General features: G+C 39.6%; 5 protein-coding genes across 5 annotated transcripts in view; 3 read left to right on the forward strand and 2 right to left on the reverse strand.

Annotated features, from left to right (window-relative positions):
* Window positions 1–14949: 14949 nt before the first annotated feature.
* On the reverse strand, window positions 14950–29841 carry LOC109424662 (zinc metalloproteinase nas-14). Its single transcript, XM_062859642.1, has 4 exons — window positions 29734–29841; window positions 29456–29657; window positions 15177–15607; window positions 14950–15108 (listed from the first exon to the last, which is right to left on the reverse strand). The coding sequence occupies exons 1-4, from the start codon at window positions 29737–29739 to the stop codon at window positions 15013–15015; spliced, it is 735 nt and encodes a 244-aa protein (XP_062715626.1). The 5' UTR covers window positions 29740–29841; the 3' UTR covers window positions 14950–15012.
* Window positions 29842–51107: 21266 nt separating this feature from the next.
* Window positions 51108–53882, forward strand: LOC134290870 (uncharacterized). The gene is made up of 3 exons (XM_062858084.1): window positions 51108–52093; window positions 53183–53623; window positions 53750–53882. The coding sequence occupies exons 1-3, from the start codon at window positions 51108–51110 to the stop codon at window positions 53880–53882; spliced, it is 1560 nt and encodes a 519-aa protein (XP_062714068.1).
* Window positions 53883–55096: 1214 nt separating this feature from the next.
* Window positions 55097–74823, forward strand: LOC109424634 (zinc metalloproteinase nas-13). Its single transcript, XM_019699798.3, has 4 exons — window positions 55097–55227; window positions 56140–56233; window positions 56299–56457; window positions 74202–74823. Exons 1-4 carry the CDS (start codon window positions 55225–55227, stop codon window positions 74723–74725), a joined length of 780 nt encoding a protein of 259 aa, XP_019555343.2. The 5' UTR covers window positions 55097–55224; the 3' UTR covers window positions 74726–74823.
* A 12478-nt stretch (window positions 74824–87301) lies between these two features.
* On the reverse strand, window positions 87302–119827 carry LOC109412053 (uncharacterized). Its single transcript, XM_019685698.3, has 7 exons — window positions 119567–119827; window positions 103854–104286; window positions 92736–93795; window positions 88742–88877; window positions 88533–88675; window positions 87876–88458; window positions 87302–87809 (listed from the first exon to the last, which is right to left on the reverse strand). The coding sequence occupies exons 2-7, from the start codon at window positions 104268–104270 to the stop codon at window positions 87494–87496; spliced, it is 2655 nt and encodes an 884-aa protein (XP_019541243.3). The 5' UTR covers window positions 104271–104286; window positions 119567–119827; the 3' UTR covers window positions 87302–87493.
* Window positions 119828–138309: 18482 nt separating this feature from the next.
* Window positions 138310–144179, forward strand: part of LOC109424624 (protein charlatan) — a 181552-nt gene continuing 175682 nt past the window's right edge. Inside the window, exon 1 of the mRNA XM_062843142.1 lies at window positions 138310–138642. The gene's annotated coding sequence lies outside the window, so the exon portion shown is untranslated. The remainder of the gene's footprint in view (window positions 138643–144179) is intronic.

The following is a 144179-nucleotide window of genomic DNA, read 5'->3' on the forward strand; positions in this document are numbered from 1 at the left end:
TGTAGATGTAATGTTTTAATTAACACCTTTATGGTTCCGCGTTTTGCGTTTGACCCGATGTTTGCTACTTCCAGTAAAATTGAATTGACAATCTTGCGTGTCATTCCTCGAGCCCCAAAATGTTGATAAAACTGCTTGTTTGCAGCCTTGCTATTCCCAAATCTTGGTGGGATTATACTTACAAGTTTATTCCGTAAGTGGATAATGTCTTCGTATGAAGATCAAACCTATCAATTTGACCTCTTCTTATGAAATGATTAGAACGCTTTGTCGAGCATCACACCCGTGATGTTTATCTAGCAAATATGCTTCTCCATGGGAACCAACATGCTTACCAAAATGGAAAGTCCACTGTGATTTATTTACACAATGTTGTTTACGATATCGGAAAAGCATTTATTCAAAAACAATTTTGCTTGGGTGTTTTCTCGGATTTCCAGGATACTCTTGAACACGTACCTTTCGATTCCATATTGGAAGCCGCATGGATTGTCCTATTTATCTTTCAATGATTTCCAATTGGATTTACCAAATGCTCAAAAACCAACATCTCTTCTCGGCATTACGTCAAGCAGTGATTAGGGAATTGAGTGTTTGTGGATGCCTCCATGCGGGAGTCTTGCCATGCCTTTTGAGGAATCTCGTAGCAGAAACGCAATTGCGATAACTCAATGTGGTTTTCCTACTTATGATTTTGTCCATCACAAGCCTCAACAGGCTGCTTCATTTGTGTATCTTAACTAAGAATCCGACTGTGGAACTTTGAATCATTTGATATGTAACTACCCAGTTTTTACTCAACTGCGTTTCCGAGTACTCGATAAACACTTGATTAAGTGAAACTAACCTAAGAAGCCTGAATCTTTAGGATGTTCTGTTGTTCTGAATCCGTTGTGGCAAGTAGCTATAGGCTTACTTTACGCTTTATGCGTTTTTTTTACAGTGCCCTTTGATGAATAGGCTCGTATTTGGCGATGGCACAAATTTCCCAAATGGAGGAGAACGTGCCTCTTGAGCCGACCTACTGATACCTGATACCAAGCTTCCCATGTTGGCTCCCTGTGCAATTTCTATTGTTCAGTCATCTGTGCTCATGCTCAATGCTCGTGCTCAATACCTATAGGAGTTCCTCGAGAATTTCTCCAGCAGTTCCTCAGAAATTCCCCCAGGAGTTCCTTGGGGATTCCTCTAGAAAACCCTCGGGAATTCCTATAGATTTCCTTCTGAAGATTCTTGGGAATTCCTCAGGAGTTATTTAGGAATTCCTCCAGGAATTCTTCGAAAATTCCTACAGGAGTTTCTCAGGAATTCCTATAGGACATTATCGGGAAGACCCCCAGGAGTTCCTAGGGAACGCTTTTAGGAGATACTGTCTACTCTCGTTGTTTTGGCCGCATCTAATATGAATACTTTTTAATTTGGCCCCCGTTAAACTGCACATCGTTTAAACTAAAAATGGTTCAAACGTCATTCTGCTCATGGAACGGTGTGAAACGGAACACAGAATCAAAACAAACCAGTCAAAAGGGTTATCAGGCGTCGGTGGTGCAGTGGTAAGCGTGGTTGCCTGTCATCCCAGTCGGTCGGGGTTCAATTCCCGTCGACGCCGATGGGATTTTCTGAGACATAAAATCCGCGATCACGCCTTCCCTCGGATAGGAAGTAAAGCCGTAGGTCCCGGCCCATGTGTTGATGGGTTCGATATGTAGGGGCCTCAGGTGTGGTGGCTGTCTCCCTGGGGCGTCGGAATTAAAGACTTAGCTCCTAGACCCAGCCGACGTAAAACACAACTGGCGCCCTACGGTGCTAGTTGGCCAGAAAAATAGAAGAAGATGATTTTTGGTCAGTGATGTTTTTTAAGAACTCCTTCAGGAGATCCTCGGCAATTCTCCAGGAGTTGCACGCGATTCCTCCAGGAGTTCCTCAGCAGCAATTCCTCAAAGAGTTTCTCAAGAATACCTCCAGGAGTTTCACGGGAGTTCCTTCAGGAGTTCTTCAGGAATTCCTCAAGGAGCTCCTCGGTAACTCCTCCTGAAGATCCTCATTAAATCCTCCAGGAGTTTTTCGGGAATTACCCCAGGAGATCCTTGGTGATCTTCCAGCATATATTCGGAAAATCCTCCAGGAGTTCACTGGGAATTCCTTCAGGAGATCATTGGAAAGTCTTCCAAGAGGTCTTCAGAAATTCCTTCAGACTTTTCTCTTTAAGTTTCCCAAAAATTCCCTCAGGATGTTTCTCGGAAATTCTTCCAGCAGTTCCTTTGAAATTCCTACAAGCTTTTTCAGAAATTCCTCTGAAGCTTCATTGCAAATTTCTCCAGGAGAATACCAGGAATTCGTTCAGGAGTTCCTTGGAAATTCTTGCAGGAGTTTCACAGAAATTCCTCCACGATATTCAAGGTAATTCCTCTAGGAGTTGCTCGGTGATTGCTCCAGGAGTTCCTCTGGAATTGTTCCTAGAGTTCATCGGGAATTCCTCAAGGAGTTGCTCGATGTTTTTTTTTAAATTTTCGGCAGTTCCTCGGGAATTCCTCTTGATTCTCTGGAAACCTATAACAAGAGTTTCTCGGGAAATCTCAACGATTTCCTGAAGGTATTCATAGCAATATCCAGATGAACTTTAAATTACTCCTAAAGGATTTCTGGAGAATCTCTTCTGGAAGGAGTACTCAAGGAACCCCTTTTAGATTTATCGAGAAACTCCTGGAAGTCTATCCCAGAATTATCGGGAGAGATTTTCGAGGTAATCGCGGAGAAATTCCCGAGCAACTTCTGGAAGAATTCCAGAGGAACTCTTAGATAATTTCCCGGGAAACTCCTGCAGGCGGAGTTTCTGAGGGACTTCTAGAGGAATTTCCGACGAACTGTTGGAGGATTTACCGAGACGCTCCTGGAAGAATTCCCTGGTAACTGCTGGAGGAATTCCCGAGGAGCTTTTGAAGAAATTCCCGAGGAACTCCTGAATCCGGATCCGGTCAGGCTAAGGCCGGGGTGGCCTCTGCTGTACATAGTAGCCGCCTCCATTCCACTCGATCCATGGCTGTTAGTCTCCAGTTCCGCACTCTGCGTAGGGTCCGCAGATCGTCCTCCACTTGGTCGACCCACCTAGCTCGCTGCGCTCCACGTCTTCTTGTACCGGTCGGATGACTCTCGAGAACCATTTTAGTCGGGTTGCTATCCGACATCCTGATGACGTGACCCGCCCACCGTAGCCTCCCAATTTTCGCGGTATGGACGATGGTTGGTTCTCCCAGCAGCTGATGCAGCTCGTGATTCATTCGCCTTCTCCAGGTCCCGTCTTCCATCTGCACTCCGCCGTAGATGGTACGCAACACCTTCCGTTCGAAAACCTTAAGGGCGCGTTGGTCCTCTGCACGTAGGGTCTATGTTTCGTGCCCATAGAGGACGACCGGTCTAATCAACGTTTTGTAGATGGTTAACTTCGTGTTACGGCGAGCTTTATTCGATCGTAGAGTTCTGCGGAGTCCAAAGTAGGCACGATTTCCTGCCACAATGCGCCTCTGAATTTCTCTGCTTGTGTCGTTGTCATCGGTCACCAGTGAGCCCAAGTACACGAATTCTTCAACCGCCTCGATTTCATCACCGTCGATATGAATTCGGGGTGGCGGGCGAGGTGATTCCTCCCTGGAGCCCTTTGCCATCATGTACTTTGTCTTCGACACATTAATGACTAATCCGATTCGCCTGGCTTCACTCTTTAGTCGGATGTACGTTTCCGCCATCGTCTTAAATTTACGAGCAATAATATCAATATCATCGGCGAAACCAAGCAGCTGAACGGACTTCGTGAAAATCGTCCCACTCGTGTTTATCCCCGCTCTTCTTATTACACCCTCCAAAGCAATCCCAAGTAACAATCAGCATGCCTTGAAGGTTTATTCATGTTTTATCCTGGTTTTATATGAGCATGTCAAAAAGCTAGTTGTTCTAAATTAGTTTTATGTGGTAATTTTTTACTTTGAACCATTTGCGTTCCATAAAACTATCATATAACTTATGCTATAAACATTTTCAGTTAAAGACTTGCGAATAGACATGATCTGGTTTTATCACTTATTATATACCGTTTCAATAAAACTTGCATTTGCGGTTGTTGTCGGAGAGATTTTTTTTCTAAACAAATACACAAAACTGTGAGGCAATGCATAAAACCAACAAAAGATTTCGTGGCCATAACATGAACCAAAAAAATGCTGTGATAAAACCGCTAGTTCTATCATGAGCTCAGTTATGACTACCTCAAGAGGGTTAGCCCTATTGGAGGAATCATCAGGAACACAGAGTTTTATCAGAAAAATATGTCGCCTAGCCGGGATAATTTATGTAAATACAGAAAAATTATTACTCAATTTTATGATTTCACGTACAGCTTAAGATCAAATTAAACCATACAACACGTTTCCATCATTTTATTTTGTCGAAAAATTACATAATATCTTTTAAACTCCGCTGTGTTGAAAAAACCTTTTTTGCACCCAATTCCACCGAGTAAATTAAATGCATTTAACTTCCAAATTATGCATAGTTTGTGTGGCGCACTTAGTTTTTGTCATTATCACAGTCACATTCACCACAAATTTTCCGTGGCATGTCTCCTGACCCGTATTAAACAGGAAAACAAATCTGAATTCCATATCTGCATCTTTCCAATTGATGGCTGGATAAACAACCAAGCATAATTTATTCTACGATCGAACATTGAGGGTGAAAAATAATCAAAACAATTATTTGACAAGTCAGAAGATGGTTTTATTTAGAAGATTGATAAAACTATGATACAACCCGAAATCCTAAGCCGGTTTGCATACGAAGTCCTGTAGACCCTAATAAGACTGGGCCAACTAGCCAGAACGTGGGCTTATTGAAGCATACAAGAACTCGAGAGCATTTTCAAGTCGGCATCAATGGTTTTATGTTTAGGATTTTTGAATCGCTAAAGAACTTTGATAAAATTAAAATTGTTACTTGGGATGTTGAATAGCAAGCACGAAAGACCATCACCTTGCCGTAACTCTCTGCGAGATTCGAAGGGACTCGAGAGTGTCCCTGATACTCGAACTACGCACATCACTCGATCCATCGTCGCCTTGATCAATCGTATCAGTTTATCCGGGAATCCGTATTCGTGTATAATCTGCCATAGCTGTTCTCGATCGATTGTATCATACGCCGATTTGAAATCGATGAACAAGTGATGTGTGGGCACGTTGTATTCGCGGCATTTCTGCAACACCTGGCGGATGGCGAACATCTGGTCCGTTGTAGCGCGTTCACCCATAAATCCAGCCTGATATTGCCCCACGAGCTCTCTTGCAATCGGTGATAGACGGCGGCATAAAATTTAAGAGAGTATCTTGTAGGCAGCGCTCAGTAGTGTGATCGCGCGGTAGTTCCCGCAATCCAACTTGTCGCCCTTTTTGTAGATGGGACACACGATACCTTCCATCCATTCCTCCGGTAATACTTCCTCCACTCCTGAAGCAATTCTTGAAAAACTCCCGGAGAAATTCCCGAGGAACTTCAGGATGAACTCCCATGGAACTTCTGTCGGAACTCCCGAAGAACTCATGGAGGAATTCCGAGGAACTCCAGAAGGAATTCCCGAGGAACTCCCAGAGGAATTCCCAAAGAACTTCTGGAATAAAATCCCAAGAAACTCCTCGAAGAATTCCAAGGAGCACACGAAAGATTTTTCTAGGAACTCCTGGAGAAATTTTAGAGGTTCTCATGAAGGAATTCCTGAGGTTATTCTTGAGGAACTCCTGAAGAATTCTTTGGCAAACTCCTGGAGGAATTTCCGAGGAACTCATAGAGGATTTCCCGAAGCGCTTCCGGAAGATTTCTCGAGGGAATCCTGGAGGAATTCCTAAGGAACACCTGAAGGAATTCCAGAGAAGCTCCTAATGGAATTCTCGAGGAACACCTAAAGGAATTTTCGAGGAACTTTTGGAGGAATTCCCGAAGAACTTCCGTAGAAACTGCCTTGCAACTCCTGGAAGAATTCACTAGGAAATCCCGGAGGAGTTATCGAGGAACTCCTAAAGGAATTCTCGAGCAACACCTAAAGGAATTCTCAAGGAACTTCCCAAGGAACTTCTGAAGGAATTCCTGAGGATCTCCCAAAGATATTTTCGGCAAACTCCTGGAAGAGGTCCTGAAGGATTCCTAAAAAATCCTGTAGGAATTTACGTGGAAAACCTGGAAGAGTTCCAGAGAAAATCTTTAGGAATTTCTGAAGGAATCTCGATAAAATCCTGAAGGAATTCCTGTGGAGCTCAGGATCCTGAAATATAAAAGTCATAAAATTTTCCTTCTCGCTAGCGTCTGGTAGCAAAACATCTTTTACGGAACGATCCATAAACTGTGTACCCTTGCCTTTCAAAAAAAAAAAAAACTTTGCCGAAACCATCTTTGTAAGTGCTTCCATATTCCTGAAGGAATCTCCTCGAGATTCCAAAGGGAATCTTCACGAGATTTCAAGAGGAGTCTCCACGAGATTCCACAACAAATCTCCGCGAGATTGCAGTGGGGAAGCTCCAAAAGATTCAGAGATAAATCTCCACGAGATTCCGAAGGGCATCTCCACCAGTTTCCAGGAATAATCTCCAAGAGGTTGCCAAAGAAATCCCTACGAAATTTCAGGAGGAATCTCCAAGGGATTTCCAGGGGAACCTCTACAAGATACCTAGAGGAATGTCGATGATGTTTCAGGAGAATAAATCTCCACAATCTTGACCAGAGATGGCGTGCTCATGTACGAACTGTGACAAGCAAAACCTTGAACAACACCATATACTCTACACACGACTTTCAACGAGTGGGTTGCATACAAAAGAACGGGTTGAAAATTTGCAAAAGCAAGCGAAGAAACCAACTTCCAAGTAATCAGGATTCTGAGATATACAAGTAATAAAATTTGAGTACACAATCAAAACCGTGAAAGGAACGGCCCATCAACTGTAAACCCTTGGCTTTTGAAATACTTCACCAAAGAAACCATATTTCCAAATACTTTCATATTCCTGGTACACTACGAGCACAAGAGAGTCATATTGAAAGATAAAACTGATGTAGATCTAGTTGTTCTATACTAACAACGAAGACGTAAAAATGTAGTAACAAACAATACAAAACACTATTCTAAAGTCTGCAACCCTCCATGGTGCAGGTATATTGAAAGAAAACACTGCTTAAGCATTGGCGTAGGCAGAGGGGGGGGGGCAGAAATTTTTCATGACTTTATATATGAAAATAAGAAAAAAAAATCTGAAAACCACTGTCGTGGTAACGAACATAGATCTATAATAGACATTAATTTGGCATAATATGTGCTTAAATTGACAGTTATTGGAGACGATTCTCAACTTGTCACTCTTTACAAGATCATTGTTCAAAATGGTCTATGTAATTAGTTAGTTTTGTTTGGAAATATTCTAATTTTATAAATTGCAATACTTTGTACATTTTCTTTTTAAAACGCTGAGAAATTTAATCTAAATGATAATTTCCAGGAATTCCTTTGATGGGTATCTTTAAGAATTTTGAATTTTCTAGCAGCATTACTGTAAAATATGGTTAAGTGCTTCTTTGTGGAATTCAACTATCATGTGGGAAAAAAAATCTGGTTGAATTTGCAATGGAATTCCAGCAAAAGTTTTTGAATTCCTAGTGAGAATAGATGTACGTAGCTGAAGCGTAAACGCAAGTGTATTCATTAAAACCATGCTGGAGGTGATTACTAGTCGGTCACTATTAATTTCTTTTATTTCGTGGGCCAGGGGTATTTTTGCGTCTATCAAAAAACGCACAAATTCAAATGGTCATTGAGGAAGTTTTAATATATTTAAAAGCTGGTGCTGCAAGATGTAATCGTAAGTTTGAAGGTATTCATGATTGGACTTGTAAAAGACTTGGTATTCATGAGATAATTGTGAAAGAATTCCTGGATGACTTCTTGGAGAATTTCTTGGCTTCTATGTCCCTCTAAAATTATCTAAAAGAATTTCAATACAAATCGCTGGAGGAATTCCTCTAGAAATCCTTCAAATAATTCAAAAAATCTACAAGTAATCCTAAAAAAACCCTGGGGTTAATCCCTGAAAAACATTATGAACGGAATACTGTAATTTTTTAACTAACCGCTGAAGAAATTTTTAAAAAAATCCCGAGAGAAATTCCGGAAGAAATCATTACAAGAATTCTCGGAGCAATACCTGCAGGAATCCCTGGAGTAATTTGTGAAAGTATACCTGGAGGAATCCGAAAAGCAATTATGCTAGGAATTTCAGGAAAAAATTTTTGAAGAATCCGCATCAGAAATCCCTTGGAGGAATTTCTGGATGCATTCCTGGAGGAATCCTTAGAGGAATTCTTCAAGAAGTCACAGGAGGAGTTCCTAGATGTATTTCTGGAGGATATCCGGGAGAACCTTCTGCAAAAATTCCATGCGGAATCTCTGGAAAAGTTCCTGGACTAATGCTTGGAGCATTAGGGAATTTTTATTATCGTACAAATTGGTATGAAGTTTCTGAAGGTTAATGAAATTAGGTAGGGATCATATATATTTGAAAAACTAAATTGAAAAAAAATCAGGGTCGCCTAATTTTCCGGAAAACTCCAGTGAAAATCAAACATTTTCCACAGCCACCACCTACTTTGAAAAATCATAGAACGAAGCATCATAGGCACATTTTTTTGTGAAATCATAAGCAAATTTTCTCAACAATTCCAAGATGGATTTCTGGAGGAAATCCTAGAAATTTTTTTGGACAAATTCCTGGCGAATTCCCTGGAAAAGTTAATGGATTGATTGATTGATTTGTCTTTTTTAAAGAGACTTTCAGCCCTTGGCTCCAAAGTTAATGGATAAATTTCTGAAGGAGGCATCCCTGGAGAAGTTCCTGGAGTAATGCCTGGAGCATTAGAGAAAATTCTGATGAAATTCCAAGATAAATTTCTAGAAGAATTCCCAGAGGAATTTCTGGAGGAATTCCAGGAGGAATTCTTGCAGGAATTCCAGGAGGAATTCTTGGAGGAATCTCACGGAAGAATCCTTAGAGAAATCCCTGCAGGAATTTCTGGTATATTCTTGGAGGAATTCCTGGTGGAATTTCTAGAAGAACCCGTGAAATAACTCCTTTCTAGAGGAATCCGTGGAGTTGAAATTCATGGATTTATTCCTAGAGGAAACCTGAAAGAATTTCCGGAGGAATCCCTTGGAAAAATTCCTATAGAATTTCCTGAAGAATCTCCTGAAAGAATATCGGAAGCAATCTCTAAAGGATTTCCTGCAAAAATTCCTGGAGGAATGCTGCAGGAATTTCCGAAGAAATTCCTGGAGGGATTCCTGGATCAATTTCTGAAGAAAGTACCTACGGTAAATCTTGGTGGAATTTCTTGAGGAGCCCCTGGAGACACTGCGGTAGTAATTTCTAAGGAATTCCCAGAGGAATTCCTATATGAATTCCTGAAGGACTTTCTGAAGGAATTCCTGGAGTATTTCTGAAGAAACCTCATAAAGAATTCCCGCAAAATTGCTTAGAGAAAATTCTACAAAAATTCTTGAAGGAATCCCTGGAGATATTCTTTGAAAGAACCCTGGAGAAATCCCTGAAACAAATTTCTGGAGGAACCTTAGGAGGGATTCCTGGAGGAACTTCCGGACAAGTTCCAGGTGGAATTTCAGGAGGAATTGCTGGACAAATCTTTATAGGAAATTTTGGGAAAATTCTATGGAACTATTCATGGATGAATTCCAAGAGGAATCCCTTAATCAATTCTTTGAGGTATCCTTCAATGAATTCCTGGAAGAATCCATGGAGGAAGAATTTCTGGAGGAATCCATGAAATAATTCCTGGAGGAATGTGTAGAGGAAACCTCGGAGAAGAAATTCCTGGATTAATTCTTGGGGGAAACACTGGAAGGATTTCTAGAGGAATTCCTGGAACAATTCCTGAAGGAATTGCTGTACAAATTTCCGAAGAAATTCCTGGAGGAATTCCTGGATCCATTCCTGAATAAATTACCGAAAGTATTCCTGAAGAAATACCTGGGGTAATTTTTGGTGAAATTCGTGGTAGAACTCCTGGAGGAGTCCCTGGAGAAATGCCTGGATGAAATCCTGGAAGAATGCCAGGAGGAATACCTGGAATAATTGTTGAATAAATTCCAGAAAGAATATGTGGGGAAATTTTTAAAGGAATCCCTATAGGATTTCCTGGAGGATTCCTGAAAAAATATTTGAAGGAATTCCTAGAGATATCTCAGGAGGAAATCATTCAGGAATCCCAGGAAGAATTATTGGAATTTTTCTTGGATAAACTCCGGGAGGAATTCTTGGGGTAATTTCTAAATGAATCCCTGGAGGACTTTCTAGATAAATTCTTGGAGAAATTGCGGTAGTAATTTCTGAAGGAATCCTGGATTAATGCCTGGAGGAATCCCTATAGAAATCTCTGGAAGAACTTCTGGAGTAATGCCTGGAGTAACCCCTGGATAAATTCCTGGAGACATGCCTGTATCAATTCCTGGAGGAATCTCTCGAGAAATTCCTTAAGAAATCCCTGGAGGATACCCTGGGGAATTTCCTTTAAAAATCCCTGGAGAAATTCCTGGACTAATGCCTGGAGTAATCTCTGGATACATTTCTAGATGAGTACCTGGTGGAGTTTTCAGAAGAATTCTGGGAGCAATCTAGTGGAGTTTGGAGTTTTTAGAAGAACTTCCGAAGCAATCTCTAGATGAATTGCTGGAGAAATCCCGGGATGAGTCCATGGAGAAACTCCCAGGAGACATTTCTAAAGAAACCTCTTGAAAAATTCCTAGAGGAATCCTTAGAGAAATTCTTGGAAGAATCCCTGGGAAAATTCTTTGAAAAATCCCTGGAGGAATCCCTGAAGCAATTTCTAGAGAAACCTCAGGAGGAATGCCTGGAAAGTTCTGGATAAATTCCTTGCGGAATCCCAGGAAGAATTCTTAGATTAATCTGTAAAGGAATTTTTGTGGAAATTCCTTGGAACTATCCCTTGAATGAATTCCTGGAGGAATCTCGAGAGAAATTCTGGAAGCAGTTAATGGAGGAATTTCTGAAGAAATTCCGAAAGAAATTTCTGAAGAAATTCCAAGAGAAACTTCTGAAGAAACTCCAAGAGAAAGTTCTGGAGGAATTCCCAGAGGAATTTTTGGAGGAATTCCAGGAGGAATTCCTGAAGGAATTGCGGTAGTAATTTCCGAAGGAATTCCTATAGGAGTTCCTGGATCAATTCTTGGAGGACTTTCTGAAGGGATTCTTGGGGTAATACTTAAGTAACCTCTTGAGGAATTCTTGGAGGCATCATTAGAGGAATTTCTAGAGAATTACTTGGAAGAATCCCTGGGGGAATTCTTGCAAAAAAAACCTGGAGGAATCCCTGAAACAATTTCTGGGAGAACCTCAAGAGCAATTCCTGGACAAATCTCTATAGGAAATCTTGGTGAAAATCCGTGGAACTATTCATGGAAGAACTGCAGGAGGAATCCCTAAATGAATATCTTGAGAATCCCTGAATGAATTCCTGGAAGAATCTCTAGAGGAATTCTGGAAGGAATCCATGGAGAAATTTCTGAAGGAATTCCTGGAAAAATTTTTAGAGGAATTCAGAAAGGAATTTCTGGTGGAGTTCCAGGAGGATTTTCTGGAGGAATTACTGCAGGAATCATCAATGGAATTCCTGGAGGGATCCATGAAATAAATCCTGGAGGAATGTGCAGAGAAAACCCTAGAGAAGAAATTCCTGGAAGAATTTTCGGAGAAATTCATGGAAGAATTCCTGGATCCAAACTTGAATAAATTCCTGGAGTAATTCCTGAGGAAATACCTGGGGTAATACCTGGAGAAATTCTTGGTAGAACTCTTGCAGAAGTCTCTGGAGAAATGCCTGAATGAAATCCTAGAGGCATGCCAGCAAGAATACCTGGAATAATTCTTGAAAAAAATCCGGGAGGAATTTCCGAAGGAGTTCCTGGAGGAATCTCAAGATTCATTCCTGATGAAATACAAAGGTCGATTTCTGAGGGAATTACAAGAGGATTTTCTGAAGAATTCTCAGGGGAAATATTGAAGAAACCGCTGAAATTCTTGAGGAAATCCTGAAATCCTGGATTAATTCCTGCGGGAGTTTCTGAAGGAATCCCAATAAGAGTTCTCCTAGAAATGTTTAAAATAATCTCGGAATTCGTTTTTGTAAGAATAACAGAAGAAATGTTTTGAGGTTATGGCTTTCAGTCTTGGAAGAAAAACTCAAAAACGGATTGTTAAGTCTTCATCCGACGTTTCGGTCACTATATTGTGCCTTTCTAAAGGATTTAACTATGCTCCGTTCTCTCGTAACATAGGCCCACAGCATAGGCCAAATTTTGTCCCAGACGAAACGTATCGTCTGTCGCCTGTGGCCTATGCTGTGGGCCTATGTTACGAGAGAACGGAGCATAGTTAAATCCTTGAGAAATGCACAATATAGTGACCGAAACGTCGGATGAAGACTTAACAATCCGTTTTTGAGTTTTTCTTCCAAGACTGAAAGCCATAACCTCAAAACATAAGATCAACAGTCGATTCCTTAAGAAAGTTTAACAGAAGAAATTTCCGGTGAATCCCTGGAGGAACTCTTGAAGTAATTTCTGAAGAAACCCGATGAGGAATCCCGGAAACAAGCCCCATTAGGAACTCTTTATGGAATCTCAGAAGAGCTTTCTTAGCGAATACCTGGAAGAATTTTTTTTAGGAATATTCCCGGATAAAAAAATGAAGAAATCAATGTCTGCAGTAATTGTTGAAGGAATACTAGGATCCCTAGAGGAGCAGACCTGGTGGGATGGTTAGAACACTTGACTATCACGCCGAGGACCTGGGATCGAATCACACTCCCGACAAACTCGCAAAATGTGAGTTCTTCCTTCGGAAGGGAAGTAAAGCGTGGGTCCCGAGATGAACTAGCCTAGGGCTAAAAATCTCGTTAATACACATAAAAAAACTAGGATCCCTAAAGGTTTTTTGTACAAAATTTTCAAGCAATTCTTGGAGTGTTTTTTAAGAATCTCTAAGAAAAATTTTCTAAAAGAATTTCTGGAATACATTCCTGCAGAAATACTTCGAATCATTCCGGATGTAATTATTGGAGCAATCTCTAGTGGAATTTTGGAAGGCATAGGGTATCGGGATGCTTCGTTGGCATAGTCCCCTCATTCGGCCTATCTTAACGTTAACCAAAAACTCAAACAAACACGCATAACTGGAGATCGGAAAAGCTATGCGCCACACAACTGTAACATTTCGTTTCAATTTTAGCATTTTGGAGCATTAAAATTGAATGAAAATGTCACTTTGTTTAGCTTTTGTAGACGCCATGATTCTTCGGCTTAGTGGGTAGTCTATATACATGATCATAAATGGCCTGATTCTGGAACATTTCGAATTGACTTTTCGATAACTGAACATTTTATGCGACGGTCAAAGACGCTATCATGATCTTGTATATTTGTTTTCAAAGAAAAATAACTATTTTACAAATTAAATGTGGGCCGAATATTGAGGACATTTTTTTCACTATGTACCCAAATCTTGGCCCATCAGTAAAGTGACGTCAATAACACCGAAAAAGTGACGTCAACCACATTGCTTGCGATTGAACCAGAAAGAACGAACGGGAAGAAAGATTTTGTGTGCGGTGACTGTTAAAATATAACACAAAAATGGAGTTGCATTGTTTTCGTTACTAAATTAAGAAAAAACTTTAGTTTGAGTTATTTCTTTATAGTAATGTGAAAATTTGGCTCCGAAAATGTAATTTGAAAGCAAGATTGGTGAACAAACAGTGATAATACTTCAGCAGAAATATTAAAAAATATAGAATAAGTGGTTCTAGCGTTTGGAAAGCAATAGGCCAACGTTGTATCCACTAATAGGCCAATTTTTGTACCGTAGACCAACGTTGCATAACATCGCATCGAATCTTTTCAACGTAGTTAAGTAAGTTCTTGAATATTTATGCTAGTTTACTTCCAATTGCAGAAACATGCACTGCCTAGAGTGCGTGATAGAGTGAAGACATCATTTATACTGCTATTAATTCACGAGTTATGGTCAAAATTGTCAAGGCAGCTGGCATATTAGGCCAAGGAACGGTACACATACCCTATATGGAGATATCCCTGTAGAAATCTCTGAATACCTGCAAAAATACCTTAAAGGATCTCTGGAGAAATTCCTGAAGGAAACTTCGAAAACAGCACTGGAACAATTACTGGAGGAACCTCTAAAGATATCCCAGGACAAATCCCCGAAAAAATGTCTAGTGGAATCCCTGGATGAATTCTTGATTGAATTTCTGGAAGAAGCCATGATGGAATCATTGAATTAAGCTATGGAAAAAATTCTTGGAGGAATTGTTCGTACTCATATAGTTTACAAAACTATGAACAAATCTGAAACAGTCATTTTGATTGCTCAAAACTACAATACTGATTTGCATATTTACTTATCGGGCGCCCATCCCGCTTAAAATTCATCTCAAGTTAGGCCCCCCCCCCCCCCTGGGCCCCCTCCAGGAAAAAATCCTAGTAACGCCAATGCTTGTCATCATTAGTGGATCCGGAATGTGGGCTGTGTACGTCTTGGAAAATCCTGAATAGAATCTCTTGAGGAATGTTGGATAGAGTTACTGGAGGAATCTCCAAAAGAACTCCTAGATGACTCATAAGTAAACCGCTCAAAGAATCTTATATAGAAGGTAGAAAGTATTCCTAGAACAATCGTAGAACTGTATGAGCCATGCTAGAAGTAGTAATGCTAAACTCATAGAGAATTACTATGTGGATTCTACAGCAAAAAAGAATATTTTTCTTGATTACCCTGTTCTAAACAAAAAAAAAACTGTATAAAAAAGCATTAGTGTAATGCACATATATTTATTTATACTATCAATAAGTTCTGGCAAAAAAAATCAATGATAACTTTATGCAAGTGGAACTTCGATACAATACATTTTGTTAATCTTGCGAATGTCTTTGATGCTTAAAGTTTCTCGCTGTCCAAGCTCAATGTCCTCATGCTAAAATGAAACAAAAAAAAATGTTTTGTAAGTACCCAAAAGAACCTAGTTGAACCGCCCATACTAACCAGAGGAACAATCGTATGCCCTCCCGTAGCGGTGAATGCCAACCCACTGCGGTGCAGAATGCTTTCGTAGTCGTAGGTCATTCCGAAGTCATTGAAGCCGTCAACTTTGTCGAAGTTCGGTATCTCGTTGCTGACCACATTGTTTAGCTGAATTTTCACATACAGATCGCGATCCGGACGGCTATCCGGATGGATGAACCCGAGCAGGTGCATCAACTGGTGCAGTACGGCTCCCTTCTGGATGCAACCTCGGGGATCCAGGTTCATCTGTTGCTGGCCACCCTGCATTCCCAGCGAGGACCAACATCCCGAAGCTTCCCTAGTGATGAGGACGAAGTTATGGTGGTGGTCCTGTTTCGGGGTGAACCTAACGCAGCTGGCATCCTGAATGACTTGCATGGCATCCGTTACGATGGCCTGTTGATTCACAACTGTAGAGAAGATGTAAACCATTAGAATCACGTAAGGTGCACTGGGGTAAGTAGAAACGGGTGTAGTAAGATGAAATAGCAGGATAACGTGATGTTGTCTAGTCATTATAATCAATTTGAATGTCATAACACACAGTTTCTGAATCAATCAATCTTTCGGTTGAAAAAAAAAATACAAATTGTATTGAAATCCCTTCAAAATTTGCCCCGGTTTACCTTATCGATGTAAATCAAAGCTCACTTATTTGAAAACTTCTTCGAACATTGAAACATACAAAAAAGCATTAAGTGCCCCACCCAATGCATACGTTTACTTGTACGTGACAGTAGTTTCACAGATTTCCCATGGGAAATTGTAAAAAAAAATGCAAACCTCGACGGAAGGGACGTTATATGTTTCGGCTTTATGGTGGGGGATAAAAACTTACGATTTTAATAAGGCATTTTAACAATCGATAGCAGATTAATGAGGCGCCCGATTTGAATGTGGTCTTCGGCAAAGTTGTAGCTGATAAAGTAGCCTAGTAGTACCAAGGGTCAACTAACACTCTAGGGTACTTGGGGAAATGCTACGGTCAATTGAATGAAAAACGTCCTTGCCCCATAGTAATTCCCACACAAACTTTGAAGAGCACTTTAAATTTTCAACCAAATCAGCTCATTTTTTGGGAGAAGGCTTAGAATCTGGTTACGAATCGAATAAGCGGTGTGGAGCAAAAACGATTTTTTGAACCACGCTAGTATCTATCGATCGGGCTTCATGAGAAAAAGGGTAGAGGGTCATGGTAGGTAGTAGGGTAGCGGGTAGGGTAAACGATGGAGCAGACGGTCGGGAAGAGGGTTTGGGTGAAGGATAGAGAAGAGGGAGTGGAGTAGAAGGTTAGGGGAGAATAGGGTAGACGGTAGGGAAGAGGGTAGAATAACGAGTAGGGTTGAGGGTAGGATAAATGTTAGGGTAGACAGTAGGGTAGACGGTACGATTAAGCACAATATAGACTAGAGGGTACGGTAAAGGATAGGGCAGTGGTTATGGTAGAGGGTAGGGCCGATGTTAGAGTTGAAGGTTATGATAGAACGTGGGACAGAGGGTTGGAATCAGTGTTGTTAGCGATCACAGTCTTTGACACCTTTTTGTCGATATTCGGCTGCCTTTGTCTCCAACATTCGCAACACAAGCGATCACACTACTGTCCGGAACAAAAATGTCGAAAGAATGCGCTTGACCACGATTGCGTCTTCGGTATATGGATCGGTTTTTGTTATTCCTGTCCAGGGTCGTGCAATTTCGAAAGGAAAACATGACGTACGACGACTGTAGCAAATCGTTTCCCATGCGAACGGACTGCTGTGATGCTTCATCTCTCACCCAGCAACACACTCGTTCGTTGCTGCTACAGAAACAAATGTGTATGAAACATGGGATGATACACTTGGATTTTCGTTTCATTTATGAGTCATTGAAATACTTCAACATGCTAAAAACACTATTTAAACCACATTTTTAAATAGTGGTGCACGCCAATAGAATGATAATTATGTTTTATGAAAGAGGATAACAAATTCGACCACTTAAATCCAATTAACCGGCGCCCGTAACCATTGAGAGATTAGCGCGCACCAGTGAGACACTAATGCTCTGACGGGTGAAGCACAAGCAATGCGACCGGGTGGGAGACTACCGAGTGCCACGATGAGTGGAATAGTATGTTTTAACGACCGAGTCATTAGAAAAATGTATGAAACACTTGAAGTGACTCATTCAAATGTTGCATGAAAGTGTATCATTGAAACGAAATTGTACGCCCCTGTTCCTGTCTTTCCCATAAAGAGAGCTGTTTTGTATAAATGTATGTGTCGTAATCGATTTATCACACACGAATAAACTAATATTATATCGATCTTAATCAAAATTGGCTGAAATCTTGCATAAAGCTTGAATTGGACAAATGTCACCGTGTCAGACGACGATGATTTGATCCACTTTTTGTTTATTGATCTTCGTTCTGCCGCTCGTGTTGTGTGTAAGAGGTAGCGGTCGCGCTCGAATGAAACAAAGCAAGCTGACACCCGACCGCGGCAACGAAACGAAGGTAGTGAAAAGTGTCGAATGTTTACAAGCCTGGTTGGAATAGAGGGCAAAGAAGACAGTAAGGTAGAGGCTGGAGAGTAGGGTGAGTGATGAATTGAGATTAGATTAGATGAGCTGAGGTTGATTTTCGAGATACCTTCAGGAATTCTTTCCTGAATTTCTTCAGACATTCCTTTCGAGAATCTTTCCAGGTTTATTCCCGGGATTCTTTAAGATATTGCTTCCAAGATACGGATTGCTCCGGAGTTCTCTTCAAGGACTTTTACAGGGGTTGAAAAATCATGAAAGGATTCTTTTAGATATTCTTTTCTGCATTCCTTCAGGGATTTGTGATAGAATTCCGTCAAAGATTTCTTCCAGGATTTTTGCTGTGATTCCTTAAGGGATTCCTCCCGCAAAAATATATGAAAAAATATAGATTCCTTCCTAGATTTTTTTCTGGCAATACTATGATCTATGATACATCTTCTATGGATCTTGCAGGAATACCTGCTTAGTTTCTGGTCGGCATTCCTGTCATGATCTCTCTAAGGATTCCATCAGGTATTGTTTGCGGGACTCCTTCAGGAATAACTTCAGGGATTTTTGCTTTACAAAATCCTGAAAGGACTCTTTCAGAAATTTAAACCATCATTCTTCCACGGATTTCTGCTGGAATTACTTCACAGATTCATTTTAGTATACATCCAAAGTGTTTTGTCGAAACATATTCAGAGAATCCTAATGGAATTCTTTCTCGGGATTAATACAGCAATTCCTCCCGGGATTTCTTCTGTGATTATTTCAGGGATTCCTACCAAGCTTTCAGCTGAGATTCCCTCAGAATTCTACTGGATATGCCTTTCAGAATTCCTTCAGTATATCCTCCCGGGAGTCCTTCAGGAATTTCTATCGGGAATGTTCTTCCGTTAGCGTTATGTTTTCAGACTTTTGTACGTATTTCTAAATTGCAACTGGTAGATCGAACAAATCGAATTTAACGAAGTTGCTTCGATTTTAACGTCTCAAAAAGTTTTTTTAGTAATAGAATAAGATTTATAAGTTAGGCAACAGTCTGTACAACCTAGTGTTGAAGATGATGGTAAATAAATAAATAAGTTAGTGGAATACCTGTAAGTACGAGACACTGAAGTACACCATATAAGTTGAGGTCGAAATACGTATCTGTCAAAAGATACAAATTAAAAGGAACAGTACTTAACACGATTTTCCTTTTAAAACATACAAAATTTCTGAAAAGTTTTCGTATGGTGAGTACGTAAAGAGAGTTTGTGGGGTACTGAATGAAAAACTCAATCATTTTATTATAAATCATCATCTGTGTAAAATCTAACGTTTCCAGTATTTTTGGTTATACTAAACATAGTGAGCACGCTTTATTTCATTTGTTAAAAAAAATGAGAAATGTTGAACACTGCAGTTGAAACCAGTGAATCAAAATTCAACCATCGCGCAACAATAAAGACAATGTCGCAACCTGAATTTGTTGCGACATTCTACCCAATGCGACATAGGTTTGTCCCAACTTGAACAGAATAGGACAAAAATCGTGCACCACGGGTTTACAGATTTTTAAGCCTTGCATTCGAGCGGTAACTTTGAGTCGGTAAACACTGCAATGCTGCTGAAGATGTATCATCAAAAAGTTTCGATTTTGGGTTAGTAATAATTGATTAATCACGAGTTGAAAAGTACGCAACAAATTCAGCTTCCGTTTTGTCTGCAACAAAAAAAATCGAGATCATGGCATTATCTGTTAACAGTTGGGATACAGAGTAATCGCCGCGTCTTTTTTGTCTCTTGTTTCATGCCTCTTTTGTCCGACAATGGATCACTAAAATAACTAACACGGCCGCTATGAAATGAACCGATAGCGCCACCGTAGCCTTGTGTGTTTGACATAACTCGACTGCTGTCACAATTAGAGGGTCTTGCCCGGGATTTCCCGGGATCTGAAAAATCCCGAATCCCGGGATATTTTTCAGAATTCCCGGGATTTCCCGAATATCAAAAAATGGCAATACTAAAACAAATCTTTTCACTTTGAAATCTTCTCTTTATCAATGTTTCCTTTTTTCCATCCAATTCTACGCTATCTGTCAGGTATAGTTTATTTCTATAGTATAGTTAAATCAAGTTTAGATGAAAATCCAACTTATTAAACCAAGGATAATTCGGCTGAATTTATGTCATTCATTTTTCCTTTTTTTTTTTTACTTATTCGTTTATTTGGAAGGCTCGGGCGCCACATGGGCATAACTGAGCCGAAATCTTTTGTTTCTACATTGATTTTACATTTTACAATTTATTACTGCCTTACCATTTTTCATATATGTGGCGTTACATTACAATTATAATCAAACTGAATCAACAGACAGAATATCGGAATGTGAAATAAAATGATTTATTTTAAGCTAGTTTGTTCTGGCAGTATTCTTGGAATTTATGGCAATGTTCAACATTTTTACAATATGTGAAATATGTAAACTGTTTCAAATATTTTTAGATGTTTCTGGAGTTATCCCTTAAGAATACTGTGTTGTTATATAATATTCAACAGCCCTGATCAATTGCTTGCACATTTACGTTTAAATTATGAGGAAAATTCGCAGAATTTTCAAAAAAAAAAATAATAAAATCAACAAGAGAACTAACTAAGAGAAATCAGGAATTTATTTACCAGAAGGAACAGCACACCGTTTTTAGATCTTCTGCATAATTGCAAAAAAAAAAAATAAGGCGAATCGTACAATAAAATCGAAGAATATAATTTAATACCATATAATAGGAATAATAGAAATATAAAAGTTGTAGTTAAAACCACAAAAAACATCTGAATAAATTGTTAAAGTTGTCATCCTGCCAAATAAATCGAAAAAAAAAAGATCAATGGACTTCCGGGATAGAAATGTTGAAATGGAAATCATAAATAAATTTTCGAAAGAATTTTTTATAAGGATTTTTTGGAAGATATTCATATCAGTTTAACAGTATCTTCAATGTATTTCACCAAAAAATATCCACATATAATTGAAATAATCACACATTTTCTTAAAGAAAAAAAAAAACAAAATGCGGACAAATAATATCTTAAGAAATTACCGTTTGAAATTTTCAAATCACAATTCTAACACTGCCATTTTAACTCCGTCATAAAATTTTCACACAGAATTCATTCACGTCTCAGGGTAAATTATAAGGGATTACTCTAGAAATACCATCAGGTTCTGTCAAAAAATTCCTTCGGTGGCACCTTTGTTTACATGCGGTAAACGAAAGAAAAGTTGGCTTCATTGATCCATTCTCTTCACTGGGAAACTACATAATATTACAGGGACCATGCATTGCATAGTTTTAGGCGTTTATCGGGTTAGATTTCTGCCCCAATTTATATGTATTTATATTTTTCTATTCTTTTTGAGTGGTTATCATCTCTCTCACTTGTTTAGAGCTGTATTGTATCTTTACGGATCAGAATATAAAGGTAGCGAAGAAGTTGTGTTGAAATAGAAATCGAGAAAATTATCAGATATCTTCACCAATGAAGATTTTTTTTGGAACTACACCATAAACTTCCATTTTTTTCGTCATGCTTATTTTATTGGAACTTGACCTTTGATAACAAATTTATTTAAAGATTTAAATTGTGAGACACCTTGAGCGTTAACGGGTTAACCAACATCGTTTTTTAATACGGCGCGTTTTGGAATCCATTTTCTGGTCGGTTTACCCTAACTTGTTCCTGATTTTCAGGTGTGTGGCTCGTGTGTTGCTAGTGCTTATTTCGAAAATTACACATTTCAAACAAAATTCTTGTTTTTGAAGATTGTATCACTTGCTTTATCACTTTGCACGATATTATATGTAGCAGCGCAGCAGTGTCGATGTTTCAAGCACATTTTTTCCATGAACTAAGCAATCAAAACAAAAACATAGGGCACCATGTTGAATCGAATGCTGGGTTGGTGATTCTGGCCCTTCGTCATCCCCTTCTTCGAACACCAATCCAGAGACGGCCGTTTCAATCTTAAAATTGTCTCGACTCTAGTGATGATTGCCACGCAATATTTATGCATACGTAATGTTAAGAATCACGGAAACATGGTGACAGCTAATGCACTATACTGACACATGCAATTTCTCGGTATTCCATGCACAACCATGATGTTCACAGAATCATCTACGCCTTCATGCTGATCTCACACACCATTTTATAACTAATTGGTGATGTCAGCACCACATTTGAATAGCATGCACCATTTTGCCATTTCGCATTCCAAAACTGTATCCCATGTACGTAAACTATGATGACTTGCGCACCACATTAAATTCCAATGTGGAATCATGCACCATCGTTAAATTCTATGCACTACCAAAGCTGTTTACTCGCAATTGTGGAGTTCCCTATATAATCTATGAATCTATTGCACCATTATTATAGTTTGAAATTTCGTACATCATAATAACATCCTATGTGCCATGACCCATGTCGACTCTGATGCATCATACTGACATCATGCACCATCTTTGAATGCCATGCTCCATATCAGTATTCCATGCACCATCCACCGTGTTATCTAGTTATCCTATACACCACGTTGACATCTTGCACCTTTATGACCGCACGCAATTTGAATTTCATGCACCAACTAACTTGAGCACCATCTTCAAATTGTCAGCACCATCTCAGCAATCTATACATTAAATTGCAATTACTTGCCACGCATGCACTATCTGGACGTTCCGTTGATCATGCCAGAATTGAATTTTATGCACCATTTTTGTAATTCGTGCATCAAAATAGTATTCCGTGGATCATTTTGAGAATCACTTAACCACCTAGGGAAATCCGTGGAGGCATTCCAGAAGAAATCCCTGGAGTATTTTCAGGAGGAATTCCTGAAGGACCTTCTGGAGGAATCCATTACTAAAGAAATGCTTGAAAGAATTGTTGAAGGAGTTTTCAGAGAAATTCCTGCAGAATTTCCTGGAGGAACTACTGAAGGAATTGCTGGCGAAATTGTTGAAGGAATTTCGCCTGGAATCCGTGGAAAAATTTCTGGAAAAATCTTTGGTGGCATTCCTAAAGGAATTCATGGAGGAATTTTTGGAGGAATTTCACGAGGAATTCCCAGAGGAGTTTTTGGAGGAATTCCAGAAGAAATTTTTGGAGGAGGAGTTTTTTGAGAAATTTTCTAGGCTTCCTGGTGGAATGTTGTTACGTTTGTAAATTGTTGTGAACATTTTGTCAGTTTATTTTGTATGTTATACTAAGGTTTGTACATCTGTCCCTGAATCTTAATGTGCATTTGTAGTGCTCCAAACATTTTAGGAGTGATCCAGTACAAAACACGCAAGCCGTCCCCTAACATGGACATCAAATTGTAGACGGTCTTGTGTTGTTGCTCGAATCGAAAGGCCCCTTAGGATTAGAAATTCCTAGACAAAAACAAGCTATGAATGCAGCAACAGATGCTGCGAACTAAAAGGCGAACTGCCAAACAAAATACATTTTTAGGATGACTGATGGACCAAGAACAATAATGAAACCTCGTCATCCTGAGATTGGACTTCGTTATCCATATGGATGACTGGGCATAAATTAATGTTATGTGTTGCATGTTTGTGTTTTGTGCATTTGTAATGTTCCATTTTGTTTTCGTATCAAGTTCCCAGACGTGGGGCCCGATACGGAAAATAAAATGCACATTTATAAGGTTCCAATGTTTTCGTTACGTTGGAGCCCCACGTTGGGCGCCAATGTAACAAAACATTGGAACCTTATAAATGCGCAAGGCCTCACGAACATTGGAACCTTATAAATGTGCATTTTATTTTCCGTATCGGGCCCCACGTCTGGGAACTTGGATACGAAAACAAAATAGAACATTACAAATGCACAAAACACAAACATGCAACACATAACATTAATTTATGCCCAGTCATCCATATGGATAACGAAGTCCAATCTCTGGATGACGAGGTTTCATTATTGTTCTTGGTCCATCAGTCATCCTAAAAATGTATTTTGTTTGGCAGTTCGCCTTTTAGTTCGCAGCATCTGTTGCTGCATTCATAGCTTGTTTTTGTCTAGGAATTTCTAATCCTAAGGGGGCATCTCGATTCGAGCAACAACACAAGACCGTCTACAATTTGATGTCCGTGTTAGGGGACGGCTTGCGTGTTTAGTACTGGATCACTCCTAAAATGTTTGGAGCACTACAAATGCACATTAAGATTCAGGGACAGATGTACAAACCTTAGTATAACATACAAAATAAACTGACAAAATGTTCACAACAATTTACAAACGTAACACACTTCATGCAACAATCGAAGAATTTTCCATGAATTGGAGAATGCAATTCATGGAAAATTCTTAAATCTACTTTACAACGTATCAACTATATTACAAACGTAACAATATCTCTAGGAACTCCTCGAGGAATTTCTGAAGAAATTCATGGATGAATCCCTTTTGAAATTCCGGGAGGAATTTCTGGAGGATTTTTTAAAGTAGTATTTAGGAATTTCTGGAGGAATCCCTGGAGGAATTTATGAAAAAAAATCCTTTAGGAATTTATGGAGGTTTGGTTGAGGAATTCTTGGAGAAATTACTGGAGGAATCATTTGAAAAATTTCTTGAGAAATATTCGAGACTTCCTAGATGAATTTCTGGAGGATTTTTTGACGAATTTCTGAACAAACCCATGGATGAATCCCTGGAGGAAGTTTTGAAGAAATGCCTGGAAGAATCTTGGAGGAATTCCTGGAAGAGTTTTGGAAGAAATTCCTTTAGAGTTATCTGGAGGAATTCCTGGAGCAATCCCTGAAAGAATTCCTGGTGGTATTTCTGGAGGAATTTATGGAGGAATTTTTTGAGAAATTTGAGGATAAGTTCCTTGAGGAATTTCTGGAGGAACTTTTGGAGGAATTTCTTGAGAAATGTTCTAGGCTTCCTGGAGAAATGTCTCTAGGAACTCCTAGAGAAATTTCTGAAAAAAAAAAAATTAAGAATGAATCCCTGAAGAAATTCCTGAAGGTGTTTCTGGAGGAATTCCTTAAGGCATTTTTGAAGGTATTTCAGGAGAAACTCCTGGAGAAATTCTTTGAGAAATTGCTGAAGAATTATTCTAGGCTTCCTGGAGAAATATCTGGAGAAACTCCTCGAGGAACTTCTAAGCGTATTTTGTTAAGTAACTTCTAGAGGATTTTTTAAGGAATTTATGCAGAAATTCATGGATGTATCCCTGGAGGAATTCCTGAAGAAAATCCCGGAGAAGCTTCTGGGGGAATCCATGGAGGAATCTATGTAGGAACCCGTGTAGGAATATATACTGTGCTGTAAGTGGAAGTTGGAAGGGAGGGAAACGACTTTTTCAATTCGTTTCTGGTTCTAGCGATGGCTATGAACATATGAATATACATGAGTTGTATATGTAGAGAAGAGAGAGTGAGAGAAAGTGGATAGAAAGATACAAAGTAGGATGAAAAGGACGGGCCAGGGATTGAACCCATGACCTTCTGCATACGAATCAGAAGCGGTAGCCACTAGACCACCAAGCCACGTCTCAGGAACCCGTGTAGGAATTCCTCGAGGAATTACTGGAGTAGTCCTGGAAGAGTTCCGGGAGAAATTCTCCAAGTAACGATGGTAGCTGATTAGTGAGAATCATAGCTGAGCAATGGTTGGTTAATTGTGTCAATATCTGAATAAGCTGGAAGCTGAATATCAAGTTGAATAGTAGCTTGTTGAGTGTATAACGTATCTCTTCTACAGCCTATCATCGTATGCGGAATATGATCACTTAAAAAAAAAATACAAGATGAAAAGTGAAAAAGTGTTATTTTCGAAAAACATAGAAAAATTATTTTGTGCTCTGCCGCTCCGATCATCGAACGCTGGATTTCATAACTGCAGCAGAAGCCACCATATCGAAAAGCAACCTGCACGGAATATGCAGATGATACAGTATCGCTTGATTGAATATTTCTATTTGAATAATTGTAAAGCATCAATGATATCCCAGTGTTAAAAAATTACCAGGGGAAAGAGAATCGGCAAGTTCCAGTTCCGTAGGCAGTGAAAGTGGTGATTCGTTATGCGCAACTTGATGAGCTGGCGGAGTTTGCCAGAAGTACTCGGGCCTTAATCAAACTTCTATAATGAACAACAAACGAAGCATAGAAAATGTCAATAATATTAGGCATCAAGCATTAAAAGATCTCTTTCGGGTTATAGAACACCAATAACGAGATGACGATAGAGATGTGTGTTTTTCACGCCAAAACTGCCAGCGTTCCCTAAAAATAGATAAAAGAACATATATCTATCCACGCCTTAGTAGTATTACATGGATATTTACCTGTACTTTTTATTCATTTTGCGTGACTTCACAACGATTATCAAAATCGAGAAGCACTGAACTGCCAAATAAAACAATGATGTTTTGACAGCTAATGTATGCACCTCGCTTATTCAACCTTAGCACAGCCTTTGTTGAAAGCCGTTCAACCTTTAATCAGACATGGCAGTATATAACCTGTTCTCCCACGAATCACTAAGCCCGTACCATTCCAGGTGGAGCAGATGCTAAGGTAAGTGACTATGAATCAATGTACCCAAGTTCGATTCTCTATTATACTAATTATTTGTATATTTCTCTTTCAGCCACTATGAACTGTATCCTACATCTACGCCTACAAGAGCCTAATGGTAATTCTGGCTAGAACTCTGTGGGACAAGTTTCAGTTTTTTTTGTTAGTGCTGCATAAGTGATGATTAATTGCTGAATTAAAGATGTTTAAGCGACTCCAATACTTCATCTGATTCTTATCTGTTCTATGCATAGAATAATAAATTATTCCCATTCTGGATATAAGCGCTTCTACAACCTTAATTCAGCCCCCCGGAGAGCATAAATCAACTTATGGCTGAATGAAATCACCAAAATTGGATGTTTAAGAGCTGAACAAACGATTACAATTCTTTTGCACAGCTTTTGTTCAAATGAAGGCTGATTTGCACAAGCTACAGAAGTGCTTAATCAACATCAAATTGTTACCTGGGTCCTTTAGGACTTTTTAGATGTATCCGTAGAGGAATTCCTGGAGCAAATGTTGGTGGAATTCTTGCAGAAATTCCTTGAGGATTTTCTGGAGGAGCTCCTGGAGGTTTTTCTGGAGGAAATTTTTAGTAGAATGTATGGAGGAGTTCCCGGAAGAGTTTCTTAACCAGGGAGCGGTCGCGTCGTGTACTGAGTAGACGCACCATGAAAAATGCGCAATTGTGATACACAGCGTGAGCGTGGTGCCGTTGAAGATGGTCGAAGACGCGACTGTTCGAGGGTTAAGGAACTCCAGGAAGATTTTTGAGGAATTTCTGAAGAAGTTCATGGATGAATCCCTGGAGGATAATATAATTATGTCATGCTAATCGTCGTTATAGATTCATGTTAAATCAGAATATCATCATCCCCATGATATTAGTGGATGAACTAGTATATGCTCCGTGAACATTTGGTACAATTGATACAAAAGTTTATCAAGTTTTTGAAGGAAATTTTGTTACCGAAAGGAAATTATGATTTAATCGTATTTTCTTAAGAGTGCTGCCCTACTTCAAAGCGCCATTATTATATGAAATGATCACAATCATCTAAGTCACCTAAACGTGGACAAACGTATACCATTACTCTTCGATTTTTTTAAGATGGCAGATAGCACATAATGACAATTGAATTTCTTTTACAAGCGTTACTTACATTATCAGTGTCATTTGTTTTATTGTGCGAAAAACTCATTGAAAACGATGAAAGTAGTGGGTGAGCTTCGTCGAATTTTAACCACTGCGTTTGTGTAATTTGAGTCATCAGAAAATACGAATAGATCACTATAGCTTCGCAGAAAAAAGTTCGTTTGGATATCTCATTTTGCACGAATATCACTTCACTTCGGTAGCTCTGGATTCACGGAACTCCACCGGTTGACTTAACCTTTGTGATAATTTTGTTGATCTTGATCTTGACTGTCACCGCATGTGTGGAACGAATTTCTTATCTTTGTGACAATGAGACAGTGATAAATATGCACAAATTCAACAAAATAAGTGGATTTGGTTAATTTTGAGAGCCTGCGTTTTAAAAGCTTCGAACATTCTTCAGATCATCGTTGCACAATCAAAGATCGTCATACTGTTTCGCAATTGCAAGTGCGTTTATCGACGATAGTGGTTAAATCCTCTTGCGGTAAATGCAAAGCTATTTAAGCAGGACCATACTGGGTTCGAAATCCTATAAGCTTATGATTCAAAATTGAATAGAAATGTTCTCAAATAATTAGGGCAAGAGTATCTTTGAGTTTGTGAAACCAGTTAGGAATGTAAAAATTGTGCATTGAGATAGAAATCTCTTAGTTAATGAACAACCTTAAGAACATTTTTTTACATTCAATAAATCATTGCAAAAAGGTTTTGTATGTTTTTGAATTCCAACGAAATTATGACAAACTTTTTAGAAATATCTGAGATAGTTAATCGGTAAACGAATATCTGCTGAAACTCTTTGGGCAACGTTTGACGGGAACTCACGATGAAATCCCCCGATGGAACTGCTTCAGAAATATCGGATATATTTTTTTTGTTTTCTCTAGAAGTATTTAAAAATGATTTTCCAGAATTTTTGCCTAAGATTTCCAGGTATGTTTAGGAACATCATTCATCAGAATATTAGACTTTAGTTTCTTTCTAAATCCATTGTACATTAAATTGTCGTAATAAGCTACTTCAAAAATGTCCCAAGAACTGCAAAAGAATTGTATTTTTTTTTAAAAACCTCCAAATATTATCACTAGGATATCGCGCCACTTGGGCGGTGGCATCTATATTCGTCTGTTTTCCACTATAACTCAGTCAATTTTGAACCAATTTTGACTTGAAATGTTGTACACGGGTAGATACTATACCTATCTCACCGCATTCCAAAAATTGTGTCAATCGGTTTAAATTTGACCGAGTTATAGTGGAAAATAGACGAATATTGAAGCCACCGCCCAAGTGGCGCGATTCCCTACACAATTTTCATAGAATATACCACAACTTTTGGGAACTAGCTATTTACGAAATACCTCGAAATTGGATGTATTAATTTTTACCAAGTAATTCTTCCGAGCATATTTTTTTCAAAAAAATCTTTATGTATTGCTGTAAGCTAGATTAGACCATGGGCTTAGCCAGATCCAGAATTGTAGAAATTACACTTTAAGAAATTTTGTTTTTTTTTTTTTTAATTTCTTTCAACCCTCCTAGGGTGTTAAACTAGGCGCACCACGATGGCGTAGTGCACGTTCAGCGAATCCGTCTGGGTCATATTGACCTCAAAATCCTACTAGGGCACAGAGAACAGACGTCCAAGTCCAATCCTGAAACTGTGTAAGGAATTTAAGGGCCATTTGAAATCGGCAACACAAGTGGCAATAGCGTGGCGCTGCAATCGGTTAATTTCCCATACTAATTTAAGTCACCACTTGAAATGTTTCAATTCACCACTGACTGTGGCAATATGGTGTTTGGTGGTTGTCATTGTGTATTGGTTTGCAACCTTACTCAAGTAAAGATTCAAATCCTTAAACAACTTTCCGAATGAAATTTGTTCTAGCCTGGATGTCTGTTCTCTGTGCTAGAGTTAAGTGTTGCTGTATAGCGCTACGTTTTGAGTATTGTATGTATGTGTTGTCATGTTTTTTTTTTCAGAGTTACCTACCAAAACTGCCATCGAACAGATACGGAACGGTACTATCTGGCCATCTGCTAGGATTTTCCCGATGGTCCGCAAGTCCTGTTGGGTCTGATTTAACCAGCAAATCGCCATCCCGTAGCCCGCTAATCTCCTCGTACGGATGATAGTGCAGCCCATTGACTACGGCTGCACAAACGACCAATAGCAGTGCCCCAACCGTTAGGTTCTAAGAATAGAAAGAAAGAAGGAAAATACACATTTAATTATTTGACTAACCAAATACCACTATTTTCAAAAATTACCTTCATTTTTTTCTATACCGGTTTGCTCTGTTTTGCGACGGTGCTTACCTCCCCTCGGAAAGGCGCAATCCGAACTGATGGCAGTGATTCGCGGAATGGGATCATTTTGCTTCAATAAAATGCTTCTTTTTAGGCTATTTGCATTTTGATAAACCGCCAAATAATCAGCAATAATTTGTGTCGAAGTTTTACAAGCGCACGCGTACCTACCGTAGCATTTGGTTTCATTCCTAGTTCGGGAGTATACTACCAAAGGCGGGAAATTTGCGCAGTTGGAATTTATGGTACGACATGTTGTGAATAAAGCTACTACACAAGTATTAAATATAACGAACCAAAGTTCTAGTAGGGTAAATCATAGTCAGAGCAGTATAGAGTAGGTCAGACTGGCGCAGAACAGGATTACGCAGTGCATAGTTAAATGATGCAGAGCAATCAGGCTGATCAGCATTGTCCTATGATTTCTTCAGTGCAGGTTCTGATTCGCTTCCCTTTTAAGGTTGAAGGATTCGTCATTGACATAATCGTCATCATTGAAAATTCGAAAGCAGTTTTCTCGTTCAAGGATGAAATTTCCGCAATGAAAATGTGTTCACTGTATTACGGACGCCGACAGTGAAGACATTTTCAGTACAAACATTCAAGTTTTGAGCGAGAAAACTGCTTTAGAATTTTCGATGATGACGATTATGTCAATGATGAATTCTTCAACCTTAACAGAGCATTGGCTTCGGGGACTTACTTTCCTATGCTCGATGGTGGAAATGCTGTTTCCGCCATCGAGATCCAATTTTGATTCGGAGATGTTATGATTTCGTCAATCATTTCTGTTTGAGACAGCTAAACCTCCATTCTTAAGATACAAGCACAGAACTTTGTGTCTACACTTGAAATAGTAGCCATTCTAGCTATAGAAAGCAACCTAATATAATAAACAATCACCTTTGAACCTCCTTGTCCTTAACTATTGCGGTGCGTTGCGTTGCGTGGCAACGGAATAATTCGTAGATTACCCACTAAAAGTTGTAATGCTAAAACTTTAATAGTTATTTATGTAACGAGTTGCAAAAAGTTGATTTTTTCAGCACGAGTCGTACATTTATCTAACGAGGCCTGCCGAGTTGGATAAATACAAAGAGTGCTGAAAAAATCGAATTTGCAACGAGTTCCATACAAAATTTTATGCAATGATTTTTTCATAATGCAACCCATTTGAGTTGCATTATGTTCATAATGCAACTCAAATGAGTTGCATTATGAACATTATACAACTATTTTTCATTATGCAACTCATTTCAGTTGCATAATGAACCAGTTCGGAAAAGTTGGCCATTATGATACCAAAATTAGTTATATAAAATATAAATTATGATACTAAATTGCATAAAACTCTTATTCTAATTGCTTATGGAATGCTATTTGGGAAGGAACAGCTCTCCAACCAGAGGTTGAAGTAAAAAAGACATGAGAACTTCCATTGCCGGCCACGCCCATCTTCTCCGTTACGAGGATAGGAAAGGATGTGGTGATATCAAGAGGTCAGCGACTCACCGACACTCCCATAGGTGTCAAGGAGTTGGATATTTGGAATGGGATGATTTGGGAATCACTATAAGCGAGTGATGCGACAAGATTTAGATTGTGTAAGTGTATTTGAGTAAATCATGTAGATAAGTTGGAGTGAGTGAAAGTGTTTTAGTATTTTTAAACACCTACGTTGGGAGTGACATAGCTAAGAAATTTTGTAACTCCATGGGCCTTTTTGATTCTGGGATGGGGCACAAGCATTTACTCTGCGTCCTGGCTAACAAGCCTAGGCTAAAGCGCCATTGCTCACCTTTGAACCTCCCTAATTATCAACATTTACTTATACGCTATCTTCTTTCGGGATATGCTTGCCCATCAAATCCTTGATTATAATAGTAGTTGTTGTCGGGGTCACACGTTCGCTTCACAAACGAATGGTCATGGGTATGATTCCCAGCTGAGAAGCAGGCTGTGTTCCAGAGGAGACATTACGCCAAGAAGAAGAATAAGATAAAGGTGTCTCAGGGGCGTTTCAGGGACTCTCAGTAGCGTTTAGAGCATTTTAGGAACATTCTGGGATGTTTCAGGGACTTTTGAGGGTGTTTCAAGAGGTCTCAGAAAAATTCAGGTGGCCCCTTGGGCGCTTCTGGGGATTTCAGGGGGTTCTTTGAGGGGATCTCAGACGTTTCAGGGGCGTTTCAGAGAATCTTAGGACTATGTAGGTTTTCAAGGGATTCCATGGTGTTTCATGGTATCTCTATGACCTTCAAGGCGATTTCAGGAACGTTTCAGGGTACCCCGGGAGTGTCATAGTGATTGTGGTGACGAGTGTCTTACTCATTCACCTTCATATAGGCCATTCGCGCGCATACGCGCACCTGCGTGAAGTCACTGTAGCCTTCCCACTCTGCGCAGTCAGAACAATCAGTCTTATATACACACTCGCATTTGCAAGACGCGGTTACCACAGTTATTACAGAGGATTTCAAGAAGTCTGAAGGTCTTTTCAGGGTGTCTTAGGAAGATTCGGAAGGAGTTCAGACTGTTTAGGAGGGTGTCAGCGTTCTTTCAGGGAATCGGAATCTCAGGAAGATTCAGGAAGTTTTCAAGGACTTTTAATGGTGTTGCAATAGGTCTCAGGAAGATTCGTATAGTCTCATGGACGCTTCAGAAGATCACAGGGACTTCTATGAGATCTCAGGGTGTTTCAGGGGGTCTCATTTAGTTTCAATGAGGTTTCAAGAGGATCTCAGGTGCGTTTCAGGAGATCTTGGGAGTGATTCAGGGAGGTTCAGGAGATCTCAGGGAGATGCAATGGCGGTTTCAGAGGTTTCAAGAGGTTTCAGGGTTCTCAGTATGATACGTATAGGGTACTGAGTATTTCAGGGGCCGCAGGGATGTTTTCGGAACTTTTGAGGGTGTTAAAATCCCAAAACGGCCACCACAATGGCCGGCTTTTGTACCTACTCACGATTTTTACTCCCCTTCTTGTACATAAGGGTAATTTTTGATCCAAACCGTGCAAAAGAGCAGCCAGCTGTTGCCAACGTGATGCATTAGGAAGATTAAGTGCACAAATCTCGTGAGTAACTAAATCGTGCACTAGATCTTCTCATTTTAAGCAAGTGAGAAAGAACAAAACAAAAATTACACTCTCATTAACTCTTCAGATTTGCGCATTTGAAATTCTAATGCAATGTTTGTTTTATTTATTTATTTAAAATAATAAAAACATTACAGTTCACGCTTCAATTACAATTTTTACATTTAGTATTCTAACAAATGTTCAAATATTTTCCAAAATGTTCATTGAAAGCTCTACGATTGCACAGTGGCCCAAGAACCAGATTTATGAGGAAAGATGCATTCAGCGCCTTCAAATGATGTTTTAGACAAATATGGTCTTCTACAAAGTTGACCCTCATAATAAGGCCCTCTTTCCAATGTGCATGAAATTTAGGGTGGTCCATATTTTCAAAGAAATTGGAAACCAAACTTTTTTATTTGCAAGAATAACTAACTATATACATTCTTCGGGAAAGTTGTAGATCTTTCAATTTTGAGCAAGTTTGCTGAAAACAGTTTTCATGTAGCTTTAAAATTGATCGATTTAGAGATATTTTTCTAAATCAGCTTAGGGTGGTTCAAGAAAAACGGTTTTCTGGCATTAAGTTTTTCAGTTTCGAATTTAAATCGAAGTCGCCCAAGAAACACTTCTTGAATACTTGAAAAATCGATTTAATAACGATCTTCTCAGCGCACGAAACGACGCGTATTCAAATGCTCTACATGATGCCTGATTTTTTTTTAATTCGAGCCGTCTCAAAGATTATCAATAATTCAAGGATTCCAGAAAAAAATATTTAAAAAAACTATTCCCTAGACTATTCTAATAATTGAGATTTTTATCCATAATTATCAAACCTTTTTTTCTTGAGAATCACAGGAAATTTCGCCAAGTATTTCTCCAAGAGATCTACTTCAATCTTATCATACAATTTAACCAAGCTTGGTTGAATGGTTAAATTTTGTGATGTTTATTCATGGAATACAAAAACAGCATGCCAAGTTTCCGGTAGGGAAAAAGAAGGACTTTATAGAATTATATGCTACTATAGAGTGTAGTTATATGCTACTGCTACACAAATTTTCACTTGTATTCAATTTAAAAAAAACGTCATGCTAAGAGAATAATACCTGGGATTTCTTTACAAATTCTTTCAAGGACATCTCCAGAAATTCCTTTAGGCATTTATTCAGGAACTTTTCCAAGGATTCTTTCAGAAATTCCTCAAGGGACATGTCCAGGAGTATCTCTTTCGTGAATTCTTCCATGGACATCTTGCAGGGTTCAGCTAGTTTTTTTTTCAAGGGTTTGTTCCAAGAAATGCTTCAAGAATTCATCCCACGATTTCTTCAGTTTTTTTACAGATACTTCTGCAACGATACATCGATGAATTCCATCAGGAATTTTCCATAGCTTCCTTCGGTGATTCTAGCATGGATTGCTCCAGAGAGTTTTTCAAGAATTCCTCTCTGGGTTTCACCAGACATTCTTCCGGGAATTTCTACTGGGATATCTTTAGAAGTTCCTCCAGTGATTGTTCCAGTGGTTTTTTCGATGATTCCTCCAGGGGTTTCCAGGAGTTCCTTAAATCATTGTACAAAACATTCTTTAGGGAGTTCATCCAAAGATTCCTACAATGATTCGTCCAAAAATTTTTGCAGACATGGATGCCTTCATTTTTTTCCTACATAAATTCTTCCAGGAATTTGTTAAGAAAGGTTTCTTGAGATTTCCTAAGGAATTCATCATGGGATTGCTTCCGGGATTCCTCCAGGTTTTCCTTCTAGCATTCCTCAAAGGATTCACCCGGGAATATCTTCTGTGTTTCTTTCAGAAACAACTCGAGGAATTATTTTAAAAAATCCTCCAGGGGTTCCCCCAGGAACACTTTTTAGAATTCCTGCAGGAGTACTCCTTGGAATTCTTTCAAGAACTCCTCCAAAAAATAATCCAATACTTCATCCAGGAACTGTTCAGGAATTCCCTTAGGAATGCTTCTTAGAATTGCTTCCATAATTTCTCCTGGGGTTTCTTCAGGAACAGCTACAGGGATTCCTCAACGAGTTCTTCCACAAACTCTTCTTAGAATTCCTTCAGGATTTCTCCAAGGATTCCATCTGCAATTTCTTCAGAAATTTTCACTGGGATTTCTTCATGAATTTCTCACAAGGGAAGGTTACGATGGTGTCCCCCGGGGATTTCAACCGGACTATTTTTGTTGCATTCTACATGTGGAAATATAAATACATCCAAAGCCTTTCGGGTGATTAGCCAGTGGTGCAGTCAGGAGGGGCCATCAAAGGGACAAATTAAGCAAAATATAACATGATTGAAAATGTTCAAACGTCATCAAAATGCAAATTTCAAAATGTATTGCAGTAGAAATTGGCTGAATATGCATGAATACATGATTTCGTATCAAATTTAATTTACCATAGGCGTTGCCAGAGTAAGAGCCAGTTGAAGTTTTTTTTAATAAAAATGTATCACCTAGTTTCACGCATCTCCCCCTGGGAACGCCTATGATAAATTAAATTTATTACGAAATCATGTATTCATGCATATTCTGCATGTTACTACTTCAATACATTTTGAAATTTGCATTTTGACGACGTTTGAGCATTTTCAATCATGTTATATTTTGCCTAATTTGCTCCTTTGAGGGCCCCTTCTGGCTACACCACAGGCCCATCACCCGAAAGGCTTTGGATTAATTTATATTTCCACATGTAGCATGCAACAAAAATAGTCTGGTTGAAATCCCCGGGGGACACCATCGTAACCCATAAGGGCCCATATAGCCGAGGCGGTAAACGCACGGGTATTCAGCATGACCATGCTGAGGATGACGGGTTCGATTCCCGGTCGGTCCAGGATCTTTTCGTAAAGGAAATTTCCTTGACTTCCTTGGGCATAGAGTATCTTCGTGCCTGCCACACGATATACGCATGCAGAATGGTCATTGGCAGAGGAAGCTCTCAGTTAATAACTGTGGAAATGCTCATAGAACACTAAGCTGAGAAGCAGGCTTTGTCCAAATGAGGACGTTACGCCAAGAAGAGAGAGAGACCATCGTAACCCTCCCTTGTCAGAGATTCCACTAAGAATTATTCCAGGGATCCTCTGGGAATTTTTGCAGTGATTTCCCTAAAAATTCATCCAAGGATTAATTCAGGAATGCGTATAGAGATTTCTCCAGAAATTCCTTCAGGAATTCTTCTAGAGATTCCTCCAGGAGAATTTCTAGAGATTCCTCCGTTAATCTCTACGGGTATTCTTCTAGGATATCCTCCAGGGATTCCTTCAAGAATTTATACAGGGTTTAACTCGGGACTTCCGTCTGTGATTCTCTCTGGAACAACTTATTTTAAAACATCCTCCAAAGATTCTCCCACGAACTCTTTTTAGGGTTCCTCCAGCAATTCCTCCTTGAATTTTTAAGGAACTTTTCTAGGAATTGATTCAGTACTTCCTCCAGTAACTGCTTAGGGAATGAAATTTGTTTGGAGCGTATCCTTTTCCAGATCCCCCACCCCTCCCCTTAAAAAGTCTACGTGGTTTATGACAGCTTCTTAGTAATTCCTCTTGAAATGTCTAAGGATTCCTCCCGAATTTTGGATATTCCTATATGAATTCCCTAAAAGATTCATCCACGAATTTCTTCAGGAATTCCTTTAGGAATTACTCCGGGAAATCCTTCAGGAATTCCTTCAAAAATTCTTCCAGGATTTTTTTCTAGGAATACCTTCTGGAATTTTACCAGAAATTCCGCCAAGAAATCTTCCAGTATTCTCTCCAAGAATTGCTACAGGCATTCTTCCAGGAATTGCACTAAAAACTCCTCCAGGAACTGTTTTAGTGATTTTTCCAGGGATTTCTCCAGAAATTCGTTCGAGGATTTCTCCAGGAATTCCTCCAGAGATTTCTCTAGAAATCCCTCCGGGAATTTCTCAGGCTATTTTTTTAGAAATTTCTCCCAGAGCCTCTCCATAGATTCCCCCAGAAATTCAACCAGAAATTGTTGAAGAAATTCCTACAGAGATTCCTCCTAGAATTCATTCAAGGATTCTGCCAGCAATTCCCAAAGGAGAACCTCCAGCAATTCCTTCAGGCATTCCTCCAGGATTTTATTTAGGAATTTCTCCAAGAACTATTCCTGGAAATTCAATTTATCTTGGAATTGATCGAGGAATTGCTCCTGGATATCCTTCAGAAATTATGTCAACAATTTCTCCAGGAATTTTTTCAGAAAATCTTCTGCGGATTTTTTTTTAGAAATTCTTCCAGGAAAATCTCAAGGAATAACCTCAGGAATTATTCAGTGATTTCTACAAGAAATCCTCCGAAGATTCCTCCAGGAAATCCCCCAGAAGTTCCTCTAAAGATTCCTCCTGGAAATCCTCTAGGGAAATCTTCAGAGATTCTTCCAAGAAATTCCTGGAGGAATAACATCACTAATTTTTCAGGGATTTTCCCAGGGACTTCTTCACAAATTTCTTCTAGGATTCCCTCAAGGATTGCTTCAAGAATTCCTTCGAGGATTTATAAAGAATTCCTCCAGAAATTCCGCTAGGTATTCCTCCAGGATTTTCTCAAGGGATTTTTTCAGAAATAGAAAAATAATAGAATAGAAATAGAAATTTCCCAGAATTCCTCTAGAAATTCATCCAGTTATTCTTTCCAAGAATTCTTTCCTCCAGAAATTCCCAAAGGAATTCCTCTAAGAATTTTTCCAGGCATTCCTCCAGGAATTTCTCGAGGAATTGCTCCTGGACATCTTGCAGAAATTATGTCAGCAATTCCTCTAGGTATTTCTGCAGGAATTTCTCCCGAGATTCCATCAGGAATTGCTTAAGGGATTCCTCCAGAGATTTCTACATGAAAAATCTCTTCAGGAAATTCTTTGAAGATTCCTTCAGGAAATCTTCCGGAAGTTTCTCCAAAGATTCTTCCAGGAAATCCTCTAGGGATTTCTTCAGAAATTCTTCAAGAATATTCTCGAGGAATTCTTTCAGGAGTTTTTCAGGAATTACTACAGGTATTCCACCAGGGTTTCCTTCAGAGATTCCTCCAGGGATTTATTCACAAATTTCTTCAAGTATACCCCCAGGGATTCCTTCAGGAATTCCTTCGAGAATTTCTCCAGAAGCTCCACCAGCAATTCTGCTAGAAATTCCTCCAGGAATCTCTCAAGGGATTCTTTCAGAAATAGAAAATAACAGAAATCTCTCAGAACTCTTCTGGAGGCTCCTCTAAATATTCATCCAGTAATTCTTTCAAGAATTCCTCTAGAGATTCCTCTAGAAATTTCCACAGGAATACCACTAGGAACTCCTCCATTTATTCCTCCGGGATGTTATCTAGGAATTTCCCCAGGAAATTCTCCAGGAATACCTCCAGGAAATACCCTACGAGTTTCTTCCGGAATTCCTTCCGGAATTCCTTCCGGAATACTTCCTGGCATCCTTCAGGAATTATGCCTGCAATTCGTCCAGGAATTTCTCCTGGAAATCCTCTAGGGATTTATTCAGAGATTCTTCCAGGAAATTCTCCAGGAATACTTTGAGGAAATTTTCAGGGATTCCTTCAAACATTCCTCCAGGAATTACTTCAGGGATTTCTCCACGAATTTTTCGAGAGATTTTCCCAAAGATTCCACCAGGGAATCCTCCAGAAATTCCTCCAAGGGTTCTTTCAGGAAATCCGCCTCTAATTTCTCGAGGTATTTTTTTATCAGAAATTTCTCCAACGATTCCTCCCAGAATTCCTCTGGAGATTTTTTCAGGAATTTCTCCCGGAATTCTCCCAGGGATTGCTCCAAGAATTCACCCAAAAAAATGCTCAAGGAAATTCTCCAGGAATTCCTGCTGGGTCTAATCCAAAAGTTCCTCCAGGAATTACGCCAGGAATTTGCTCAGAAGTTTCTACAGGCATTCCTCCAAGGATTCCTTCACAAATTTTTCTAAGACTTCCTCTAGGAATTTTTAAAAAGATTTTTTATTAAATTTTACTATCAGGTATCAGGTATCAGAAGGCCGGCTCCAGAGGCACGTTATCATCCATTTGGGACATTTGTGCCATCGCCATACATATGAGCCTATTTCATCATTTACCTGAGGGAGAATGGGACAAGGGATGGGAATTGGGAAAGGGAAAGGTGATGAAATAGGAAGGGGTGCCCTAGAAGAGGGAATGAACGCATAAGCGCAACGAGAGCTCATAGCTCATACCACAACGGGGTTAATCAGTGCCCTGAAAAGGACACTGTAAAACGCATAAGCGTAAAAAGAGCCTATAGCTCATTGGAGGTAGCTTGCGACGTCATGCGACTTTCAATATGACATAGGCACGTCATCAAAAGCATCGGCAGCCTATTTAATGCATCCATAGATAAACGAAAGTGCACCATAGAAAAACAAAAATGCACCATAAATAATTAAGTAATGTACCGATGAAATGCACAGCATTCTCCATAAATAAATATAAATGTTCCATAATAAATTAAAAATGTAGCGGTAAACCAAAAAAAAATTCTATTTAAAAATGAAACATTGTATCAATAAAAAATTAAATAAAACACCATAAACAAATAAGTTTGCTCCATAAAAAATAATAAAAATATCCATAAATAATGAACATTTGCTCCATAATTATACCATATTTGCTCCATAAAAAATTGAAATTGCACCATAAATATCATCAAATTGCACCATAAACAAATTGTAAATTTTACCACAAAGAATGTAAAAGCTACATAAATTTAATCTTTTTGTACCATTGCTGCAGTGTCCAACGACATATAGTTTTAGGATGTGGATGGGATAATGTTAATATGAAAAGTAAGAAGAAAATAAACAGAAACCATGTACCGAAACACGCATCTATGAAAGAACGACTTAAAAGATGGAAACACTATGAATGCAATTTACCGGATAATCGCTTGCTGTTCGAACTCGCTAACGCTCACGGGATAACATCTCTGTTTACATTATACCGGGAAAATTCTTGGATTTGTGGATTACCTAGAACCAAATCGACACAGTTACAACGCATCCACAGGCTACGCCGCATGTATTAGAAGAATCCGCATTTTGAAAGAAGGGTTAACCATATTCTTGGAGTTTACATAATATGTAATATATTATATTTATTAATGATTTCAATTTGATCGGTAAAATTATCAAAAAATTAATCCATGTTTTATATAATTATAAAATAAACTAAGTATCCTGATAACAACTGACGTTCTTTTTATTAGATTCTTTTTAGATTATCAGGAGGAGCAGAAAACGGGCTTGGTGGTCTAGTGGCTACCGCTTCTGATTCGTATGCAGAAGGTCATGGGTTCAATCCCTGGCCCGTTCCTTTCATCCTACTTTATATCTTTCTATCCACTTTCTCTCGCTCTCTCTTCTCTACATATACAACAAATGTATATTCATATGTTCATAGTCTTCACTAGAACCAGAAACGAATTGGAAAAAAGTCGTTTCCCTCCCTTCCAACTTCTTCTCACAGCACAGTATATATAACGCCTACAATTTATGCAACCAAAGCGTGCTGTGCCGCTTGACCTTATTCACCTTATTCACCACACAATCTATCACGAACACTATACAAATAACCCCTATCCATGGATCGCATCCGTGCTGGTTGTGGGGATGCAGAGGTGATCTCGGTCTTTAGTAGCAACAACCAGCACACTAGAATGTTAGATCATTCCTTTCCCTTCCTAACTGACTATAAGGACGTGGCCGGCGCCGTTATTGATCAAGAATGTATGAGCTGCTTAAATTGCACTTTTAGAATAAGTGGAGTGTCCCAGCCCTTATTCATTTGGATCCCAGTGCAATTGGTACCAGCTCAGATCAATCACGGAGGAGCAACCATTGACATGTATAGTCAGATTTGATTTTTTTAAATTAAGGCAGAAGGAGCAGAATATAGCCTTTTAAATTCACATATTACTATATATTTACATATTTGCAGTGCTACTAGCCATTGAAATACTGCTAATGATGCAGAATTTGATTAATTTTTGTAGATTTTGCATTCTTTGAGGTAAAATTTATAGTTTGTTAATGGTGCATTTTGATGATATTTATGGTGCAATTTTAATTTTTTATGGAGCAAATATGGTATAGTTATGGAGCAAATGTTCAATATTTATGGATATTTTTATTATTTTTTATGGAGCAAACTTATTTGTTTATGGTGTTTTATTTATTTTTTTAATGATACAATGTTTCATTTTTAACTAGAAAATTTTTTGGTTTACCGCTACATTTTTAATTTATTATGGAACATTTCTATTTATTTATGGAGAAAGCTGTGCATTTTGTCGGTACATTGCTTAGTTATTTATGGTGCATTTTGATTTTCCTATGGTGCATTTTGTAATTATTATGGCCGAAATAACCTTTTACCAAAAGCATCCTCAATATTCAAAAAATCACCCAAGCAAAAACTACGTTTGAGCGAGTGCTTTCTTGAAAACGTATACAACTTTGTGTAAAAGAGTCACTGTGGACATCCCAAATTGGGAGACATGTGAGTTCACATGAACAGACATGTTAGCCAGACGAACATCACATATGTGATAATCGACAATGCGTTTCGAGCATTTCAGAAAGAACGAGGTAACCAGATAAATCTGGAACTTATTCCTTCTTTTTACAACGTACACATCCTTTCGGGATAAAACTACAGAGTAATTTCACGCCATGAAAATACCCAATAGAAAACTACAAGAGTTCAAAATATGTTTGAAAAACTCAAATCCCTTTGGAGAAAAATAGGACAAAGCCCCATTTGCTCCAGGAGATTTGAAGTAAGCAGAGCTTTTTAGTGCCCACTAAATCGATTCTATAGCTACAATCCTCGGGGTAGAAGCTAAAGATTCGTAGCTATACAAAAGACTGGTTTATCCGAAGATATTTAGAACTTGAACAGGTCCGAGTTCCATTCAGGAATACCTCTTTCGGTCCGCACAGACCGCAGAGGACAAGCTTCTTTCAAAGCAGTAGTTATGGTATACCACAATGAAGGGCGTTGCAATAACAAAACCATAATGAAACTCTCTTGGAGTAGCAATGGAAGCGAGTTATCCATAAAATGTGATCGCAACCAATTATTACAGGTTCCCTAGCTTGTTCAGCAGGGACGCCTGAACACGGAAATTTGCGAAGGAACACTCCAAAGTGCAAAAAGGTCAAATGGAGAGTCCTCATCTGACACATGCCAATCAGTCAACTCATGACAAATTCTGCTCATGCAGGGTTGGGTTAGGTGCAATTCTATGTTAAGTTAACCATGAACTGTACTACCTAAGTATTCCATCAAAGTGAAGCATCTCAAACCAATGTTTGAGCTACTTCAGATGCCAAATATCAGCGAAAAGATGCTGAAAACAAGAGCTTGCTTGAAGGCATCCATAATGAAAGGTTGAAACATACTGTTAACGTTATTCTAAAATATAACATGCTCGAGGCACGACAGTTCATCTATAATGAAAAAAACAAAGCTGGGTTCACAAGGTAACCTATACAGAAGTTACCCTACGAAATTTAACTTTTTGAAGTAGATCCACTTGGGCTACATACGCTTTTTACGCTGAAAATTGATCCGAGGTTTCCTTGTCGTAGCCACTACCCAAACTAGACAGGATTACACTCTTCACAATCACAGCACAAAAAGGAAACATCAACAACGAACCAAATCGGTGTCAATTGAAATACGCCAATGGCGAAAACGCATTAAGCGAACCCATAGAGGCAGTAATGTAAGCTAATTAACAACATTTGAATAACCCCGCCCTTATTTAGCCTCAAATTTGAGACTTAAGAAGGGCAACTGATTATCTCGGAGAAACGCAAGGTCCGCTGCACTATTGCTCCGGTTAGCGCAGTAAGGGCGTAATACTGTGGAGGACGCCCTAATTCTCCACAGGCTCCGTTTGTGGTTAGGTTTTTATTTGACCCCCCTAACCATTCATTCTTTGGCACGGTAAGCATAAAGCCGCATAACACCATGAATTAGGGGTCACCTGTTTAGTGGACTCTTACCACTGGATCAGGCGGTCCGTAGTGTTATTCTTAGCCAATTGAGACAACCGCTACCGACACTACACAGCTATCTAGGCTGATCGGGAAAAGAAGTCAACATTGATGATCAACTTCCAAACGAACCCGAACAGCCGGCAGGGGTTTGGAAGCCTCGTTGGATAAATGTACGACTCGTGCTGAAAAAATCTACTTTTTCATCGTGTTGCGTTTATTTATAAAAGCTAGTAGGTACATATTTACTAAGATTGAGGAAGGTTTCAGGGACTTTTGAGTGTGTTTCTCAGGAAGATTCAGATAGTCTCATGGATGCTCAAGGGAGGAGGTTCTATGATTTCTCACGGTGTTTCAGAGGATCTCAGAGGTTTCATGTAGTCTTATGAGCATTTTGGGGGGAGGGGGTGGTCTTAGGAAGTTCAGGGAAGTTTCAAAGATGTCTCAGCAGGAGTGTTTCTATAGAAATGAAAAGCTATTTTGAGGGTGTTTCGAGAGTCTCTTGTGTGTTCTAGGGGATCTCAGCAAGATTTGGGGAGGTTTCCGAGGATCTCAAGGTCATTTCATGCTATCCGGAGGGAGGTATGATGGCTATTTCAGGAGATTCAAGGGGCTTCCGGACCGTTTTATGGGTCTCAGGGGTGTGTTAGGGAATCTCAGGAAGATTCACCTAAGCAACATTGTTTAGCCAAATACAACCATCATGAAGCTAAAAAAAATGCATATGGTTTAATGACGGTTCTCAAATCCTCTACAAGATGCTACTTCAGGGATGTTTCAGGGACTTTTGAAGGTTTCTCAAAAAGTCTCAGGAAGATTCAGATGATCTCATGGACGCTCAAGGACAAGCTCGTTAGAATCCCAAGATAGTCACCAAAATTATCGGTTTTTGCACCTACTCACGATTTTAGTGTTCGGCAATGGACACAAGAATTTTAGGGGTAGCATTGGCCGCCTGGACATCCATACATTTGGCACGGCAGATACTGAACTGGGATTTCGGATAGGTAGGGAATCACATTTATTCACTGCTTTATTTTAACTTTTCACCGTAAATGAGCAATAGCAAAATAAAAATTACACTCTTATTAGGGGTTCCGTTCTTGAGATTTGTGCATTTGTAATTTTGATACAATGTGAACTGGGATTCTAAATTGTTTGTCCTTAAGGAGATCTCAGTGGGTATCAGTGTTTTCTCATGGGGTATCAGGAGGATGTAGTGGCAGACATTTCAGGCATTTTCAAGGATTTCTAGGGACTTCAGGAGCGTTTCAATGTATTTCCGTTGGTTTCTAGGGTCTTTCGTCATGCTTCAAGAGCGTTTCGGGGGATTTTACGTTTGGAGGTTTCAGGGGATCTCAGAGAGTTCAAGGGTTCTCAGGAAGATTCAGCAAGCTTAAGACCGTTTCAGGGTTTCTGAAACCCAGGCAAAATTTTAACTCAGACAAAAAGTTCTAAAATTAAAAAAATAACAATTCTTATAGGAATTCTTTATGGATTTCTCAGAAAATTCCTCAGTGGATTCTCCCAGATTTCCTCTTGGAATTCCTTCAAGAATACCTTGGGGATTCCTCCAAGAATCCTTTAAGAATTTATTGGGAAAAGATTCCTTAAGAGATTATTTCTGAGATTTCTTGGAGGACTCCTCGGCGAATCCTTCAGGGATGCCTCATGAAATTTCATAAGGAAATTGAGGAGACGTTTTTCTTATGAAGATTCTACCGGGAATTCCAATGGGGATCACTCCCAGCGATTTTTTGGGACCTCCTCTGCGAGTTAGTTTGGCGTAGGAGTTCCTGTGGACATTTTTCAAAAATTATTACGTGCATCATTTTAGGGATTATTGTGGGGATTTCACTGCACCGCTATTTATTTGAGAGATTCTTCTGGGTATTCCACGTATTCTTTGAGGAATTAGTAATATAATTGTTCGAGAAACTCCTCGGAGGATTTGTAAGAAAACTTCTCAGAGGATTTCTGCAGGGATTCTAATGGAAATCTTCGGAGATTACGTCGGGTATTCCTTCGGGAAATTCTACGAGAATTCCATTAGGTAGTCAATCACATTTGACATGATGCCGTCTTTCATACAGTCGCTGGGAATAATGGACAATTGGTATTCTTTGGGGGATTCCCCCATAAGATTCCTTGTGGAATTCATGCAGCTATTCTTTGGCGTTTCTCTGGGAATATCTTCAAAAATTTCCCCAAGCATTTATTCGTGGATCCATCTTAAACAACTTCGATAATTTGTTGGAAAATTCTTTCGAAGATCACCATAAGAATTCCCTCAGGATTCCTCCGGGAGTTTCTTCAGGAGTTCTTATAGATTTTTTTTTATTCTTCTAAAATTTTCTACGTAAGAAAAAATAGAACTTCTCGTACGGATTCCTGCGGAAAAAGTCCAGTGAAACACTAATGACCGAACAATTCCCTTGGATGTTCCTTCCTCGCTGATTTCTCTAGAATTTTCTTCGTTGATTTCCCCGAGAATCCCTTCTTTTCTTTCTTCAATGAATTTTCAAGTAATTTATTGACAATTCCTTTCAGGAATTACTCCGGATATTCCTTTCGGGACTTCTTGAGGAATTCATCCGTGAATTTTTTCATAGTTTTTCCGGATATTACTTCAGACTGTATTCTCTAAAAATGTCTTCAAGGATTGCTCTGGTAACTCTTTCAAGGAGTTTCCCACATTTTTTTCGGGAAAGTTTCCAGATATGCCTTCAGAGAACGTTTCTGATTTCTTTTTCAGTTTTTCTTAATGGATTCCTACAGAAATTTCATCAGGGATACCTCTTCCGCAGATTGTTCACGATCTAGGTGTTGGCGAATTCACACCACCGCGCCTTTACTGCCTTCTTTGAACCACCCTAATGTCTGACGGCACCGAACTACAATCGAGACGGTCATCTGCACTGGGTGGTATTGAACACAACACGGAGTGACAGTCTTCACTGTCACGCGGTGAGTCAACGAAAAACGTACCTAAATGATATGTCAATTGTCATATAGTGTAGAAATCCTAAGACTCGCCAAGATTAAGTGCAGTTATTTTGTGCAAATTTACTACAGATTATTGCTTAAACAAAGTGAATTCCTTATTATTCTTACAAGGTTAACTACGCTCTAGAACTGTTTCGAATTTGTATAAACTTATAGGTATTATTTACGTAGATACGTTGAAATCCAACACCAATAGTTCTATAACCTAAAAGTCGCATACACAGAAATTACATCTGCTACTACTGCAAAGGTAAATCTAGCATTATCTAAAATTCATGCAAACTTAAATCTAGTTCTACTAACTATAGTACGGCAGGTTGAACAGTCGACTGTTGCGACTAAGTACGGATTGCACAAAACAATCGATGCCCAGGACACAATACGAGTAGATTTGACTTGACTTGACACGGAGGGATACAGCAAATTGGGACTAAACGTAAGTTTATTTACAAAGAAACATGAAACAAGTACTTATAACTATTATTATCTACACACACATGAATTCACACGTTAAAATTGTATAATTTCTCAGGATAATAATAATTCATCCGGATTGTAACCAAACCATAAGCTGCGGTTGTTTCATTTCCGGTATTATTATTGCGGAACCTCCTGAATCTGTTGGCAATTTCCAACAATTTATTATTATCGTTTAACACGCAAACTACAGTCATGTCGAGTCGAACTCTACGATCAAATCGGTCCGGCAAACCGAACCAAGTGGTTGGTGCGAAAAATAGTGCAAGTAGTGGGGTGCAAGTGGTGGTTACGGGTGATCCAGAGGAGTCCCATCCCGGACGGACATGCCAAGTGTGCCGAGGAATGGACACGGACGAGATGGTTCAATGTGACGACTGCCAGAAGTGGCATCACTTCCAGTGTGTGGGAGTAACGCAGCAGATCGAAAATTTCCCGTGGAGTTGTGCCAAATGTGGAATAGCAAAAGGTGTCCAGGAATCAATTTCAACTGCAGGTGCTCATCAAGGAAGTGGCGGTGTATCGGTACGGTTGTCGGAAGTCGACTTGAATTCGTTACCAGTATTACCACACCAGCAGGTCGAAACGCAGCCGCAGACTAGCAGAGTAACAGATGGGACCATTCAAAAGAAGGATGTGAATCAAACTCCATTCGTGACTTCCTTGAGATGGGTAGTCAATACTAGCAGAGAGCCGTCTAGAAATGCTTCGAGAGCTTCTTCGGTATCGTCAAGTCACTCCTCGCAAGCGCTCGCTAAGTTGAAACTACAAAAGTTGGAGGAGTTGAGGGCTATTGAACGGCGTGAAGCAGAACAGCAACGAGCAATCGTAGCTGATGAAGCGAAGAAGGAAAAGGCTTATCTGGATCAGAAGTATCATCTACTAGAGCAAGCCATGTCTGAAAGCGGTTCTTCTAGGGACGATTCAGTGAGTAGAACTGAACACTGGGTAGCAAGCACGAGCCAGCCGAGACTGCTGAACACCGGGGATCAACTTGACCTAAACCAGCGCTTTGGTAAGATACAACTTGCTCACACGACCAGTGTAAGGGTCGGTAGTAGCCGCTCCTCGCTACCAGAACCAAACCCACCGGATCCATTCCCAGTGCCGGAGTCCTTGCTAACTTACTCCGTGGATCCACCAGCCACGGACGGTAGGATGCAGCCATTGACAGTAGGATCGGTAAATCCAGTTCTACAAGGCAACCGAACTGAACCGGTCACTTCTATGGAAGCCCAGCGCCGAGTTTCGATTGCGCAAACTCCTCACTCCGGAGCATATGGAGTGTTTCAGTCTGGTCGGTCGCTGGATGCAACACGCTCGGCACCGCATTCTGCACTGCGAGTTCAACCACGCAATTCAGTTTCCCGAAACCCTGAAGCGAATCAGCCTTGTCAATTCTCTCAAGGTGTTTCAACTCCGGAGTATCAACAGTTTGCTCCACATCCGATCCAATCACGAGTTCATCTTCCGAATACTCCCCATTCTTCTACCATGCGAGCCAGTCGTGTCTACGACCATGAGGAAGATATGGACCCATGCCCGATTTCTCGAAAGCAACTGGCTGTCCGACAAGCGATTACGAAAGATCTACCTGCATTTTCTGGCAACCCAGAGGAATGGCCTCTGTTCTTCTCAACCTTCAACAGCACGACAACATTGTGTGGCTTTACCAACGAGGAGAATATTGTTCGCTTGCAGAGAAGCTTGAAGGGCCGAGCATATGAGGCAGTAAAAAGTAGGCTGTTACACCCGGCAAACGTGAATGGGGTCATATCAACACTGAAGATGCTCTTTGGACAGCCTGAGTTAATCGTACATACTATGATGTCCAAAATCAACTCTCTTCCGTCATTAAGAGAGGACAAATTGGAAGCCCTAGTGGATTTCGCCGTTAGCGTCGAAAACTTCTGCGCGACAGCGGATGCGTGTGGATTAGAGGAATACCTTTACAATATTTCCTTTCTTCACCAACTCGTCAACAAGCTGCCACCATCGATAAAATTGAACTGGGCGCAATATAGGCGAACACTTCCAACGATTAACTTGTCCTCCTTTAGCAACTGGTTGTACTCACTTGCTGAAGCTGCTAGCGCCATCACCATCCCGAACGTGACCTTCGAATCCAAGACAGTACGTAGCGACTCACGCACAACAAAAAGAAACAATCCGTATGTGAATGCCCACTCTGAAGAAGCCTCTTCGGGGTTTCACTCTGCAGCCCCATCCAACGTGGAAACTGCGACTGGCCGCTGCCCAGTTTGTGAAGAAAGCTGCACATCGATTGCCAAGTGTAAAGGCTTCCTGGAACTCTCCCGAGATGCCCGCTGGGCAACTGTTCGAGATTTGGGGCTATGCCGCAGATGTCTTCGGCAACATAAGGGATGGTGTCAAGCAAAACTATGCGGGAGGAATGGCTGTGAGCTCAAACATCACGAGTTACTGCACAACGAACAGAAAGGCGTACAGCTGCCGTCGACTACTTCTTCGAATAATCCAAACGAAGCCTCGCCGGCTCAGGGCCAATACTCCACTCCACATCCAGTGCCAAGCTCGTCCGAACACGGGTGTCACGCTCATCAGGTTACTTCTAGCCAAGTATTATTCCGCTATCTACCCATTGTGCTACATGGAAAGTATCATTCGATTCAGACGTTCGCTTTTCTTGATGACGGATCGGAACTCACATTGCTAGACAACGAATTAGCGGATGAACTGCAGCTTGAAGGAGAGCCGATGCCATTATGTCTGCACTGGACGGGAGGAGCGAAACGTCGTGAAGAAGAATCAAGGAGCGTCAAACTAGAAGTGTCTGCAAAGTATAATGAATCGAAAACGTACTCTATAACGGGTGTACGAACAGTAGCGGAACTGCTCCTTCCCTCGCAAACGCTGAATCTCGAAGAGCTTTCCCAACGATACCCGCACCTAAAGGGTTTGCCAATCAGTTCTTATCAGAATGTTCGGCCGAGGATTCTCATTGGCATGAAGGACCAGCACCTCAGCTTAGTCCAAAAGAGCCGCGAGGGTGCTCTGCATCAACCGATCGCCGTGAAAACACGTCTTGGGTGGACAGTTTGCGGAGGAGGAAATCAAGACAACTCTGCTAATCTTGCTCACTCAGTATTCCACGTATGCGCTTGCGATTCGTTGTCGGATGTCAACCTGCATCAAAAAATGAAGGAATATTTTGCAGTAGATAGCCTGGGAGTAGCTCAGCCGTTGAAGACACTTCGCTCTACCGAGGAGGAGCGAGCCATCTCTCTTCTAGAAGCTCGCACGGTTTTCAAGGGGGACCGTTACGAAACCGGTCTACTATGGCGATATGACAACCCACGTCTGCCTGACAGCCTTCCAATGGCACTCCAGCGACTTCAGTGCCTTAAAAAGCGAATGGACAAGAACCCGAAACTCGCCGAGGCCCTCAATCAAAAAATCTCCGATCTCGTCGTGAAGGGGTACGCTAGAAAGCTAAATGAAGAAGAGCTGAACCAAAAATATCCAAGGATATGGTACCTTCCAATATTTCCTGTTACGAACATAAACAAACCTGGAAAGATTCGAATGGTCTGGGACGCAGCTGCAACCACACACGGTGTATCTCTGAACTCTGCCTTACTCAAGGGACCCGATCAGCTTTCCGAACTCTTCGCCATACTGGTCCAGTTCCGTGAAGGCCGTATCGCGTTATCCGGAGACGTACGTGAGATGTTCCTGCAAGTGCTTATGCGCGCAGAGGATCAGCAATGCCAGCGTTTTCTATGGTACGACCAGGATGGAACCCTGCATGTCTACGTTCTGCAGGTGATGAGTTTCGGAGCATGCTGTTCTCCTTCTAGTGCATACTACGTCAAAAATTTGAATGCCAAACGGTTCCAGGGCGATTATCCCGCGGCCGCTGAAGTGATTATAAAGCGCCATTACGTCGATGACATGCTGGTGAGTGTAGCCACAGAAGAGGAAGCGATCAAACTCGCCCAGCAAGTGAAACAAGTGCACGCAGAAGGCGGTTTCGAGATCCGTAATTGGATAAGTAACTCCAAACGTGTCGTACAGGCCTTACAAGAAGCTGGAACGGAAGAAAAAAATCTCGACATGTCGTCGGAAATAGCCACGGAAAAGGTCCTTGGAATGTGGTGGTGCACAGAGTCGGATACCTTCACCTACAAGGTTGGATGGGATCGTTACGGTCGAGCGTTGCTGGAAGGTCGACATCGTCCAACAAAAAGGGAAATGTTGCGCATCCTTATGTCCATGTTCGACCCACTTGGGCTTATTGCGCAGTTTCTTATGTACCTAAAAATCCTTCTGCAAGAAGTCAAAAAATGGCAAACGTGGCTAGAAGTGTTGCCGCAAGTCGAGCGGATAAGTATTTCTCGAAGCTACTTTCTGCTGCAAACGGAGACGTCCAACTTCACACATTTGTTGATGCGAGTGCGAATGGAATTGCCGCTGCCTGCTACTGACGTTTCACCCATGGCAATATCGTGGAATGTAGCTTAGTGGCAGCTAAAACTAGGGTAGCACCATTGAAATTTCTTTCCATCCCAAGGCTGGAACTCCAAGCAGCTTTGATTGGCGCAAGGCTGGCCAGATCGGTATTCGACGCTCTCACGATTCCTATATCTCGTCGGATATATTGGTCTGACTCACAAGATGTGCTGTTTTGGATCAAATCCGACCACCGCCGCTACTCGCAATTTGTTGCATTTCGAGTTAGCGAGATCCTGGATACGACCGAGATGCACGAATGGATGTACGTTCCCACCAAGCAAAACGTAGCCGACGATGGAACCAAATGGCAAGGGCTGCCAGACCTGACTTCTCAGTCTCGGTGGTTCATTGGACCCTACTTCCTGTATTGCTCAGAAGAGGATTGGCCCCGATCGCCACAGAGCAGTCATACTGCCGAGCTAGAACTCCGTCCGAGTGTAATGTCTCATTTTATTGCACCGACTTCTGTGATTTGCGTCGACGAATACTCATGTTGGGATCGGATTGTCAAGGTCGTTGCTTTGCTCCACCGCTTTCCAAGCAACTGTAAACTGAAACTTCTGAAGAAACCAACAATAGTCGGTCCCGTTCCAAGCCAAGAACTCAAGGTTGCTGAATCATATCTCTTTCGTCAAGCTCAACAAGAAACATTTCCGGACGAAGTAGCACATCTCAGAAGATTTCAGGATACCAGTGAATCATCTGTAACAGCAGTTCCCAAATCGAGTCCACTTCACCAGAAATCTCCATGGTTAGACCACTACGGGGTAATGAGAATGCGTGGCCGAATCGCTGCTTGCGACTACGCAACCGAAGACGCAAAATATCCAATAATACTTCCCCGTGACCACCATACCACACGATTGATTGTTGCACACTACCACCACAAGCTCCACCATCAGAACCACGAAACCGTGATCAACGAAATTCGCCAAAAATTTAGCATTCCGCAACTTCGTTCGACGTATACTAAAGTGAGAAACAACTGTCAACGCTGCAAAAATGACCGTGCCGTTCCACGTGCACCAATAATGGCCGACCTACCCTTAGCACGCCTGGGTGCATTCACTCGCCCATTCACGCATGTTGGTGTCGACTTCTTCGGGCCATACGAAGTCGTCGTCGGCCGTCGAATAGAAAAGCGCTGGGGGTTACTGGCCACTTGTCTCACGATTCGAGCAATCCACATCGAGGTTGTGCACTCCCTCAGCACAAACTCATGTATCATGCCCAAGTAACCACAAAGTCGTAAAAATTGGCACCAAGTTGGTTCTATATCCACATGAAGAGCAATGTTAACAGAGCTCATTAGAACTACATCCTATAATAGATCTGCCAATTTTGGCGAAATATTCGGCTGATATACGGCCAGCTTCAATCTGCGTACCGAGTCTCTGGTGAAAAAGTTGTCAAAAATGGGTCAAGAAAAAAGAAAAAAAAAGTTATTTACTTTCTTTATTTTTTTCTCCGGATGTTTTCCATCGAAGTCTACTTTTCTTCGACTTTTACGGCCTGATCCAGATTCGATCTGATGTCGTCGGGGTTGTTAGTCTTAAGTGGATGTCGTCACGTTTCCCATCTGCTCCATCGATGCACCAAGAGATCGGTTTGCTCAGCACCGTATTTAAGGAAAAGAAGGCAACAAGTTGGAACAGTGATGTTCGGATCTGAAATCGGGCACAATGTGGCCGCATTGGAAATGTATAAAATGGTTTTCTGGTGGAGAGAGATCTGCAGGAGATGCAGCTAGGGAAGTTTGGGAGGTTGACGAGATTCCGTAACAAGAGGAATCAAAATGGGGCCCATCGATTAGTTTTGGTGTTCGTCTGTAACGATTAAAACTCTACAGGTAAACATCCGTTGCATTTACATCATATTCGAAGAAGCAGCTATACATTTTCTGTTTCAATTCAATGCTTGAAGTGTCCGACAACAAGCTGTCACCGCCTTATCGATCGTACGAAATTTCCGAGGAGATTTTATTGTCTTGCTTCGGTTCAGTTTTGTTTTGCTTGAAATCAGTTTTGATTGATATAAACGTCATGCACGCCAAGCCTTTTAACAGCACTGTCAGGCTTCTTATTCGGCTGATAGACACTGGGTTTACAAGCACTATTGCATAGCGTCATACCACTAATATACGGCTTATTTCAGTGCTTACTATTTATAATGCCTGAGAGCATTTGAAAATTTCTTACTGAGCCTATTGACACGAAAAAGCTGCTGTATGACCTTTAGACCGCTTACGCCAGTGCTTAGTGGTTACTTGGGTGGCTCTACGCAATTTCATTTCACGGAGAGGTAAGCCGCAAACCTTCTACAGTGACCGCGGCACTAATTTCGTCGGTGCGAATCGGGTACTTGAGGAAATAGATAGTATCATTAAAGAAGAGGAGCTGATGAAAGAGTTCGTGGACACCGATACTAGTTGGACGTTCCTGCCGCCAGCATCACCGCACATGGGCGGTAGCTGGGAACGCTTAATCGGTAGCGTAAAAAAGAACTTGATGGCAATTCTGCCAGCTAGGAAGCTGACGGACGAAGTTTTGCGTAACCTTCTAACAGAAATCGAAAGTACTGTCAACTCGAGACCGTTAACACATGTTCCTGTGGACGACGATTCAGCCCCCGCCTTGACCCCGAACCACTTCCTGTTGGGGTCAACCAATGGGTCCAAGCCGTTGAGAAATGCTGATGACAGTGGTAGTGTCCTTCGTCAGACCTGGTTGCTTTCCCAGGTCCAAGCCAACCGGTTCTGGAAACGGTGGGTTACAGATTACCTTCCAGAGATAACCCGCCGCACAAAATGATTCGTGCACACCAAACCGATAGAGATGAACGACATAGTGGTGATAGTTGACCCTAAGTCTCCACGAAACTGCTGGCCCAGGGGCAGAATTATCAACATCCATCTCGGAAAGGATGGCCAACCGAGATCAGCCACGGTGAGGACTACATCCGGAATCTATGAGCGACCAACAACCAAGTTGGCCGTGTTAGATGTACGGCGCGAAACTAAGTAAGCTGGCCAGATAGCCCGCGTACCTGGGGGGAGTGTTGGCGAATTCACACCACCGCGCCTTTACTGCCTTCTTTGAACCACCCTAATGTCTGACGGCACCGAACTACAATCGAGACGGTCATCTGCACTGGGTGGTATTGAACACAACACGGAGTGACAGTCTTCACTGTCACGCGGTGAGTCAACGAAAAACGTACCTAAATGATATGTCAATTGTCATATAGTGTAGAAATCCTAAGACTCGCCAAGATTAAGTGCAGTTATTTTGTGCAAATTTACTACAGATTATTGCTTAAACAAAGTGAATTCCTTATTATTCTTACAAGGTTAACTACGCTCTAGAACTGTTTCGAATTTGTATAAACTTATAGGTATTATTTACGTAGATACGTTGAAATCCAACACCAATAGTTCTATAACCTAAAAGTCGCATACACAGAAATTACATCTGCTACTACTGCAAAGGTAAATCTAGCATTATCTAAAATTCATGCAAACTTAAATCTAGTTCTACTAACTATAGTACGGCAGGTTGAACAGTCGACTGTTGCGACTAAGTACGGATTGCACAAAACAATCGATGCCCAGGACACAATACGAGTAGATTTGACTTGACTTGACACGGAGGGATACAGCAAATTGGGACTAAACGTAAGTTTATTTACAAAGAAACATGAAACAAGTACTTATAACTATTATTATCTACACACACATGAATTCACACGTTAAAATTGTATAATTTCTCAGGATAATAATAATTCATCCGGATTGTAACCAAACCATAAGCTGCGGTTGTTTCATTTCCGGTATTATTATTGCGGAACCTCCTGAATCTGTTGGCAATTTCCAACACTAGGTATACCAATTCATCCTTATTTGTCAGCTGTACTGTTTTCCGTTTCCCAATTCTACGAATCATCCGAATTGCGACAATGGTGGACAAACAAAATCTTAGCATTTTTATCTCCCATAGACGACAATCAACAATGTGACGACCTCCGACGGTCCAGCAACGGATGGATCAATATTTATTTTGTGGGCCAAAAAGTACAGTTTTCTACGAACGCCCGAACGGTTTCATTCATTTTCTTTTGAGACGAATCCCGTTGCGATAGATTCACCAAAATTTGCCTATCAGTTTTATCTTATCTTGGCTGCCCCGGTTTATGACCGGACACGGGAAACAATTAACTAACTAACTTGTTCAAATAATGGTAGAACGTTTTTCGGTTCCAGGAAATTTCGTAAGCCCCGAATCGGGAATGGCGTTGCCGGCGCTGTTTCAGTATCTTCGGAGAAGCTAGCTCGAGCGGGACCGTGACGCGATCAAACGGGGTTACACGATGGTGAGATTTGGTGTTGGATTATCCAGAAAAAAGAAAAAAAAACTGTTGATTATAAAAAGAGTATTAAGAGCACAGGTTGTTCATTCATCCAGCGAGGCTGGATGATTATGACGAATGCTTTAAAATATTGGGTATTGTAAAAAATGAAAATAAAACTATTTGCATTTTTTTCATTAAATGACTTATTCATAATATTGATTATAATATTATTCATTATTATTAGTTTTATTATAATAAAAATATAAAATTTTGGCACTTGTTAGCAAACATGTTTTTAAAATTCATCCTAACCCCGAACAACTTGAAGGCCAAAGGCGATTCGTCTTTGTGGGTCTCATAGCTTAATATTTTACTTATAATTTAAAATTGATTATCATTATTGCTACTCTCATAGCTATCAACATTATTACGGAGATTTTCAGCCCGCAGCAGATTAATTTCCAATCACTCATTACATCAAAGTTTCATTGTTGATGCACATTTGATTTGTTAATGTGCTGCAGCAGTAATATGTTTATCAATGTTTACTATTATTATTGATTTTTTTTTATTATAGAAAGTTCAGCCCAAAGCTGGTTTATTACTTTCAAAACGCTTGTTATTTAACTTGAAACGCATTGATGTAAAACAGAAGGTAGAGCAATTTATTTCAGAAAACAACTTAACTTCACATCACAGTTTTATTTTCACTTCTTTATTTCATGTAAAAGTTGCTTCAACAAGAGTTGTTTATTAAAACAAACTGCATAATGTGTTGAACCTTACAAATGAAACCACGCAGTAATAAACAACACACACTCTAACAGCAATAATTTTAAAGAATATTCAAGAAATTCAGGTTGATTACCAAATAGTCATTGATACTAACAGTTTCATAACATCTCTTTCAACTAACAAAAAAACATCTTCCAGGGCAAGAAATTAGCCTTCCTACTGTGGTTCGTGCCGCTATTGCTTGCCGGAGTAACCGAAGGAGCACCGTTAGATGTGGAAGTTCAGCCAGCAGGTAAAACAACAGCTTTTTGAAACTTCCCACAGCTCAACATCTCAATCGAAATCCTTGTTTTCTAGACGTGGCAGCAGAAGAGGCGGGCGGCCATTTCCAGGGGGACATAATCTTGGACAGTAACCAGGAGGAAATACTGTCAACCGGGCGCTCTGCCCTCATTGGGGCGTCCTATCGGTGGCCATCGCAAATCGTTTACTATTACATCACTCCGGGACACTTCAGTAAGTATTGGTGGCTTGGTGGTGGGAGTGTGCTTTTTTCAACAAACTGAAGTTGAGGGCTGAATTTGAGGGATTTTCAGCGAACTTGATCAGTGTTTGGGATAATTGTTGCATCATTATCGTAAGACAGGGTTATGGCTGCATGCGTTGAACAAAGAGCTGAAATCAACAGATATGTATTCCAACAAACTGAAGAACAAATTGAAGAGCTCTCTGCAGGCATAATCGGTGATCATTTTGGTAAATGTGTTCACGACGTCCGTAGAAATTATTTGGACCAACGATCTAAATCTTTGACACGTCGGCAGTTCTGTCTAAGAATTTGGTATTCTTTCAGAGATTTCTACAGGATTTCATACATGGATTCTACCAGAAATTTCTCCAGGGATTTTTTCAAGGATTCTTTCAAAGATTCATCCAGAAACTTTCTCTGAAATTTCTCCTGGAATAATTTAAAAAACTCGTTGAGAAATTCCTTCAAAAACTTCCCCAGAAATTCCTAAAGGAATTTTTCTAGATTTTTTTCCAGCAATTTCTCCAGTATTTCATAAATGAATTCCTTCAGGAATCTCTCCAGGAACTCTTCAAGGACCCTCCAGGAAGTCTTCCAGGAATTCTAAAAAGGGTTCCTACAATAATCACATCTAGATTTCGTTTAAAAATCTATCTAGGGATTTCTCAATGAATAATTCCAAAAATTCCTCCGAAACTTCTTCAGGAATTCCTCTAGATTTTTTTCTCGGAATTTTTGCAAGAATTTTTCAAGTTTTTTTTTGTTAATCTAACAGGTTTTTTTTTCAAAAATATCTTCAGGAATTCTTCCATGATTGCGTAAATGTTCTCCAGGGATCCCTCCAAGAAATTCTTCAGGAATCTCTGCAGATATTCCACCTGAAAAAATGTCCATGAATTTCTCCAGGAATTCCTTTACAAATTCCTGAAAGATTTCCTTCATAATATCCGTATACCACACTGAGTATCATCCCTTCAAAGATCTCTTCAGCGTGTTTTAAGAGTTCCTCCAGAATTTACACCATATTCTTTCAAAGATTTCTATAGGACTTTTTCCAGGGATTTTCCCGGGGATTTCTTCAGGGATTTCTCCAAGGATTCCATCAGGGGCTGCTAGAGGAGCTTTTCCTTAAAACTTTGCAGGAACCTCTAGATATTGGTTGAGAAATTCTCTCAGCAATTCCTTTAAAAAAATAATTCACGACTCTTCCAAAAAATCCTCCAGAAATTCCGTAAGAAATTCCTCTAGGATTTCCTCCAGATTTTTTCCCAGGAATTCCTCCAATATTTTGTAAACGAATTCCTCCAGGAATCACTGCAAGAATTATTCAAGAACTCTTCCAGTAAACCCTCCAGAAAATCTTTCAGGAATTCTTGCAGGGGTTCTTTCAATATTCCCATCGAGATTTTCTTCACAAATCTCTTCAGAAATTCCACAATGAATAATTCCAAAAATTCCTCCAAAATTCTTCAGAAATTTCTCTGGGAATTTCTCCCAGAATTTTTCCATGGTTTCCCGATTTTTTTTAGATTTTCTCCAAAAATATCTCCAGGAAACGTTCTCCTTCAGAGATCCCTCCAGAAATTTCTTCTGGAATCTCTTCTGGAATTCCACCAGCAATTTCAGAGATATTCCGTCTGAAAAAAGTGCCCAGGAATTCCTTTTAACCCTTTGGAGCCGGAGGGGTCATATATGACCCCAACATAGAAACGGCTGTATAAATTCACTCATTTGATAAAACAGAATACTGTCTTCGGCAAAGTTGTTGCAAATTGAATCCTCTATTAGAGAAAAATGAGAATATTTGTAAATGGGACTTCATTGTAAACCTAGAACATCCTGAACACCATGCAATTTGGAAAAACGAAATAATTGACATACCAGTTGTTCTAAAAGCTGAGCTTGGATGTGGGTCACGTTTATATGTACTCATTTAGCCTTCGTTAAGAATATCAAAAGGTTTTTTATATTCTGGGATGTTCTAGGTGTTCCAAACTGTCCTATAGTGAAGTCCTTTAAGGACAAGGTATTTGGAGTACATAGCTCAAATTTTCTAGAGCACCGTTTTTTTGGAACCGTTGAACGGATTATGGGCTTCCTCACTGTTATAAAGCTCAGTTGATAAAAACAACCACTGTAACTTTCAAAAGACTTTTTTACTGGACATGATAGATTGCAGCTTTTAATGAAAGAAGCTACGGTTACACCCATAGACTTTAAGATCTAAACTCAAGAACAGTTTGGATGACCTAGGATATCCTGACTGATCTGATACTGTCTATTAAACATTCTGAAGACTTACTGGACATAATAGATTACTTAGTATAATGAAAAAAGTTACCGTTACACCTGTATACTATGTCATCCAAACCCAAGAACAGTTTGGATGACCTAGGATATCACAACTGATCAGTTATTGTGTATTAACCTTTCAGAAGACTTACTGGATATGATAGATTACAAATCGTAGCTTTGTATAATTAAAGAAGTTACCGTTACAGTCGTAGACTTTAAGATCTTAAATTAAGAACAGCTTGGATGACCTAGGATATCCTGACTGATCTGATACTGTCTATTGAACTTTCAGAAGACTTACTGGATATGATAGATTACATATTGTAGCTTTGTATAATGAAAGAAGTTACCGTTACATCCGTAGACTTCAGGATCCAAAATCAAGAACAGTTTGGATGACCAAGGATATTCCGACTGATCTGATACTGTTTACTGAACTTTTAGAAGACTCACTGGACATGATAGATTACAAATCATTGCTTTGTATAATGAACGATGTTACCGTTACACCCATAGACTTCAAGATCTAAACTCAAGAACAGTTTGGATGGCCTAGGATATCCCAACTGATCTAATGTTGTCTAATAACCGTTCAGAAGACTTACTGGACATGATAGATTACAAAACGTAGCTTTGTATAGTGAAAGAAGTTACCGTTATACCCGTAGACTTAAGGATCTAAACTCAAGAATAGTTTGGGTAACCTAGGATAACCAGAAAAAATATTCTGCATAATATTCTACCGTTTTTATGCTATTGACCACCAAAACTACCGAAAAACGTAGAAAAAACTCTATAATAACGCTTGGAAAAATTCCGGCTTCAAAGGGTTAAGAAAATTCTACAGGATTTCCTTCATAATGTCCGTATGTCACACTGACTATCGTCCCTTCAGGGGTCCCATTAGCGAATTTTAAGAACTCCTCCAGTCTGAGATTGTTCCATATTCTTTCAGAGATTACCATAGGATTTCTTCCAGGGATTTCTTCAGCGATTTATCCAAGGATTCATGAGGGTTTCCTTAAGAAGTTCCTCCAGAAATTTTTCCAGGAATTCATCCAGATATTGGATGAGAAAATCCATCAGAAATTCCTTCAAAAACTCCTCCATAAATTCAACGACTCTTCCAAGAACACTTCCTGGAATTCCGTAAGAAATTATTCCAGATTTTTTCCTGGGATCTCTGCAAAAATTCTTCAAGAGCTCTTCCAGGAATTCCTCCATGGATTCCTTCAGAAATCCATCCAAGAATTCCTGCTTGAATAACACTTAAAATTCCTGGTGAAATCTCTTCAAAGATTTCCGCAGGAATTTCTCCAGAAATTTCTGCAGAAATTGCTCCAGGAATTTCTCCCGAATTTTCATCGAGAACTTCTCCAGCATTTTACCAAAAAATCCTCCAGGGGGGTCCCTTTACGAATTCCTGCATGATTTCTCAAAAAAAAATCCACCAAGAATTTCATCAAGAATTTCTCCAGGAATCCTTCCGAGAATCCGTCTCGGGATTCCTCTAGAAAACCATGCAGGGATATATCTGGGAATCTCTTCCCAAGCAGCACACATGTCACGAAGGAGTGTTGACAGCGCAGGTTTATGTACAGGAGCTACGTTTATGTAATTCTAACCCAAAGGCTGATTTTAACTTGACTATATTTAAATGATAATTAAAATGATATTTAAATGACTATAGTCTAACCAAAAAACCTGCGCTGTCGATACTTGTTTGTGACATGTTTGCTACTTGGATTCAGGTATTCCTCCTGGAAGAAATACTCCAAAAAAAAAAACTCCAGGAACTCAAAATTTCTCCAGGACTTTCTGATGATGATCAGTAATTATAACGCAAACTGTTACACTGCAAGCCGAAACTTTTCCATAAAAATCAATTTTTCAGATTTTTTTTACAGAAATTCTTCCGGGAAATTCCGCAGGAGTTCCTCCAATCATTCGGAGGATCTTACAGAAATATCTCCATGAATTTCTCCAAAAACATGTATCAGTAATTCCATAAGAAATTTATTCAAAAAATCACCCAGAAATTCAGTGACTCTTCCAATTATTTCACCAAGAATTCCGTCAGAAATTCCCAAGGATTTCCTTGAGATTACTTTTCAAACATTCCTCTAGGAAAGCGTTCAGAAACATTTCCAGAAGCTTTTCCAGGAATGCCTCCTTGGTTTCCTCCAAGAGTTCTTCCTGGAATTCCTTCAGAAATCCCTCTAATAATTTCTTCAAAATTTTCTCCTGGAAATCCTCCTTAAATAACTCCGGACAATCCATAAGGAATTCCTTCAAAAACTTCTCAAGGATTCCCTTCGGAGATTCCTCTAACAATTCCTTCAGAAATTGTTAGCCCCCAGGAATTTCTCCAAGATTTTCCCCACGAATTTCTCCAAGAGGCTTCCTCCAGATATTTCTTCTAAAATTTCTCCAGAGATCCCTCCAGAGATTCTGATTCTGCCAGAAATTTCTCGAACAATTCCTCCTGGGTGTTCTTTATAAACCAATCCAGGCATTCCTCCAGGATTTCGGAAAGGAATTACTCTTGAAATTATTCCAAGAATTCGTCCAGGAATTTTCTTATAATCTCTCCAGGATTACCCTCATAATTGTTCCAGGAATTCATCTTATTCATTTATAAACACTCTGAAAAGTAGACGTTCCGAATTTTATCCCTTCTGGGATTCCAATAACGAATTATAAGAATTCCTCCACTCATTTCTGCAGAGGTTTCTGGGGAAGTTTATCCATGGGGTTTTCCAAGGAATTCTTCCGAGAACCTCCTCCATAAATTTCTCCAGGGTTTTTTTTGCTTGTTTTCCTTTAGAAACTCTCTCAGGGACTTCTCGGGAAATTCATTCAGGGACTCTTTTTTGGGAATTTCTCCAGAGATTCCTCGTGGAATTCTTTCAGGAAATCTTTCAGAAATTCCTCCGGGAATTCTTTGATAAATTCCTCTAGAAATAACTCCAGAAACTCCTGGAAGAACATCTGACGGATTCCCTAGAGAAATGTCTCCAGGATTTTGGCAAGGAGTTACGCAAGAAACTCCCCCACGAACTCTTCTTGAACTTTCGCTAGGTTTTCCTTTACGTTTATACATTTTTTTTTCAAGAAAACCTCCAGTATTTTGTAAACGAGCTCTTTCAGGAATCTCCTCAAAATTCCTCGATTAATTCCTCAAGGCATTCCTTGTTTAATCTCCAAGAATCTCTCCAGAAATTCTTGCAACAATTTCTGCAGGAATTCATCCAGGGATCCCTCCAAGGATTCTTTCAGAGATTCTTCTATAAATTCTTCCAGAAATTCCACTGGGGACCTCTCTAGTCATTGTCCAGAAATTGCTCTAGGAATCTCTACCGTACTGGCATTCTTCCAGGAGTTTCTCCTGGAAATTATGTTTTTTTCATGAATGCCTCTAGGTATTACTCCAGAATTTCGGTAGGAAATCATTCCAGGAATTTGTCCAATAGTTTCCCCAGGAATTTCTCTAGGATTTGCGACAGCAATTTCACAGGAACTCCTTCAGGGTTTCGTAAAAGATGTCTTTGAGAAAACCCTCATGTAATTCATCCAGCAATGCCTCCAGCATTTCATCAAGAAACTCCGCCAGAAATGCCTCTAGGAACTTCTCCAGGAATCTCATACGAAGTCTCTTCAGGAATTCATCCAGAATATTTTCTAGGAATTTCTTCAGTTTTTTTTTCCAGGAATTTCTTCGGAGCTCACGGAGAAACATTTCCAGGAATATCTTCAGAAATTGCTATAGTTATCATTCCAAGAATATCTTGAAAAATCTCTCCAAAGATTCCAGAAATTCGTCCAGAAATCATCCAAAAATTCCTTTGAGAATTTCTCCAAAGAATTACTCAGGTATTTTTTTTTCATGAAGTATTTCTCTAAGGGGCTCTCCATTTATTACGTAAAACAATTTTCTCGTAAGAGACCAATCAACCTACCCCCCTCCCTAAACCCATACGTAATTAAAGAGAATTAATTATTTTCTAGGAATTTCTCAAGGATTTCATACTTAGTTTTCTCAAGAATTCCTTCAGGAATTGCTCCAAGTATCCATCCGCAAAACTGTTACCTGTTACCTGTTACCTGTTACGACTTAGTTCGTTGAATCAGCGATCTATCGAAAACGGAGTCGTAGGTTCAAATCCCATCAGAGCACGATCTTTTTCACACATTTTATCTTCCAATTTGTCTATCAACAAGATTCTGCGCCTTAGATATCTCTCCAAGAATTTCTTCCGAAATCTATACAGAAATTCTCCTGACAATTCGTCCTGGGCTTCCGTCAAATATATCCCAAGAAATTCCTCGAGAGTTTGCTAAAGGAGTTTGTCCAAAGATTTACTTCAGGAATTTATTGTAATTCCTCCAGAATTTCGGCTAGGAATTACTCCAGCAATTCATCGAAGAATTTCTCGTGGACCTTCATAAATATCTTCAGGATTTCCTCCAGAAATTTATCAAGGAATTTGTGAACAATTTCCTCAGGAATTTCTTCAGGAATTCCTCCAGAAATTGCATAATGAATCTCCCCAGGAATTGTCCAGAGATTCTATCTGAAATTCTTTCGGAAACTTATCTGCAAGGAATTATTCTTTGAATTTATTCATGAAGTACTCCAGACATGGCTGCAGGCTATAAATTTGTCTCACAATTTCTCTTGGAAGTGTTTCGGAATTATTTTCCATAACTCCACCAGGATTTCATAAACCATATCCTCAGAAATCCCTTCAGGAATTGCGCTAAGTATCTCTGCAGGAATGTCTCCAGTTAACTCTTAAGGAAACATCAGAGATTTCTTCAATAATCCATCCAGGGATTCCTCCCGAAATCCCTCTAGAGATTCCTGCAGTAGTTCTTGCAGAAACTCTTGAAGGATTTTCTCTAGGGATTCCCTAGAGATGCTCCAGCGAATACGGAGTCGTAGGTTCGGATCCCACTAGAGCGCGATTTTTTTCATAAACTGTTAATTTGTTAATTACCAATATTCTGTGTCCAGAATTTCTCCAGCAATGGGAAAACAACTGCCCAGCCCCCAGGGATTCCTCCAGGAACTCCTCCAGGAATCCGTCCATGAATCTCTCCAGCAATTCCTCAAGGTGTCTTTCCAGATATTCTTGGGCTTTTTTTTTATTATCATACAAATTGGGCCGAAGGGTCTCAGATTTTCATGAAACTTTTTCCACAGGCAGGGCTCATGGATATATGAACAAAAAAAAAATTAAGTAAAATTCAGGGTCGCCTATTTTCCCGGAAAACTCAGGTGGATTTTTTTTGCTTTTCCCTGACACTACTTACTTTGAAAAATCATAACTCAAGAACGAAGCATCGTAGAAACAAAGTTTTTTTATGAAAATGAAAGCAAATCTCAGGAATAAAAAAATATGAAGTGGAAAAAGTTTTCCACAAAATTTTTTACTGTTGAGAAAATTCATAAAGAAAAGCCGGAAAAACTATGTCCGAACTCGTGGAAAATTTTCAAAAAAAAATTTTTGGGAATGTAATTCTATAAGCTTTTTTTTCTCGTTACTGAGTTGTGGTCAATCATGTGAAAATTACTATGTAAGCCTATATTATATGGTCATTTTTCACCAAATTTGCCATAACTCAGGAACGAAAATTAAGTGCATTCCAAAAATTACAGCGATCAAAGCTTATGAAATTACCTTCTTAAATTTTTTTTTTAATTTCCACGAGTTTGGACATAGTTTTTCCGGCTTTTAATTATCAATTTTCTCAACGGTGAAAAAATTTTGTGGAAAACTTTTTCCATTCCCGGGGGGATGGGGGGGGGGGCGATCCCCCACATTTTAGGGGCCCCCACAAAAACTTTTTTTGTTTGCTAACAGTAGCTTTATCTTTCATATTGCTCAAGTACTGTTCGAAAATAAGGAAAAACATTTTTGGTCATCTCTTCGAGGGGCCTCCACATCCGCTCGGGCCCTGGGCCCCCACAATCCTTAATCCGGGCCTGCCTCCACCTATAGAATTCCTTCCAGAGATTCTCTCGGGGATTTTCCAAGGATTTCTTCAGGGATTCCTCGAGAAGCGCCTCCAGAATTTTTTGAAGGATTTCCTCCAGAAATTGGTTTATAAATTCCTTCAGAAACTTCTTCAGAAGTTTATTGACTCTTCCAAGATTTTCTCCAGGAATACCGGCACAAAGTCCTCCAGTTTTTTTTTTCAGGAGTTCTTCCAGTATTTCGTAAATAAATTCTTCCAGAAATCTGTTCAGGAATTCTTCCAGGAAATCCTCCAGGAGGTCCTCCATGAATTACTCCAGAGGTTCCTTCAATAATCCCTCCTATATTTCCCTCAGAAATCTCTCTAGATATTGAATAACTTCGAAAATTCCTCCGAAATTTCTTCAGGAATTCCTCTTGAAAATTCTCCCGGAATTTCTTCAAGAATTACTTCAGTATTTTTTTTCCAAAAAATCCTCCAGGATTTCCTTCTAAACTAGCTTCAGGAATTCCTCCATGATTCCGTTAACGACCTCCTCCAGGGATCCCTGCAGGAATTTCTCCAGGAATCTTTTCAAGAACTCCATCAGAAATCTCTGCAGGTATTCCTCCTAAAAGAAATGTTCATGAATTTCTCCAGGAATTCATCAAAAAAAATTTCCAAGATTTCCTCCAGAATATCCGTATATCACGCTGAGTATCATCCCTTCAGGGATCCCTTTAGCGAATTTTAAGAATTCCTCCAGGAATTCCACCATTTTCTTCTATAGGATTTCTTCCAGGGATTCTCCAGGGGATTTCATCAATTTTTTCTCCAAGGAGTTTATCAGGGATTCTTAGAGAAGCTCCTAGAGATTTTTTCCAGGAATTCCTCCAGATATTCTTCTAATAGATTTTTACAGGATTTCTTCCAAGGATTCTATCGGGGATTTCTCCAAGGATTCTTCCAGGGATTCCTCCAGAAATTTATCCAGAAATTCCTCCAGAGATTGGTTAAGACATTCCTTCAGCAATTCTTTCAGACACTCCCTTCAGAAATTTAGCGACCGTCAGAAATTCTTCCAGGAATTCCTCTAGGATCCTCTTCAGTAATTCTTCAAGAACTCCAGGAGGTTCTCCAGGAATTCCTCCTGGGGTTCCTTCAGAAATCCCTTCTTGAGTTACTTTTAAATTCCCTCCAGGAATTCCTCCATGAAATAACTCAGAAAACTCCTCAGATATTTCTCTCGAAATTTGTCCCGGAGGTTTTCCAAGAAATTCTCCAGTATTTTTCCAGAAACTTCTTAAGGCGAAACTGGATGCATTTCCTCACTTTTTGGTTTTTGATTTTTTATTAAATATCGAAGCAATATTTTCGGTTTTCGTGCACATGTAGAGTATGGATCAAGGTATCATCTTCTGAATTTTTTTGCAGTGGAAAATGTTTTTCGTTTTTGCAAAAACCTTTTTTGAACAAAATTTCACATAAAAATGGTTTCTGCAAAAATGGAAAACATTTTGCACCTCAAAAAAAATACAGAAGATACCTTGACCCATACTCTTCATGTGTACGAAAACCGATTTTAAAAATATTGCTTCGTTATTTAATAAAAAATCAAAAACCGAAAAAATGAGAAAATGCTTCCAGTTTTTAAGGATTTTCGCCAAAAATAGCTTCAAGAATTCCTCCATGATTCCGCAAACGACCTCCTCCAGGGATCTCTCCAGAAATTTCTCCAGGTATATTATCAGGAACTCCACCTCAGGTATTCCTCCTAAAAAAATGTTCATGAATTTCTCCAGCAATTCCTCAAAAAAATTCTCCAAGATTTCCTCCAGAATATCCGAAGAAGGATTCCACCATATTCCTCTGTAGGATTTCTTCCAGGGATTCTTCCGGGGATTTCTGCAGAGGATTCTCCAAGGATTCCATCAGGGATTCTTAGAGAAACTTCTCCAGAAATGTTTCCAGGAAGTCCTCCAGATATTGGTTGAGAGATTCCTTCAGAAACTCATCCATAAATTCAACGACTCCTGCAAAAATTTCTCCAGGAATTCCGTAAGAAATACTTCTAGGATTTCCAACAGAAATGTTTCCATTAACTCCTCCAGTATTTCGTTAACGAACTCTTCAAGGAATTCCTCTATGGGTTCCTTCATAAATCCCTCTATGAACTCCTCCATGAACAACTCCGAATTTTCCTTTTGAAATTTCTTCAACGACTTCCGCAGAAATTTTAACCAAGCATTTTTCTCAGAAATTTCTCCAGGATTTCCCCCAAAAATATCTTTACGAATTCCTGCATGATTTCGCAAACAATTTCCTCCAGGAATCCCTTGAGTAATTTCTCCAGCAATCCTTCCGAGAATCCCTCCCGGTATTCCTCAAAAAAAAAAAAAAACTTCTAGAGATCCCTACATGAATTTATTCATGAATCTCGTCAGGTATTCCTACTGAATGAATTGTCCAAGAAATTCTCAAATATTTATTCAAAAAAATTCTCCAGGAATTCCTCTTATTCATTCATGAACCCTCTGGTATTCGAGCTTTTAGATCTACACAGGCATAACTAAGAATTATTGCCTAAAATCTTCGGCCAAACGTCCAATCGACCAAACATCCGTCTGTAAAACATCCGTAAACCACGATGAGTATCATCCCTTCAGACATTCCTCTAGTGAATCGTAATAACCATTCTTCCAGAATTCTACAGAAATGCTTCCAGGAATTCTCGGAGGGATTTCTCCAATCCTTCGGGGATTCTTCCAGAAACTTCTTTATGTATTTCTTCAGAAAATTGTTTGACTAATTTTATAAGCAATTTATTCAGAAACTCGCCCAGAAATTCCGCGACTCCTCCTCCATTAAGAATTCCGTCAGAAATTCCCCAGGATTTCCTCCAGATTTCTTTCCAGGAAACCCTCTGGAAGCTCCTCCAGGAATTTCTTCAGGAAACCCTTCTGGAATTCCTCCATAAATAACTCCGAACAATCCATAAGAAATGTTTTCAACTATTTATGCAGGATTTCCTTCAGAGATTCGTCAAACTTTTCCTTTTGAAAATGTTACATTTTTTTTCACTGTTTCATGCAGGGATTATGCTGAAGATTATTTCGGGGATTCTTGCAGATATTCTTCCGGAAGTTCCTCTAGGAGTTTCTCCAGAATTTCCTACAGAAATTTCTTTAGGAATTTCTCTGTAGGGATTCCTAGAGGTATTTCTCCAGCAATCTCGTCAGGAATCCCTCCATTAATCTCTTCAAGTATTCTTGCTGAAACCCCTCAAGAAACCTCTTCAGGAATTTCCCAGGAATTCCTCCAGGAATTTCCCCAGAAATTCGACCAAGAATTTTTGAATAAATTCCTGAATAGCCCCAGGAATTTCTCCGAAGATTTCCTCCAGGAGTTTCTCCAGCGATTTCTTCAGGACTTTCTCCAGGTATTTATTCTAAGATTTCTTCAGAGATTCCTCCAAGCATTCCGTCAGAATTTTCTCGAACAATTCCTCCTGGAAATTGTTTATGAACCGCTGCAGGCATTCCGCCAGGAGTTTTCCCAAGAATTTGTCCAGGAATTTCTGTAATTATCTCTCCAGGATTGTCAAACGTATATTCATCCAAATGTGAGTAATGACTCTATATATTTGACATCCGTATGCCAAACTGAGTACTATCCCTTCAGGGATTTCTCTAATAAATTTGAAGAATTTCTTTAAGGATTCCTGTAGATGTTCTTTCAGAGATAACATCAGAAATTCTTCTTGACATTTTCCCAAGGATTCCTTCAGAAACTACTCCATATATACCTCCAGGAACTTTTCCAGAGATTCTTTCAAAAACTTCTCCAAGGATTCCTCCAAGAAGTCTTTCAAGGACTCTTTTAGGAATTCCTCAACACATTTCTCGACGAAATTTTTCAGGGATACCCTCTGAAATTCCTCCAGGAATTCCTTCAAAATTTTGCCAAAAAAATTACTCCAAGAATTCCCTCCTGGATTTTCTTTAGATTTTCCTATAGACTTTTTCCAGGAAATTTCGTAAATGGTTTCCTCAAGGAATCCCTCCAGAAAATTCTCCAGGAATCCCTCTAGGAGTCTCCCCAGGAGCTCTTCCAGAAATCCCTTTAAGAGTTCCTCCTGGAGGTGCTTCTTCGAATTCTCCAGGAATTCCTTCAGAAATTTATCCTGAATTTTTTTCCAGAAATCCTAAAATGAATCTCTCTAGAAATTCCTCCTGCAATTCCTCCAAGAGTCCCTAAAAGAACTCTGCCAAAAATCCTCAAGTTTTCAACCAGATATCCCTTGAAGAAATCTTCTAGAAATTTATTTAACGATTTCCGCAGAATTTCCATCTCGGATTTCTCCGGATGTTTTCTTTAGTAATTACTGTAGAAATTGCTTCAGGAATCTCTTCAAGGTTTCTTTCATAAATTCTTCTAAGAATTCATCCAGACACTCCGCTTGGGACTTCTCCGGGATTTTTTTCCAGAAGTTTCTCCAGGAATTCCTCCAGGGATAATATAATTCAAGAATATTTTTGTAATGTTATTCATCAATTCTTTCGACCACGGTGATCTTTTATGGATTTCATTTGCGAAATTGTTTTCATTCCTTCAGTAATGCCTTTGGATTTTTTTTTCGGAAATTTATTTATGAATTGTTTCGTTTATTCCTATGAAAATTTTCCTTGTCGATTCCTTTAACGATTCCTTCGGCTGTTTTTAAGATTTTATTAAGAATTTTTTTTTTGAATTTCCTTTTTTAATTTCTCCAGGAATTAATAAAAATGTTGTTCATGAATTTCATAGAGAACATTCCAAATAGATATTTAGCAATTTTGTCTGTATTTTTTCGGAATTCCTTCGTTGACTTCTTTGGGAATTTCTTTGGTAATTCTTTCGACGATTTCTTTGAAACTTCCTTCAGAAAATAAATGGGAATTTCTTAGATAGTTCAATTGGATTTTTTTAGTAATTTCATTGGCAACGACAAATACTTCTATATTTTTTTCAGTAATTCAATTGTATTTTTACACGTATTTTTTTTTTCAAATTTCTTTTGCAACGCCTTTATGGTGTTTTTCCTGAAGTTTTATTGTTTCCTTCTGTAGTTCCTTTGTAATTCATTGTATTTATATTTATTCCTTAGGAATCTGCTTTGGCTGAGAATCGAATTGCCAAATCAATTTCCAAAGATTTTTCTATAGAAACTGCCATAAAATAAATCCGAAAAAAAATTCTAAAAAAAACTTCCTGAGATATTACCAACAGAATTGCCCAGAGAATTTCCTCTAAAGTTGTTGAAAGAAATCGCCCAAGGAATATCTACGAAAATTATCAAAGCAAATCCTGTAGGAATACAGGAAGACGATTCCAATTGAATTCTAGAAGACATTTTAATAAAAAATCTTTGCAAGAATTTACAAAGAATTTTCTACAGGACTTCTTAAGAAATATGCTGAAGGAATTTGAGAGGGGATTCCCAAAATAACTGCTGAAGGAATTCAAATGTAAATTCGTGATGGCTTTGCCAATGCCAGAGAAAACCAAAAGAAATTTCTGAAGGACTCCAGACAGGAATTAATGAAGGAATTTTCGAAAGAATTTTAAAAGGAATTGGCGAACGAGTTTCCAAAGCTATTTGTGAAGGAATTTTCAAAGGAAATTCCGGAGGAATTACCGAAGAATTTTATAAATAAATTCCCGAAAAAAACTCAAAGATGTTAGCCTGAGCATTTTTTTTTCGAAGGAATTGCCATTGAATTTCCTAAAGAATGTTTCTTAGCAAGTTTCAAAGGAATTGCTGCAGGAAAACCATTACTGAAGAATTCATGAAAAAAGTACCTGAAGAATTCATAGAAATCACAGAATAATTCACAATTTTGTTAAATCTCCACTGCACAGATTTTTAGTGGGATTACAGAAAGATTCCTGTAGGGATTCCTCCAAGAAATGTTGAAGAGATTCCTTAAGGCACTCCTCACGGGATTCCTTCAGAAATTCTCAAAGAATGTCCTCCAGAAATTTGGTCAGAGATTTCTTCAGAGTGGAGAATTCCTCCAGAATTTATAAATGAAATTTTATCAAAAAAAAATTCCAGGAGTTCGTAAACAGGTGGTCTGGGATTATCATCAGGAAATTCACTACGGATTTCTACAATAGATCGTCCATTAATTTCTTCAGGCAGATCTCTAGGAATAACATCCAAGAAATTCTCTTGAAAATTTTCTAGGAATTTCCCAGGAATCCTTCGTGAATTTCTCCAGGAAGTTCTCCCGGACTTGCTCCGGGCATTCCACCAGTGATTATTCTAGGCTCTTCTTCTAAGATTCCACCAGGAATTCCTCTTGGGATTCTGCGTTGGATTTCTTTAAGGCATCCTCCAGGAATTCCTTCAGGCATTCCATCAGGAATTCTTCCAGGGATTTCTCTAGGGATTCCTTCAGGACTTTTCCAGGCACAACACCAGGATTTGCTACACAAATTACACCAGTATTGTCTCCTGGAAACCCTCCAGGAGCTCCTCCAAGAATTGATCCAGGAGTTCCTCCAAGCCAGGCCTTCCACCAAAAATTTATTGAAGGACTCCTTCAGGAGCTTCTCGGGTTTACGCTATGAATTGCTCCAAGAATTCATCCAGGAATTCTTCCAGGAATTGCTCCTGGAATCTGCAGGGGTTTCTCCAGAAATTTCTATAGGAAATCCTCCAGAGATTCTGGATGGATTTCTCAGAAATTTCTCCAGGAATTATTCCCAAAATTACTCTAGGGATTTTTCCACGATTTCATCCAGGGATTCCTCCTGGAATTCTTCCAGGAACTTCCCCTAGGATTCCTTTTGGAATTCCACACGGATTCCTTCGTGAATTCCTCCAGGGATTCATCCGAGTATTTCTCTAGGGAATCCTCTAGGAATTCCTCCTGGAATTACTCTTGTATTTTATCCAAGAATTTCTCCAGGAATTTCTCCAGAAAATCCTCCAGGAAATCCTCTGCCTAGTAGCATTTTTAAGTCAAGTAGACTAGAAGAGGTTCTTAAAACCATCACAAAACCAAAATAAAAGGTTCTCAAAACCTCTACAAGACTTATTGGCCATCAAAATTTTAATTGGGTCCGGGTATGCTTTCAGAAATTGTACCAGGAATTGCTCCAGGAATCTCCAGGATTTTTTTCAGAATTTTCTCCAGGAATTCCTCCAGAAAGTCTTTCAGAAATTTCTCCAAAAAATACTTCAGATTCCTCCAAAAATTTCTCCAAAAATTCCAAATATTTTTCTAAGAATTCCTCTAACACTTTTTCCAGAAATTTGTCCCAAAATCCTCGTAGGGATTTTTCCACGCATTCATCCAGGATTTTTTTTTCAGGGGTTCCTTCCGGAGATCCACATGGATTTATTCATGAATCACTACAAAGAATCATCCAAGAATTTCTTGCTGGAGTTCCTCTAGGATTATATCCAAGAATTTCTCCAGGAAATCCTCTAGGCATGCTTTCAGAAATTCATCTAGGAATTCCTCCAGGAATCCAGTGATTCTTTTAGGAATACCTCCTGGCGTTCCTACAAACGTTTCGCCAGGATTTCCTCCAAGCATTCCTCCGGGAACTCCTCCTGGCATTCCTTAAGGATTTTTTCCTGGAGTTTCTCTAGGTATTTCTCGAGGGTTTTCTTTAGAAATATCTTCTGGGATTTCTCCCAGAATTTAGGGATTTCTGCAGGAGGCATTTCTCCAGAAATTCCTTTAGGAATTCTTCTATGTATTCCTTTAGGAATTTCTCCAGGAATCCAGCGATTCCTCTAAAAATACCTCCAGGTATTCATTCAGGATCATCCAGACAGTATTCCAGGAACTCCTCTAGGCATTCGTACAGGAATTCTTTCAGGAGTTCCTCCAGAGAATCCTCCAGGGATTTCTCCATGGATTTCTTCAAAAATTACTCCAGGGTTTCATCCAAGAATTCCTTCACAAATTCACCCAGGAATTCCTCCAAAAATTGACCCAGGTATATCTTCTGGAATCTAGGAATTCGTCCAGAAATTACTCCAGGTATTCGTTCCGGAAATCCTCCAGGCATTTTTTTTACGCAACTTCTTCGGGCATTCCTCTAGGATTTCATCCAGAAATGATTCCAGGAGCTAATGCAAAAAATTATCCAGGAATTCCTCCAAGAATTTCTCCAGGGATTCTATCATAAATCTCTTCAGGAATCCCTCCGCGAATCCCTCCAGAGATTCCTCCAGAAAATGTTCCAGAGATACCTTAAATAATTCTTCCAGGGAATCCTCCACGGACTCCTCCTAGATTCCTTCAGATATTCCTGCAGGTGTTCCTCCAGAAATTTCTGCAAGTGTTCCTCCAGGAATTCCTCCAGTGATTTCTTCAGAAATCTTTCCAGAACTCCTCCCAGAATTTCTCCAAGGACGTCTCCAGCTGTTGATCCGGGGATTATTCTAGAAATTCCTTCTGGAATTTCACTACGGATGCATACAGAAATTCCTCCAGGGATTTATCTAAGAATTCCTCTAGGGATTCCTCCAGTAATTCTCCTAGGGATTCTTCCAAGGATTCCTTCATCAATTCCACTAGGAATTGCCCATGGAATTCTACCACGGATTTCTTCAAAAATTCCTCCAGGGATCAAGCATTCCGCCAGGAATTTCTCCAGGGATTCCTCCAAGCATATATTCAGGCATTCCTTTTGTGATTTCTCCGCGAATTCCTCCAGAGATTCCTCCAGGGACTCCTCCGGGCACTGCTCAAAGAATTCATCCAGGGATTTCTTCAGCAGTTTCTCAATGAACTCCTCCAGAAACTGCTTCAAAAATTCCTCCATGCTTCCTTCCAAGAATTACTCCTGGAATTCTTCCAAGAATTCCTCCAGGGATTCCTTCCGAATTTCCTCTCGGGATATCTCCTTCGGGAATTTCAAAACTATTTCCAAGAATTTCTTCAGGCATGTATCCAGTAATTTAGAAGTTCGTCATGCGATTCTTACAAAAATATATCCTGAGATTATTTTTCTTCTTCTCCAAGAAATCCTTCAGGAAGTTATCCATGGATTCTTCACGAACTTCTCCAAAGGTTCCTCTAAGAGTGATGTTTTAAGAGTGATCCTTTAGACATTCCTTCAAGGATTCTTCCAAGAATTTGTCAAGGGATTCTTCAGAAATTCTCCCAGGAATGCCGCCTGGGTTTAGTTGTAAAAGCTAGCAGGTATTAACCCAAAAAGGGATACCTTCATGGCCTCAGTTTCGTCACCTCGCTGAGTGTGTTCCATCAAAGACGAGCTCTGAAAGGCGCCCTTTTAGGGTTAAGGGTGCTTGACCCCCCCCCCCCTGTCTACGCCCTTGCTTTTTTGCCTTTCTATTATAATTCTGTTACTTAGGGGTTAAAATTCGGTCGACGGCCTACCTCTAGTAGTACAAGCCCGCAACAAACAGAAGAAATTATTTTATTTATACTCGCCCTCTCCATTTCAGCCACTTCCCAGCAAAACAGCATCATCGCGGCCCTAGACGAACTGATGGCCAACAGCTGCGTCAAGTTTGTGGCCCGTACCACCCAGACGGACTACGTCAGAGTGACGGGCGAGTACAGCGGTTGCTGGTCGTACCTAGGCCACGTCGGAGGGGCGCAACAGTTGAACCTGCAGCCGAACGGATGCATGAGCAAGGGTACCATCATGCACGAGTTCCTCCACGCGTTGGGTTTCGTACACATGCAGAGCTCCTCGGATCGGGACTTTTACGTGAAGATCAACTGGGGTGCCATCCAGGGCGGAAAGGAGTCCAACTTCTATCGGTACGACTCGACGGTCATCAACGATTTGGGCGTCCCGTACGACTATAACAGCGTGATGCACTACCGGGCGGATGCGTTTACTAGCAATGGGGACGCTACGATCATTCCTATTGAATCCGGGGTTACGATTGGGCAACGGGTCGGTCTGAGTTACAAGGACATCAAACGTTTGAACCTTTTGTATCCAACGTGCAATAATTGAGCGGTTGATTATCCGCATTAGTAGTGGTAAGGTAGAGTTAAGACAATTGTGAGCTGTTTCAATAAATATACAATTACGCTAATTAGGGTGGTGGGGCAGTGAGTTTGTTTCATTGATGGCTGTATGTATCCTTGGAACTTAGAGTAATTTCTCCAGGTATCTCGTCTGAAAAGGCTCTAATAATTCCTCCATAAAGAAACCTAAAAATTCGTCTAGAAATTCCTCCAGGGATTCCTGCAAGAATCTAAAAATTGCTCCAGGAAATCCTACAGAAAATCGTTTATTATTTGTTTTCTTGAAAATCCTTTAGTATTTTGTGAATGAATTCCTTCAGAAATCCCTTCAGAAATTCAGACATCCCAGGAATTCCTCCAAGAAAAAGATTACTAATCTTGGATTTCATTAAAAGATCTTCTAGAATTCCCATCAGGAAGTCAACCAGTAGTCAGTTCGAGTAAGCCTTCAGAAAACCCTTCGTGAATTCATTCAGGACTCTCTAAAGGAATTTCTTCAGAATCCCATCTAGAACTCCTCCTTGTAGGATTGCTCCAGGAAAACCTTGTTGGATTCCTTCAGAAATCCTTCGGGAATTGCTTTAAGAACCCCTTCGGAGATTCCTCCAGGAAACCCCCAGGAGATCCTTCAAGAATCATTCCAGAAATTCTCCCGGGAATTCTTCCAGTAAACTTTTCAGAAGTTCCTCTAGGAATCCCTCCAAGAATTCCTCCAGGCATTTTTTGCAGAAATTACTCTAGGCATTTTTTGGAAATTTCTCCAGGAAACCCCCAGTGATATTTCCAGGAAGCCCTCCAGGAGTCCCGTTAGGATTCCCTTCTGGAATTGCTCCAGGAATTCCTTTGGGAATGCTTCCATGAATCCCTTCTATAATTCATCCGAGTTTCCCTTCGGGAATTCCTCCAGGAATCGCTTCGGGTGGAATTCCCGAATAGATTCCTGGAGGAATTCCCCAAAGAAATTCCTGGAGGAATCCCCCAAAGGGATTCCTGGAGGAATTGCCTAAAGGAATTCCTGGAGAAATTCCCCAAACAAATTCCTGGAGGAATTCCCGAAGGGATTCCTGGGAGTTTCCAGGAAAAATTCTCGAAGAAATACCTAGAGAAATTCCTAGATGAATTTCTGCAGGAATGCCTGGAGAAATTGCTGGAGGGATTCCTAGAGGGACTTTTGCAAGAACTCCCAATTTCTGAAGGTATTCCTGGAGAGGTTCCTGAAGTAATGCTTGAAGGAAACCCCTGAGGAATAACTGAAGGGATTCTTTGGAGAGTCTCCCGGAAGAATTCCTTGAAGGATTTCTGGTGGAATTCCTGGAGCGATTCCAGCAGGAATTCCTGGAGGCATAACTGAAAGGATTCCTACAGGAACTCTTGGCGGTTTTCTGAAGAGATTCTCGAATAAATACCTAGAGGAATTCCCGAAAAAAAATAATATAAGAATTATAAAAGAAACTCCTGAAGGGATTTCTGAAGGAATTCCTAGAGGAATTCCCGAAGTGATTCCTGAAGGAATTCCCGAAGTGATTCCTGGAGGAGTTCCCGAAGAGAATAGAAGGGATTTCTTCAGGAAACTCCCAGGAGTTCCTTCTGGAATCCCTCCAGGAAATGTTCCAGGAGACTCTCTAGGAATCCCTCCAATTATTCTTCAGGGAATTGGGTTGTTTAGTGAATAAATTATTGCTATTTTCTCTAGCCTAATCGAAAGAGCTCATTTTTCTGAGTATAACGTGATGTTATTGCTATTCGATACCTTTGTTTTGATGGTTAAATAAACAAAACAAATTGAACTTCCGTGGATAGAATGACAGTTCAATCGATAAAATGACAGTTCACCCCGAACGAAAAAATTAACCCATACAAACTTTAAAGGCATTTTAAAAATAGTTCCCGGTCACCAAAAATTATGAAATTTTGGATTTTGACTATTTTTTGGACGGAGATTCCGATTATGAAATAATCTGAATACCCCTAAAGAATTATTATTATTATTACTTTATTATAGAGATTTTCAGCCCTAGGCTGGTTCATCTCTTAGGACCTCTAAAGAACCCAATTCCTTCAAGATTTCCTTTAGGAACCCCTCCAAGAATACCTCCAGAAATCCCCTTCAGGAATCCCTCCAGGAGTCCTTCCAAAAGTTACTCTAGGAATCCCTTCAGGAATTACTTTAGGAATTCTTCTAGGAATTTCTGCGGGATTTTCTCCAGGAACTACTCCAAAAAATCCTTCAGGAATCTCTCTAGGAATTCTCCTGGTATCTAAAAAACTTCAAGTATTAGAGCGCGGGTTGCTCTTTGCTTGGTATTTGTAAGGTATTCCCATCTTCCCGAGAAGATTGTGAACAATCCTCAATACCCAAGAATGTAATTTTTTATCAGTCCTCTACTGATATATTTGGCAGATGATTATTTTGTTCCTGAAAATATTCCTTGATAATTACTTTGTGAATTTCTATGTTTTGCTTTTTATAATGGTTTGTCAATTCCTTTCGGAATTTCTTTGAATTTACGTTTAGGAATATTTTCGGAAATTCCTTCGTCATTTTCTTTGGGAATTTCTGTGGTTATTCCTTTTAATATTGATTTGACTATTTATTTCTTTGATTCCTTCAGCATGTTTGTTTTTTTTTTTTTTTGAATTTCCTGCGGTAGTTCTATTGGAATTAAATTAGCAATTTCTTTGGAAATTTGTACTGAATTTTTTTTTCAACTTTTTCTTCTGCAATTCTTTTAGCAATTCCTCCTACAGTTCCTTTGCAAATTTCTTCGGAAATTTTATTGTGATTCCTTTTGTAATTGTTTATGATTTGTTTGTACGCATATTTATTGCTGTCGAAAATTGTCTCGGCAATTTGTTTTTATAAAACTTTTTAAAAATTTCTTTTTTTTTTGAAATTTCTTTAGACGGGCTTCTTCTAAATTTCTTTAGACGGGCTTGGTGGTCTAGTGGCTACCGCTTCTGATTCGTATGCAGAAGGTCATGGGTTCAATCCCTGGCCCGTCCCTTTTCATCCTACTTTGTATCTTTCTATCCACTTTATCTCTATCTCTCTCTCTCTCTCTCTTCTCTACATATACAACTTATGTATATTCATATGTCATAGCCATCGCTAGAACCAGAAACGAATTGGAAAAAAGTCGTTTCCCTTCCTTCCAATTTCCACTCACAGCACAGTGTATATAACGCCTACAAGTTATGCAACCAAAGCGTGCTGTGCCGCTTGACCTTATTCACCTCATTCACCACACAATCTATCACCTTACGAACACTATAAATAATCCCCTATCCATGGATCGCATCACCGACCCAACGGTGACTCCCAGATCTCCCATTCTTTCCGTCTAACAAAATACCCCAGTCCGTGCTGGATGTGGGGATGCAGAGGTGATCTCGGTCTTTAGTAGCAACAACCAGCACACTCTAACATTCCTTCCCCTTCCCAACTGACTATAAGGACGTGGCCGGCGCCGGTATTGATCCAAAATGTATGAGCTGCTAGAATTGCACTTTGAGAATAAGTTGAGTGTCCGAGCCCTTATTCATTTGGATCTCACGGTGTGTCTGGTGGACAACATTATTTTAAAAAAATCGGTATTGCTAAAATACTCACCAAACGAAAGCTAAGGGTCCCACCTTTCATTTGAGACCTAATTGAGAAAGTTCTATCGGCGGGTCTAGAACAATTTTTTTTTGAAATAGTGTGATATTTTTTTTTTGTATTTTCTCGAAACACTAATAACGAAAAACAGTTTGTCCATTGCCAACATGGCTTTCCGACGGAAGATTTTTTATATGATGTTAATTACACTTCCCACAAAAGCATAATAGTCCCATGTTAATAAAAAAATAGTAAACAGTAGTCAGTTTCATGGTTATAGGCAGTAATGCTTAAAAAATTATAATTGTACATGATGAGTTCAAATTTCAATTTACATGTGTACCGCATCATGCTCTAATACTCGTAATTATTATTAAATCACCGTGTTCATCCTTATAGAATGCATTTGACAAAACTTTCAATTATTTAAAGAATTTAATTATTTTCTCTATTGAGCATTGCACGATATAAGCACAGACAAACAGACGTAACACTCTTCAATAGGGCTTGGCACATGCATTTAACGATGAATTCAAATTTCCGTGATTCTTTCACCAGAGGTGCTAATGTTCTATCGCTTTGATGTTTCCAAGTGTACACGTTGCTGAATGATACAAACGAAACTTACAGGGGTCATGTATAAAAGTGTGCGTGTTAGGCAAACATCAAATCGCATCCCATCATGGCCGACAGTGGCCGACATGGCCGCGCGTTTCTACCAATAGGTGGATGCGTGTTCATGAAAAAAACAACAAAAAAATAATGAATTTTCTCTAAGAGCTACGTCTTTTTGTCTGTGATATAAGGGAATGGCTGTGTGTTCAAAATACCATGCATTGGCTAAAATTGCAAACTGAACATGTTATTGATACTTTTACTTTATAAACAAGTTCTACAAATCTCTAGGCACAAAACATTGCCAATTTATTTGACTGAGCTGTTTTAAGTGAAAAACATCCTTAAGGCCACGATGTTAGATGCTAAGATACTACAATTAATTACAAGACGACATACACTTTCCAGAATCCTAAGATGACCGCAACTCGATATTTTCTGGAATCAAATCTTTAAAACGCGAGTATTTCTAATGGGGCAGGTGGGTCAGGACACTTAATTTGAGAAAGGTGGTCCTACAATAATGGAGCAAAACTTAAAAAAAATTGCGTCGATTTATTTTTGGTAAAATAGGTACTTTTTCATAATACATATCTAATTGTTATCCGAGATTTTTTGTTCTCAATCGTCATCATTGAAAAATCTAAGGCGGTTTTCTCGTCCAATACTGATATTTTCGTATCAAAAATGTATGTACTGTACTGATGCAGGAGAATGGAGTACAGTGCTTACATTTTTAATGCAAACATGAAATCTCCCTTTTACATCTTTACCAAAACTGCAACGAGCACTATCTTTTTGCATCATCGGTAGTAGTGCTAGGTCTGACGCGTTTGCTCTTAAATTAAGAAGAATCTGTAGTTCTTGCAGCACTACATATTGCGCAATAGGCTCCTAAAGTCCTATCGGGGTTCTTGTTTTAAACCACAATATATGGTTCAAGAGTACATATTTACTCATTTTTTGACGTTTTTATTAACCGTAGTTAAAAATATATAATTTTTATTTTTTTAACCTTTTGTCTCGTCCCTAGCTTATAACACATACATTGAGTGTTCTTTTTTCACCGTGTATGTCAGATAGGAACATTTTTGAAATCCCAGTGCGAAAAATGTCGAGCTCAGTCACACAAGGTTGACCTCAAATGTCAAAGTAGGACTATTTACCATTTTACTTATTTCGAATTTTCTCATTATTCCTTTGTTTTTCAAGTTCGAGTAAAGTACAATTCCGATTAGAATACCATGCTTGATCGTATTATTCCATACAAGCGAGATTTCGTCTTTAATTTTAGGACCCTATTACAGCAAATATCGATACTCTGTGTAGAAGATTCAAATTACATTTATACTTAAAAAGAGTAATTCTAAAGGGTATGATCTCATCATTGAACGAATAAACTTTAAATGAGTATTTGCGATATATTATCGTGAGATAATACCAACTTCTATATCTGGTATATTTCAGAAAAAGTTGATCAATAATCTCAATAACCTGCAAATACAAATAACAACAAATTGGGACTTTTCTATTTTATTCTGTCTTTTATTTGTATGCTCAGCCATATAAAACAAATATGTAAATCTGTGAATATCAACTACCTTCGATGATATTGATGGTTGCGGAAAAAGCTTCTTCGAACACAGCACGCACTCCTTGGTACGGTTTTCATCTTGACTTTATGATTTCATGTCATATTTGTTTCTCTAAAAGTTTGGAGCAAAGCTATGTTGAAATTGGATTTCTTTTATTTTTTATGATTCAATACCTTATGCAATCCTTCAAATTAGCGAAAAATGTTAATTGCTTTTACAAGTACCAGAACGTATACCGGCCTATATTGGAACGTAGTCATTTCATCCGAGCTACTTTGTTGATCGTTATATTTTTATTGACATCCAAGTCATGGCCTACTACGACTGTAAAACTTTTCGAACATTTGGCACTGTCGATAAAAACGAGGAGAATGGCAGTCGAAATAACTTCTTCTACGTGTCAATAAGGAGAAGACACATATACCTAAATATTGGAAAAATTCTATAACAACTCCCTTAAATATTTTTTTACACTTGTCTAGGCAACATTTTGTATGGAAAATTTTGAATATGTTTTTACTCGTTTACTCTATTAATATGATACGTTACTAATGAGCGACCTCATATACGAGCCCATTAGATTACACTCAAGGTTGAAAGGAAGAAAATGCAAGTCTTAGACATATTCCACGCGTTACGTTTTGTGCGAGAATTAAACTTTTGCTTCCAAAAATTGATATGTTGTCATATACATACCAACCAGCATATCAAACGATCAGATTTAGATAGAAGATTCAGTTTATGCTTTCTAATTGGGAATTGTACCTTTGTACTTCGAAAGAAAACAAGAAATACAGCGTAAAGGGACACCATCGCAAAAAATAACGAATTTTGACCGAACGCCAAGAAATTTGCTACTTTCTAGAAACAGTTTTCAAAGTTTCAGGTACTATTAGAAGAATATAGGTAGTTATCTTCATTTTGGTGCAAAAAGGCAAAAAGAATTAAAATCGACAGCAGGAGCCCGGAAATATCGTTCAATGAAGTTCAAAAACCGCGGTGTAGAAGTGCGTGGAATGTGCCCTTATAGTAATAATTTTTTGAAAAAAAAATTGTTCTAGGACCGCCGATAGAACTTTCTTGTTTTAGCCTCAAATGAAAGGGGGGACCTTCAGCTTTCGTTTGGTGGGTGTTTTAGCGATACCGAATTTTTTTAAATAATTTTGTTCTACCAGACACACCGTGGATCTCAGTGCAATTGGTACCAGCTCAGATCAATAACGGAGTAGCAACCATTGACATGTATAGTCAGATTTGATCGTGATCGTGATCGTGAACTTTTTAAAAATTTCTTTAGGAATTCCTTTGGCTATTCCATTTATAATTTCTTCGGTTATCTCTTTGCTTACTTAGTGACCTTAGTGTTCAGCACTTTCTTTGGAAATTTCTTCGGCAATTGGGTGGTTGAATGGATAGAATATAATATTACTTATTTCTAAAGCCTAATCGAAAGAGCTAATTTTTCTTAGTATGACGTGATTTTATTGCTTTCCGATTTCTTTGTTTTGATGGTTAAATAAACAAAACAGTTTTAATTTCCGTGGATAGAATGACAGTTCAATCGATAAAGTGACAGTTCGCCCCATACAAAAAAAAATCCACTTACAAATTTTAAATGCATTTTAAAAATAGTTTCCGGCCATTAAAAACTATGAAACTTTGGATTTCCACTTATGATTCCGATTATTAAATAATCTGGATACCTCTAAAAACCCAATTTGTCTTGAAAATCCTTAAGTAATGTCCGTTGAAATAATTAAATAAATACAAATACATTATAAACAAAATTCCTTTCAAATCTTCTTCAAACATTTCATGGCAAACTTTTTGGAAACTCCTCTGGAAATTTCTTAGGTCATTAATTTGTAAATTTCTCATACAATTGTTTGATAGATTCATTTCACAATTCCATCAATATATTCTTTGGGATTTTTTCAGCTATTTATTTGGCCGTTCCTTTGGAAATTCAAAAATTCTGAATTTGGCTTGCTCAAAGAATTTACAAAGGAACGCCGATTTCCAAAAGAATATCTCAAATTCCAAATGGAATTGCCGAATCAATTTGAAAAGGAATTCTTGAAGGTATTCTCAAAGACAACCAGATGAAATTCCTGAAAACTTCCTGAGAAAGTCCAAACAGAATTGCTTGATAAATTTCCATCAAATTTACTTTAGAATTTTTCAAAGAAGGATTTGTCAAAAGAATTACTATGAGAATTGACAAAGGAATTTCTGAAGAAATTATGAAAGTGTTTCAAAGAAATTGGCTGAATCCATTCCCAACATAAATTAGCGAAATTTGTTCTAAAAAAGTTGCCGAGGAAATTTTTATAAATATTTCCGCATGAACTCGCAAAGAAATGTTCGTTGGAATTCTCAAAGAATCACCGGAAATGTTTCGGAAGGAGTTCCCAAAAGAATTGTTTGAGGAGTTTCCTAAATCCTACGCTTGCTCATGATATTCCAAAGACTATGTCAGTGAATTTCTTATAGCAGTTATTGGGCAAATCGCCAAAGGTTTTCTGAAGAAATGTTAGAGAGAATTCCAAAAATAATTGCCGAAAGAATTTTAAATTCTTCCAAAAGTTAGAATTCTTACTTTTTTGCTATTACCCAAAAAAATCAAAAAAAATCTCTGAAGAAATTACCCGAGAAGTTCCCAAAGTAATAATCGAAGAAGTTTCCAAAAGATTTACCTGAGAGATTTTTAAAGAAATTGCTGAGCAAATTCTCAAAGAAATGTTCGAGGCAAGTTAAATCGGAAATGCCGAAGGTATTTAAAAATAAACTGCTAGGAATTCCTTGAATTAGTAGTATAGGCATCTCAAAGAAATTATGAACTCTTTAGTCAAAAGAATTGCCGTAAAAATTCCAAATAGCATAGATAAAGAAATTCATTTTCATAAAAAATTCGAAGAAGTTCCCAGAGTCATTATCGAATGAAGAACCAAGGGCATTACCGAAGGAATATCTAGAGTAATTGATGGAAGACTTATTGGAGAATAAAAAAACAAACATCAAAAGAATTGCTAACACTATTTGAAAAATGCTTGAGAGACCAATAAAAGAACTGGGAAGTCCCGAAGAAAAAAATACGAGAGGTTTGCCGATGAAATTAAAAAAAAAACTGACAAAAAACTCCTAAAGAAATTGCAAAAGAAGTTTTCAAAACAATTACCGATACATTTTTTCAAAAGATGTGCCAGAAGGTATTTGTAACAAACTCCAAACACATTAACGAAGAAATGCTTAAAGAAATTGCCGAAGAAATTTGCCAATTCCAAAGGAATTGCTGAGGAATTTTCACAAGAAATCTAAATAAACAAATCAATTACTGGAAATATGCCCTGAGGAATTGCGGAAAAACTGTTTTGCCATTAACACAATGTTCTTGTATTATACGTACATGCCTGCCTTGATCATTTGGAGTCGAGTTTCGTAACTTTCCAAAAGATACATCTAGCAAACGAAATGCTTCACAGAGCTTTGAATAAATAATAATCACAGTTAGTTTCACAAAAGCCAATATTTCAGCTTTAAATAGCATTCCATTTTCCAGATACATATTTGTGAAGCATAAGAACGTGACTCAGAAAAATCGAGTTTAATCTGTGCAATGGGAAAATGTTGTAGTTTTTAAGAACCATACTAACAATGTAAAATTATGATCATGTATTATATGTTATTTTGTGAATAGTTAATCACACAGCAAACAGTATTAAATTTCTTCACATTACGGTTCACACAAAAACGATTTGCCGCAGTCGCACGGATCTTTTAACAATTGCGTTTAATTTTTTGGGCTAAATCTTTTCGCAACGCAGTTTATCATTATATCCCGAGCAGGAACGAATAACTGACACATAACTGCAGAATACCAAAGTCAGGTATCATACCAAGACAAGGTATTGGTCGGTTATCCAGGTATTGGAAATAACTCATTTTGGTATTTTGTAGGTATTGATAGAATACCTCAATGAGTTATTGGTTTAGTGTTGAGGACTGCTTGAGGTATAATTCAATTATGGAAAAATCGCCGATTATAATTTTGGTATTGCCATACCTGATGTCATTATTCACGTGTTATGAACAGAATACGCACCAGTTATTATTTTAGGTATTTTACCTCTTATGCAGGGCTTCTTAATACCCCATTCAGGTTGTACGTATTCGGTTTTCCATACCTGAGGTAGGTATTCTTCCGCTATTTTCTCCTGCTCGGGATGTACTTAGAAAACAAACTGAAATCCACTTCAACTGGCATCTCGTAGGCACCCCCTAGGAAAAAATCCTAGATATGCCAATGTGGGTGGGGCTTAGGAGCGATTGGTTTGCTCGGTACTGGCAGCACTGTACTCTCTAAAACAAAAACTCTCATTTTTGGTTAACACCCATGCCGCACAGGGACTGTGTTGGAAACACACATTTTTTTAAAATTGCTCGTACGATCACATTTTTGCAAAATATCAATATTTTTCGGTATTTGAAGGTGGTTTATAAACCCAATGAAGTTGCCATGTCGAAATTATTGCAAAATACATGCTCATGTGAGCGTACGAGCAAATTTTAAAAAATGTGTGTTTCCACCACAGTCATGTGCGGCATGGATGTTTACTAAAAATGTGCAGGCCGAACACATTTTTAATCGTAGGGGGGTGGGGGTAAGACGGATCGGGTGGGTAAGACGGACCACCAACTAGTTCGGTCACTTAAGAGCTGGAATTTGGCTTTCTTTTAAGCAGGCTTGTCCGCACTGAGCGCATGAAAATTCTGCTCTTTTGATTTACACCATCAAAACCATCATATTTATGGAATCTTCTTATCTTACCTGATAGAAGGATGTTTGAATATCCTAAATGTCATTTCAAACTGTCAAAAAATTGCACCGCAGTGCCACACTGTGCGTGCAAAGAGAATTTCACCCGGGTGAATTCACCCCAGTGAATTTCTCTTTGCGCGCTCAGTGCGGCACTGTGGTGTGATTTTTTGACAGTTCGAAATGACATTTGGGATATTCAAACATCCTTCTATCTGGTAAGATAGGAAGATTGCATAAATATGATGGTTTTGGTGGTGTAAATCAAAAGAGCAGAATTTTCACGCGCTCAGTGCGGACAAGCCTGTTTAAGATTAACTCTTTCTTCTTACCAGTTGATGATTATTTAACCATTCCACGAGAGAATACATATGTCAAAAGTGCAAAAAATAAACAATAATTTACCTGGCTACACGCATTTGTGATGGGATCTTATTTTGAGGCGGCAATAAATAAGCTCTTTTAACATTAAATTGCTAAGTTTTCGCATTTTATTTTGAGTTTCCCAGTTGTTTTAAACTGTTCCGTCCTAAACACAACGAAATTCAGGTAAATTTCATTTATTATGGATACCGGTGGTGAAATGAATATTTTGCGTTGTGTAGGGGTAAGACGGTTCGCCTTGAGGGTGGGTAAGACGGACAGTGTTGGGCTTACTTTGATAGTGCCATGAGAAACACATTAAAACCCACAAATTGTTCACAGATTGAAATCTATGGACTACAACAATGATTGTGTAAGCCGTGTAAAGCATTTCATATTGATTTTTTGTTTAAAAATTCATTATATTAGAATTGTTGTTGTTGGAACAGTTTGGACTTCGTAAAATTACCAGAGCATTGCATACTGTTAGGCGTTTATCGATGTATGGAGGTTTCAAATTAACAAAATAGATTTTAATTCGCAAAAACACGTTTCGCTAAGAGATTCAAAGCCAAATTTAGATTCTACTATGATTGATCCACCGAATATAAACGGCCACAAACATTATTTAACACAATTAATGGCGTATTAGCTAATTTTCCAAACGTGTCCATCTTACCCACCCTACTGGTCCGTCTTACCCACACTGTTGAAAAACATACATTTGGAGATCACTTTTTAATTATCTCATAAGTCATGGGAAATCAAATTTTATTGCAAAATCGGCTTGCAGACTGTAAAGTACCTTAGTTGAAGTAAATAGTATGGAGATAAAAATTTAATTATCGCATCGTTGACACTGTCAAAATAGAGTGTTTCCTAAACATGTCCGTCTTACCCCCACCCCCCCCTAGCCGTTTTTGCGTGAACGACGGACAGGCAATCATCGACGAAGACCATAGCGGTGGCCGAAGATCTCATCACCTCTCGGTCGCTAACGTACGTTGGCCTGTAACCGGTAGCGGAAGAAACGTTGACACCGAACCATTTTGTTTGTGACATTGGTGCAATCAGTAAGGAACGTTCTGTGTCGCGTTCTGTTCAATAGTCTGGTGAGGCTGAAGCACTGCCTGGAAGACAAGCTGTGGGCGAGTATCTAGCATCAATGAACGTCTACCCGGGTACAGACGGCTCAATCCGACATGGATAAGAATAAGTTTAGGAGGTCGTTGACCAGACTAGCTGAGGTCGAGCAATGCAAGAGGGTAAATCCAGTACAGCTAAGGAGCCGCACTATAATTCCTCGCATCTGTCGACCATGAGCTGAACATAAACAGATTGCATGGTGGCATCAAGGGGGTTTCTAGGAATGCGAAGAAAATATAGGAAGGCTTCATGGAGGCACAAAGGGTTTCAGAGGGATTCATAGGCATTCAGGAGAACTTCAGGGCTTGGGGAAGTTTTAAGGCATTTTAGGTGATTTCAGGGAGATTTTAATTAGTTTTAGTAGGATTTTAGGAGATTTCTGGAGAGTTTCAATTCCAGAAGCATCTCACATATTCAAAAGAATAAGAATTTCCTTAGTCTATTCGTGTATTTTCCGATTTAGTGAAATTGTGAATTACATTTATTTACTGCTTACAAAGTATATTCTATTTTGTCATTTTTATCCCTAAGATGGTTTCTGTGCTTAAAACTCTAATCGGTCGGTAGCTCCATCCTACATCACTCTGTATATCCCAATTTCCTCCCACCGTCATCCGCATCTTACTGCCGGAAAAGCACACCGGCCAATGCAGCCAGAAGCACCGCCAGCGAACCCAGCAGTTGACCGGCACCACTGAAACAGCCCAGATTATCCACCACCACGGCAAACCGTGCATTGTCGGGGAAACGGCACTCCCGCTCGGTACACCGCAGGGCGGTCACCTCCGTTTGCTGGGTATGTTGGACCGAGAAGAATACCGGCGGACAGCTGTGAATCACCGAATGACCTTCGCACGCGTTCGACAGATCGATGTCGACCGTTTCCGTTCCGATCGTGCGGCAGTTGATGACGTCGTTGTTCTGGGTGGCGTTGGCTCTGTGGGATAACGATACAACCGGATTAACATTTGAATGTCGTCTAATTTTTTGACTAAAATTTTACCTTGGCATCGGGACCCATCTCGAGTGGCACACGGTGAGCGTAGCGAATCCATGGCCCTGAATCCTCAGTCGTCGGTTCTCGGCCTGCTGGAAGAAGTAGTTCGGCTGCAGCCGGTAGAACACAATACCGCGCGGTTCCACGTACTGATTGATCGTGTTCGATCCCCAGCTGGTTTGAATCCAGTCGTGTCCACAGCGTGGGTTCACTATCCTTCTCTGTTCCTGTTGGATGCGTTGGATGACCGGAGCCGTCTGCACGGTGACCCCATCGATCACCGCTCCCGATCCTAGCTCTCGCAGCTGGAAGACGTCACGGCTTTCCTCCCGAACGAACCGATTGAACCGGGTGTGGCTACCGCCGGCAAAGTAGAGGAAACGCAGGTCCGGAACTTCCTCACGCAGAATCTGCAACCGTTCGATGGCAAAGTTGGAGTCGCCTTCGCTCACTGCGGCCGTGTTCGGCATGATTAGGCAGATCTTCGACCGGCCACTCATGCTGTTGTTTTGCCGTTCGGCCATCATGATCGGAGTTACCTGGTCCCGGACCGATCGCAGCACGGTCGGAAGGTTCAGTCCCGCTGGTTCTAATGGAGGTGACCGAGAACACGTGAGAATTTGATTGGGTGTTCATAAGATCTTTAAAGAATTGAATACTTACGGGCAACGTGGATTGGTTGAGTATACATCGTATGGAAATCAGCCAAGAACTGTGTGGAGTTGACGATGACTTCGCCGTTGAAAGCATTTAGAACGGTGTACGTGGTACCGAAGCGACCAACATCCAGATTGTCCAGTAGATTTCTGTAAACATTTTCGAAACACGAAATTAAAAACTCATTTCCAGTAACGAACCGAAGAACTACTCACGCAACAACGGAGTGGATGTCCATGAACGACCACGATGAGTCAACGTAGATGAAGAGATCGGCAGCAGTTCTCCAGACGGTGGGGTCGTTGGGAGTGATAGCCGTGGCCTCGCAGGACAAGTCATTCAAGGATGATGCTGAAAGAAAAAAAAATGATAGCAAATAAATCCCAAATTGGTAACGAAACTACTTTCTGAACTAAGTAACGACGTTTGGCGATATTTTGATGACTTCCGGGGGATATTCCTGGATGAGTGCCTGGAGGAAATCCTGAAAGATTCTCTCAAGAAGCACCTAAACAAATCCCTGGAGAAATTATTAGAGGAGTCCTGGAGGAGCCCCTGGAGGAATCCCTGGAGGAGTCCCTGGAAGGGTGCCTAAATGAATCCCTAGAGGAGTACATGGAGGAATCCCTGGAGGAGTCTCTGGGGCAATCCCTGGAAGAGCCCCTGGAGCAACCCTGGAGGAGTCTCTGGAAGAATTCCTGGAAGAGTCCCTGGAGGAATTTCTGGAGGAGTCCCTGGAGGAATCTCTGGAGGAACCCCCGGAGTAATCCCTGGAGGAGTCCCTGGAGGAGTCTCTGGAGAAGTCCCTGGAGGAATCCATGAAGAAACCTCTCGAGCGATCCCTGGAGGAATCTTTGCAGGAGTCCCTAGAGGAATCCCTGGAAAAGTTAATGGAAGAATCCTTGGAGAAGTCCCTGGAGAAATCCCTGGAGGAATACCTGAAAATCCTTGGATAAGTTTGTGGAAGAATCCCTGGAGGAGTTCCTAGATAAATCCCTGGAGGAATCCCTGGAGGAATCCCTGGAGGAATCCCTAGAGGAATCCCTAGAGGAGTCTCTGGAGGTGTCCCTGGAGAAATTCCTAGAGGAATCCCTTAAGGAATCTGTGGAAGAGACCCTGGAGAAGTCACTGAAGGAATCCCAAAAGGAGTCCCTGGATCAATCCCTACACAAGTTCTTGGAGAAATTTTCTAGATAAGTTCCTGAAAGAATCCCTAGAGAAGTCCCTGAAGGGATCCCTGGAGGAGTTCTTGGAGGAATCCTTGGAGTAGTCCCTGGAGAAATCCCTAAAGAAGTCCCTGAAGGAGTGTCTTTGGATCAATCCCTGTAGGAGTCCTTAGAAGAATCCCTACAAGAGTCCCTGGGCGAATCTCTGGAGGAGTCTCTGGAGGAATCTCTGGATGAGTTTCTGGGGAATCCCTGGAAGAATTCCTAGATAAATCCCTGAAGCAATCCCTAGAGGAATTCTTGGAAGAATCTCTAGAGGAGTCACTGGAGAAATCCCTGAAAGAATCCCTAGAGCATCCCTGGAGGAATCTCTGTAGGAGTCACTGGAGGAATCCCTGGAGGAATCTTTGGATGATTTTCTGGAGGAATCCCTGGAGGAGTTCCTACATGAATCCCTGAAGGAATCCCTAGAGAAATCCCTGGTGGAATCTCTGGAGAAGTCATTGGAGGAATTTCTGGGTGAATCCCTGAAGGAATCTCTAGAAGAATCCCTGGAGAAATCTCTGGAGGAGTCATTTTTTTTGTTTGTATTAACGTGTATTTTAACTTAAATGCTAATTCCACACTAGGAGGAATCTTCGAGGAGTTCTTGGAGAAATCCCTGGAGGAGTTCTTGGAGGAATCCCTGGAGGTGTCCCTGGAGAAGTCCCTAGAGAAGTGCCTGGAGGAATGCCTAGAAAAGTCCCTGAAGGAATCCCTGGATGAATTCCTGGATGAATTCCTGGATAAATTCCTAGAGGAATTCCTAGAGGAGTCCTTGGAGGAATTCCTGGAGGAATCGCTGGAGTAATCCCTAGAGGAGTCACTAGAAAAACTCCTGAAGGAATTCCTGGTGGAATTCCTGGAGGAATCCTTGGAGGAGTCCCTGGAGGAGTACTTGGAGAAAAGTGCATGGAGGAATATTGGATAAATCCCTGGATAAGTCTGTGCAAATCCGACAATCATCCAACAGAGAATTGCCCAAACGGCGTCGGTACTTACGCCACGATGCTGCTCGGCACGTCCCAGCCAGCAATTTGGTTTCTATATCGAATTTGCAACTGAAATAGTCACACATATATAGCACCAAAGAAATCGTATTCAATGCACGAAACAGGCATATACATACTAAAGTGGAGGCCATATCGAAACATATATACGATTACTGCGATTTCATCCAACATGATTTACGATTTCTCGAAAAATTTCTACGATTTCGCCGATTTTCTCCGTCTAAATATACGATTTGCATGATCTTATTACGATTGAGTGTACCGATATACGACTCAAGATTCTCAAGTAAAAAAAAACAATTGGTGTTCGATGGGAATTGAACTTAGGTCCTTTGATTGATAACTGCGCGTTATCTGTATTGGCTATATTGCCAAGTTGGAAATAGAGAGTTCAAAGTGAATGGCATGAAACGAAAAAAAATTAGCATGATACGGTGCGAGACTTGTGGTGGGAGCGTTGTTGTTGTGCATTGAGTGGCACCAAAAGTGGTGCCGTGCAAGAGGCCCGGAATTGACAACGTTGTTGGAATCTATACATCACTTAGTGTAAGTCATCGGCTGTATATAAATAGTATGAAAACCAATATATTTGGTTGAAATTATTGCTACCATGGTTGGAGGTGTCAACAACAACAAAAATACAAATTTGTGATGAATACAATTTTTTTCTTTTTCTCCATCATACAAATATGTAAACAAAACCATTTACGATTTCCGAGATTAAGATTCGACTATTAAAAGTGCAGTAACATTCATATGCGACTGTAAAAATCAATATACGATTTCTACGATTTCGTTCACTTCGTATACGACGCAAGTGTGACGCAAACGATCAATATATAACATTGTTATGATTGTATACGATTTCACCGATTTTGATCATACCTTTAGGTAGCAAGCTCGATTTAGCAGATTCTTATACGATGTGAAGCGACGATTTCCTCGATTCAAAGAAATCATATATACGATGCTAGCGAACTTGCAGCTTAACACTAAGAATGTATGTTTTTTTCACGATTCTATCCGACTCTGTGCGATCCTACCGATAGTATCTCGCACCTTTTATGATCGGAGACGACTATATGAAACAAAATCGCAATTTAAATTCAATTTGGCATGAAATGCGATTTGACGCAATCATTGTCAACAAATATACATATTATTATACGATTCTGATTCAATATATGAAAATATACGATTTTTTCCACACAATGATTTACGATATGTGGTTGGCTGGGGTCTTGCCGGGTCAATGGTTCACAGGAGAAAGAGGCCGAGTTGATACTCTGCGTGCGTACGTCAGTAGAGCTCGTGTTGGAAATGAACACTCACTGGCTGGATGAACCTCAATCGACAACGAACCGAGGGGTATATATTATTATATACTCCAATGGATAATAGGGTATCCCACAAAGTCCCGGAAAAAAACCCTGGAGAAATCCCTGGAAGAATCCCTGGAGGAATACTTGAAGAAGAGTCCCTGGAGGCATATCTGTAGAAAGAAGTCTCTGGAGGAGTCTCTGGAGGAATCCCTGGAGGAGTCACTGGAGGAATCCATGGAGGAGTCTCTGGAGGAATACCAGGAAAAGTCCTTGGAGGGACCCCAGGAAGGGTCGCTGGAAGAATCTTTGGAGGAGTCCCTGGAAAAGTACCTGGAGGAGCCTCTGGAGGAATCTCTGGTGGAATCCCTTGAGTTGTACCTGAAGGAATCCATGGAGAAATCTCTGAAGCAATTCTTGGGATATTTGTGGAAGAATTGCTGGAAAAATCCTGTATAAATTTCTGAAGGAATCTCTGGAATTCCTGAAGGTATCCTAAAGGGATGATATTATAAGTTCTCATGGCATTCAGTAGAAACTCCTGGAACAATCACCACAGGGGTTCTGGAGGAGTTGTTGAAGAGGAAAACAGCTCTATAACCTCTATTATTCTGACGAACCTGTATCAAGTTCTCGAAAGGCCTGAAAATAAAATTTGGTCTAGATACTCACGAACATAGGTAGCCAACGCATCAGCAGCCGCTCCGGAGAACTGCACGATCGCTTCCTGCGTCACCGTGAACGCCATCTGCATCTCTTTGTCCAAAATGTTGCTGAACGCGACCGCCTGGTCTCGCATGGTCTGAATCGGTGCCACCGTAGTGAACAGATCCCTTCGGTTGCAGGACCGAATGTTCTGATTGAAGACTCCCCGCGGCGAGTAGTACATGTCCAGGACCTGACTCAACCGCAGCATGTTGGCTCGATTGCGCCATTCGATGATGTTGTCGGCAAGGACAAGCCCATCGATTCCGGCACGAATCTCCGCATCGGTCATCTCCAGGGCCGTTCGCTGACTCAGGAAGAACCACCGGGGCACAACGGTTGCGTTCCAGGCTCCGGATGCTCCCACCTGAATGTTGTTGGGCTGGGACGGTGCGTGTAGTAACGTGACTTCGGCTAGGTCTCCGGCCAGTGTAGCTGCCCATCGGTTCTCCACGCGCATCGGTGTCGCCTGTTGACGGGCACGGAACTGCGAGCTTCTCGGTGGCATCAGATCCCGAAGTTGTACTGTCTGCGGCTCGAGGCCAGCTGCGATACCAGCAATAACTGTTCCGGCTGAGAGCGTTCCCCATCGAGTGTAGACAACACCGCTCTCGACCGGGCAGGCACTTATGGCGTTCGTGGCGATGTCCACCAGACTCGCATCGTCGACTAGTTCACCTTCTCCAAGTTGTGCATCGACAGCAGGTTCCTCTTCCTGCTCTTCGGCCTCCGCTGCTACTGCTTCCGGAACCGCGGTTGCCTCTTCCATTTGTTCGTCTTCCGGATCCATCTCCATCCGAGCGGAGTGTTTCATTTTCTTGATTTGTTTCCGAATCTGGTTCATTTCCGGTTGGTTAAGCATTTCGATGTCTCCAAGGAAGTTGGAGTTCAACTTGTTGCGGTCCTTCAGGGCTGCCTCCCGAGGTACTCGAGCAGCTCGGTACTGCGATAGTTGAGAGCAACGAATGTTCTCATCTCCACGAACCATCGTGTCGATCGTGCTGGACAACATGAAGTGAAGCGAACACTGAAATGGTAAGGACATTTAGCAAAAGAATACTTAAACTTTTATACAATGCTTTTGCGTTCACTTCTTTACAGCCGAAATTCTAATAATCGTTTATTTCAAAAATGTTGTATGATTTAAAATCACTTTATGTCTTCAGATAATTCATATTTATATGCAGAATTAGACATCAATACATTTGAGATGGGGCCAAGTGGGTTTCCAGGAAGTGTTCCCTGGCCAAGAGGGTTTCCAGGATGTTCCAGAAAGCCTAAAAATGGGAGTTCGAAGAGGCTTCAGGGTTGTTTCAAGGGATTTCAGAAGCCTTTTAAGGGCGTTCCGTCAAGTTTCGTTGGAGTTTTAATGTGATTACGGGAATTTCAGGGGCGTTTCTGTGGTATTAAGGGGGTTTCAGGGACGTTTCAATGAGCTTTAGGAACGTTTCAGGGGGTCTCAAAAGCCTTTAAGCTAGTGGAGTTACAAGGGGTTTCAGGGGCATTTCAATACATTTCCGAAGCATTTCAGAGAGTTCAGGGAGTTTCAGAAACGTTTCAAGGGCGCTCCGAGAGGTTGAAGAAGCGTTTGATAGCGCTTCATTGGCGTTTGAGGGGATTTCAGATGCGTTTAACGAGGTTTCTGGAGTTTTTTACGGTGTTCCAAGTAGTTTCAGGGGCTTTTAAAATTGATTTCAAAGCAGCCTTCCCATGAACTCAACACATGTTAAATTTCTGTACGTTTTCTCCCACTCGTGTTGAACATCAAACCATCAAACGCCAAACGAAGAGTACTCAATTACAAAACTTGTGTACGTACAGCAGTACAAAACGAAAATCGAACCGAGAATAAAACCCGGCTTTCGGATTGGTAAACGAGTGGTGCCGAACTGTCAATAGTCGTTCAAGGAAGTTCTTCTTCGCACGATCGTTTTCCACTTTGTTTCGAGCGGTACGCGTGAACTGTACAAACGTTCGTACTTGTGTTTAAAATAAACTTGGAACATAAGTACACGTTTGGGTACAGAATTGTGTGTTGCGGTTTGAAGACCAAGTCGGAGTACAGGCGGAGTTTATGTAGATACATCAGTACTTAGCGAGTTCAGTGTTCATTTGGGATGGCTGTTTCAAAGGCATTTCAATGGGATTACGTAGGTTTTAGGGTTGTTTCGTGGTATTTTAGGTCACGGTCGTATCAGGGGGATTTAGGAAGACCCTTACGTCCAAGGGTTTTTGGGAAGAGGTCTCCAAAAACCCTGTGGAACTTCCTGAAATGCCTCCGAAATCTCCCTAAACCGCCACGGACTCCATGAAACGCACCTAAGACTCTCAGAAACCACCGAAAACGTCTACATAATGATGCCACCGAAATCCCCCTAAACTACCTTGGACATGTAACGCACCTGAAACCCTCCGAAATCACACAAAAAACCTGCGTAAGCCGCCAAAAAACTTCTGAAACTTCCTAAAATGCCTCCGAAATCCCCCTAAAACCTGCTTGGACCCCATTTAACGCCCTTGAGACCCCCTAGTGCGTCCCTGAGACCCTCTGGAGGCCCCTGGAGTTCCTTAAGACGCCCTTAAACGCTCCTGAGACCTCCTGGTACCCCCTGAAACACCCCTGGAACCCTCTTTGCCCAATGGAAGCGCCCCTTACGCCCCAGAAAACCCCTGAAGCTTCCTGAAAAAGACTCTGAAACCCATTGGAACATTGTTGCTATGAAAAAAAAAATACAAATTGATATCGTTGAAACCAGATGAAGTGAACGTTAAATGACAACCTTGATTATATTGTAGCTTCTATAAAAGGTACGCTAGTTTATTTGGCAACTTGGGGTTTAATGAGTTGACTGGAAGAAGCTCCTGAACGAATCTCTGGAAGAATTCTGTGCAGAAATCCGTAAAACAAACATTTTAGAGATAACTCGTGGGGTGATTCCAAAAGTCCCTTAAGGGTATCATTGATGAATTCTTGGAAGGAATATATAAAAAAAATATTCTAAACAATCTGTGGTGGAACCATGAATGAATACCTGTAGGAATTGTGGAATAAAAATGATAAAAAATCGCAGTTGCCTGGAAAAATCCTCTCAGCTTAATAGTGTGGAAGTGCTCATAAAACACTAAGCGAAGGGCAGGATTTTTACTAGTGGATTTGTTACGCTAAGAAGAAGTAAAAGATCATCCTGAGAAATCACTGAGAAAATCCCTGCATAAACTCTAAGAGAAAGCAGCCTCTGCAGAATAAACAATCATGCATACCATGAAGAATACCCGTAACCCAAGCAGCACCTGCAACCAGTGTTGGTAAACTCACACTCAAAGCACACTCATGAACCGCTCCTGCGTGAGCGAACTCGCGCGCGATTCTGAATCGTTTTCTCACGCGCGAGTTTTTCATGCAAAATCTCGCTCTCACGAGTCAAGCGCCGAAATCTCGTTTGCTTGTAAAACGAATTTAACTCAATTTGAACGACATCCAATGTTGTTGTACGCTAGATATGCTTTTGTTTTATCATGTAATCCTTAAAACTTCGATGTAAATAATAACAAAACCCAGAAATAAAGCAATGAGTGAAATCACGAGTCAACTCATGCATGATTTTTTCGGCGATGAGTTTGGCGAGTCAAGAATCGCGCGTGAATCAACTCAACCATGAGATTTGAGAATTTGAGTTTTTTTTACCAACACTGCCTGTAACATCATCCAAAATGTGTCTTTCTATGCTTTGGTCTAAAAGAGTTGCAATAAAAGCACACGCAACTTCAATCTTGTCAGTTGAGTTGCATTTAAACTCCAAATATCGTTAAGTTGCAGCTTTGTTTCATAGGAATTACAAAAAACATCGTATTTGACATTGATTTATGGAGGCGGAGCTAACATATTCTTCACAAGTGACAATACAATCAGCTTGCATTAAATGTGCTATGTAACACACATGAAACATCTTACTGTGGTTTGTTTGTTCAGATTAGGTTCCAAATGTGTTACAGAAAACATGCGCGTCTTTTCATTTTAACAGCTTTCTAACTTGTGACAAAGAAGATACAATGAAGTAAAGCGTAACTTCAGTAGCTTTTATGGTGCGTTGAGCAGCAAATCTCTCACGGAGCTTCTGGTGTAGTATGTTAGGTGAGTGATTAATACTCCTGGTGTCCATGGTTCGAGTCAGGACATTTTTTTTTTCTTTTTTTATCAATCCCCTTAGCTCAAGTTGCATAACGATTTAGAATTTGCGCTTTTTGCGTTTCAAAGGAGAAGCAATTATGTATGTTCTGTTGTCCTTAATACAAACAGTGAATAAATTGCACTGATGTTGCTGGTACTGACTTTGAAACAAGTCGTGTTGCTTAGGAATTTGTGTCACGCTTCCAGGAAGAAGATAAGGGATGCGTTCATAAAAGTGTGACAATTCATGCAATTATTTAGCAGGTCCCATAAAATAGTTTGGCGTAATATAGTTAGTGGACGTTGCCCTGTCAAAAATGTCAGTTACGCATACATACTACTTTGATTATTGAGCTACAAACTTCTTAAAATTAATGATAAAGTTCAAATATAAAAATAAAAATATTTCCAGATTTTATCACTGCCACAGTTCTATCACATTACTGTACTGACATTACTGTATTGCCGGAAATGTCTGGTGTTCAAAGGTAAGAAAAATGTCTGATTAAAATGCTTTCAGTTACTTTTCGCTGATTTTTTGGAAAAAAGTGACAAAACGAATTGGTGAAACACCAGAATGATCTTGTCCTTCTAAACAACTTTGCCGAAGACGACACTTTTCTATATGCTTTGGACATAGAGAAGTCTAAAACTTTACTTGGAAACTAGCGTCAGCTAACGGTGAAATCACCAACTAATTGGTCAACAACCAGAATGTTATTTTCCTTGTGAACGACTTTGTCGAAGACGACATTTTTCTACATGGTTTCGATCCCAAGATAGAGAAGTGTAAAATTGTACTTGATAACTAGCGCCACCTAGCGTCGAAATCACCAATTAATTGAAGATTCACCAGACTATTCTTGACCTTCTGAACGACTTTGCCGAAGACAACACTTCTCTATCTGCTCTGGGTCTCGAGATAGAGAAGTCTTAAACTTTACTTGAAAACTAGCGCCACCTAGCGGCAAAATCACCAACTAATTGAAGAATCTCCAGAATATTAAACGACTTTGCCAAATACGACGCATCTTTTTTCGATCCCAAGATAGAGAAGCTGAAACTTTACTTGATCGGTCAGTGCTGCCATCTGAGGTCATAATTCCTAATAAAAAATCCTCTCAGCTTAATAGTGTGGAAGTGCTCATAAAACACTAAGCAAAAAACAGGATTTTTACAAGTGGATATGTTACGCCGAGAAGAAGAAAAAGTTCATTCTGAAGAATCCCAGAAGAAATCAATGGAGAAATCACTGAGAAAATCTCTACATAAATTCTAAGCGAAAGCAGCCTCTGCAGAATAAACAATCATGCATATCATGGAGATTACTCGTAATTTGTGCCACGCTTTCAGGAAGAAGATAAGGGACAACATTGCCAAAAACGACACTTTTCTATATGCTTTGGATCCCGAGATATATAAGTCTAAAACTTTACTTGATAACTAGCGCCACCTAGCGGCAAAATCACCAACTAATTGAAAAGGCTCCAGGATATTCTTGTCCTTGTGAACGGCTTTACCAAAGACGACGCATCTTTTTTCGATTCCGAGATAGAGAAGCTGAAACTTTACCTGATCGATCAGTGTTGCCATCTGAGGTCATAATTCCAAATAGTGATTGGCCACACGTGATAGTCCTTGGTCAGTAGTCAAACTTTGCCGAACACATGGAGAAGGTAAACTAGCATCTATGTAGTATATGTATTTTAATGGAAATTGGTAAGTGCTCTGTTCTTTTTACGTCCATTTTGGTGTACGCCGAAAAATCTCCCGCAGAAATTTTTGATGGAACTTCTGCAGAATTTCCATAAGGAACTTCTGAAGGGTTTGCACAAACAACTCTTTGAGGATTTCCAGGAGTAACTTCTGAAGGATTTTCAGGAGTAACTTTTGGTGGATTCCCAGAAATAAGTCTCGCAAGATTCCTAAAAGAAACATCAGGAGGGCTTCCAGAAGGAACTTCTGGATAATTTGCAGAAGGAACTTCTGGAGGGGTAAAAGTAACTCCTCGAGGATGCTCAGAAGTAACTCCTGAAGGAAACGCAGTAAGAAATTCTGGGGAAATTCCAAAGACAAATATGGGTAGAAAAAAGCAAAATCTCTTGGAAGTAATACCAAATACCAAAATGAACTCCTGTAGCAATCCTACAAATAACTCATGGAGAAATTCTTGGGTGAGTCCCAGAAGATTTTTCTGGAGAAATACCAGAAGAAACTCTTTATTGAATCCTTCAAGTAACTCCTGATAAAATCCTAGAAAACTTTTGGAGTAATCCCAGAAGGAAGTTCTGAGGGAACCTCAGCGGGAGCTCTTAATATCAGAAAGAATTTCAGGAGGGGTCTCTGAAAATAATTTTGGAAGAGTTTCCACTGAAAATTCAGTAGAATCGAAGTAACTTCTGCAGTCTGCATGAATTGCGAAACGAAAGTCTTGGCGAATGTCTACAGCAACTCTTGGATGCATTTCAATAGAATGTATTGGTTAACACCTAGAATGACTTTCTTAATGAATTCCGATTCCTGGAAAAAGAGTCCCCGAAGAAAATCCAGAAGAAATTTGAAAAGGGACAACTGGGTTAATCCGAAAAGGAAACTCTCGAAAAATCTCATCAAATCCCGAAATATAATCAAGCAGTACAAGATAACCTAGAGGAACTCCAGAAGGAACTTCTTGGGGAATCCTTAGTTTCGGGAAGTTCCAAAAGATTGCATGTAGACTAATTCCATGAAGTTTCCTAAAACTATCCCACAAGATGTAACTAAAGGAATCTGTGAAGGAATACCTGGAGGAATCCAAATTGATACTTGTGAAGAAATACTTTCCGCAAGAAAGGAAACATATCCTTCTTTGTTAAAATATCGAGATCACGTTCAGGGAGATCCGCAGATGCCTAATCCCACGAAATGTTCTTGAAAGCGTAGATGCACAAAAATGTAGCGAAAACCTCGATCCTATAACAGTTCCCCGAATACCATTTTCCCGAATACCACTTCACCGAAAACCAATACCTCGAAAACCATTTCCCCGAATGATACATTACCCCGAATACCATTTCCCCGAATGACACATTACTCCGAATGTCATTTCCCTGCAAAACAATGTCTTTCGATACATAACACTTTTTCCAGAGAATTTCAGATGCCCAGAAATAGATTCCACCAAATATTTGTAACAGGCATTGCACTAACATTAAATGCAAATAACACAGCGCAATATTTTTTTGTCTCAAGAGCAAACTTATGTGTCTCCGAAGGTTTTTGGGCCGCTGAATCCGAATCCGAGCTCAGATTTGCTCCAACACGTCACAATTTTGAGCTATACCTCAACTTATAGGGCAAAATATGCGATTTTGGGCTTTTTACTGCAAGCCATTAAGCATGGAAATATTTTTTTTTGGGCAATCAAAAGGTTAATTGGTCAATTAACATTTGAATTATCGACTCATGCAAAATATTTCGTTTTACCTAATCAAATTTGATAGGTTTAAGCGTTTTATGTTAGTAAGAAAACTTGCATGCAACTTTTGGAGGGTGACTTGTATGGGAAATATCGTACTTAACATAAATCGCTTAAAACTATCAAAATCGATTTGGTTAAACGAAATATTTTGCATGAGTCGTTAGTTTAGATGTTAATTGACCAATTAACCTTTTGATTGCTCAAAAAAAATATTTCCATGCTTAATGGCTTGCAGTCAAAAAACCCAAAATCGCATATTTTGCCCTATAAATTGAGGTATAGCTCAAAATTGTGACGTGTTGGAGCAAATCTGAGCCCGGATTCGGATTCAGCGGCCCAAAATCTGTCAAACACACATAAGTTTGCTCTTGAGACAGACCAAAAGTTAATTTTTGTTACGCTGTGTAATATGAAACTTAATATCAGATATTTTCCTACTTTTGCTCAAGTGTAATTCTTTTAAACCTGATAATACTGAGGGTTTATAGCAATAGTTCATTTTGAGAAAAATAGAAAAAAACGGTACTGTGTGATAAATAGGTGACAATTTCATATAATACTGCTGCTTTAGTTAACTCAAACTGTTCTTTGTGACAAGGCTTTTGATATTGTTCCATGGACTGGGTACAACTCGCCAAGTACTCTAACCACTATAACAACGGAAAAATCTGTATTACATGTATTTGCTCCACATCTTAATCTTAATAAGATTAACGTCCAAGTCTAGAAAGAATAGCCTATGCATAAAAGAAGGCAAAATCTCTAATGAAAGTTTATACCATTTTCCCTCAGAGATAAGTTTTCTTTGACAATAACGTATTGGAAAACATTTTTCGGGGTAATCATCTATTCGGGGTAATGGTATTCGGGGAAATGGGCTATTCGGGGTATTGAAATTCGGGGTACTGGACCATTCGGGGTATTGGTTTTCGGGGAGATGAAAGAAAAGCTCTTGCCGACATCAGTTAAAAAGTTGTAAAATGTAGACTGTGCAAAGAACAAATAAATTGTATGATAAACTACATAATTTAATTTTGAAAATGTTTGTTACAGAAAAACTTTCGGGTCATATTGAAATGTTGCGAAGCATGAAATGGATTTCGAGGTTGCAGGACGTTGAGTGATTTAGAAAACTAAAAGAGATCCCATGTGGTGTTTCAGATGGGTTTAAGGACAAGGTATTTCTAGAGCACCGTTTTTTAGAACCGTTGAACGGATTTGGATGAAAATGCATCACGCCAATTGTTCAGTGGTTGTCAACAGCGTGATGCATTTTAATCCAAATCCGTTAAACGGTTCTAAAAAACGGTGCTCTAGAAATTTTGAGCAATGTACTCCAAATACCTTGTCCTTAAGGTGGCTTTCGGTGGAGTTTCAAAGACGAGCTTGGTGGTCTAATGCCTACTGCTTCTGATTCATATACAGAAGGTCAAGGGTTCAATCCCTGGTTCGCCCTTTTCCTCCTATTTTGTATATTTCTATCTGCTTTCTCCATACACTCTTCTCTACATATACATCTCAAGTATAAACGTATGTTCATAGCCATCGCTAGAACTAGAAACAGATCGAAAAAGCCATTTCCCTTTCTTCCAAACTTTCCTAGCACAGTGTAAATCTATCATTTAACGCCTACAAGTTTATGCAACAAAACCAACGATGCCGTTTCTCACAATCTATTGCTTTACGCTTGGCATCCACGCACCAATGCGTGAACCTATGTGTCAGAAATAAACAATTCCCAACTACATCCCGGCATCCGCATGACCTTGTGCAAGTGCAAAAGATTCAACGGCCTGTTGGCAAACAAGTGATTGCAACCATCAATTTAATTCTCATCCCCTACATTGACCTGCAATCTGACGTAGCAGGTGCCATTTGTCGCCTAAAAATAGAAGATCATCAATACTCACACACTGAAGATGCCTGTTGGTGCCAAGCAGCTATCTCATTGGTTCCTGGTCAATACTGGAGTAGCAATTACGGGCGGTCAATTACTGTTCATTTTCATTTCAGAGGAGTTCTAATGCGTTTCAGGAAATTTCAGAGAGGGTTCAGGGTATCAGGGAGTATTTGATGCTTCAGGAAGTTTACAGGGTATTGTAAAGTTGGTATTCTGAGGGGTGTCAAGACGTTTCAACGCGTTTCAGTGGATTTTCAGGGGGAAGTTTCAGGGGATTCCAGTAGAGTTTAAGAGAAGTCTCCAAGTACATCCAAAGATACTGAAGGGAGTTCATGGATACCGTATTTAAACGCCCTTTTCACCCTTCAACTCCCGTAAACCATCCTTAAACATAATCATAAGTCCCACAACTGTTTTAATATAATTTAGGTAAATTAGGTAATAGTGCCTAAATGGAGATACCGAAAAAGGTTGTACCTAAAAGCTACATAATTCCGGTGAATAAATTTTAAGCATGTTTACCAAAAATGGTTTCAGTTTCTGGGGGGTTTCCGAGGCATTTCATTTCTACGGCGTTTTGGACATTTTCAAGAGGTTTCAGAGCATTCAGGAGGTCGCTTGATGCCTTAAGACTGTAGCACCAATACAAATTGGTCCAATTCTACATATATGTAAGTCGAACTTTCATAAGTACCCAATAAGGCGTGAAGTGCAGAGAGAACGATGCGCAGAACAGGTAGAGTGTAGGGGAACAAAGCCCAAAATGCCAAGATGGGGTAAAATGGCCCAACTCATAAAATCATTCCTGAATGGGACTTGATCATTACTATAGATAAATGGTGTCAAGATATGTTTGCATCGAACATTCTTCTAGAAGCTAGGCCACGAAACCCATGAATTGGCAACTTCCGGTTTTTCGTGCTTGTAATGCAGGTATTCTGATGATTTTATTACCAGTCAAGTGTTTCCAACGAAATTGAGGCACACATGGAGACACATGGCTGTTGATGTCTACACTTGCCATGTTAGGGGTCATGCAAATATTACGATCATCGTTTTGCGGGGAGGAGGTTACACTCCATTTATTAAGTATACGGGGCAGAGGGGGGAAAAAGGAGTCGGAAATGCCCGAAAACTGATGGACGTAATTTTTGAATGTTTTTCATGAAGTGGCATCTTACCCCATGGCAGAAGGTCTTTTTGCACCACTTCCGTTTTACGAATCAGTTTTTAAAATTGCTAAAAATCGATGAAAATGCAATAGTTTAGTGAATATTTTTGCTGAAGTATCGAGCAAATATTGTCTAGTTGCTGTTACCAATTTGAAAGCCTAACAAATGAGCCTAATTATCATTGAAAACGATGAAAGTTTGAAAAATGGCATTTAACCCCACTTGACCCTAATCTGGCGAGCGTTGGGCGTGACCGAAGTTGGAGAGCCGCAGCTGCAAATCGAGTATTATGGCGATAAATTGTTGATTCAGTGTTATCATGATTTTGATATTCAATGAACGCATGAACGCAAAAAAAAGTGTCCAATCGCTGTTCTCCACTCACCCTCTCCATCGGCGTCAACGTAGCATTCGGGAAGCTTTGGGCATTTCCCGGCAGGAGGCGCGAAAACAGGATCCTATGCTTGGTGAAATGGAACTGAATGGGGCTGAATGGCAGCACGCCGGCAATGTTCTGCACTCCGGGAGCCCGCACGATACCGTCCTGGCGGAACCGGTGCAGCAGTGCCACCGACAGCTGCCGCATATCTTGGTTGAACTCGGGCGCATCTTCGACCTTGCGGATCAGCTCGATCAGCATGTTCATCGTCATCGGCAGCCGGTTGTCACGTTCGAAAAGGTCCGGATTTTGGTAACACTCCAACAGGGAGGGGGCAACCCGGGTTTGGACATTTTCCTGGCCGCGGGCGGGGACCAACACCGCCAGAAGGATGGCGGTGGATAACACCAGGGTCGATCGCATGGTTTTACGGTTTTGTCTGAAAAGAGAGATAAAAGAATTTTGAAACATAGATTGAACGAAAACGGCATTCATGGGAAGCTGACCAGATCGATCAAAGAAACGATGGGCGGTGTGCAAAACTGCGTAAGCGTTTCGAGTGAATTTCCCAGTCACGTATGTGGCAACCCTATTTCCACCTAATGCATCTGACAGGAGCCATCATCTATGGTGTATCCACAATGGATTGGTTTGTGGATACACAAATGTTTTCATATTCAAGATTCTTCTAAAAACCATGAGGGTATAATTTGCTCAACAGATACCCGAAAGAAATGTGCAGGTAGTGTGGGTTTAAGGCCATCTTCTACAACAGAAGTAAAAACCAGGACTACTCTCACCTTGGCGCATTAAACAACATTCCCATAGTCGCCGAACCATTCGTCTCTCCAGAACCACCAAAAAGTTAGCTGCGTAGCCTACAGCAACGAACATCGATGGCTCGCTTTTGGAAGTCTATCAAGGTTGCATGCTGGCGCTTAAATAGTCAGTTTCCCTAGTGGAAGTCACCACTCTTTTTGTCCTCGGAAGGCGGGCAGGGTTAACCACCAGCCCTAACTTGTTCTGCAAGCACCAAGAACTGATACTTGCGTGCAACGCGATTTAACCTGCTGAAGGCTCAGGCCCTATCACTCAGCTAGCACCAGTAGGAGTTGCTGACAGTGCGGCCTTCACCTGCCCGGCCCTTACCAGTGACACCATTCCAACCACGGGCAACAAGCAAATTGTTTTTTCTAGGCTTAATGCTGAACAGCCTAATTTTCATGCTTAATGTAGAAACTTTTTCAATAAGTACTCCATTCTTTCAACTATTCTTTCAGAACTTATTATCAATTATTTGTTAATTAATGGTGGCATAAGCAATAAGCATCATATCGCTATTAAATTCAAAGGCAAACTTAAATTTAGGTCCAACAGCTATGTCTAATATCGGAGCTATGTCTAATCCGGAAACTATGTCTAGTACCATAAAGTTGCCCTTGATCGAATATTAAAAAAAAATCCGTTCAGTTCTCGTTATTGTGTTCTTTAAGACAGTGGTTTAATGTAGGGCCATACCCAAAACTTCAATATTATTATTTAACAGAGTAAACTTGTTTTTATTCTTTGACTAAGGTAAAATACAAAACCTCTGGCAACCCTGCTATACTTCTGCATTCAGATTCAATCGCCCCCGCTAGTTAGTAGTGAATTTCGCTTCCAATAATCGCGAGTGACTAATTATCAATTAGATTAACAGGTGAAGTGAGTGTAAAAGGTGCAGTAAGGTAAGGGAGTGCTTTATTTCTACGATAATCAACAAATTATTTGTGCTGAAAAAGTACTTTTTGATAGTATTATGGTGGTGTGAACAAAGGAGATCAGATAAGCAAGAGAGGCTGATATTAAATCCCGCCTTGCATGCAAGTCCGACCGTGTTCAATAGTGTGCGTTGCTCCGTTGGAGTACACGATGAAGACTTTATTTATATGAAGTGTAAGATCAACAGAATAATTTTTCGATCTTGTTTTTCATGTTTTTGCATATGTACGGGATGCTATATATGTTCCCCATGTAATATTACTTAAGAAGTGGTGATATCAAACTTTACCGGACAAATACAAATATTCAAGGGCTAGAAAGAATACTATTACCGTTGGTATCAATGCCCGGTTAAATGGCATGAGTGAAAGGACCGTATGCAGTAGGAGCCTATATCGTCAACCCAAAATAATAATAAAAAAGGATAATACATTTCTTATAACTTTAAAGGATTAGTTATATTCTTTCTCTTCATATTTTGCTTTTCTTGTATTTTTTTTAGTTTCCATTTCTAACCTACTCTACTTTTATTTATTTGTATATCCCTTTTCCTCCCTCTCTGACTATCTTTTTCGGTTCTTGAACAATAATTATTTTTCGTGTTTTTTTTTGTAACCGTTAGTTCAAATAGCTAATTTCACATCTCAAAATTGCCGATTTTCACAAATTATCATGAGTTAACTGTGGTGTTGCAGTTCCTGAAAGTGGATACTCTTCCTCTTTGTTACAGAACTCAACTACGTCGTAGAATGGATGTCAATAGAGAAATCGATATCGTTGAAGAACAGCTGCAAAGTAATTCTTTAGAGGATTTGAACTCTTGCTCCTCATCTATTCTTAATTCCCCTGATCGAGAAGATATGTTTGTAGATGACGATGATTACGACGATGGAATAAACGTCACTTTATTGTCATCATCAATAGTGAAGGATTCTGCTGAAGAACCTCCTCGTAAAAATACAGTGGAAAAGAAGCCAGATGCTTCTGCCACAACCTCTGGCTCGAAAAATGGCATAAGTAATGATAGCGGTGCTAATGTACCATCCACCGTGGTAGTTCCAAAGGACATGAAGCTGAAACGTCTTAATGGAGCAGCAAAAAAGAGGTTTAGGTACCTTGTTGATCACGGGCATAGCCGTGATGAGGCCCGAGTCTTAGCAGAGAAGCCTTTCCGTGTTCCTCAGCCCGATCCAATTAAACGTCGCAGGAACGCTGACCTGAGCGAATCTACTTCTAGCGACACAAATCCTCCAAAAAGGCTTGCTAGTCAGATTGATAGAGGACACACTTATCAAGTAAGGTCCTCAGTTCAAGGTCGACTAGAACAAGCTAAAAAGGATAACCTGTCGCTAGATCCTAAAGAGACAGCTGTAGGCAGTGGACCTCATAAACCGTTATACTCAGAGGTGACGAACTATATTAGAAGTGGCATTCTCCCTAAAGGCTTTCCTAATATAGAACTCAGTACTCAACAACTAACGATGACACAAAATGAAATACTGAAAAATGTTGCTGCGCAAAGAAAAGAGCGAGTTAAACCTAAGTTTGGCAACTGTTTGTTCCGACCAGGGCATATGATCGTCATCTGCAAGAACCAAGACACAGCCAATTGGTTAAAGGCTAAAATTTCCCTAATCCAACCTTGGGAGAATGCATGCCTTATTGCAGTTGAGGAGAAAGATATACCCAGGCCCGAAGTATTAGTAGGATTTTTCCCAGGAAGCGAACAGGATACAAACGACGAAATCCTCACCTTTGTGGAAAGCCAGAATGAAGGCCTTGTAGTTGATGCTTGGAGGGTTCTTAAGAGATACGTGGTAAAACAACATCACGTGGAACTCGTTTTCACTGTAGATGATGTTTCCTTGAAGTCTCTGGAAAACTGCAAGTTTACAATAGACTATAAATTTGGAGTGGCCTATTTAAGAAAACGAAATTCGAAGGCAGAGGGCACTGAAGGTGAGCAAACGGCCGCAGAGGAAGGTCCTATGGAAGAAACTATTAGGGCAAACGAAGTGCAGCCCATACATGATCATGGAAAAGGTACAAAAGAAGAAGACTCTGAAATGGCTGACCCCAACCAACCAGCTTGCAGAATCGAAAGCAAGGAAGCAATGATGGCGACAAAGGTATTTTGCAGCTCTTCAAAGAGTGAAAATAAGAGTGATAAATGCCCCAAAACGTCCATCGATTCTTTCCAGGACTCTACTAAGGGTGGGGAAGATTCTTTGGTATACCGCCAAATGCTGCCCCGCAAGACACAATACAAAACAAAGGCGGAAAAACTGCCTGTGGACCATTAAAACAAACAAACAAATAGCTCAATGACTCAAAGAAGCATAAAGTTTATTCAAGAAAACCTTCATCACGCAAAGGCAGCTTCAGCAATCTTAAGTAAAACGTTTATAAAGGGCAAAATTGATGTGGCGCTTTTACAAGAGCCATGGACAAGAAACCGTAAAATATTAGGAATACAAACAACAGGATGTAAGTTAGTTTACGATGATAATCAGCTCACTCCAAGAGCTGCAATTCTTGTAAACAGCAATGTCAAATATACACCTATTACAGAATTCATCGGAAGGGACATTGCTGCAATTTCACTAGAGGTACCAACTGCGAAAGGAAAAACATTAATTTATGTAGCGTCCGCTTATTTTCCTGGCGATGTTGAAGATGTACCTCCTCCGGAAGTTGCAGCGTTCGTGGCCCATTGCAGAAAACAAAACAAAGGGTTCATCATCGGCTGTGATGCGAACGCCCATCACACTATATGGAACAGTACAGGAATCAACAGTAGAGGTGAGTCTCTTTTTGATTTCATATCTCAAAACAATATTGACATTTGTAACAGGGGTAATTCTCCTACATTTATTAATGCTATAAGAGAAGAAGTATTAGAGTTAACTCTCTGCAATTCAAAACTATCGAACAGTATAGAAAAATGGCAAGTATCTGATGAAATATCCATGTCAGATCATAGACAAATTCTATTCGAATTCGGTGCAAGGCATTTACAAAGGGAAACGTTTAGAGATCCCCGAAAAACAGATTGGGAACTTTACAGTACTCGATTACAACGTCAAAATGAATTAACTTCTTTCAACATTGATACATCTTATGAACTTGAAAAAGCAGCAGACTGCTTAACTGCATTAATAACAGAGGTTTACAGCGAAAGCTGTCCAGCAAAGGTGCGCTCTACCACTAGAGATGTTCCCTGGTGGAATGATAGACTCGAAAAACTTAGAAAAAATGTTCGGAAACAATTCAATCGAGCTAAACGTATTTCTGATTGGTCCATGTACAGAAAGGCGCTAACAAACTACAATATAGAAATAAGAAGATCAAAGCGGAAAAATTGGAGACATATGTGTGAAGGCATAGAAAGTACTCCTGAAACGGCAAGACTTCAAAAAGCGCTCTCTAAAGATCATAACAATGGTCTTGGAACACTCAAAAAGAAAGATGGTTCTTTCACTGTAAATTCAAAGGAAACACTGGAATTAATGATGAAAACTCATTTTCCAGGATCTCTTCCTACACTCTCTGTTCAAACCAGAGATCAAAATAACACTTTTTGTAGCTTACCAAACGGAACAGGAATGTCCGATTCGGAGGCCACAGATCTAGCAAATCATATATTTACATATACTAGAATTGAATGGGCATTAGATTCTTTTGATTCCTTCAAATCTCCTGGTTTAGACGGAATTTTTCCTGTACATCTGCAAAAGAGCAAGGTAAAGATAATTCCAATTTTAATGAAGCTGTTTAAAGGCAGCTTCCTCTTAAGGTATATTCCTACAAAATGGAGACAAGTTCGAGTTGTATTTATACCTAAGAATAACAAAAAAGACAAATCGTCGCCAAAATCATTTCGGCCAATTAGTCTTACATCTGTTTTCTTAAAACTAATGGAAAAACTTATAGATGAGTACATTAAAGTGGAGATACTCAAGGACAAACCTTTAACTAGAGCTCAATTCGCCTATCAAACTGGCAAATCGACAATATCGGCTCTTCATTCATTGGTTACTAAGGTTGAAAAAACCTTCGACACGAAGGAAATACTCTTGGCAGCATTTTTGGATGTAGAAGGAGCATTCGACAAGGCAAGTTTTGCATCAATGAAAACTGCAATGAGAAATCATGGGTTCTCCCAAAGTATTATTGACTGGATAGAAGAGATGCTGGCGAAAAGAGAAATATCAGCACATCTTGGAGATACAGTTGTAAAGGTAACAGCTGTTCAGGGCTGTCCCCAAGGGGGAGTAATCTCTCCCCTCCTCTGGTCTCTAGTTGTTGATGATCTTCTTGTAAAACTACAGCATCAAGGGTTCGAAGTAATTGGATTTGCGGATGATATTATCCTTATTGTCCGTGGAAAATTTGATAAGATTATTTGTGATCGAATGCAAGCAGCGTTGAATTATACTTTGACGTGGTGTAAAAATGAGGGGCTAAATATTAATCCTACAAAAACAACAATTGTACCGTTTACTAGACGACGCAAAATGTCTATGACAGAGCTAAAATTAGGAGATACTATGCTGTCTCTTGCTACGGAGGTTAAATACTTAGGAGTAATTTAAGATAGCAAGCTTTGTTGGAACAAACATGTTGAACAACAGTTAGATAAAGCAAGAAATGCTTTCTGGGGCTGCAAGAGAACTTTTGGTAGAAAATGGGGTTTAAAACCAAAGATGATACTTTGGATTTATACGGCCATTGTGAAACCGATTATTTCGTATGCATCTATTATTTGGTGGGAAAAAACCAAACAAGCCACTACTCAAACAAAGTTGAACAAGCTTCAAAGACTTGCTACTGCTTCACTATGTGGGGCAATGCGTAGCACTCCATCTAAAGCTTTAGACGCTATGTTAAATCTTCCTCAATTACATGAGTATATACAAATGGATGCGGTTAAAAGTGCTCTGAGGCTAAGAAGGTCCTGTAGATTCACTGAAAGTGATCTAAAGGGACATATGAGCATATTAAAAACTTTCAAAATAAATCCAATATACTCAATGAATGAAGATTATATGTTGAAACGTAACTTTTTCGATCATCTACAGTATGCGGCAGGAAAAAAATGCGAAAGTGTTTTTCAACTTCAAACCTCGTTTTCGTCCATTTGACGTTAACCAATCTATGTTTCAACGTTCCATGATCTCTGATAGGCTAGTTTTCTGAAAAGGTTATTAAAAATTTTCCCATTTTGGTCACTAACCTTTACAGGGCGGCACCTGAAGCTGAAGACAATCAGAATTTTCAAACCGCAGAAAAGTACACAGGTCGTTAAATTTCGTATCTGATAAAACAAAATTTTCCATTTTCTCTTCAATATCATCAAATATATGTACTTATTTCATCTAGTATGTAAAACTACATGGCTCTGGATGAGTGTGATCTGGTTGTTCATCGAATTTAAGCTTTTTTTTACTGTTATAGTCATTTTGTTTAATGACCATTGGGCGCGCAGTTTTCTGATACCTGCTTATTAGGCTTCCATTATCACATGTTAAACTTCAAATATGTTCATTTTTATTTTGCAGTGCTAGAATATAGACATTGACTGATACACTGTCATGAAAAAATAGTCATATATATCCCATATTTAACGTGTAAAAGTGCCTTGAACTTTTCGCATTTTTTCCTGCCGCACCCTGTATTCTATGTTCCTGATGTGACTCGTCAGGATTGGGAAATAGGAGAACCACACTTTCGACCTGGCTCTACAATTTTCTTCACAGATGGGTCAAAACAGGATAACATGGTAGGGGCGGGAGTATTTGGCCCTGGAGTTAATCTGTCATTACCATTGGGAACCTGGCCAACAGTTTTCCAAGCTGAAATTTATGCAATTTTGGAATGTGCCGACATCTGTCTCAAAAGGCGCTACAGAAATGCAAACATTTGTATTTGTTCAGATAGTAAAGCAGCGCTAAATGCGTTGAAGTCCAAAGTATATACGTCAAGTCTAGTGTGGGAATGTACCAAGCTGCTGCAGCAATTGTCCTGTCGCAATAAGGTCAATCTTTATTGGGTTCCTGGTCATTGCGGAATAGAAGGAAATGAAAAAGCTGATCAGTTAGCAAAAATTGGGTCATCCACTCAGTTTACTGGGCCCGAGCCATTCTTCGGAATAGCCCCTTGTGCCCTTAAAATGGAATTAAAGAACTTAGAAAGGGAAAAAGTGAAACTTACCTGGGCTGGTACACCGGATTGTCGTCAATCGAAACGATTCATATTTCCGGATGCTAATAGAACATTAAGGTTAATAAACCTGAATAAACATGATTTAAGTACTTTTACTGGGTTAATTACAGGTCACTGTCCTTGTAAATCTCACCTCAAAACAATTGGGAGAGTGCAAGATGATAAGTGCCGGTTTTGCAAATTAGAGAGCGAAAGCTCTGAGCATTTACTGTGCGAATGTGCTGCGCTTTATCGTAAGCGCTGCCAATACCTTGATAAGGGCCTGTTGGCACCGTGGGAAATATGGGTCTGCAATCCCAAAAGGGTGCTGAATTTCATTAGAAATATAGTACCTGATTGGGACACACGCCAACTACTGGGAGGATAATCCCTTCTAAATAGGGACCAACACTTCCAGTACGGCAAAAACAAAGAGGATCACACCACAATAGATCAAATAAATGGTCGCAGTGGTATCATGTCCCCAACACAGGAAAAAAAAAAAAAGGTAAAATACTATTGAGCTTTGAGCTTGTAAACATTTACTCCGAGATAATTTAGTTTCTGAACTTATTCCTCAAAACAGAGATATTTTACAATCCTCGAGTGCTTCTCCTGGCTTACTAAATAACTTTCAAGGATTATTTTTTTCCAGGGAAGGCTGACATGCTCAGCCATCATGATAATTGTGTTTATTCTAGGATTCGTGTGACTCTATACTTTGATTAAGAGGCAGAAGAGTTTATTTCTGTTCTTCCTCTTCCCAGAAAAAATATTCTAATAACTTAGAGAAGACTTTTGAAATGCTTTATAGTATTCTGTTTGCCGATTTAATGTTAAATTATTTAAGCTGTGAATGTGTTGTAGGGCTTTATTGAGATATGATCGTTTGATAAATAAGCGCCTGTAAGCCTGTTTTATTGCGTAATTTTATGTCCCATAATTATGAAAAAGTATTTCAAGCATACTACATTGGTCTGGTTCCTTAAGAGGTATGTTGAAGACAACTAATAATGAATATAAGAGTTAAGTGGTTAACATGTTATGCTAAATATCCTTATTAATGACATTTAACACATTGGATATCAGCTGTGGAGTGTGGAGCATGACTGTAAAAATGTAATGCTTTGATTTAGGCAGAAAGTCAGTTTAGCAAGCAAGGATAGGGCACAATCTAAATACACCGGCATGCGATGATAAAACAATGTGAGAAGGACTTTTAGGTTGTAGTTCCATCTTAAAGTAATCCAAATAATCCAAGTGTAACATTTGCAAACATAACACATAAGAATGCTATGGAGACAAAAACACCACATTGTGGACGCAAATTATAATCTCGCCATGGAGAGTTTCGTTTACTGCTCTCTAGTGATCAAATTATCAAAGCTAGGTTAACACAATGTTCTGCAAAGTTTAAGAAAAAATACATACGAAGAAAAGCTTTATACATTGTTTTTTTTATTCAATGCTTGTGACGCGAATTAGCAGCTAGTGAATGTATTTTTTTTTACCGTTATGTGTCCGACAAACTTTTTGCTTTTTTCTACACCGTGCTTTTTAAATGGGCGCTGGGTACCCGGGTACCCTGTCGGCCACATAAGGGTTAAAGCTATTAATTCCATCCTTCGTAATATTTATTCAAACCAAAAATTAAAAAAAAAACAAAATTTTACTCTAGACTCCCGACAGATTTTTTCGACTTTACCCTTAAACTAAAGAAGAATACCTATTAGGGTGGCTCAAGCTTGTATGGCAAAACCACATGTCAAAAAGTTCGATGGGCCCCCTTCTCATTTCGTTCTATATGACGCCACGATGCTCTGGTCAAATTTTCAGCTAAATCCGTTAAAATTAGGGCGGTGCTAAACTCGTTTGAAGTTTGTATGGGCGTTTATATGGGAAAACATCGTTTTTTGCAGTTTTCTTCGGAGGGGTTCAAATTTTCCTTAAAACACGTAATCGATCCCATAGAAATATAGCCTGGGATATGCCGAAAAACTTTGTCGAAGACCGCAACGTGATCAGACACTTGCGAAAAAAGCTATAGCCTAGACAGGATGGGCTCATTCAATGAGATTTTATTGCTATTGTTATTCCTTTACATGTTAAATGTTAAGCACCACCAGATGGTCTGCATGTAATATCTTTTCTTACAAGCTTCGGATGACTTTGCGGTCTTCGACAAAGTTTTTCAGCACATGTGAGACTATAGTTCTATATAATCGGTTATATGTTTTATGTAAAAATTATGCTCCTTATGAGAAAAATGCTAAAAACGATGTTTTTCCATATAAACTCCCATACAAACTTCAAACGAGTTTAGCACCGCCCTAATGTTAACGGATTTAGCTGAAAATTTGACCAGAGCATCGTGGCGTCATATACAACGAAACGAGAATGGGGCCCATCGAACTTTTTGACATGTGGTATTTTGAGCCACGCTAATACCTATACTTTCTTATGGCAAAAATTCAGACTTACTCAAAGTTGCTTAGTTCTTAGTTCAAAGTTGCTCTATAAACACACCGTCAATGAGACGTGAAAAACGAATGTGCATCATCTGTAGAAGCCGTGCCTATTACGGGCTCTAGAAGAAACTGTGGTCAAAAAAGATTCATCCCTCGCCAAATATACCAGAGGCTTGGACAATTCTCGATAGCAATGATAAACTGAATCGGTATCAATTAGAAACGCCAATGACATAATGTACAACATGAAGCGACGTGAACAGATTTTTTAAGAAATCTTCAACAGATTAATGAATCACAGTTTGAATCTTCATAAAAAAGAAAATCTATCAAGCCTAGTATTCAACCGAATCCATTATCAGCTGATGATTGTGTAGGTACTGATCACGAAATCCCAACTGTGCCCTTTTCCTCAATATAAACTCATGACCTCATGCCGGATTCCAACTTCATGGCTAAACAATTTCGGTTTCATCGAGTTTCGAATCTTCACGTGTCGATATTTTTCTGCCCCGCACCAACTGTTATCTTATCAAACCATCCATGGTGGGCGATAATATACTAGACCACACACACGATCGCTGGTCTACCTTACCTCGCGCTGTACACAACTTTATGCAATACCCTTGGCTAATAATAACAGAAGTTACTTTTGTACACATTGCGCATGGGTAAGTGAGTGACTAAATATCGTAGTCGTCACGATTTCTTGGAAATGATACACCCTTTCCACGAAATGGAGGGTAGTTAAACCGTATCATTCCCTTCCGGTTTATTCACGAAAGGGGGATATGATTACTTCAAAACAGATTCAAGTCTGAGAGTCTAAGAGAATTGAACACTTGTTTCCTACCTATCTGGTAAAGCCAGCTTATCAGACTCATGAATTTGCCTAACTGTGTCATCAACACTACTGTCATATGCCGCCTTAAAGCCTATTAACAAGTGAAGCGTTGGGATCTTGTATTCGCGGCCTTTTTCGAAAATTTGACGTACGATGAAGATCTGGTCCGTTGTCTACCGACTAGATCGGCCGTCAAACGTCAGAACCGTTGCCGAAGTTCTGCGGGGCCGCTGTTCTACCGGGCTACATGCTGCAGGCATTACCGCCTGCGCTGAGTTGCCCTCCTCCAAAATCGCTCACACTTAGAAATTCTGAAATTTCCACGAAACGGAATCACCAAAAAACGTAAACGTTTTTAAGACTGAATCACGAATTGGACTCAATTTTACGTGCATCATGTAAGTGCTGGTTGGTTGCGTTAGATGTCAACAATTCCGTTTTGCCAGAAACGTAGAATCAGTATCACGTTCACCAGCCACCTTCTAAGTCGGTGAAATAGCCGAGAGGTAAGAGATGTGGCTCACGATCAGCAGATCGGGTGTTCGAATCCCATGCATGATAATATTTTACTTCTCTATGTTTTATCTGTCAAATCGGTTCTAGCGATTGCTAGACGCTAAGAAAAAATAAGTTTTATTTTGGGATGTCTTGAAGGACGTAAGTTTACATGTTATAACCTATAATTTTGTGTTTTTGAAGATGCTCGTATATGTCAGGTTCAGGACACTTAAAATTACATGATATTTTCTAGGTGTGCTGTTGATGGTTGCTTTTACTTACTCTCCAGCAGTCCTCTGGAGGGAAGGGGAGCTCACTCTCGTCTGAAAATTCTGAATCAAGAATTCCAGTATCTCACTTTCCGTAAAACAATCAAAGCGCGTTTGGAAGCAGAGCTAGGTGTCGCGAAACAAAGCTAAGGAAGCTATAGGTTAAAATATGCCCATGAGTGACTTGCAGACTATATCGTGTGATACAAAGAGCTCCGAGAAGCATCTAACACCACTCCTCGGCATTGAATTTCATTAATCATTCACATCTCCCTTATGGTTTCTTCTGAGATTCTTCCAGAAGGATTCAGCAAATACTCCAGGAGATCCATCAGTGATGCGTCAAGAAAATTCTTCACGGATTCCTACAGGGATTGGTCAAGATGTTTCTTTGGAGATTCCTACAAGATTCTTTGAAAGATTCCGCCTTAAATTCTTTCAAAGATTCCTCTACTATTGCAATCAGAGTTTTCTCCTAAATTTCCTTCCGAGATCTCTTCAGGAGTTCTTTCAGAAATGTCTCCAGTACTTCCTATAGATATTCATCCAGATAGATTCAGGGATGCCTCTGAGAGTTTCATCATGAATTTTCAGAGATAAGTCTAGGAGTTCCATCAGGGATTCTTCTACACTACCTTCAGAGATTCCTCCAGGAGCTTTAACCCTCTAATACCCAAGCCCGCCTTTAGACGGGGTATACTTTGAGCATTTTTGTAATTTTTGTTTCGTGGAAAATCAAAATTTTTATATTTTTGGCTGATATTTAGGCCCGTTTTGTATATCTCAAAATGGTATTTGGTGTATTTTAAAGCGTATTTACATATTTTTAAAATCATTGAAAAATTGATGTTTTAGTCACCTTCTAGAAGTCATTGTTTATTTTGTATTGAATCGCTACAATTAACATGTTTAAAATTTTTCCCAAATCATTCTATCGTAGTTTTATAGTTTAAGGGAATCGAATACACTCTAAAATTATTTTCCTTAAAATTACACGGAAAATAAAATTTGCTATGAAAAAAATTTAGAATAAAAATATTTCAACAATAATCATAAAATCACAAAATGTTTTCATCTCAAAAAATCCGTACCCCAAATAGGCTTCCAGGAAAAATATAAAACTGTGGAGATGTTCAAAAATAAAAATAAGAAAAATCAAAAACTGAAATTCACGAAATCGAGAATTAAAAAGAATCACCTTCCAAAACATGTTAAAATCGATTTTAGATGACGAAAAATATCGATATTTAGATAAAAATCAAAAATGTGGGTATTAGAGGGTTAAGGAATTGCACTATCCATCATTCATAGATCTCTGCAGGATTTCCTTTAGAAGTTCATTCAGAGATTAGTCCTGGAGTTCCTTCTAAAATTCCTCCAGGAGTCAGAAGTTTCTTTGGGGGATCTTCCAGCAGTTCTTCCAGGCATCGCTCCCTCTGATCTTTCGGATTTTTTTTTTCCAGAAGGAAAAGGAAGTTTCCTTCTGCAATTCCTCTAGAAATTCTTTCGGGGATTCCTCCTGAAAGTCCCTAGAGGATTTCTTCTGGAATTCCTTCAGAGATTACTTCTGGAATTCTCTTTGGAAATCTTCTTGGACTGTTTTCAGGGATTCCTCCTGGAATTCTTTCGGGGATTTCTCTTGAAAGTCCTTCGATCATTCCTCTTGGAATTGCATTGGGGATTCCTCCTCGAATCCCTTTGGAAATTACTGCTTTGCGGATTTCTGCTGGAATTCTACCAAAGAATCATCCTGAAATTCATTCGAGGATTATTCCTGAAATTCATCCTAGAATTCCTTCGGAGATGCCTCCTGGAATTTAAGGAATTCTTCCTGGAATTCCTCAAAACTCAAATCAGGGACTTACCAAAATGTTGCCAGGGATTTCCCTTTAGAAAAACTCCTGAACCACCAAAGATTCCTACAGAAGTTCTTTCAGGGCTTCATACAACAGTTCTTAATGTAGGGTTTGGTCCAAGAGTTCCTTCAGGGATTCCTCCAGGATTTCTTTTAGAGATTCCTCTAGGAGTTTCTTCAGGGATTTCTCCTGTAGTTCCTTCAAGGTTCCGAAGTCATACTAGCAAATTTGATAGTTTCTGAAATTTCAAAGAAAGCTAAATATGAACTGTATCAAAGTCGATACGTTATTGCCCTTCAATGGCAGTGGAGTAATGCGACATGCACTACACTGTATCAGTGAATAAAGATACGGGCAACATCACAATAGGTACACAGTTGAAAAAATGTTACATCATATAAGCTGTAACAAAAGGACCTCATTATATCGCACACATTTTTCCATCAGTTTATAAATTTACAGCTTGCTCGCTATGAAGCTTGCGGTCAACATTCCATACAAGAAATTGTTTAATGTAAAGTTCAGTGAAATGAAATATAAATTTGTATGTCAAAATTCGTTTACGTCGGGTGTAATTTTCAGAAATTGTTGCTGTGTATAATCACTGGTCAGGTTGTCTATGATTGGTCAAAATTTCAGAGTTTTTGATTGACGCATAAAAAAGTTATGCATATTTGAATGAAAAATTATATTGACGAAAAAATTGCTGTACGGACAATTGTTTGATACACTGTATCTGTCACATTATTAATAAATGCCTCATGAGTTGAATATTCTCAATTTAAAATTTTTATGTGGACTAAAGTCTACGGAGGGGTATGGGGGTATGAGATGGCCAAAAATGAATCTACCTAGTCTATGGACAGCGCCTGAGATGCCAACTTGACCAATATTTGGAAAAACTGCAAAACATTCCTAAAAATCAGTCTTCAATCATATTATTAAATGCTGCTGTAGTACGCAAGCTCTAAGAAAAAAGTAATAGTGGAAAATAATAACAAATACAAACAACTATGAATAAATCTTCAATGGTACGACTTATTTATACTTTTCTGAGAGGCGCTAAACAAATAACAAAGAAGACGCCTCAACAATCCTTGAACGGATGGGGCATAAACTCAAAAAGTTTTGACGGAAACGGAAAGTTAGATTGCTGCATGGCTTCAAAGTGACTCTTGTGCTTTCCAAAGTTCAGTTGTTGCATTTACCTTTCAATAAATGCTTTCCCATAACTTACATACTCAATCACTAGCACTGCACCCACCGAATAAGCTTATCATTCTACAAACTCAGCGTCCCACACTTCAATCAATTTTCCTATGTACGGGGCAAGCAACCACAGCGCTTTCACCTTCTGCAAATCCTCCCGTCTATTGCTAAAGTTGTTTGCCATGTAGGTAGGCTATCTTATCAGTTCGGTTTACGACAACGACAACCGGCCTATGCCGATTGTGGTGGTCGCTTCTTCGAATTCAAGCCACTATCCCAACCAACCGCGTATCAAATGTTCAACTGTCGATGTCTAGGTGTGCAACGCATTCTTCAGCATTACTCATAGGTGGTAACTCATTATCTGGCTCCCCACCCCAATAAGCCGTGATGAAATCCTTATTTTTCTGAGATTATGTTGAAAATCGCATTAGTAATCAATTAGCAGAACTTATTATTTCTTTATAGGATGAATCATTCGTCACATGTTCTACTTTTTCACAGTTCTTGAAACATTAATCATATCTGAATCACACCTGCTTCGGTCCCTTATTGACACAAGGGCTTGCACAACTTTTATGGCAACCCGCCATATTGGATTTCTGCTCACCTTTTTTCCCCGTTGATTAGAAAATCATAATCCTCTTAAGCAGTTGCACAATTCCGAATCCAATTCGCACTTAACACTATTTTTTTTTCCAAATGTCAATTCGAAGCACTAATAGAACAATTCTCGACCTAATCCTAGTTATGAATCACACACAACCTGTCACCTGAAGGGCAACGGTTAGTTAGGTACACCGAAAACTACGCCGAAAACGAAAAAACGATCGTTTTGCACCTGCAGACAACACTCGACTAAGCTCTTATCGGCACCTGTACCACGCCTTTCGCCTTAGGCAGGTGGATTTTTCGCGTTTTATCTAAACTTTGCGCGCGCACTCCACTTTACTGATAAGATAATGATTACGGACCTATGGTTGGCGTTAGTTGAATGCGCCTTAATGTAGGTTGTAGATCGGTTTTGTAACACGCTTGTTCCTGCAAAAATTTCTCTAGAAACTTTGCAAATTTGAAAATTTTACCAGGGTATTGTCAGGAAAATCCCGTAGGGATTTCTTCAGGATTTTTTTTTCTGAAAATTGCATCACAATAATCTTATCTAGAGATTAAACTGGATGAGATCATTCTGATTCCTAGGGGCAGTCGGGATAATTTCGCTAATGCGGTTTTATGAAGACTCCTTCAAAACCACCCAGAACGCAGACATATGTATCTACAAATTCACCTTGCTTAGAGCTTCTTACTGGCCTATCATTGATGCAAAGAAGTAGTTCAAGCTTTGCTTTGCTTTGCTTTGCTTTGCTTTGCTTTGCTTTGCTTTGCTTTGCTTTGCTTTGCTTTGCTTTGCTTTGCTTTGCTTTGCTTTGCTTTGCTTTGCTTTGCTTTGCTTTGCTTTGCTTTGCTTTGCTTTGCTTTGCTTTGCTTTGCTTTGCTTTGCTTTGCTTTGCTTTGCTTTGCTTTGCTTTGCTTTGCTTTGCTTTGCTTTGCTTTGCTTTGCTTTGCTTTGCTTTGCTTTGCTTTGCTTTGCTTTGCTTTGCTTTGCTTTGCTTTGCTTTGCTTTGCTTTGCTTTGCTTTGCTTTGCTTTGCTTTGCTTTGCTTTGCTTTGCTTTGCTTTGCTTTGCTTTGCTTTGCTTTGCTTTGCTTTGCTTTGCTTTGCTTTGCTTTGCTTTGCTTTGCTTTGCTTTGCTTTGCTTTGCTTTGCTTTGCTTTGCTTTGCTTTGCTTTGCTTTGCAGGGAGAAGGACGCGAGCATGGAAGTGGGTGGATGAGAGAAGATCAACAAGTGAAAGTAGCACTACGACGAACACCCGAATGGAGAAGTTCTTGAAAAAATTCGTGAAACTATTCCCGGAGAACTTTCCAAATAATGGAAACCTTGGAAAAAAAAAAAAACTTTAATTCACTTGAAGGAATTCCTGGAGGAACATCTGGAATGTATTCAAAAATAAATTTCTAGAGATATTCCAGAGTTTATTTCTTGTGCCTTCATTAGAGAAATTCATAGAGTCGTCTCTGGGTGAATACCCGAAGGATCTAGGGGAGAAAGATGTCTGAAAGATTCCCTGGAGGAGTCATTGTAAGTATTCTTGATGGAATCCCTGAGTAAACTCCAAGAAAAAATTCTGGAGAAGTCCCTACACAAATTTTGGAAGAAAATCTGGTGGAATTTATGAAGGAATCTTAGGATAATTCCGAAATCAATGGATGAAAAAAACCCCTCGAGGCATTCCCAGGGGAATTTTCGAAGGAAATCATTGACTAAGTTTTGGAACAATCTCTGAAGGACACCCCCCAAAACATCCCTAGAAAAACTCCGAGAAGAATCTCAGGAGGAATTCCGTTGATAAACTCCTAAAGGATTATTTACGTGGAGAAAACTGCGAAAGAATTTTCGAAAGACTTCGTGAAGAATTTTCTGGCTTCTGAATATTTCTTGTATTATATGTTTCTATTAGGGACCTTGAGGCAGAGCTTAAAATTGTCATTGTCAATGAATACAATCAACGTGAATTTTGGAAATTTAACACTGAGGGATCAAACTAAAATTCATTTTGGTGAATGAATTTTCTCTCTGAATGAATGATTTATTTGTCACTGAGAATTTTCACTGAGAAACTTAACTGGGCCGAAACGACCGACTATTCTTTCCATCTCCACAAAACTGGGGTAAAGTGATTAATTGAAATCCTAGCAATCTGCTCCATTTGTTCATTAAGGGAACGTCCATAAATAACGTCACGCTTTGAGGGGGGAGGGGGGGTTCACCAAAGTGTGACGAGCCATACAAAAAATTCAGAGGTCCCATACAAAAAGTGTGACATAGGGGGGAGGGGGGGTTGAAAATGGTCGATTTTTGCGTGACGTAATTTATGGACGTTCCCTAAGTCGAATTGTACATCTGTTAACAAGAATGGAGCATTTTACGATGTGTGAGAAAATATTCATGACAGAGAATTGAATGAAAAAAGAGAAGCATTCAGCTGACAATGAATGCGGCGAAAAACGAATAAAAATTGCGAATGTCAATCTTCACATTGGATCTTGAAATTTTTGACACACTGCCTGGAGGAATTCCTGAAGGAATCCCTAGAGGAATTCTAGGGGAAATCCCAGGAAGAATTCCTGCAGGGATTTCTGGAAGAATTCCGGGAGGAATCCTTGGCGGAATTCCTGGAAAAATCTCTGAAGCATCCCTGGAGAAATCTCTAGAGGCTATCCTGGAGGAGCTCTTGGGCGAATCCCTGGAAGAATTCCTGGAAAATGCCTAGAAGAATTCGTGAAGCATTGCCTGGAAGATTTCCTGAAGAAATACCTGGGTGAATTCCAGGAGGCCTGCCAGGAGAAATTCCTGAAGGATAGCGTGGAGCAATGCTTGGAGGAATCCCTGGAAGAGAAATTCCTGAATGAATTCCTGTAGAAATGCCTGGAAGAATTCCTGAAGCAAGGCATTTCTTCAGGAATTCTTCCAAGCAGAGCTGCCTGGATAAATTCCAGAAGGAACGCCTGGAGGAATCCCTGGAGGAATTCCTAGAGGAAACTCTAGAAGAATCTCTGGAGGAATCACTAGAGGAATTCCAGGAGGAATCCCAGGAAGAAATCCCGAGAGGAATTCCTGAAGAAATTCCAGGACTATACTGAAGATATCTCAGAAGGTATTCTCAAAAAAATCCTGGTGGAATCTCAACAAGAACAGATGCTGAAGGAATCCCTGGAAGCATTCCTGAAAAAAAAACCAGGAGGAATCCCGAAGGATCACTCAGGAAACCCCAGGAGTTAATTCTAAATGAATTCCTGGAAGAATTTCTGGAAAAATCTAAGAAGGAATCCATTTCTGCAATAATTTCTGGACGAATTATTGAAGATATCCTGAGACGAATATCTTAAGGGTTTTTGTAGAAAATTTTGAAGAAATTGCTGGAGAACTTCTGGGAGGAATTCCTGCAGAAAAGGGGGGAAAACGCTAGTTATTGCACGGCTAAAAAAAACTCGCTAATGATTGCACACTAGGCTGCGGCTTATTTTTCAAAAGTTGTTGAAACCTGGAATTCGTAAGCTTTTTTGAATTCAAATGACACAAAAAGAGAAAAAATATCTACAAAAACATCTACAAAAGCAAGCTAAAAAATTTAAAATTGGTCAAACGGTTAAAAAGTTATAGGACTCATAAATTAAAAATTTTTGTAAGAAGAAGAAAAAAATGAATTAAATCTTCAAAAACTCATATTTTGCGAGACTTTGGGAAAAAATAATGTTCTACGAGTTTATTCGAAATTTGTGAGAAATTCATAAAAAAAAGATTGAAAATCGGTTGAAAATTGAGAAAGTTGAGAATTGAGAAAGCACTTGAAGTGAAGACACCTTTTTATTACCGTAAACTGGGGTGTAGTTGATCAGTGGGGTGAACTTGATTACTCAATTACCCACGGATATAGACTTTCAAGGAAATTACCATTCCATTTTAATGTTAGGTCATTGTATTGCGAATGGTTAAAATGTATTTTTTGCTTCCTTGAAAGTCGATATCCGCGAGTAATTGAGTGATCAGGTTCACCCCACTGATCAACTACACCCCAGTTTACGGTACTCGAAAATTCAACTTTGAAGCGATTGCGCGACCTCTAAATCTCAATATTTTTGGCCTAAACTCAGAGGTTTCTCTTTTTGTGTCATTTGAATCCAAAAGAGCTTACGAATTCCAGGTTTCAACAACTTTTGAAAAATAAGCCGCAGCCTATTGCACACTGTATGTTATTTTTATTATTATTATTTTTTATTCATTTTTCAACTAATAATTTTGAAAGAGGGAAATGCCGCTTTGAGTGATTTCAAGCACACTGTATGCTTTTCTTATGAGTTTTTGGCCGTGCACCTATTGGCGAACCTGATGGAATACCTAAAAAGATTTGGGAATTCTTGGATGAACTCCTGAAGGAATCCTCGGAAAACACTAGAATAATCACTGGAAGCACTTTTAAAGATATCCCAAGAGAAATTCCCGTAGGAATGTCTAGTGGAATCCCAAGAATAGTAGAAGGAGTCTGGACTTTGGTCTGGTGGAATCCACTATAGTATCACCAAAGAAATTTATGGGAAAACTCCTTTAGGAATTGGTCGATACATCCTGGCAAGAGAAGTATCTGTGAGAATTTCTGAAGGAATCGTAGGAGGAATTCCTGAAGCATTTTATGGAACAAGCTCTGAAATAATCACTATAAAATTGGCGAAATTTCTTGGTGGTTTCGAGAAAAAAAAGGTATGACAGTGAAATACTAATTTATAAAAATAATCTTAGAGCATTTTTCTGAAACTGTGAATTATTGATAATCTTGAGTTAACTCAAATTAAAAAAAATATATATCGGCTTCAGGGAGCCATGCCCCCGTGGCTACGGCTCTGGATGAGTGTGAAGTTCCTGATCACAGCGACATTTGTAAGTTCCTAATATGTACAGAATTACAATTCAGTACCCGAGTGATCAATTTATCCCTGTTTACGGTACTCAGCGGATTCGTTGACCATTTGGTAAGAGTGTTTTTTATTTATTTATTTATTTATTTATTTATTTATTTATTTATTTATTTATTTATTTATTTATTTCACCGTCTTCAGCTATGCTGCACAGACTGAATAATCTTAATTTTAATGCCTAATACTATTTGAGTAATTCTCGCTGAGACCAACCCACTATTACACCTTGTCTTCAAAAACATTTAAAGTGGCGATTTTCTGAAAGTCCTGCCCAAAAAAGTAAGCGTAATGCATTTGGTTACTTGAATTGATGGGCCCCCCGTTAGTTAGAGCCACAACAATTCTTGCAGACCCCTCGATTTTGGTCAAATGGTGGCTCATTTAAACCGTTATAGCTCGAAAGTTTCTCCAGAAACCACCTCAAAACATTTGACTGTTTGACTGTTTCTCAATGATGCGTGCATTACTTTTAAAACTTTTTTAGTGTTTTGAAAACCTTAAACCTTCAGCTTTCCATTAGTGGATTCAGATTTGAAATACGTGTTTGTAAACACTGCGAAGTAACGCTGCATTTATGTAAACGGCCAGCATCACGCCCAGTGCACAAAAGTAGCATGGTTTACAAAACTGCAGATAACTTTTGATAGGAAAAAAAGACATCCCTAATTTTTCGATATATGTTATGTATAAATGTCTCAGCTTTCAATTGATGCAAAAATTTTGAAAATCGGTAATTGCCATCATGGTGAAAAAAATGTTTTGGTATAAAAATCCAAGATGGGTGCCAAAATCAATATGGCCGACCCAACTTTTTATAATTGTAAAAAGTAGCTCTATCTTTCCTCTTTTCAACAACATTTCGTTTTGAGGTGGTTTCTGGAGAAACTTTCGAGTTATAACGGTTTAAATGAGCCACCATTTGACCAAAATCGAGGGGTCTGCAAGAATTGCTGTGGCTCTAACTAACGGGGGTCCATCAATTCAAGTAACCAAATGCATTTCCCTTATTTTTTTGGGCAGGACTTTCAGAAAATCGCCACTTTAAACGTTTTTGAAGACAAGGTGTAAATAGTGGGGGGGTCTCAGCGAGAATTACTCATTTCTAAAACTATTTCTACTCTGATAGAAGTCAAATATCGTACCGGAACTGAAATGTTTACCTGTTCCAAGAGAGCCGGGCAGTCAATTCGGCCACTAGGTAAATCGAACGTAAACATCCTTCGAAGATCAACTCGTCGCTGTCACAGAGTTTCACGGTGACGACAACGTTGTTCATATTCTTTATTACACCAACGAACCTAACCTCAAAATGATTGACAACTCTCAGGTCATTTTGACAGATATAACATGAGCATTAAAAAGAACGGCAACAAGGGCAATAAAGTAGAACATATGATCCGTCTTTTTCGTGCATGTGTGTCAAAATGACCTGAGAAGTGACAAACATTTTCATGGCTAGCTTTGTTGCTGTAATGAAGAATGGCGGCAATCTCAGCCGGTCGTTCCATGGCAATCCTCGGAGAGCGAAACGGACAAAGCAGCGTTGCACTCTCTCAAGTCTGGCAATCTGTGTCTTGTGATGCGGAGCCACAGAGAACAGACATCCAAATCCAGTTCCGAAACTGTGTTAGGAATTTAACGGCCATTTGAAATCGGCAACACAAGTGGCAATAACGTGGCGGTTAATTTCGCATACCAATTTAATTCACCACTGACTGTGGCAATATGGTGTTTGGTGGCGTTCGTGTTGTCATCGTGTATCGATTTGCAACCTTACTCAAGTAAAGATTCAAATCCTTACACAACTTTCCGAATGAAATTTGTTCCAGCCAGGATGTCTGTTCTCTGTGGCGAATCCCTGATTTGTACGGCGTATTCCAGGATGCTGCGAACCAACGAATACCTTCAAAGCGTATACATCACGGAATTCGTATGCGTTTCGGCGTATGAAACCCAACACGGTAAAAGCTTTAGCGGTGGTCCTTTTAATGTGTTCCGCGAAGTTTAGTTTCCAGTCCAGTGTCACTCCAAAATTGTTGACTGACGTTACTCGGTCCAGAATTCTTCCATTTGCTGCATGCATATTCAAAAGTTAGCGGTGCACGTTCTTTGCAGTAGCTGATCACTTTGCACTTGCGTTAGTGTTGTTAAGAAGTACCTAATATTCGATTCACTGGTAAAATCCAATTAAAATAACTGAATTATAATAAACTCATGTGATAATTGGTCCTAGAATATAAAAGTAAATTTACTCACAATACTAGATTATATATAAAATCTTGGATTTAAACGGTACGTAACAATTTAAATTCCACAAATCTAAAATGTTCATTTTTATGGAAGCTTTATCATAGCATGAAGAATTTATGAAACATTTATAGTTGTTTTTATCAAGATAAAACAATCTCCGTTTGTATGCGGTTTTTAAGTTTTCTTCAAGTTAATTTTGAAAATCGCGCATGAAACAACTTGGTTTACTAAGGCATTTAATCTTATAATAAGTACATATTATGACGTTTTTGAATTAATTGTCAACACATAACATCAACAAATTTTATTAAAAGTTTATGCTTCGTTTATTCAAGTACAATTCATCTGAGTTGATCTCCTTTAAAAACTTCTTTTTATTCTTAATTCTTAATTACTTAACCTAATTTACAGCTCTATTGTCCACTGGGGCACTACGTGAGCAATTTCAATTGACAGCTGCACTTACATTTTGTACAGCGCCTAGATTTTTATTCTACTTTATCGAACTGGTTGCCTTTCTGCTGCTTTCACTTTTTCTACTTTATACCTAGTAGAATGATGAGCACAAGGATGATGACGGATGGCCGTTGTTCCTTTCCAGTCCGATTGGGGGTCCATTATGAGTAGCAGTTCGCCGATGTCCAGGTATCCGGGTCCGTTTGAGCCATGGGGCTCAGAAGAGGGTCAGTGTCAGTTACTCTCGGGGGAAAAGCAACTGACGAAAAATTGCAAGTGCCGGGGCTGGGAATCAAACCCATGACCATCCACATATGAAGCGAACGTGTGACCAACTACGCCACGGGCCCCGGCATAAAAACTTCTTAAAGCTTTCAATTCTTGAGCTAGAGCCACTACTCTGGAACAAGAATTAGGCGGAATAATAGAACAACGGACTATCTTCAGAGCGTTTATGATTAACAAAAATTATAATCATGATTAATCATTGATGAATAAAGCTCCGATTTCGGTGGTTATTGATTAGGATTAATGATTAATTTGATTTTTGGGATGATTAAAGATTATGATTAATGATTAAAAATGGCTCATTGATTAAAAATCATGACTTATCATGATTAATCAATCACAAAAGACTGGAAATGAATAATTGTTCTTTAAAATATTTTTGGAGTTCCAAAAGTAAAAGGTGGGTATTTTTTTTTATTACCGTACGGGATTGGGCCGAAGGGTCTCAGATTTTCATGAAACTTTTTCCACAGGCAGGGCTCATGGATATATGAACAAAAATAAAATTGAGAAAAATTCAGGGTCGCCTATTTTTCCGGAAAACGCAGGTGTAAATTCTTTGTTTTCCCCTGACACTACTTACTTTGAAAAATCATAACTCAAGCGATGCATCATAGAAACAAAGTTTTTTTTAGAAAATAAAAGCAAAATTTGTCAGAAATCCAGCGTAGGTTTTTGTTCGTGCAGGTAGGCTGTGATGTAGTAGGGTTGTCAACAATGTTCGAGCTCCCGGCGTCAAAGAGTTGTGTGGAGGCATAAGAAAAAGTCGATTCAGCAAGAGCCTCTACACCTGGTTTGCAATTTGAATCGGGATTGAAATCGTCCCGATCCGGATTCCAGCAGATCAGTGGATGTAGAGGTAGTAGCTGAATCTACGGGAGGCGTGCTAGTAAGTGAAAATTGCGTTAGGCCAAAAGTGCCGAAAAGTGCTACTTTTCAGCACTCTCAAGAGTGCCGAAAAGTAGTACTTTTCGGTACACGTGCATCAGCGGTGAAAAGTAGGCCATTTCAACATACTTCAGCCAATTGAAATGTCCTATTTTTCACAACGTAATGGTAAAAAAATATTTATGAGAAGGTTATTTCATAAGCTTTAATCGCTGAAATTTTTGGAATGCACTTTTTTTGTTTTTGAGTTATGGCCAATTTTGTTGAAAAATGTCCTAATGTATCATATAAGCCTTTTCTTTAAAAAATTATAATTCAAGAACGAAGCATCATAGAAACAAAGTTTCTTTTAGAAAATGAAAGCGAATTTTCTCAGAAATCCAAAAAAATATAAAAAGGAAAAAGTTTTCCACAAAATTTTCCACCGAAGGCAGTTTTATAAGCTTTCATTGCTGAAATTTTTGGAATGCATTTGTTTTTCGTTCTTGAGTTATGGCCAATTATGTGAAAAATGGCTATACAGTATATGCGTACATGGTTATTTTTCACAAAATTGACCATAACTCAAGAAAGAAAAAAAAGCCCATTCCAAAAATTTCAGCGATCAAAGCTTATGAAATTACCCTCCCAAAAATATTTTTTTGAAAATTTTCCGCGAGTTCAGGAATAGTTTTTCCGGCTTTTCTTTTTAAATTTTCTAACGGTGGAAAATTTTGAGGAAAACTTTTTCCAGTTCATTTTTTTTTTCTGACAAAATTTTCTTTTATTTCCTAAAAACACTTTGTTTCTATGATGCTTCGTTCTTGAGTTTTGATTTTTCAAAGTAAGTAGTGTCAGGCAAAACATAGAATTTTCACCCGAGTTTTCCGGGAAAATAGGCGACCCTGAATTTTTCTCATTTTTTTTGTTTATATATTCATGAGCCCAGCTGTAACTACTTGCCTGCCAACTACTAACCCGTACAAGCTAGCAGCAGCAAGAAACTCCTCGAACTGGATCTCAGAGTCGGCTTACTACTGGGTGATCAAGGGACGCGTGACAAGGTATGGCAAATACAAGAATTTTCATGTTCTTCAAACATTTATTTGCCCTATTCTGTTGCGTGTGGGTGTGGTTTTCACATTTTGTGTAGCGTGTATAAGAGGGGATCGATCATCACTGGGTACTCACTGCTCTGCTCCTTCGGCGTTGGCCCCCACGGTTACGCACGACTGCGATAGTCCTACCATGGGGCCGGATTCTCGCAGCGGGGCTGCTCGGGGATGCACATTGATCCGGAATGTCATCGGAATCTTTCCAGCGGCTTCGCTGGGGCCGTTGGTGCTAATAGGCGTCTTCTCTCCCCGAGCAGAAGAAAATAACAAGTGAATAACACATCAAGGTATTTATCTTAAATACTACCATATCTTGATATGCCCTTCAGTAGGTGGTAATAAGAAGCAAAATAACAAAAACGAATACCAAAATTTTGTACAAATAACACCTAGAAAATAACAAGTCTTGTTATTTTAATAATGAATGCATACCTAAAATTTCAAGTGCTGTATTTGTTATTCCAAAGTTATTGAATAACAAACTAATAACATTTCATGTTATTAAATGTTTAATTTTTCGATGACTTCATGATATAATACCAAATCTTGTTCTTTGATTATTTTCACTTCTAAACCAACAAATAAATACTACATCAATACCAAACCCTGCTCAAATACCTACAACTGTTATTGTGATGTTCTCATAACATTTCGTAGAGTAACACAGCAATAACAATTTTAGATATTAGAGCACATATTGCTCTTCGCATGGTATTTGTAAGGTATGCCCTTCTGACGATTAGGGCACGGTGTGCTGAAACACGATTATTATCGAAGTTGCATGAACCTAAAATATTTTTTCGTTATAAGTTAGCCTTAAGCGTGTAGAAAAAGATTCTGGGGGGTAGAAAATCTTTCATCGGGGAAAATTGAAATAAAATCGATTTTAGTATTTTACCATTTTCTTCATATAAAGCTAGTGTTACGCAAAAACAGGTAAGTCAAACTCCTCTTTTAAAGCCACCTTTCCAATCATAAAATTGAACATTCATAGAGTAAAATAAATGTAAAACATTTTACAACGAATTACAAATTATTTGAGACGTTCGTTCTATGTGACCAGCCCACTAAAGTCTGCCAAAATCCATATATCAGAGATATGAATAGCGCATAAATTCATTGCCCTATATGTGAAGATTCTGCCTCTTATCTATTATTGAATTTCACTTACAACAAGCTGTTAATGCATCATCCTTAAGTATAGACGTGATATATTCAATGCAAGTTCGATAACAATCGTGTTTTAGCACAAAAATTTCAAAATAACAAATATTGAACAAACAAGAAATACCACGAATCGTCTCATGTAGGCTGTAATTCATGCTGTAGTTGGTGTTTGCTGATGGAATTATTATTATTATTATTACTTTATTATAGAGATTTTCAGCCCTAGGCTGGTTCATCTCTTCACTGATGGAAGATTTAGGAACGAATGAGATCTAAGACTACGTCGACGTGTGTTGATGTGCAACATACACAGTTAGAAAATATCACCGACTTCGGTAATGATTTACCGAAATCTCAACCGTTAAGTTTGTTTTACAGGAAAAATTCGGTAAAGGTAGTAACTTTTACCGAAGTTCGTTAGAGTTTGACAGATAAACGATAACATTTTACCGAAATTTGTTATTTTTCCACAGAATTTCGGTAAAATTCCATTACCGAACGCTCAGCGGTTGAGATTTCGGTAAAAGTTACCGAACGCGATTAGCTGTGTACCTGAAAAAGCGGGGCAATCAATGTTGCCTTGAAGAAGATCTCTAACAAAATAAACTTTGACCACATTGCGTCTCGCATTGAAAGGTCCAAATTAATAAGCTAACAGTGGCTTTTATAGCTTGTCAATGTTAGCGGATTCCTCCACCTGAGATGACGAAGCGAAAAACGAATATATTTACGCTGTACTCTTTCAATGCGGGGAATTTCATTGTTTTAATAAGAAGTCCAGACAACAACCGAGTATTCCAAGATGGGGCGCACTATTGAACAATATAGCGACTTCAAGCTATAGATGTCCTTAAACTTCTTGGCGAGGGCGAGGCGAAAGAGGAAGCCATGTTGCGACGATGTCTTGACCATGACATAAGTGACACGGTCTTTGAATGGCAGTTTTGTGTCAAACAGAACTCCGAGATCTTTGCTGCCGTAATTCTGCAAAGTGACGTAAGCGACATTGATAGTTTTGGCCCATTTTTTATAACAAAAAAATGTCAAACTTTTGAATGGCGCTTACGGCACTTTGCAGAATTACGGCAGTTTGACTGTCGATTCGCGCATTAATTTACCACCTCCCAAAGCGTAGCCAAAGTAGGAAATACAATTTTTTGGGCCGAATGATATGACAGAGCATTTCGAAATATTTAGTGATATCCGGTTTGACGAGCACCATGTAGCAAAGGTTTTAAGCTGTTGCTGCAGAAAAGCTGCATCGGGACGCTTCTTAATCATGAAATACAACTGCAGGTCGTGAGCATATGAAAGTTTCAGGCATTTGAGGATAATTTTAACGTCATTTATGTACAGCTGGGGAAGAAACGATCCAAGATGACTGCCTTTCAGAACGCTGGACCATACTGTGAACGGTGAAGATACGTATTTTCACAGACATACTGCGTCTGGTTGAATGGGATTGAGGCCAAATGAGGAGCCCCTTTTTCATACCCAGTTTATCGAATTTGACCAGTGTGATTTTATGATTCATTTTATCAAAGGTGGCAGAAATTTATGCTTTCAACAATTGTAAGATAACATAAATTTAATAATTTAAATTTAAACACAATTACAGAAAACCATTTCATGTTTTGAAATTGCCATGAAAAAATAAATAAAAATAAAATAATTTGCGCGTCATGCCATGGATGATTACAGGCAATTTCAGGGTACACAAAAGTTTTATTTTATTTCTAAAATTTTATGTTCTCTTTTTGGGGCTACCACACAAAAACAGGTATATATATTAATATTATTCACATCACAACACATAAAGAACATTGATGCTGTCCTGGCTTCGCGTTTAGAAGTCAGACTTTTGGTATCGTTGACTCAGAATCAAATATTATTAGAAGTTGCATCAGAAAAAAACTAACGTTGCCATTTGGAAGGGAAGTTGGGCCGTTGGCATCGACAGGAATTACGGGTAATGCCTGTAAATTCACAAGTCACGTCTATACTTTAGGACGATGTTTTGTCACTGTCAGAGTTTGTTATGAGTAAAATTTAACAAGAGATAAGAGGCAGAACCTTCACATATAGGGCATTGAATTTATGTGCTATTCTGATATATGAAATTTGGCAGACTCTAGTGGGCTGGTCACATAGAACGAACGTCTCAAATAATTTGTAATTCGTTGTAAAACGTTTTACATTTATTTTACTCTATGAATGTTTAATTTTATGATTGGAAAGGTGGCTTTAAAAGAGGAGTTTGACTTACCTGTTTTTGCGTAACACTAGCTTTATATGAATAAAATGGTAAAATACTAAAATCGATTTTATTTCAATTTTCCCCGATGAAAGATTTTCTACCCCCCAGAATCTTTTTCTACACGCTTAAGGCTAACTTATAACGAAAAAATATTTTAGGTTCATGCAAATTCGATAATAATCGTGTTTCAGCACACCGTGTAGGGCCGCCATGGGCCCGAGGGGTTCGTCCGGAATCGGACGTAAGGTCGTCTTTGGCTGTTAGACTCGGAAGCCATTTTGACTTCCAAGTCGACCCGTGTGAGGCCGTATTTTATAATACGGGAAGAGGTCCTGAACGGAAGTAGGCCGTTGCCCCAATTCCGGCCATCGGAAAAGAAAGGGGGGGGGGATTGTAGCAACACTACGCGGCACTACTTTTAGTCGATCGCAAAGATCAGTGTTTCTCACACGGACGCCTATATTAGTATGGGACACGCTTGTATTGAAAAAATAAATCCTCGCTCCAATCGACTTTTTAGATCCCATTTAGGTCGCATATGAACTGAACAAAATTTCAGCGCAATCGGTGAAACTATAATTTAGCGCAAGCGGTTCAAAGTTTGCATAGGATTTACTATGGGAAAAGTTACACTTTCAAAGAAAAAATCCCAGAGGTCGCCCTTTGTCTCCTTAATTCAGCAACGCTAGTTTGTAATGGTTTGGTAGCGGAGTAACCCTCTCAGTCGTGTGGGGCCTTCTGACATTAACAAGACAAAAAAACATGAAATTTCCGCCAACATTCGTCTCATACAAATAATAAAAGTCTAAGGATGTAACCGACAGGTTACACAGCCTGTGGAATTTATTTTATGAAAATCTGAGACCCTTCTACCCAATTTGTACGATAATAAAAACAAATGCCTAGGTAACTCTGTCTGGGATATTTTTGAAAAAAGAATAGTAAATTATATTATTTAGAACAGCATTTGAACCGATTCAAATTGTATGATATATTGCATATGGTTAACCATTTTTAGTGATGAATGATTAATGATTAAATTGCGAAATCAGTGTGATTAAGATTAACGATTAATGATTAAATGAGATTTTTTGTGATTATGATTAATGATTTTTGATTAATCTTAATCATTAATCACGATGAAATTTATTATTAATCATTACCGCCTAACTAGTAAAATCATTCCTGGATGGGACTTGAACATTACTATAGGTGAATGGTGTCAAGATATGTTTACATTAAACATCCTTCTAGACGCTTGGCCGCCAAACCAACGGAAAATCGTTTGATTTCCCAATGAAAATTGGCAACTTCCTGTTTTTCGTGCTTGCAATTAAGGTTTTTTGATGATTTTGTTACCAGCCATGTGTTTCCAAAGAGATTGAGGCACACATGGAGGTTCATTTTTGTTGATGTCTACGCTATCCATGTTAGAGGTCATTCAAATAAGACGACCATCGTATAGCGGGGAGGGGGTGAGAATATTGAGTGCACGAAAAAAACGTGACAGAGGGGTGAAAGTGAGTCGAAAAAGCCCGAAAACCGATGGACGTAATTTTTGATTGTTTTCATGAAGTGGCATCTTACCCCATGGCAGATGGCCTTTTTGCACCACTTCCGTTTTACGAAACAGTTTTTAAACGAGCTGAAAATCTATGAAAATGCATTAGCATAGTGAATATTTTTGCTGAAGCATCGAGCAAATATTGCCTAGTTGCTGTTAGCACTTTGAAAGCCTAACAAATGAGGCTATATATCATTGAAAACGATGAAAGTTATAAAAATGGCATCTTACCCCACTTTCTCCTAATAACAATTGATGGCGGCTGCATGAGTTTTGTTCGCTTGGAACGGCAGCCATTTTTAGATAGAATTGAAAAAGTGGCGTAGCAATTTGTTTTGATAGGAAATTTATGTCTTCGTTGTATATTTGGTCGGTGTTCTGCTAAACCGAACCAAAGACCATATTTTGAAAAAATAAGTTTTCTTAACCATTGGATGAAGAATATGATGATCAACCTTCAGTGTAAAAATCCAGTAATTCTTACAGCTATTCGTGGAGTAAATTCGATATTTCTGTTTGGCAGAACATACAAAAAATGAAATTGCACCCAGCCAGACTGAACTGTAAACCATTTCATAGAATCAGCGAAATATTTAAGTATAGATCTAGATGATGAACATTTCAAGTTTCCGTCATCGCCGTCAGATTTCTAACTTCTAACCGACTCATAGTAACAATCTGTTAGAGAATTGAACACGTAATTAGAAATACGGGTGTTAGAGGATCCAATTATATGTCGATGAACCTGATCACCGTTTTTCCAAATCACATTCAGCCAGAGTGAACCAAATCCACTGTATTTTAGAATCAATTTATTCTCAACAATTCAAAAATCAACTGGTTTTGAATACCTGCGTTATGTCGATACACCTTATGCTGATACTTTAACACAGAAGCCGTCATCAAACAACAAGGATAATAAGAATAATAAAGGTTGAAAAAATCAAACACTTGGTTCGCTTTGGCTGATCGAAAAATGGCGTTTTTACGAAAACCATCCTTGAGAAGAATGTTTAGAACTTCAGCTAGGTAAAATGACTTAGAGGTAACGCGCTTGGTTATCTCTCAAATGATCCAAGTTCGATTCGAATCTCTTTCGTATTTTTGAAATTTGTTTTGTCTTGGTTCACTTTGGCAGAACATTTTCATGGTTTTCTTCGACCAGCATAAATTTGAAGTACACAAATTGCTCCACTTTCACATCTCAGGAACTCAGGACATGCAAGGACATCATTTGACATAATCACTCTTGCTCTGTGCCTGCACAATGCATGGCCTATGAAAAAACATGCGTGGCAACTGCTGAGCTGGGAGGGCTTCCGCCGTTCATATTTCAAACTATTTTGAGACCTCCGTGCTACTATACTATACGCGTCCTCTCTGATTCATGTAAAGGATTTGAGTGATATCGACTTCAACTTCAGACGATGAAAAATCGAGATTTTTTTTCACAATCCGACTGGTTTTCTCTGAAACAAAGAAACACAGTTAGCCACACTGAACTATAAACCTTATTCCAATCTTTTTGTTCAGCCAGAGTGAACTGAGTGCAAAGTACTGAGAAATTAAATGTAATTATATCAATGATTTCAAATAATTTAGATGGGTTCTTCATCTCTGATGGTTAATAATGGCTTGAAAGCTACATGTGTGCGGAAAAGTTTCAAATTATCTTAGCTGTTGTTTATTTGTGAGTTGTTGAACTTTAAACTTAATTATCTCGGAATAAACTTTTTGGCGCTTAGTTCGGTTTAGCTGAACCCCGGCCATTTATGATTGATATTATTTTTGAGGCGCTTTCTTATTTTCTATGGGAGTTTTTCGGCTTTCAGGCACGGAAAAAGCGTTGATACTTCTATATCATTGCCAACGTTACGATCCTTGGGTTGGGAACGGCGATTGATAACAGCCGCAGTGTTGTGTTCCGCTGATTTCTTGTCTCGAGTGTCTCCCTTTCGTACCACCCACCCAACATCCCACTAGGGCGCTGGTGATGAACGAGAAAAGTGCAGTGTCTTTTAGAATCCGACAAACGATCGTGTGCAAAAATACGATTATCACAAGTTGATTAAGATCGAGCCCTGAAGAAGATCCCAACCCAAGGATCGAAACGTTGGCAATGATGTAGAAGTATCAACGCTTTTTCCGTGACTGAAAGCTGTTACCGAACCCGAACAGTAACAAATTTGTTTAGTTCTTTACGGCGTGTGAAATTAGGGAAACAGTTTATACGAGTTAGGCTTAAACGGTTGATTTAAAACAAACGCAAGTTTCTGAGAACTGGGTGAAAACACATACCTGCGGTGGAAAACGCAATAACTGAAGTTGGCTGCGATGCTATAGCGGATATGTGGAACGCCAGATGATGAACGATAACGAAGGACTTGGTAAAGAAAACGAAAAAAGGGGAGTCGAATAACAGCCGCCGAAGAGGCAACCTCACGAAAGTGGGATCGTCGGTTAGTTCGGGCGCACGGCGAATACGCCACTATTATCGTTAAATCGCCCCCCCCCTTGGGGGGAAGGGAATAACATTCTACGACCAAACGTCGCCGACCGCCAACGCAACAGCGGTAGTGGACAGCTACGTCTTTCGGGTACCCTCGTGTTCGCTCGCCGGCCGCAGAGCAGCTATCCAACGCTCGTGTTTCGATTGGACCACCAGGCATGTGCCGCTTACCCACCCTCTGCGCAGCTTCCGGCCAACCGTATCCCAGACGCTCTCCATAAATACAGTGTCGCTACCCGGCGGCGTCCCAAGCTTGCGAGCAAACACCATGGTGGGGCCACCACTCGTATGCCGATCAGAGCCAGCTGCCGTGTTCTGGTCGTACTCCAGATCAACGAAGGCTTAACGAAGATCAGACCACCTACCACCTACCAAATGATCTGTCAAGCAATTGAAATGCTTTAGTCAGTTGATGAAAATTAATACGCAGTTCAATTAACATGTCATCCATGAAACAAAACTAGTTCGCATCTGCATAATGTTTAGGTAAAAGATTTCATTTATTATGCACCATTAGCACTTTTGAGAAAGACAGCTAAAAGATCAACATGCCTCAAGCTATTCTTGTTAGAGTTTTATGAAGTTCTTATAATCAATCATGAGTGCAAGTGCATAAATACAACTAGTTTCAAAGCAGTCTTCAAAAGCAGCCTTGGAGATCTCCTGACGAGTGGGCCAGATTAGTCTTATAGACATTTTATGCCAATTTTATCTTGGATTTGCAGAACAAAGAGCTTTATTGCCAAGTTTTATTATTCTAGCTTAGAAATTACTTCAGGAATGCCATAAAAGTTTTATAAATTGTTACTTGGGAAGTCACCGATGCTCATGCTCAAAATCTTGGATTTAAAACGGTAAGCTTACGGTGAAAAACATTCTTGATCGAACACGTGATTCTCGAATGCGCATCAATAAGATTCAACTTTCCCGCCAAACGCATAGCAGCGCTCTCCCACCCCGCAGCGGCCAACCCGACAACCATCCATACGAAATGTTTACGTTTTCCACCAACAACGATAGATGCATGCGCGCCCACTTCGCTCTCCGAGAAGGGGGAAGCGGAACCGGACCGAAGTCAACCCATGCTCGAGGACGACGCGAGACACGCTTTGTTGTCGTACGAACTGCATCATCTCACCCATACAACCCCATCCCACCGCCGCGCGCAACGATTTTCGTCATCCCCTTTCCGGTTGCTTGCTTGGCTTTGGGGTTGTGTGAGTGAGTACCTAGTGATCATCAAGGACCGTCTTTCTACTACACCCGGGCGGGCGCGCATTCGAGACCGAGTCGAAGGAAAATGAGGGGTGGATTTTCCACCCCTCCTCTCGCTCTCCTGCTCCCGTTTATCGCCAGGTATATCGGGCGCGTATCGGAAAGTGCAACTTCTCATCCTTCGGGCACGAGCGCCACCGCACCACAGACAGCCAGGCCAGGACCAGGACGGGAAGAGGCTCGCCGCTCGTCCGTCGTCGTAAGTCGCGCGTATTTCGGAGTGACTGGTCGAGTCGTTCGGTTGTGTCCGTTTGTGTACTCCTCGCAGCCAGAATGTGAGTGATTTTTTTTTTCCTGTGTGAAAAGTGAAAATCTAGAGGAAAATTTTCCAGTGAAGTGACCGCCCCAAAAGCTAGGAAAATGGATAACTTTCAAAATGGATAGAACCGGCGCGGAAAAATGAGAGGTAAGTTTTTGGCGCCCGCTGGGTAAACATATGCCTTCGCCAGTCAGCCAGCCAGCCAGGGGGCGGTGGCGGCTGCCATGAATGGTGAAAATTTTTTCGACCACCCCCTAAGGCGGCGGCGGGCGTCCATTCTGCCTCTGCTTTGGTTGCCTGGTTGGTTGGGTGGTGGCTTTTTCCTGGGCTTTGTGCGTCGCAGCGGGAAAATGGATGTCGTCATCTTGCGCCACCACCACCTATTCGCAGTGGTTCGACGCGTTTACAATTATGAGACTTTTTCAAGTGGATAATTATTAGCTGTTTGTGTGTCCAGAAAATATTTTTAAATTTTGATTTTCGGATTTTACAGATTTCGATTCCTTTGTTCACAACTGTAATTAAGGTACCCCGGGGCAAGTGGGACCTAAAAAAGTGCTAGTTTGATTTTGTCATGCCAAAAAATTCTAAACATAAATAATTGTATAATTTCAATGTTTTTTTTTTATCTAGTTCATTTATTTGGGGCTCAATCGCGTATAACGCTTTGCGGAGCCGAAGATCTTTTTTTGTATTTAATAGTATACATTATACTGAGTAATAACTTTTTCATTATATCTGTTAGTAATGTGTGGAAGCCAGGGTACTCGTGGCAGCTCGAGGTTAGAAGGTCACATTTTGAGGGATGGACAGGGTAAGGATTAGGTCAAAGGTTTCACTGCAGCTCATCCGGGGGTGAATCGCACCTTGCTAGCGTATTCGGTGTATTTGGTACCAACTTGTTGTGGGACTTGGTCTTCCGGATGGCCAGGAGTAGCTTGGTAACACAAAGAGGACAAAACAGAGAAAAATAAACTGGAGAAGAAAACACAAGCGAATTAATCTTTTATACCAGCAGAGCGAAGAAAGTCGAAAATACATCCCATATATGTGACATCGCGGGTCCCCAACACATCTCTCACAAGAACAAAGGGTTATCCACCTCGGGCCTCAAGGGTATCCAAAAGTAGTGCTAGTGGCGTCATTATCCAGGCATTGCCAAACTACGTGGTCGATGTCATCATAACCGGAACCGCACTTAGTACAAACATTGCTCAACGCGAGTTTTATCCTGTGTAAATGCGCGTCTAGCGAGTAATGGTTGGACATAAGTCTTGACATCACGCGAATGAAATTGCAACTTACATCCAAACCATACCACCACACTCGCAAAGAAACATTAGGAATAATGGAATGTAACCACCGTCCCAGCTGGCCATCTCGCCAATCATTTTGCTAACTTTGAAGAGAACTCTGGCGAACAAAATGGAAAAAAAATCATCATGTGAAATTCTTCTATCATAGATTTCACCTTCCTGTGCGCCCACCTTTGCGAGAGAGTCCGCCTTCTCAGTGCCATAAATTGAGCAATGCGAGGGGACCCAAACAAAGGTAATCTTGTATGATCTTTCGATCAGTGCACCCATCTGCTCCCTTATTTTTGTAAGATAGTAAGATGGATGTTTTACAGGTTTCATCGACCGAAGTGCCTCAATCGAACTAAGGCTATCCGAGAAGATGAAGAAATGTCTACGGGCATGTTGGAAATCATCCCCAAAGCGAAGTTGATTACTGCCAGCTCAGCAACATAAACCGAACAAGGTTCCTGAAGTTTGCGGAAGGCGGTACAGTTTTCATTGAAGACTCCGAAACCAGTTGATCCATTTATGCGAGACCCATCAGTGAATAATATCTTACAGGAATTGACATTTTGGAACTTTTCGTTAAAAATGCGAGGAATAGATATACATCGAAATTGATCTTGTAGTCCATGAATAGCTTGCTTCATGGACAGATCGTATTTAACAGAGGAACTGTCATTAGTGAAGTGTACACGAGGAGGATTATAACTTGGGCTTATGTCAGATGACATGTAGAACAGATAGATTCTCATGAATTTTGATTGACTGTTCAGACTGAGCATTTCTTCGAAATTTTCAATGACAAGTGTGTTGCTCACTCCACACTTGATAAGTAACCTTAGCGAGAGCTCCCAGAAGGGGTTCTGGAGAGGTTTCACCCCTGCCAAGACCTCTAGGCTTGCATTATGCGTTGAGTGCATACAGCCGAGGGCAATACGCAAACAACGGTATTAAATTCGTTCAGTCTTAAGTAGTGTTCCCGCAAGGGAAGCGTGCGGTATTTAGAGTAGTTCCTGCGTGCAGCCCTTTTCCTGGTCTTTAATCTGCGAAACTCGCGTGTCATCCACGGTTTATCATAATTTGTGTGCGCCTTTTCAGGAACATATCGCTCTACGTGTTCATTTATGTCGGAGAGAGTTTGAGCAGCCTTACCAGCATCGCGCCCATCCAGAACGCTTGGCCAGTCGATAGAAGCAAGGCACTCAGAAATACTGACATGGTCTGCTTTCCGAAAGTCGTAAGAAACTGCTGTTATTCCTTTCACCTCTGTAGTACGGCGATCACTCAGGGAGATGATCAGCGCGGGGTGGTACCTTACTTGTTTAATTAGCGGAGTTGGTGCGATCGAGAAGAACGGGGCTACATTTTGCGTAAAACAAAGATCAAGGCAACGGTTGTTGTAGCAGAGCTACAGCGATCAAACAGTTTAATCGTCCAGCATGGAACGTAGAGCGATCAGCATCAGGATCAAGAACACCGTTTTGAGATGATTGTCATGCGATACCAGATGGGGTAAGTCACCAATGATGATAATCTTACATAACCGACCTAGTAACGTCAAAACAGTCGTCGAATGTTGCTAGAAGATATTCGCCTGTACTGCTATTTATCCCACCAGAGTTCTGGTAATAAATCAGTACTTCGTCGTCGTTGGCATGGCCATGCGTCGATGAACGTTCAAAGGTACTGAAAATTGAATCACCGGGTACTGTGGGTCCATACTGTGGGTTGAATGGTCGTCATACTCGCCTGAGGTAACGGGTTAGAAGACTCCCAAACCACAACTGGCCACAGGCCCGGGACGGCTATGATGAGCGGAGGCTGCGTTTAACTCGACTGGGTCAGATGATTCGGGAGCTTCCATGAGACTTTTCACAGTGCGGCCCGGTAACACAGAAGCAGGTGATGAAAATACACTACTTTCGAGCATTACGTTGAGGTTGTTTGTAACAAGAGCAGAACTGGACTGCCCTTCTAAGCATATCTGTCCCATGTTGTTTTGCATTCTTACCGTGTTTTTCTCAGTAATAGAGCCATTTGAAGTTAATTTAATATTTTTTTCATTTTGCATCACAAATAAATATTCCACGATAACATCAAGCATCTTTCTGACATTGATTTTTAGTTGTCACTTACCTAAGTTAGAGCGGTGGGACAGTATGCGTAGAAAACCAACGTTGTACAGATATGCTTAGAACGGCAGTGGAATGGTCGAAGTCATCAACGTAGGAAAAACTGGAACTACACGCATACTTGCTTGGGACGCTAGGCTGGGAGACTCCTTCCGATCCACCGTAAACAAGACCAGGACGACGATAAGGACTGTATCGTTAATTATGAGTACACCTGAAAATTGCTGTATTTAAAAATGTTTTATTTATTTTGTAAATTAAATTCAATTACATTGTTTATTGACCATCAGAAAAGCCCATGACATGATTGTATATTTAATTTTTCGTGGATCTTGCCACCTCTCGCACTTTCTTCTTGGCGTTCTTCAGAAGGTTTTGGACAACCGTTCCGACGATGGTTTTGCTTACGTTGACCCAGTTTTTCTTGGGTTCCCCGTAAACCCTCGCATTGTTCCACTTGAGGAAAAACTTTAACTTTTAATGAAGGTTATCGTTTGTTTACAACGTTAGCAACACATAGACACATAGCAGTTGTCAAAATAAGGCATAGTCTTTTTAATACACAGCCTCAAAGGTGTACTCATAATTAACGATACGGTCTTTAATGGCGGGAATCAGATGCAGTAGCATTATTCTATGGGTAGGCGAAAGAAGGTGGCTCGACTGTTACGGGGCCAGAAGGAGCTCCCGTAATGCCATGTTGCGTGCGTCCTGGTTGTGTTGGGCTGCTCAGAGATCCATATTTGAGGAGGTCGAACCGGAAGGATCTGTCGCTCTCGGATGAGCCGTTTGCGACAGACTGACGACAGGCGGTAAGTTTTTTGCTCGATTTACCGTCAAGGCGCCGTTCACCGTGGGGGCTCCATTTACCGTGTGCCTTCGAATATTTTTTCATTATTTCCATATTATGATTGAATGATAAATTATTCCCTTCAATTTCACCAATACAATGTTGTATTGGTAAAATTGAAGGGAAATTGTCATATCATTCAATCATAATATGGAAATAATGAAAAAATATTCGAAGGCACACGGTGAATGGAGCCCAACGGTGAATGGCGCCTTGACGGTATCCTCAAATTGGCGGAACCGAATATGTTCGGGCCATACACGCTTAAACCGCACAGCACTGAAGTGCATAATTTCCAGATTACACCAAAAATGTGTAACCCTTACACATTCACAAAATCAGCTCCTACATCCGCAAAATCGTGAAATTCGCAAAAAAAAATATGTACGGCAATCTAGCTAGATTTACGAGTGACCTTGGTAAACAAAAAATATCGACATTTCGTATCTAGAAAAGTGTACGAGCTGTTTTTGTGAATGTGTGGCGGTTACACATTTTTGGTGTGGTCTGGAAATTAAGCCCTTTTGAGTAGATCTTACACAATTTAGGTGCTGAGCGGTTTTAGCGTGTATGCTGTATTTGATCAGTGTTATACTGCCGTCCTACGCATAATTGTCCCATGTTATATGGGAATCCCATATAACATGGGACAACTATGCGTAAAACGGCAGTATATGACCTATTATACATTTACTTTTACAATTTGAATAACAAATCAGGCCAAACATTTTAATAGGTCCTATCTGCATTTGAAAGGCTCTCTTTGTTCACTTTCTCTTTCAATTATTGCAATGTAATGGTACACTTTTCAACTATTTTTGCAGTACAAATCAAATGACGATTGTTTTGACCATCGTTCAATGCAAGGAGACAGTCATAATACAAATGAACAGCTGAGATATTAACGAAAGAGAGGGAAACCAAAGAGAGCCACTTTTCTGCAGATAGGACCTTTAGACATGTTCGGCCTGAAATGTGAAATTATTTCAAATTATATGGTGTATTCGAACTTATTGAACACCATGTATACGTCCCAAATCCATGATTCATCTAACTAGTACATGAAAGATTGTATTGAGCTGTACGGATGGTACAGATCTTCCAAGATCTTAATGGAATATAAGCCTTTATATCTACAAACTTAACCGGCGCTCTTGCAGGTCCCTCGAAGGAATGTGAAGGTCCACAAAGTTCTATAATGGTCGTTTAAAATTACTCAAGTTCAGGGAAGGGTTTCAAATATCTGCCTGGTCAATTCAAGTTTGTGAACTTCTACGAATAAATGCAAAATAAAAGCACATTCTGTAGAAACCTTTAAAGACCCTAAAAACAGTTTTTGTTGTCGATGGAGATGTCAGGCGATGAGTCGAGTAATTTTTTTTTAGAATACTACGTATAAAT

This window comes from Aedes albopictus, chromosome 3 (genome assembly GCF_035046485.1).
Source record: "Aedes albopictus strain Foshan chromosome 3, AalbF5, whole genome shotgun sequence".
NCBI lineage: Eukaryota > Metazoa > Arthropoda > Insecta > Diptera > Culicidae > Aedes > Aedes albopictus.

Excerpts from the sequence above, each read along its gene's own strand:
- LOC109424662 (XM_062859642.1), bottom strand. Across the intron at positions 15,608-29,455 it reads TCTGTTCGATGGCAGTTTTG|TTGTGAATCAACAGGCCATC; the intron begins GTAGGTAACTCT and ends TCTTCTCTACAG. Across the intron at positions 15,109-15,176 it reads GGCATACGATTGTTCCTCTG|CATGAGGACATTGAGCTTGG; the intron begins GTTAGTATGGGC and ends GTTTCATTTTAG.
- LOC134290870 (XM_062858084.1), top strand. The coding sequence starts at position 51,108 with ATGCACGAATGGATGTACGTTCCCACCAAGCAAAACGTAGCCGACGAT. Across the intron at positions 52,094-53,182 it reads AACTCATGTATCATGCCCAA|TGACCGCGGCACTAATTTCG; the intron begins GTAACCACAAAG and ends AACCTTCTACAG. Across the intron at positions 53,624-53,749 it reads GCCAACCGGTTCTGGAAACG|GGGCAGAATTATCAACATCC; the intron begins GTGGGTTACAGA and ends CTGCTGGCCCAG.
- LOC109424634 (XM_019699798.3), top strand. Across the intron at positions 56,234-56,298 it reads TGTGGAAGTTCAGCCAGCAG|ACGTGGCAGCAGAAGAGGCG; the intron begins GTAAAACAACAG and ends CTTGTTTTCTAG. Across the intron at positions 56,458-74,201 it reads CATCACTCCGGGACACTTCA|CCACTTCCCAGCAAAACAGC; the intron begins GTAAGTATTGGT and ends TCTCCATTTCAG.
- LOC109412053 (XM_019685698.3), bottom strand. The coding sequence starts at position 104,270 with ATGCGATCGACCCTGGTGTTATCCACCGCCATCCTTCTGGCGGTGTTG. Across the intron at positions 88,459-88,532 it reads TCAACCAATCCACGTTGCCC|AACCAGCGGGACTGAACCTT; the intron begins GTAAGTATTCAA and ends CACCTCCATTAG. Across the intron at positions 87,810-87,875 it reads AGATGGGTCCCGATGCCAAG|AGCCAACGCCACCCAGAACA; the intron begins GTAAAATTTTAG and ends GTTATCCCACAG.